This window comes from Mixophyes fleayi, chromosome 3 (genome assembly GCF_038048845.1).
Source record: "Mixophyes fleayi isolate aMixFle1 chromosome 3, aMixFle1.hap1, whole genome shotgun sequence".
NCBI classification, from domain to species: domain Eukaryota; kingdom Metazoa; phylum Chordata; class Amphibia; order Anura; family Limnodynastidae; genus Mixophyes; species Mixophyes fleayi.
The window spans coordinates 91,030,942-91,175,120 of record NC_134404.1 but is presented as its reverse complement, the minus strand read 5'-3'; positions in this window follow the sequence as shown (position 1 = coordinate 91,175,120).

Below are 144,179 nucleotides of genomic sequence, written 5' to 3'. Positions count from 1 at the left end.
AACAGCTGGTTGGGATTCATATAGCTGAGATCAATGGCATCACATGGTGATCATGACTTCAGTTGCTGACCTGCCATGTGATAGAGTGGATCTCAGTTCCATGAATTCCAATCATTGAGTTTTCCTTACTGTTTTCCCTATACACAGGCTCTATTATTGCCTGAGGGGATTTCAGCTGACTTCCAATCAAAATAAATAGATAACATGCAGCCAGCTCTGCTTAGTCCATGACAGCGACGTATTTTTACAGAGAGACTGACATATGTCTTTACATTACAAATCTTGGGGCAATAGCAGCATTATTAAGTGTGGATTCCATCTCTCCCTCCTCCTACAGTCTCCACTTAATGGTAGATTTGATTGAAATGAGCATTTTGTTGTTTACAAATTGGCCAGCCATGATACTATGGGCCTGATGCTGAGTTGGACATGTGAACGTTTGCACAGCAAAAAATCCACAAATTTATATTGTGCATGTCCACAAAACTAGCCAAGCGAATGTGTGTATGCAGAGTTACACGTATCCATACTTGCACCTGCTTGTGACTGGAAAGGTGGAATGGGGGAGAGACAGAGCAGTGTAACATAGGCCAAGTACAATAAATGCAGATATTGTATTATTTGAACCTGCGAGAGGGTCGCCAGCACTATCTAGCAGCTGTTAAATGTCTAATTGGTAATTCACCTCTGAAGCTAATAGCTGATTTCCTCATTGGTTGTGCATGTAGTATAGGATTATGTATGCGTATTTTAAGTAAGGCACATACTTTATCCATTGATCTTCCTTCTATAATTAATAAATGCTGACATCCACAGATAACAGATATAGTACAACTAAGTACTATATGATGGTCACCTCCTTATATTAATTTGCTTTTGAATACCTTTGCCAAAGGTTAAAGCTTGCCTGATTTGTGTGTCCAGAGGCACTAAATTATAAATAATCACGCCATTCCCAACTGCAATATGAAATTAAGTGCTTTGAAACTGTTCCACAATGAAAAGTGTAACATAATTTGCTAAGAACAAATATACTTAGATTTGAACATCCCTTCTGGTAATGTGTATGCTAATTCTTCCAATGGGTAAGTTTTACGTACATAAGAGTAGACAATCAATTCCTAACCTAATGGTGTTGACAATTTTAAGGAATTCCATGTGTAATAATCAAGAAAAGTAGATACACTAGATAAAAATAGGTGGTTATGATTTTACTTTAAATTAGTGGCTAATCATTGTAGGGGTTTGCAACCACTTGCAAAGTTAGAGTGTTAGGAGTGTTGGAATGTATTAACTTCATATTATCTTCGGTCTTATGCTACAAAGAATTCAGCCCAATATAGCAGCTGTAATAGCCTGAAAAAGTGCTGCTCATTCTGACTTTTCCAACACATTGAATTCCTTACAGGTTATATTTCATTTAGCTAGTGCTCCTCAGTATGCACTGGTTACAGTCTTTGCTAAAATGTGTCTTTCTGTGCCCCCAGCGTCCGGCAGCACAAACATAATCAGTAGATTTCTTTTCTAAAAGTCATGAGAAAAATATAGATAAGAAGCTTTTATATTGTGGCACAATGAGTAGCATTGCTGCCTCACAGTGCTGGGATCATGGGTTCTCTTCAAATCAGGGCCCAATCTATGTGGAGTTTGTATGTTTGCGTTTGTGTTTCCTCCAGATGCTTCGGTTTCCTTGCACAGGACCAAAACCAACCTGATAGACTAATGTTAGTTAATGTGATTGCGAGTTTAGACTGTTGTGACTGGTTATACAGTATATCAGGTTGGTATAGTAACTGTTCACCTAAAATAATTTTTCATTGCATTATTCTAAGAAGTCATGTTTCAGTGACATTACGTCCTGAGCACAGCTCTCTGTCCATGACATTTGGATGACACACTTTAATTTACAGTGAACCAAATCTCTAACAATGTTTGTATACAGGAAACATGTGAAACATAAGTAGATATGTTCTATTGACAGGCTTTGTAGCATATTGAAATATCAATACATATGTATTGGTATAATTTAGGTCTGTCACAAGTTCTGATGAGTATTTGTAGTTGTAGTTCACATAGTGGAGGCAGACATTTTGAAGCCTGAATCAATATTTATTGAAAATCAATCTACCAGATCATCAACTAGTGACATCACTGGGGCTCAAGGCGGTGGTAAGGTCAGACTAGTCCTGCCCTCGTGGCCATGGTTTCCTTCACGGTGGTAGATGGTCCAGACTATAGTCCTAGCTTTTTACGACTTATTCCTCATAAAATGCAGTCTTAAAGGAGATGTCCACTATAAAAATTATTTACAGATGACACCCCCCCTACTTCCAACTGGCAGAACTGCCGAGGTCCTATGTCCTGGATCCCCTCACCACTTATTGTAATGGTCACTTCTCCAGGGTGTAAAGGTTGAATAAATAGATCACTGAGTACAACATGTTTATAGAGCTGATTGGGCGTCTGCCACGAAGGCTCCTGTGAGCTTCATTGACACATTGTCATACATGGACTATTCAAACATCATCATTATCATCATCATTTATTTATATAGCACCATCAGATTCCATAGCACTTTACAAATGGGAACAAACACAGTAATAAAACAATACAGGGCAATACAAACAGAGAGGTAAGAGGGCCCTGCTCGCAAGCTTACAATCTATTGAACAATAGGAGTTTGATACACAAGGGTAAATGCTACATCATATTGTATATTTGTCCAACTAGCATGAAAAGGTTACAAAGTATTGAAAGCTCCAATGGGGCAGGGACTGGTGTGAGTCAGTTCTCTGTATAAAGTTGCAGAATTAGGGGTACTATATTAATAGATGATGATGATAATATTGGATTTGTTGAAAAATAGGCAACCAATGTAAAGACTGACAGAGTGACTCAGCAGAGAAAAAACAATTTGCAAGGAAAATCAATCTAGCCGCTGAGTGTAAAATAAATTGTAGCGGCTCGAGTTTGATTTTGGGAAGACCAGTAAGGAGGGAATTGCAATAGACGATGTGGGAGATGATGAGTGCATGAATCACAATTTTTGCAGTGTCTTGTGTGAGATATGTGCGTATTCTGGAAATGTTTTTTTAGATGTATGCAGTATGATGTAAATATAAAGTTGATGTGGGGAACAAAGGATAGGTGTGAGTCAAGGATTACACCTAGGCAGCTAGCTGGAGGGTGGGATTTATGGTCATGTTATCAGCAGAATTAGAAATGTCATGCAAGAAGCTTCTATTGGTGGGTAGGAATATTATTAATCCTTTTTTTGAAAAATTAAGTTTGAGTTGGTGAGAGGACATCCAAAACGAAATTGCAGAAAGACAGTCAGTAATGCGAGATATCACAGATGGCGAGAAATCTGGATAAGATAGATAAATTTGTGTATCATCCGTATAGAGATGATACTGAAATCTAAAGGAGCTTATTAGTTTTCCAAGACATTGCACTGTGTGTGGGTTTCTTAAACGTTGGAATTTGTTGAGACATAATTAGAGCTCTGTTATGGTAGTTATATTTATATTTTCTTTTGTAAGAATTAGGTAATTTTAGGGTAATATTCTGAGGTTGCTCTAATTATGTAAGTGGATATTGGCACGGTAATGTCAAAGTGAACATTTTATTGCATTATTATTATTACAATATATTTATTTTACTATGCTACCAAATAAAAAGCCTTATCTGCCCTCCTCTCCTTTTTCTTTTTATTTGCTCAGCTGGTTTTATTTCACCATGATCCTGTTCTGTTACATAACTCTGCACACTGAGAATTATTTTATTTTAAAATGGATTAAATGTTCTTATTATTTTCTTTAACATAATAAGAGCAAACATACATTTGTTTAGTAAGTGAACAAGTTTCCCCCGCCCATTATATCTACAGTTTTATTTAGCTAATAAACTGCCTATTTGAGTAGAGATCACCTTGTATTAAAAAATCTGTCTTTACTGCTCTTAGGATCTGGCGTTCAATAATCTGTGGTTGCAGATGGACCAGATTTTAAGTAAATTATTTACTTTAACACAAGAATTTCTTCTTTGCGTGTTACTTATTCTATCTATCTATATACTACCACTAGAGCAGCATCTGTAAATTTACGTTTGTTGTATACTTGTTATAGCTTGTTATTTTGTAGTTTATTATTTTAGTATGTGAATAGACTCACAGTCACACATTGTAACACATCTTTATGAATGCTCATGTTTTCTTATCTGGCCCTAATGCAGTCCGGAGTTTTCTTGGTAATTGGTAGATTCTTGTATTAATTCCACACAGGGTTGGGCCACCAGTAGACACATAAGGGCAGTTGCCTAGGGTGTGACTAGAAAAGGGATGCCTAAAATAGTGAAAGAGTGACATAATGTCTCTCATCCAGTGTTGTTAATGTACCTGTTATTCCCTTACACAGAGCGTAGGCTACTGACATGTAAGACACGCAGCCAGCAGCTTCCTATGCGTGCTGCTGCTCCTCCAGTGGAATTATGGCACTATGATGTCAATGCCAATCGCCACACTTCAGGTCACAGTAGGAGAGCATGCAGCTGTCACCTCCCGCCTGCTTAGGTAAGCGGCAGGGGTGGGCGCTTTAAATGCAGTGCAAACCTGTAAGACTATCTCATAGTGATCCAGTGTAAGGTAGTAAGTGGGTCTGACTAATGAGCTTTCGTGGAATGAGTCAGATGACATGTCATTTTCACGCATCTGGACAAAATAATAACCCTGTGATCCTGGTGAATACTGCTGCAGGACTGGGTTGGCTTTGATTCTTACATTTTACTTATTTTTACTCATAATTATATAATTTACTCACCCTGGGCATACAGACATCAGTATTCAATAAGGAGCGAATGTTGATGAATACGGGTCTGTCCTGCTTTAACAAATACATCCAATACATATGTGGCATATAAAATCCCAAAAGAACGCACATTAAAAAAAATAATTCAGTGATTGTCACTTGTTAATAATATAGCCATTAATGACAAAACAATTTCAAAAAAAGTTGTTTTTTCATATTTGTTTTTAAATATATTTATTAGAATATTATTAATTACTACTGTACATAAAATACTTTTTTACATTTGTTCCTGATTCAAACACATGTTCTAGCCTCATCACTAGTAATCAGCACTTACACCTGACTTGTAGCCAGTGGCGGATTGGCCATAGATCTTACCGGGAGATTTCCCAGGGGGGAAGGGAGGCGATGGCCCTCCGGGAAATAACATTATGGGGCAGGGTGGAATGGTGTGGTCCCACATACAATTATTTGGTCAAATCTTGGTAGGCTGCACCATTTAGAGAGGGGGCTGTAAAAAAACAGGGGGTTGAGAAGATGGTTTGGAGAGTACTATAAGTACTATATTCAAAAAGGCGGAGATGTGCTTATTAGTAATAATTATTAAATGTTGTAATCTATTAATTTGATTGTTGTGCTGGGAGGGATATAGACTTTTGTATTAAATGTTAATGCTAATAATTCCTAATAATCATGTGAAGCCTGTTTAACAAGTATCTCAGCGGTACTTGTACCACCGCAATACTGGTTCTGTTATCGCCATCTCAGGTGTTGTCCCTGCTTACCACAATTGTTGGTACGGCTAAGGGTGTATACACCCCGCCTAAAGTTGTTTTGGGCACTTTCAAAAAAAATTCCAGGGCCACTTTAAGTTCCCAATCCACCCCTGCCTGTAGCTGGTGAAAGTGATACGACAGAAAAACATGCACCTTAGAGATGCGCAAAGTTTGAATTGGTGCTCAAGCTTGGCACGCCCTTACTGTACATTCACTACATGCATACACCCACTCACCTCCCCGTTCTGCCCATGAAACCGCAGGCTGTAGTAAGGGTCCTTTGTGGTCGAAGGTGGATTGGATGTTGCTGTGTTCACTGGCGGGCCCTGTATATGGCACGTATTGACATTTACATTTTAATGAATCAGACCCCCTATGTTTGAAACATATATATATATATATATATATATATATATACACATATATATAGAAGAACAGGGCAGAAACACACCCGAAATTAGGAAGTTATAACATATTAATTCATTAATAATTAGATCCAAGTGGTGAGGTCCATGTAGCACTTGAGTGACCTCCTCATATGGGTTCCTATGATTACATTTTAAGAATCTATTTGAGCTATAGCACATAGCTTTACCTTTGGCTTGTTTTGCCGGACTGCAAGCAATATAGCTACAAATCTGTCTATATACTATGCCAAATAGAACACATGGGGCCAAATGAGATACTGTGGATCACATAGAGGCTATTATTATCCTCAACATTATATATATATATATATATATATATATATATATATATATATATAAAATCTTCCACAGCTCTCAAGGTAAAGCTGCCAAACATCACATAGTTGTTTAGTATCAACACAGTAACCTATTAGACCACATAGCGACAACTGTACAAAGCGTTAGAGTGACAACCAATATTTTGGTTGCAAATAATGATTTGAGTGCTGAAAAGAACCCTTGCGACAACACGACATAACGCCAATGCGACAAATCTGATTTTCTAACTAGCATTTTTGGTCTATCTACTAAATAATCTGCTAATATATAAAAAGTGCTATATATTACAAATCAGACCCAAGCAACTCCGGGTGACCCTGCTTGTAATACCAAGGTCAGGGGCAACCAGAGCTTAAGCAGGGGCCAGAAGCAAGACAGGAATCAATCAGAATATCCACAGGAAACTGGAGCAAGTCAGCTAATGTGTGGCAAAAATGCTTAACCAGCAGGGAGGCTAAGTCCTCCCTGCCTTAAATACAGAAATGGGCCAATCACAATGCAGGGCAACAACCTGCTACAATCAGCCACAGAGGGCTGCTAATGAATTAAACTACACTGCGCAAACACGCCTGGCTGTCAGACAGCTTGCCGGGCACAGCGGCAATGAAAAGAGTGTCCCAGTTGCAGCTGGGGTTCTGAGGCTGAATGTGATGTCCCAGCTGACAGGGCAACAGCCAGCACGCGGACGGAAGTAGAGACAAGTGAGTAGTGGCGGCTAGCGCAGCAGCTCGTGACAGTGATCAGATATCCTTCTGTATAAAAAGAATAAAAAAAATGATTTCGCTAACAAAAGTAAACAAAAAAAAGGTATAAAAAAACACAGGCATACAAACACTTTATATAGACATTCATTTATTATTATTTATTATTGCTCAAAACATAAACCAAATTTCAAAACAGTAAATATATTTGATATCCATATAAATGTTAATTGCTGTATAAAGCAGTAGGTATATTTCATGGAGTAAATTTATTGCATAAGATGAAAAGAAAAATAGTGTCACCTCCAGGGGTGCAATTTGATACGGTAAACTGGAAGCTAAAGGGTTACTGACTGTTTTTTTGCTGAATAATATCATTTGTTTCATTTTTTGCATGATAAATACCATGTAAATGGTTCATTAATTATTTAAATGAACAAAATCACTGCAAGCACTGAAGAAATCATTTTCCCAATTCTCTAATCTTTTGAACTGCAGATATTTGTAGTGATTTCAATCAATTTTTAAAAAATTATTTCACCAGCAATATTTAAAAAAAAAAAAAAAATATATGAAAAAAAATTCTTAGCATTCCCACTCATCTCAATAACACTTTCATTTCAATGGTGTTTCTAGCGTGTGAGCAACATGTTGGAACCCCATTGAAATGAATTGGCCAATTGAAATTTATGGTCATGTTGAAATAAATGTAAATAGTTGCTTGGAGCTCCCTAGTAGCATTGTTTTCCCCACATCAATAAGATTAAATATTCTATAATTAGTCTTTATTGATAAAGGAGGCCCCTAGACTTCCCCTAACCACAAGCTAATCACAGGAAGTCAGTGTCGGAAAACACCTGTGATTTGCTGCCAATGAAGTGGGTCCCATGGACTCCATCCTTTGATCATTTAGAGGCAGTCAGTGCTGGTGAGTGCATGGGCTTTTTTTATGGGAATTTTCTGGTTTCACCCCCGACATTTGCGCTGATGGATGAAGATAGATTTAGTTTTAAATTTAATAAAGTGGTGACCAAGGGTTTAGGGAACAATTAAAGTTTATTTTAAAATTCTGCGTGTATGAGAGTTTACTTATTTCTACTCTTTTGTTATAATTGGCACAGGTCCTAGGCATCAATTTACTTCCTACTGGAACCACTGTAGTGTTACACCTTAACTTAACTCAGCTGCTGAAGGTCACCATTGCACATAAACTTGCTTTGCACCAGTATCTTGGAGTGGGTAAGTTGCCTCTCAAGGGGAACCACACTTCTAACTCATATTCACTGTCTAAACTTCATCTTGCGCAAAGTCAGATGGGCATGGTCTTGTTTAGCTGTCACGTGACAGTTTTGTGGAATTATATTGTGTAGCATGAGCTGGGCAACAATTAATTTGTCAGGATGCCAGATTACACACAAATAGATGACCATGTGTTACCAAGTGTTTCTTATATTTAGAAGAAAACTGCACATATCCACTGATCCCTTACAATTTAACATGTATTTTGCAGAAGCAAAACCAATACATTGACTCCAAACCACTGATTATTTTTTTGGCCAGAAATTTTACATGTGATATGTTAAACAATTTTCTTTAGAAAAGACTGGCTTAAGTCAAGCTCTCATTAAGTGATCAGACTCAAGTTTTGCAATGTCATGAAACAGAAAATGATTTCCAGATGGTATGTATATTACTGTGATTGCATTTGTTGTGTTGGTAGCAGCAGATCTATGGAGTAGGCATTTATCTCCATGCCTTTGGTTACTTGGCTGGCACTGCAGATGTCCTGGATGATCAGTTATTTGGTTTCCCATTCCTGACAGACTTCTGGTCATTTACAGGACGTCCCATTGAGCTAGTTGAGATTTAAAAGGATGACACTAGCTGTTGCTGACATGAGATGCCATCTTTCACTTACAGACTATTTCACACTAGTTGAGAGCTCATCAGTACAATTCATGATGTCTGCTCAGTTTGTGCTGCATTATAGAGACAGAATGGTGTGAAGAGTTAAGCACAGTCTTAATATATTAACTAGGGACAATGCATATTAGCCTGTCCTATTCAGGAGACCAGGCGCTTAGCATCTCATTGTGTTAATGTCCTAAGGGGACTACACATGCTGAGATATTGCAGCCATTTACAGGCAATTGGACTAATATTGAAACATGCTTTGCTCCATATGGAGAGGAATGCTCGATAATTATCCTATTGAATTTGATTGGAACTTTATTGGTCAGGAAGATAACTGCTGTCAGCCAGTAGAGGTGGAACTGACGAACTGTGGGCCCGATGCAGGGTAGCAGGGAGGAAGGAACCAAGGTTCACAAGCTTGCTAGTTCCTCGTGCAGTGGGCTCCATTATCTCCATGGGCCCTGGTAGTTCTGCCACTGTCAGCCAGAGTTTGTAATCCTCAGACATCAATCACAGGGTGTACTGAAGCATATGCATATGAGTAAAATGAATGATGATTCTCTCACTGAATTCTTGGGTCGAGCAGCAGCATTGGCCTTTGTGTGGCCATCTCTACTGACTTGATGACATAGGCTACTGCTGAGACAAATTTCCACCTTCACTTTGGAGCTCATCATTGCAAATAGGGATTTTATCACTTCAATTCAGGGGTTTTACCATACAGCCCTTTATGTTAATTCTTTAACAATGGGGAAAATACTATAATATATTCACAATTCTGCCCCATCAGTAACTCATGCATTGCACCATGCAGTAAGAAATCAATAGTTAGAATATCCCATCTTGCTTTGATTAAATATGCTAATCACTTTATTCATTGTATTTCTTTTATTTAATCTTCCCATCCTGTTCTCTAGTCTATTACACACTTGTAATCCATTACATTGTAAAGTTAATAAAGTGGATTAGCATGGGTAAGGGATAGATGAATCCATATAACATGGATGCTTTGCAAACTGATGACAATTTAAAAATCCATTTTGGGTAGTTCATCTTTTTCTCCTCCAGCATTTTCCTTCATTCTTCTGTCATTTCAGCTGCTTTATTCAATGTCAACCTGAAGGTCACTTTCAGCACTGAAAGTGATCTAACTATGTTAAGTCAGCCAACACCTAAGTGTCATTTCATGCTCTTACTTTACACCAAGAGGCCCTGAGGATGACAGCTGTATCACTTTGAACTCATCTGATCTTTTTGACGGACACTGATGAGTTACATAGATGATTTGGGTCTAGAACTCTCACATTTAGAATGTCCTCCTTTGTCTAGGATTTTTAGAGGTGTAAAATAACTGAAGATAATAGGTGAACCTGTCATAAATTCATAATTCTGGTTCTGATGTTGCTGCTAGTTATATCCACACAATCCTAATGTTAAAAGTGCCAATATATATATTGGGATGTCTGTGGCCCCGTGGGACAGTCCTATTTTTGAATCTTGAATTTAATTAGCTATTGCTGTATTTCCTGATACACCTGATATCACAGGATATTTAAGAATAGATTCTTAGAGCTGTTTTTCTTTATTTGTACCCAGAAGGAAGGGTGTCTCTAAGCCCTGAGACATTGTGTCCCCATTTTGAATTTTAAAAGGAGTGGAGACTTAATCTTGCAAAACGTTTGCCACCATCCTATGTACAAAGTGTTATTTTGTTTCAGTGTTTACATTAGGGCTGTGAACAGTGTTTTCATTAGCTGCAAAATGTGATATTGTGAACAATGCATTTTAATGCTTATTGTTTTAGAGCCGAGCGATGTTTTGATGTAAGTCCATACTCTATCCTTGATGTGACTTAATAGAAAGCTCCCTGTGGTTTGCATCCTGCCTGCTTGATGCGATTTACTGTTGTGACTCCTGTCAGTTACAGACTCAAGTTTGTAAACCTTTTCTACAAAACCATGAAATATGAGTAAGAAAAAGGAAACCATTGCCTATGGACTAAAGGCTCTTATATAGGACTGGTGCAAAGTCAGCATTCTTATTAGTGCTGGTGGAATAGGAAGGGTATAACATTGGTACTCCTTTGGCCCTGGAGGAACACTCATGGCTCATAAGCTACAACAAGGTGTTTATCAATAAGGTTCATAAATTGTGGATCTGGAGGTAAAAGTAGGCTCCTGCTGTGGGAATATGTTACACTGTCATTATAAAACCATTACGTGACCGAAAGGACTTCTAAACAAAGTTTCACTATTGTTCTGTCTCCTACTAATCATGTCGTAGACTAAAAAGAACATCTGATGGCTTTATTAGTTGATATAAAATAAATATATAAATAAAGCAGACATGTAATTATCTTCCTGAGAGATCTACTTTTTCACCATTATTGTACCAAAACCACTTATCTATATTAAATACACCAGAAATGTAGCAAGAGAGACACTGCTGATGGTGAATGCAAAGTCCAATCAGGAGACAGGTCAATGCGTGGAATAATACAATTGCATTACATTAGCTCAGATCAATTGTAGTTCAGCCAGCCACACAGGAGCTGCTCTGCAAAATGAGTCACTGATCCCTCCCTCTGACAGACACATTGGGCCTGATTCATGTTCGAACGTTTTGTGCCGTATTTTGTGTGAAATACCTCAGCGCATGCTCAGAAACGGACCTTACGCCAATGAACACAATTGCATGCAATTCATGTCTGAACGCAAGTGACCAGACTGCCTACGACTTGAAGGGCAGAACGAGGGAGTGAAGGGGCAAATGAATGTAGGCCATGCACAGTAAGGGCATGCCAACGCAGATGTGGCTGATTCAAGTCCTGTTTCTCTTAAGAACATCATTTTTGGCGGTACCATTTGCATCAGCTATAGAGCAGGTGTAAGTGCCAGCTGATAGTGAAGACTGCAATAGTGCTGTCTACACATATGCATGCTGCTAGCTAGTACAGAACTTGTGTATGCAGGTAAAAGAGAATATAAAAATGCATTGTATGTACAGTACGCATTAACAACATGCTAATTTATGTAATTACTGTTTTTTTACAAATATTTTTACTCATGATTATAGTATGATTAGTTATTAATTGATTTTAAAAAATATTTTGGCATGTGTTCTGATGGTACCTTATATTGCATATATGAATGTGCGTATCATTCACTGTGTTCTGTCTGTGTACATACAGCAAGTAACGTTTAGCCAGAGTATACCCAGATTGAAATGGAAACATACACTATATGGACAGAAGATTTTGGACACTTGACTATTACACCAACAGGGACTGTAATGACATTGTATTCAAATACACATACTTTAATATGGAGTGGGTCCGCCTTTTGCAGCGATAACAGTTTCCACTCTTTTTGGAAGGCTTTCCACAAGATGTTGTAGTGTTTCTGTGGGAATTTGTGCCCATTCATTCTATAGAGCATTTATGAGGTTAGGTACTGGTGTTGGATAAGAAGGCCTGGCTCGCAATCTCCATTCCAGTTGATCCCTGTCACGGTATCAAATAACTGAGGCCTACTTACTGGTATTTGCGCTGCTAACAGGGAGGCGCGAAGTCTAAAGGTGCCCCTGGTCTTCGCCAGGGACCCCCGCAAGGTAGTTTGGAGTTAGCTGCAGAGACACACAGGTCGCGGCCATCCAAGTTAGCCACCATTGAAGTCATAGGTGAAATAGCGTAGTCAAGCAATCCGAGGTCAGGCCGTGCTGGTAGCTGGTACAATAAGATCAGGAAGAAGTGAGGTCAGAAGCGGGAGGTCTAACCAGGAAAGCAGTAAACACTCAAGGGAGATCCATAAGGAAGGTCAGGGAAAGTCAAGTCAGAAGTCAATGAGTCAGTCTGGTTGCTGGGAAGCACAAGAAAATGCTGGCGCAGAAGAGCCATAAAGACCTTGATACTCTGGCACCAGGAGGGCGCCAGAGTCTCCCTTAAATAGATGCAGCAGTGATCCCATTGGTGGCAGTGGATAGCCAGCAAGCAGCTGACCAACAAACAGCGTCCCATTGCCTAGCAATGGAGGCGAGCGCCACCATGCATGTGCTTGGCAGCCACAAGTAGAATGTCACGTTCTTCCACACCAAACTCATCAAACCATGTCTTTGTAGCCCTTGCTGTGTGCATTGGGGCACAGTCATGTTGGAATAGAAAAGGGCCTTCCCCAAACTGTTGGCATAAAGTTGGAAGCATAGCATTATCCAAAATGACTTGGTATGTTGAAGCATTGAGATTGCCCTTCACTGGAGATAAGGGGCCTAGCCCAAACCCTGAAAAACAGCCTGTCATGTGCAAGCTAATTTTTAGGCATAAATCTGCAAATATGTGTTTGTGAATTAATTCCTAGAAATAATGTGACATGGCTCTCAGAGAAGCTGTTTAGATCAATGGGTTTTGTTTATGTTAAACTACCCAGGGAGGCTGGTAGATAATGGTAGCACCTTGTATCATTTATGGCAGGTCGCAAATGTGAAAGTCTTTGAGGATATCTCTTTTAAGACAATGAAATCTAATATATGTTTGGGAGGCCTCAGACATGCTGACTGCAGAGACAGGGTTGTATGTTAATGACAGATTCAAGCTGAATAGGGTCACAGGAAAAGATCATATAATTTTCTCCAATATTATACTTACCAGAGGCATATGTGGTATGCAGATGAAGGGAAACTTATGACATGTGGTGTGGAGGTAAAATCATGTTTGTAAGTCATACTGGTGAAAAGTTAGGACAGGGTAACAAACCTGATTTAACAGTGTTCCTCCAGCAGAGTCATAAAACCCTAATTTGCATTCTTGAAACCTATTGGTTCTGACCTCACAGGAAGGGGGGCTGTGGGCCCTGCAGCTTGGTTTTAAAACTGTAGTGTAAATGTAAGTTGGTGCTCACTCTTGGGGAGTCAATTTCCAATTGAAGAGAGTCCCATTTTTCCTGCTTCTCCCAGCACCAGAAACTTGATTATAAGTGAGGTATCAATTCTGTGTTTTATCCTTTTTATTTTATAAGAAACAATTGCGTTATATTTGTATGCCTTTTTATTAACTGTTTTATCTTAAGCATTGTGGATGTATTTTCCATATTAAATTGCACTTAATAAGTTCAAGTCTCTGTGTTCTTACGAATTCACGTGACAGTTTGGTCAAGACGCTACATAATTGAAACGGGGAGAAAATTGTGGTTTATGTGAACGCTGATTAAAGTAAATTGTGCTAGATTAATGCTAGGGAGAACCGAAGGCTTCCTAAATAAAACTGTTAGCTCTTGTCAGAAAGAACCTTGGTGGTGGCATAGTTAGTACCGCAAAGCTAGTGTGTGGCATAGATAGGGAAGGATTTAATCATTTTAGACAGACCAGGTGGTTGTTGTTTTGGTTATTATTATTATCATTTATTTGTTAGGCGCCACAAGATATCCGCAGCGCCGCACACAGTACTAACAGTAGACTATACAGGGTGAAACCATACAGAACAATGAACAAAAAGTACCAATTCTTCAGAAACTCCGGCCAGTCATATGCAGTAAGGACGGAGCGGAAGAACAGGTATGGAGACAGGAGGGGAGGGGGCCCTGCTCATACGAGCTTACATCCTAAGGGAGGGTAAACAGACCAGGCACAAGAGGAGCCAGTTGAGGAAAGAGGAGAGAAGGGAGGATGAGCTAAAGGGAGGAGATGGGGGTTAAGTAGATGGTTGGTAGGCTCAGGGCCCTCTTAAGAACCTCTTGGGCCCCCAGGCACAGCAGTGCACAGGGGCCCCTATATATACAAAAAAATAAATAAATGATTATATATATGGGCCCTGCAGCCCAGGGGGGCCCGTCGGAGGCAGGAAAAAAAAAAGAAGAAAATACTTACAGTTCTGTCAGCTGGCGATCCGGCTCCCTCCCTGGTCTCCTCCTCCGCTGTGCTCCGCAATGGATGTTAGGCGGGTGTGATGACGTTGCGTCCGACATGCACTGCCAGCGCGACGGAGGAGGAGACCAGGGAGGGAGCCGGATCGCCAGCTGACAGAACTGTAAGTATTTTCTTCTTTTTTTTCAGGTTTTTTTTTTCCTGCCTCCGACGGGCCCCCCTGGGCTGCAGGGCCCCCGGGCACCTGCCCAGCATGCCCAATGGGAAAGACGGCCCTGGGTAGGCTTTGAGGAAGAGGTGAGTTTTGAGTGCACGTTTGAAGGAGCACAGAGTAGGAATGCAACAGAGTAGGAGAGAGACGGATGGAACGAGGGAGGTCGTTCCAGAGAAGGGGGGCTGCACGGGAAAAGATTCTAGAGTGGGAAGAGGTGATAAGAGTGGAGGAGAGGCGGCGGTTGTTGGCCGAGCGCAGGGAGCGAGCAGGAGTGTGAATTGAGAGGAGGTTAGAGATATAAGGGGCAGTAGAGTTGGAGAGAGCCTTGTAAGTGGTGGTGAGGAGTTTGAAAAGGATTCTGTAGGGGAAGGGGAGCCAGTGTAAGGCAAGGCAGAGAGGGGAGGCAGAGGAGGAGCGGCGTGAGAGGAAGATGAGTCTTGCGGCCGCATTGAGTATAGAGCGGAGGGGGGAGAGACGGGAGTGGGGGAGGCCAGTGAGGAGGAGGTTACAATAATTCAGGCGGGAGATGATGAGTGCGTGGATGATAGTTTTGGTGGCATCCTGAGAGAGAAAAGGACGGATGCGGGCGATGTTGCGTAGTTGGAAGTGACAGGCTTGGGCAAGGGAATGAATGTGGGGGGCAAAAGAGAGAGAGGAGTCGAGGGTGACACCCAGGCAGCGAAGTTGGGTGACAGAGGAGATGGTGGTGTTATTGACGACAATAGAGAGGTCATGGTGGGATGGGAGTCTGGGCGGAGGAAAGACAATGAGTTCAGTTTTAGAGATATTGATTTTGAGAAAGTGCTCGGACATCCAGGAGGAGATGGCGGAGAGGCAGTCGGATACCCGAGCGAGGAGGGTGGAGGAAAGATCAGGAGAGGAGATATAGAGTTGAATGTCGTCAGCATAAATATGATACTGATGACCGAAGGAGGAGATGAGAGCACCAAGGGAGGAAGTGTAGAGCGAAAAGAGTAGAGGGCCAACCCTGATGGTTAACCCTGTGTCACACACGCATCACGCAGGCTCAGGTGAGTGCTGTTCGTGACACAGCCCCATACCATTATTCCTCCTTCACTAAATTTCACAGTTAGCATAGTGCAGTCAGGCAGATAACGTTCTCCCGGCATCCACCAAACCCAGATTCGCCCAACTAACTGCCAGAGAAGCGTGATTCGTCACTCCACAGAACACGTTTCCACTGCTCCACAGTACAGTGTCGATGTGCTTTACGCCACTCCATCCAACGCTTGGCCATGGAAACATATTTCATTATGTTGGTTATATCTTTTGATGTTAATAATGGTGTTCAGCGGTGTTAATGTGGATGTTAAGCCACAACGATTTTGCAACTTAAACAGGTTGCTGTTTATTTAAAGATGATAACACAGATGAATGCGGTTACTCACACTTATAATACAGCAGTAGTTCAACAGCAGTAACAGTTTCAGCAATCAGGCAGTAACAGTATTATGCAGGTTTATGGAGTATGCACTTATACACTTGTATATACAGTATACAGATGCAGGCAGGTTGGTATTGCACTTTGTCTCTATACCTCTGCACATCTGTGCAGGAATCCATACAGACTCCTCCCTTATGTATATATCAGTAGTGGAGAGCCTCCGGTCACCTTCTACCAGATTTGGTTGGTGACTTTTACGCACCATGCCCATTAGCAATCGTTGAACCAGCTGTGTGATTTTACGTGGTCTTTCACTTTGTGGCTGAGTTGCTGTTGTTCCTAAACGCTTCTACTTTCTAATAATATCACTTACAGCTGACCGTGGAATATCCAGCAGGGATGAATTTTCACAAACCGTCTTATTGCAAAAGTGTCATCCTTTCACAGTACAATGCTTGAAGTCACTGAGCTCTTCATGACAACCCATTTTGCATCACAAATGTTTGCAAAAGGAGACTGCATGGCTAGGTGCTTGATGTTATACACCTCTGGCAACGGGTCTGATTGAAACGCCTCAATTCAATATTTAACAGGTGTGGCCAAATACTTTTATCCATATAGTGTATATTGAGATCAGCTTGTATTTGAATATGAGCAAAAGTTTAACTACTCTCAAGCTCCATGCTTGTTTTGTAAACACAAGTTGCATGCAGGTTACATTCCAAAATGGATCAGGCCCATTAAGCAATATAAAGTGGTGGATTGTGAAAACACTTTGGTCTGGGGTATGGTGGAAATTTTGAGCTCGGCCCCACGAGAGTGTGGGGTCAGTGTCATCAAGCAGTTTCTAATTGATCCATGGGGTTACACCCTCTGTGGCAGACATATGTGGCTGGCTGACATCATTAAACAGCTGAATATGCCAGGTTTTGTATCTCTGGTACACTGCGGCTCCAGGGAACACTGCCTCAGTCTGCAGCTCCAGGGGCTCAGCACCAGCCCACAATGTACTTGTGTATCGAGGCGTTCCTTATACCCACATGGGACTTTCTGCTTTTAATATACAGACACATACACAAACACTGTCCTGACATTCTGAAATCATTATAAATACTGCATTCACTCTTCTGATGCTCCAGCTCTCCTTACCGGCACCACCATCCTTGCTGTAGGGATATATTTTAATTATTTTGTCTCACCTCTCTCCTATTGATAAAACTGGTTGACTCTGTGCAAGCTCCAATATTAAAGACCCCATCACTCCACTCATAGATCTGTTCTCAGGCCTCTGCTTTACTCATGGTGCCTATTATCTTGGTAAATGTTTCTGCTTGATTGGCCTACTGTATCACCACTGAACTGACACCCAAACCTACCTCTCCTGCTCTGACTTCACCCCTTCTCTACTATCCTTTGTGACCAAATGTCTCACTACTATTTCCAGATGTATGTCCCAAACTAAAATTAACATGTCCAAAACAGAGCTTTTTATCTTCACTTCTCCCAGGGTCACCACATTTCCTTCAAATCTCCATCATCATCAACAATATCACAATTTCCGCAGTCTCTATAGCCTGCTGCCTTGTTGTCACTCTTGACTGAACCTATCAGGCAGCAGTGATCTGTAGCATAATAAAAAGGAGCCTACTGCTTCCCTGTTCATAGGTATGAATTTTTGACCCTTAAAATAACACTGCTGGCAAAAATAGCAACTTTTGTTCTGCAATATGTAGGTATAATTTGCCATAAATGAATAACTATACTGAACCACTTGTCTAGATCTATATACTGGAGTCTATTTTGTATATCTATATGCATGGGATGATTTACTAAAGAATTCACATCTAATCTATGGAAAGAAGTAAGGAACTCTAATGTTCATAGTGCATTCTTAAAGCTAAATTGAACTAACTTTGATTGTCCAAAAAAATGTTGCAAGCAAATGGACCTGTGCACACAAACATTTTGACAAGTGTTTACTTTGCATCAATTTTTACTTTGCATCAATGTTTACATCGCTTAAAGCCCATTACTGTTAACATTACTTAGTACACTTTGCTACAGGGTGGATTGCATAAAACTTTTTAAACAGACAAAGTAAAAGTTTTGTCTGGTTTCAGGTTCAATAGGGTAAACAGCAGGAAATGTTTTCCATTTTTAATTTAGTTATCTCTTAATTAATCATAATGAAATTACTGCTTGAAAATCCCTTAAAGCCAATTAAGACTGAGGCTTGGTATAGAGAACTAAACTTGCTTTCTAAACAATGCCCTTTTCCAGCCCACTGTTGGTACATGTGTTTCTGCCTTGTACTGAAAGGACTTACATAAATGTCCGGTCAGTAATAGCACCCATAATAGAACCCATAATAGCACCCATACATACCTGGAACCCAACTGTCAACCTTAGATTCTGAAGTGGCCATGAACCATTCTTGAAGTGAATGCTCTGTTCACTGCTCACATGAAATTCTGTGACATCACATGGGTGACCTCTCCAGGACTGGCCCTACAAATTAGCAACGATTGGCAATCATTCCTTTAAATCTTGGACTATTTATAATATAAAAAAATTTCTTTATTTCTTTATTGTAGCCTCCCTCTTGCCTGGTAGGTGGTGTAAGTTTCTCTCATATCTCCTCGTAGTTTGGTCAGGGTAAGGTGTTAAGCTGCTTAAACTCAAACCTCTGCACTTCCTTCTCTATCGCCAATATGAGAATAATTACCCCCAAACAGCCACACACAACACAATTCTCTTCTAGTGGTATTTTTTCTCTGTTCTCAAACACTTGTATCTCCCCTTGGTGTCACACACACATCTCAGTCACCAACCACTATGGAATTGGACAGAGTCATTTTTAAATCCCACAATCCAGCCACTAACTAACAATCTCCGACCCTGAGGAGTGACTATCATTGACCTTTATTATGGGCACAAACCACTCAGCATATCCTAATGGGTGTTACATAAAAACAAAAGCAAAGTGTAGACTCTATTTACAAAAGAAAAACCTCCCTATAACTATAAAATGTTTTTTGTTGTTTGTTTTTTTTTTAAAAAAAACTTTTGACAGGATGCACCAATGTCCTGCTTTCATTTTCATTTTTACATAGATTTACATTCAACTTATTTTTTTTTGTTTAATCCTCACAATTAGGATTAAGGCTAGTAAAATAAAAGTTATTTTTGTGTACTACAATAGGGCATGCTTTATTTAAATTCTGCATGAGTTTTGCCCATTCCAAAATGAATCAGGGTCAATCTAGCAGTATTTTGGGAGACAGATGGAAATCTTTAAATTTTTGAAATATTATAGCAGGCAGTGCTTAGTGGGAATGTTTTCACTTGTGCAACACATGGATTTGTTGGCTTTTGAAAACAACCTCCAAAATACACAAACTGATTACTGTAATAAATGCTGCGGCACAACTGATTTTCCTGTCTCGAAGCTCAGCATTTGCTGTTCCACTCTACCAATCCCTGCACTGACTCCACTTTACTTCCAGAATTCAATTCAAGCTCTTTACTATCACCTACAAAGCTATCACCAAGTCCTCCCCTTCACACTTATGACCTTGTCACATAATACACTGCTTTTTGTCCTCTTTGATCTGCCTCTGACCTATGTCTCTCTTCCTCTCGGGTAACCATCTCTCACTCCTGCCTCCAAGACTTCTATAGTGCTGATCCCCATTGAAAATCCCGACCCCACCTGGCCAGACTCTCCCCCAACTTTCATTCTTTTAAACGCTCTGTCAAGCCCACTTCTTCACACTATCTTACCCCCCCCCCTCCCCGATACTACCCCCTCTGCAAGTTCTACCAGCTTCAGTCCAATGCCAACTCCTTAATTGTCTAGCTCCTCTTATCTCAGCATTACCCTCTCCTTCTAGAATTTAAGTTCTCACAAGTCCATCTCTACCCTTAGTCTCACGTCTGTGACTCCTTGGTCAACCTTGTCTGTACTTCTTCTCTTTTTATATGCAACTTTATTTTGTATGATTTTATATGCTGTATATCTATCTATAGTATTATACATGACCTCCAATATCAACATGTTTACTGTGATAAAGCGATCCTATGACAACACCTCTATTGTGTATTATGCTTTGGAATTACACAGTCATCCGTCAGGTAAATATTTTTACACCCCAGTGACAACAAGGTTTCCCAAATCCCTGTGATGACAACATGTACAGGCCTCATACAGTTGCATTCAAAGTTTCATATATGGTATTGATCCATATATAGAGTAAAAAAAATATGTGAAAATATTAGATAATAACTGGATAATTTAGAAACATAATACAAAATGACAATGGATGTCTCTTTTGTGTTACACCCAGATATTATAATCTTATAATCTATGTCAAGTCACTTCAGATCTTCAGATCTCATAGGTATGAATTAGAAGATAAGCCCTGTGGAATGTCTCACTTTATTTAAACCAAGGGTAAACAAATATTGCAGCATATGTGTGCCATGATGCGTTTATGGATCATTTGGGGTCAGATATTCAGAATACTGTTCAAATATTGCAACATCAAATTTTTAGCTATATAAAGAATAAACAAACTGAGTTTAAATTATCCATCGCAGAAATGACATCATATTTTGTTACTTCTGACCTTGTCATACCCAGTTTCTGATCTAGAGCGCAAGAACATAAAGGGGCTCATTTAGAGTTGGATAAATTTGCGCTTTGAACCTACGTAGGAAAAGACTCACATACTGTCGATGAGTTTGATTCCCAAACATGGTCTTATGTGTGTGGAGTTTATATGTTCTCCCCGTGTTTGCATGGGTTTCCTCTGGGTGCTCTGGTTTCCTCCCATACTCCAAAAACAAACTGGGAGGTCAATTGGCTGCTATTAAATTGCCCTTTAATTAAATTCTCTCTCGGTCTGTGTGTGTGTGTGTGTATGTTAGGGGATTTAGATTGTAAGCTCCAATGGAGCAGGGACTGATGTGATTGAGTTCTCTGTACAGCACTGCAGAAATAGTGGCACTATATAAATAAATAGATGTTGATGATGATGACGATAGAAAAAGAGTACTTAGGTGCATATACTGAGTGAGTAGCATTTGTACCAGACAGATTTCAGGTGTAGCAAGTAAGCACAATTATTTCTCACTATAACTTAGATATGTGACTTGTCAGTGCAAATGCAGAAGTCGCATTATCCTATTTGCACACAATATAATAATGTAATGAAGTGTCATATACAGAAGAGAGTAAACTATCTTCACAGTTATTAATAAAAGTGAAAGTAACTTTTTCAATATAAAATGTACTTAAGTACACCTCCATATCTGTTTTTTTCAAAAAGCAAATGAGAATCTTCTCTTCTGCAGAAGTCCAATGGGTATATTTACTAAACTGCGGGTTTGAAAAAGTGGAGATGTTGCCTATAGCAACCAATCAGATTCTAGCTGTGATTTTGTAAAATGCACTAAATAAATGAAAGCTAGAATCTGATTGGTTGCCATAGGCAACACCTCCCCTTTTTCAGACCCGCAGTTTAGTAAATCTAGCCCCAAATCTAAATGGCAATTAAGAAATGCAAGTAGATGGACGTGACTTGATAATATTATCAATATTTATTTATATATATATAGCGCCATTCATATTATACTGCTCTGTAAAGAGAATAAGTAATCCTTCACATTAGTCCCTGTCTCTTTGGTACTTACAGTTTAATTCCCTGCCACACACACATACTGTATATACTAGGGCCAATTAGCCTACAAGTATGTGTTTGGACTTTGGGAAGAAACTGGAGCACCCGGAAAAACCCCCACGCAATCACAGGGAAAACATACAAACTCACTGATAGGGCACTAGTCAGAACTGAACTTATAACCCCATCACTGAGAGGCAACAGTGTGCCACTACCCTGCCCATTTGTATAATGATGTAAGTACTCAGTTGGAGAGGTCAATACACAATCAGCCAATCAGAAATGCTAGATAGTGCTACAGATAGTAATCATCATCATCAGTACGTATCAATGCATTAGTCCTCCCGTAAGAGATACATTTCCTAATAGGTATCTGGGGATATGGCCATGTCTAATTGTGTCCCAATTACATAAACACACACACTCTCTACAGTCAGTCTTTTCTTGCCCACCCCTGTACAAACCAATTGTGCCCTTCAATGTGTAAGGGGATAAACGTTAACAACATGCAAAAATCTTATATACAGATGTAAGTGTTTTTAGCACACATGTACAGTACGGAAATATGTACCATATGCAAAATAAATTCTGTACGTCCAACTCTAAATGAGCTCCAAAATCCTGAATTCCAGAGATGACATCTGGACAAAAAACTTTCACTAGCATTAAATTAACCCCTCTGGGTAAGATTACTGTATTTCACTATCCACCTTGATTGAAGATCACACATTTGTAAAAAGACTCTGTAAATAACCAATATCTGCAGGGATTTTGTGCATCATTAGAAAGCCAATGCAGTACTTCATATGAGATTCAGCAACAAGGGAGTTTTGGCCACATATGGGAAATCTGCAATGCAAATAAAGGGGAGGAGCTAAACAATTAATTATTGGCAACTTTTCCACTACGTCATTTGTGAAACATTGTAATAAAAGCATTACTTTTATTGTAAACTTTTAAAGCATGGAAATAAGCTAACGTTATTCAAACAATCATGAACTGAGCCACTTTGGTTGGGTGAGCATCACTGGAGAAAATGGCAAAATAGTGACATTTTCAGGTATTAACCATAAAGTATAAAAGATTGTTCAGTATGGACCTGACATTGCACTGCAGATGTAAAGTATTATCTCTCCACTCCATTACAGACCGCTCAAACTCCTCCCACACTGTTTGAGATGCTGTGACATCACTGGTCCTGCTTATGTGCATATCTGCAAAGTAAGCCTGCCTAGCTGTCAGCCAATGCCTAGCTGTCAGCCAATGTCTACCTATTAGTTAGAGTACCCCATCCCTCCTAACATGGTAGTCTGCTGCAGAGGAGTGAAAGAGAGCATGGTGGACATATTTAGTTATTAACACTCTAATTATTTCTAGTATACTATTCCGCTCAGTAATACACAGCTTTTGTTATATATAATATATCAAAGAGTGACTTTATTTTCTCTTTAACAGCAGCAATACCCATATGCTGATATGCAGATTTACATTTCCCAGTTTATATATTTGCTACAGTACATAGATTGTGAGATCTAACTTTATTTTAGTGTTGCTCTTTTATAAATGTTCCTTTGAGCAGTCCCCTAGTTTAACGTCCATAGCATGTTGTCTTTTCTTTCCAGGAATCATCATCTAAATACCAGGTTACATTGCATCATGCATACTTATTTTAGCCTGCTATGTGGAAACTGGCATATTGTTGGACCATCAAATCCACTTGTCAAGACTCCTTCAGTATCAGTCTTTAATAAGACGGCTCGGAACAGGAACATGAAACAGCATATCCGGTGTAAGTTAAACATCTTGTGTGTGCTAAGTGCGTATCATGTGACCAAGGGAGGGTCTGGAGCCAAGGATTTGCTAACCCTTACAATTATAAATGTCAAGGTCTTTCCTTAGGAAACAGCCAAGCTATGTGTGCAGATATTAAACTGATAATCAGGCCATTCTGACAGCTTGTACAGTAAATAAAATAAAAATAAAAACAATCCCATGCAAGCTTCCTGCATGTATTACAGTTAGTATTTGTTGACTTGTTATTATGACTTTTTGTATCTAAGTTTTAATAATATTATTTGAGTGATACAGATCCAGTGTCTGTACAAGTAGCAGAGAAAGAATAGAAACACCTGGGTAAATGAGGGACACCGGGTATATTGACAACAAGGGCTTTCATACACGTGTGGCTCATGAATGAATTAAGCAAATAAAATCCCAGCATGATCAGTGTCATCTATAAAAAGGCTGGACTGACCTGTTTGCCTATAACTATGGCTTACATGGCTGTAAGTGGATACCTTGGTGTCTATGAAAGAGGGATGATTGTTGGGGCATGTTTGGCAACACAACTCAACTTGCTAATGTTTCTCAAGCGATAATGCCTAAAGTGATGTCACCATGGAGCTCTGAGCATACCAATATTTCAAAAGGCAAATTAGGACATAAATTAGCCCCTCCCATGAACCACCCGGACCACGCCCAGAACCAGCTAAGTCATGCGCATATTTTCAGGAGACCATGCCTTCTTCTAGGGTTGCAAATTAAGAGAGTCCCACCAAAATAAGAACTGTTGGGAGGGATCTCTGAAGGAAAAATATCAGCAAATGGAAAGAGTAGGTGGAAGAGCATTGTTCAGGATTGTAATAAATGTGCATTAAATTGAAGTGAAAGGGAAAACGGGTGAGCACCTGCAGATCATATGACTGCCAATTTCAACCTGTGTCACAAGTTTAATAAAAAATTATTCAACAGGACCGCCTCAGAGCAGGATATCACAGTGCAGGTTGTAGTGCATAAACTGAAACACATAGCAATTCACGTGTAACATCCGCCCGCTCCAGTTCTGAGAGGGGTGTTGCATATGTGCTATGTTTGTTACTTACTTTCACTCTTGATGGTGCAGTGCATCCAAACCAAGTCTTCTCTGCTGCACTCTGAGGGGACGTGTGTAGCTTCCACTACTATGGGACTCCTTAAGACAGAGCGCTTAGTAATAACAAGACACAGCAAGTAAATAAAAACCATTATGGTGCAGTTAGTAAAGGAAAGGGTAATGGGAAAGTAGATTAGAAATTAACCGGGGGCAAGGTCTGAATATTTTGAACTGTACAAATGCAATTTCCAGTTTGATCTCCAATACATATACAGTATATGTTCCTACAGTCATACCACACTGCCATTCTCAATACACCACCCAGACCTGTTTGCAGGTATTTCAGTTCACTATGATAGAACTGGGTTAGAGAAAAAGCAATTTACACAAAAAATAGAATAGACTTGACTTTAATAGAATTGAATAGACTAGAAGTAGCTAGACCTTGATAAGCACCCCCCTTAAATACAACTATAACATTTCACATAAGTAACTTAGGGAGCTGATTTGTCATCACAGCTTAGTCAGTAAACACTGCAGTATAAATCTCCCCTATTCATACAATGAATTAGAATAAAGAATTACAGTTTTTGCCATGCTTACAATCACACCAAACTTTATATAATACAAATCAGTGGTCGAAGTAGAAATTTAGAGGTGGTAAGTTAATGGAATTTGATAGTTTTATCATGAAGGCAGAAGGAGAAGTGGCGGTATGATATACCACCGCATACACCCCCACTTTCACCACTGACAATCTAATCACAATAAAGAACAATATGTACCCTTGGCACACTTGATTGTTATACTGGGGTACACAAACTTCCTCCAGATAGGAAATACTAACAGGTTAAAATTGTCTGCATTTTAATGTAACGAAGAAATGCAATACTGTGATCATGCAACTCAGAAACAGAGTGGTTCTGCACTTATGTCTTAGTCTCTGTATGATATATATGTAGAGTATATGTGTATCAATTGTGTTCACACTTATCTTTTTCTGTGGAGGCAGGGCATTGGGCAGCATTCAGAAGCAATCAGCAGGGACCAGCCCTAGTCTTGCTTGCAGTCTTTTCTGCTCATCTGCAATTCACCCAGGCTAGGGGACTCCCTCTCTGGCCATGGACTAACTTTGAATAACCACAATGGTTTTCAATGGCTCAGCCAAAAGTTCACTGACATGGGTCCCTTGTAAAACATGTCCCACATTCAGGACACTCTCAGTACCTCTCAGCAAATTCTGCCTCTATTTCCCCTTCCAGCCCTCCTTCTAGCTCCTTAAGCTTTTGGGAGACATAAACAGCGATGCCACCACAGTGTCACGGGCACTAGGTGTTTTACCCAGAATTCACCAGGTGTAGCTACACTTACCAGAAGTGCGGACCTCTGGGTAGTGTGGTGAATCAGTGGAACCATACAGTAGAATAGAGGAAAGGAATGTCAATAGTATAAATGCTGAGTCTTGGCACCATGGAACTGTGATGGTACAGCAGTTTAGTAAACAGGATAAAATGAGGAAAGAGTCCAAGTGCCTTAGCAGGCAGGTAGCATATAGCAGGCCAGTACTTGATAACTGAATAACGTTAGGCAAAGACCAATCAACAATATAGTAGAAGAGTCAGCGACTTGCAGCTACAATACAGAGGCACTTGTAGACTTTAGTCCAGCTAATAGGTACCATACAGAGTAGTAGCTATATCACAAGGAAACATGAATGGTCTACAGCTGGTAAGTTTCACCACGGATATGTAGAGAAGACTTGTCCAGCGCAGGTGTGTAACAGAATAGCGTGAGTGGTCTGCAATTGGCAAGTTGTACCACTGATGTGTAGAGAAGACTTGTCCAGGTGCAGGCGTGGAATGGAGTAACGTGAGTGGTCTGCAATAGGCAAGTTGTACCACTGATGTGAAGGGAAGACTTGTCCAGGTGCAGGCGTGGAACGGAGTAACGAGAGTAGTCTGCAGCGGGTAAGTTCTACTACCGATGTGGAGAGAAGACTTGTCCAGAAGCAGGCAGGTAACGGAGGTAGCGAGAGTAGCCTGCAGTGGGTAAGTTCTACTACCGATGTGGAGAGGAGACTTGTCCAGAAGCAGGCAGGTAACGGAGGTAGCGAGAGTAGTCTGCAGCGGGTAAGTTCTACTACCGATGTGGAGAGAAGACTTGTCCAGAAGCAGGCAGGTAACGGAGGTAGCGAGAGTAGTCTGCAGCGGGTAAGTTCTACTACCGATGTGGAGAGAAGACTTGTCCAGAAGCAGGCAGGTAACGGAGGTAGCGAGAGTAGTCTGCAGCGGGTAAGTTCTACTACCGATGTGGAGAGAAGACTTGTCCAGAAGCAGGCAGGTAACGGAGGTAGCGAGAGTACTCTGCAGCGGGTAAGTTCTACTACCGATGAGGAGAGGAGACTTGTCCAGAGCAAACGGATAACACGAGCAGAAACAGGAAACACCTCAGAGTCTCAAGGAATGAGAACCAAGAACAGGCAAAGGTAATAGGGCAACAGGTGCCTTAAGTACTGAGAGGTGATTAATTAACCAATGAGACTAGAGGCGAGGTATTAACAGTTCAGGGTTTCTGCACATGTGCAATCTTAGTCAAGATGGCGGACGGCCGCGGCTCAGGAGAGGCGCCGGCTGGAGCGAGAGAGACCCATGTCCCAACCTAGAGGCACTAACAGTCCGGTGAGTGACACACAGTACTGTCATTTTGGTCAATTGCATGGGTGACACCAACTTAAAGAACTCTACAGCCCTGAGTGCTTAGTACCAAACATAAAGGATGCTATTGGTTCTGTACTGATGTGGAGTACATTTTTCTGGCATAGTTTGGTTCTGTAATGATGTGGAGTACATTTTTCTGGCATAGTTTGGTTCTGTAACGATGTGGGGTACATTTTTCTGGCATGCCTTGAAAGGCAAGTTCAATGTTACTTGCTACTTAATGATACTGAGTGATTATCTTCACCCCATGTTACAACATTTCTTTCCTGACAGGAGTGGTGTCTTCCAGGAGGACAATGTCCCTATTCACAGAGCATATGTGGTCCACCAATGGTTTGATGAGCATAACACTGATGTTATCCATATGTCATGGCCATCTCAGTCACAAGATTTGAACTTAATCGAATAGTTATGGAGTTGGTTTAGTGGAACTATGTACACCAACCTGGAATGGCTCTGGCAATGACAGAGGCATGGAGTCTCCAGGGACCCCCGCAAGCAGGTATGAGTTTCACTGCTGGTGGGTTCGTAAGTTGTAGCCCTCTGCCTTGCCCCTAGGTATGATGAGCCGGTTGTGTATACAGGAAGACAGGTCTATAAGTCGGGACTGGTACACTAGATGTCAAATCATATTGCAGATAGAAGTTTCAGGGCAAGCCAGGTAAGAACCAACAGGATAGAATCAAAACCAAAGTCAGCAAGCAGGAGATTAATTAAGAACAGGCCAAGGTCAAATACAGAGGATCAAGATCAGTAAAGGTTCAGGAACACTGTAGGAAAGGTGATAGACCAATACACTGGCATAGATCTGGGCTCAGAGCAAGTTTAAATACACCAGCAGATTTGAATTCAGCGAGTTCAATGATGTCACTAGTCATGTGTTCGGCCCTTGAAATCTGAAGCACAGACGTGCACCTACTTCTATAGCACAAGGCCTGCACCTTGGACCCACCATGCTAGGGACCGGGGGTGGGGGGGCGAGCCAGTAGTAACGACTATTGGAGTGGTAGCTGACCTCTCGACACAGTGCCCGGTGGCAGCTGACAGTTGTAGTGCCAGGTTGTGGGTGTGATTTTAGCCACCTGGGTTAATGTGCAAAAGAATTTGCTATACTGTATTAAAATGCAACACAGCCCATCTGATGACCAATATGCAATGTAGAGCCCTATGGTCAGTATGCAGCACAGAACTTCATCAATCAGGTAAATACGATGTTCAAAGCATGATGTTAGACTGTCAGACCCATTGGAGACCCTGGCAGATCCAGGACACAGGGCAAGTTTTTATGTTAACTCTTTGGGCCTAATTCATCAAACAACGTAAATTCCGACTTTGTGCATATAATCCACAAATTTTATCTGCATATGCCCAGAACCAGACCATACGTAACTAAATGCAGCAACATTCAATTAATCTTCATACGAAAAGCACACTTACTACAGCCTACTAATTCTCACACGCAGCCACATCCGATTCAAGCTGTGGGCATTCTAAAGTTACTTGTTTTTCAGCCATATCTCTTGATCCAGGTACAGGTCTAGTCTAAGCCTGATTATTACTAGTGATGACAGTCTCGTATGCATGGTATAACGTGTGTTTGCAATCAGGAGCAACTATAAAAATGTATTTTATGTTCAGCAGACATTAAGATCATCCTAATGTATTTCGTGGAAAAAGAAAAATATAAAAAAAAAACATTTCTTTTTGTTTTTAACCGATTTGTCATTAATGCTCATATTATTAACAAGTGACATTAATTGACTAGGTGTTTTTTCTGTGCGTTCTTTTATGAGTTTATACTCCACATAGGTATTGGACATACCCTGCAGTGTCTTATGTAATAGAGCAAAGCAGACCTACACCCCAATTCATCAGCACACGTATCTTCAGATCCATTCCTTGTTAAATTTGGGAGTATGCAGAGCCGATTTACAGGTGTTTTAAAACAAATGCACGTTGTGCTCAGTATGCCTGCCTTGATGAATCAGGCCCTTTGTATTCCAACACTAGGGGCCCGATTCATTAAGGAACTTAAATTAAGAAGTTTCTTATTTAAGTCTCCTGAACAAAACCATGTTACAATGCAAGGGGTGAAAATTAGTTTTCTGTTTTGCACATAAGTTAAATACTGACTGTTTTTTCATGTAGCACACAAATATCAACTTTAAATTTCAGTGTACAAATAAGCGATCAAGTATTCGTGTGCTATATGAAAAAACAGTCAGTATTTAACTTATGTGCAAAACAGAAAACTAATTTTCACCCCTTGCATTGTAACATGGTTTTGTCCAGGAGACTGAAATAAGAAACTTCTTAATTTAAGTTTCTTAATGAATCAGGCCCTAAATGTTTAATTTCTGTGAAGTATGACAGTTAAAAGTTGACATTAAAAATGCAAAAGGTAATGTTTGCCTGTAGATTAGATAGGGTTGTGTTGTATTTTTTTTATTGCTACCTTTTATACATTACACTAGTTGGGCAAAATCAGGCCCACAGCTTGGCACATGATACCTACAGTACAGACATATTAGATCCACCTATATATTGATATGACATGATAAACCCATTAGTGTTTCAGCTTCAGGCCCACTAGGACTGACAGGACTATACAATATTTAGAAGAAAGCACTTCTTTATTATATTCTTAAAAAATATAACTCAAGAAGAAGATTCACCAAGTGTTAAAATATAAATACATATACACTTAAGCTCTACTGGCAGTAAAAAAAAAGACGATATGTAATCCATATTTAATCTGATCTTCTTTTAGAGATTGCATTTAGTTCATTGTCATTGGGCTGTGTAACATGCAGGTTAATGGGACTGTATAACATGTTAATCACAGCATACTGTATACAATTCTGCTGGACGTTAATAGTCATGGTTATGTTTGAGAGGAGCTGTGGATCATATTTCCACTCGGGCCCAGGGGCTTTGAGTTACATTTTCCGCACATTTGCCCTTATGTTGATCTTTAAATAGAAAGTCACCAGTATAGGTTAAAAGTTAGAAAACACCACAACCCACAACACCCCAGAAAATAATAAAAAAACAAAAAACATACAACAAAAAAAGTCAAATTAGATGGACCTAGAAGTCTGCTTCTATGGGGGAGATTCAATTGCCGGCAATGTGTCACTCAGACATTGCAATCTGCTCATTTTCCGAAAAATGAGTGAAGATTTCTGTCAAGTCTCTGCCGCGTGGTGTCTTGTGGACATTCTGGAGACACCTCGGGGTAAATGTATCAAAGTCCGTTTTTTTCATCTCGCAGGAGATCGGCGACTTTGCATGTAAAATTTAAAGGGGCGATGGCTTGTAAAGGCAAGTTTGCCTTTACAAGCCATCGCCCCTTTAAATTTTTCATGCAAAGTCACCGATTTCCCGCGAGATGAAAAAAATGGACTTTGATACATTTACCCCCTCATGTCTAATTAAATGTCCCCCTATGAATGCTACCAAAATACATAGTGCTCCATTGCTGTTTTTTGTAGTAGAATGGCATCAAATGTAATTTTTAGGTATTACATATAATGCAGCTCTGCTCAAAAATGGAAAAATCGAGCAATGCTGATATCCAACATCTCTGAGATTATGGAGGATTTCAGCATAGGTAAGAGGACAGGGACTGTCACAATAAGTCTCATGGTACTTGTGAGGAAACGGGTTGCTACTGGACTGAGAACTTTGTATTCATCACCCGTTTCTCACGGTTTAATGTACTTTTTAATCCTTGGCCCAGTCTAAGTATATACACCAGAGCATCAGTGTATTATGTGTATTATTATTTCATGTTATTAGGTACATTTTGCCCTTGCTATTACCTGCGATATTGTATGTAGTATAAATATAAAGAATATTGCCATACTGTGTGAAAATATCAGAACAACAGCAGTCATTTTGCTTGTGCTAGCTAATGTAATTACCATTTGTCTCAAATGTGTATTGTGTGGGGTGCAGCTGAGATGAGGTTTGTAATCAGAACAATGTCTGAGTTAACTAGCTGGCAGCCCATGTTAATTAGCTAGGTCAACAGATAACCTAAGAGGTAATGAGGTTAGAACTTCTACTCATATGCAATGTGCCTCCACAGTAATATATTGGTTGAAATAGCCTGGGGAAATGTATCAATATAAATGTAATTGTATCAAAAGGTATCACAGACTTATATTGTGTAATACTGCTGATATAATATGTCAAAAGTCTTATTGTTCCATGTAAGTGTGCAGTGTCATTCCTTGATGTACTATTGTAACCCCATGTGTAGTGTATCCAGCCAAAACAGCTAATTGAGTCAAGCCATTCTATTGTCTAATCAAGATAACAGGGACAGTATGTCTAGTAGCTAAATTGTTGACTGGGAGACCCCTTCTGTAAAGGGGAGGTTTGAGACATTTGACCCTACTTCCTGTGGAGACAGAAAATAAGATAGGGCGAGGAGAATGCCAGGAGAGCGAAGCTAGTTTGGAGGATCCTGGTGTAGAAGACATCAGTGAAAAGGACTCTGGGCCAGGCATTGTGGTGCCGCTGGAGGGAACCCTACCAGGACAGGGTTGGTGTGAGCTAGTAACCCAGGCTAGGAGACACCATAACCGTTTTGCTAAACGGTAGTGGTAATATTGCTGGAGGATACATGCTACCATTTACCCTGTAACTTGTGAACGTCTTGTGGTGTTGTGCTGTCGTAATAAAGTCTTATTTTGGATATACTCTGGTCTACCCGAGTGAGTTGAATCCCGCAGAGGGTAACTTCCATCCCAGCTAAAGGTGGTATCCTCACAGTACTACTATAATTACCATGTGTGTGTCTTCGCTCCTCCTCATCCTCTCTTACTGCCATGCCACTGGCTTAAAGCCTCTAGGTTTCTATGTATATATATTGAAGTATTATTTTATATTGAAGTAATATATAATTGAAGTATATATATATATATAAATCCATGGATGTTCAGTGCATATGAACAGACCACCACAGGCTTAGAAAAAAAAACAATTGTTTTAGTGTTCCTCACTTCCCTCAGGGGAGTGTGGAACACTGAAACGATTGTTGGACATTACTCTTTAATGTATTTTATACTTCATTAAATGTTTTCATATTTTTTTCTAAGCCTGTGCTGGTCTGTTCATAATATACACTGAACATCCTTGGAATATAATGTATATATATATATATATATATATATATATATATATGTGTGTGTGTGTGTGTGTGTGTGTGTGTGTGTGTGTGTGTATGTATAAATCCCAACTCCACATTACTTATTTGTGCTTTCAAAACATCATTATGAAATATCCACATAGGAGATGCCTAGGTTTGCATTTTAATTAAAACATGCAGCATGGTACTAACGTCGAGTTTATTATTAAACACCGCGATGTATAATTTTTTTTCCCCTAGATCACTGGAACAGACAGAAACACTTTTAATACCAAAGCACTTTGATGTGATATCTCTGGGTACCTTAAAGTTCTGGGCCTCAGATTAAAACTCCAAATTTCCTTATTATATCTACTGCTGTCTACCACACTGCCATCAGCTAATAGTTCCATTATTATCACTTTAAAATCGTCTTGTTTAAATGTAAAATCAATTAAATAAACCGTCATCATGCAATCTGGTGAGAAGGCTTAATTTACATATATGTTTAAGTTCAGAATGTATTTTCATGTAGTACACATCTTGCACTATTTTGTACAATAGTGGTTTAGTTAGAACATAAAATCCAAAATACTTCCTCACTGTGTTAAATAGTGTACAGTACAGTCGTCAAAAGTAGGTCATGAACAATCTTTAAATTCATCACTCTTTTGTTGTTGATAGTCACTATAGTATATATATATATATATATATATATATATATATATATATATTATATAAATGCTTAGTGGCGTGTGTTAGTCTGTCTGTGTGTGTGTGGAAAAAATAAAACCAAGCTGCAGCGCCACCTGCTGGGCAGAGTTATACACTGACCTACTAAATTCTTAGTGTGTGTGGAAAAAAAATTCAGAAAAGGCTGAAATTTGGTATACTAAGATGTTTTTAATTTGTTAATTTAATTTGTTAATTGTTAAAAGTGTTTATAAAGATTTTAAAAAAATATATATATATTTCTTGAAGGAGAAGTGACAGTTGGGAGTGGTTGGTGGTTGCCAGGGGTGACAGTGGGGAGTGGTTGGTGGTTGCCGGGGGTGACAGAGTGAGAGGAGTGTGATACTCAGGACCGCTGAGAGAGATCTCTGTGTCTGGATAGACATCTGGATAGATGTGGCAATGAAAATGAAGGATGAGGTGATGGATAAGAATGATGAGGTGGTGACATGTGGACAAAACCACGTTAAAAAAGGGCGCTTACGTCGGGAAGTAACGCTCTTCCCCTGAGGAGGTCTGGGCTATGGCCCAAATGCATGACAAGAACCTTTTTAACACCTCAAGTAGCTTGATTTGACTAGAATGCATGAGTATCATGCACGGGTTAACTTGTATAAGTATAATATTAACTAACTGATGTGAATACGGTTTTTACCTTAATGACCCATAGTTGTACAATGTGAATTGCAGGCATCAAGTTATATGGCAATGTAATTAACTCTATTACATGGGAGGAAAGTTCTTTACATATGATATAACCTATCTCAGACCTGGGAGTAAGCCAGACAGAGAAGTAACAATTCAGTTTATTTGCCTTGTAGTGTGAGTTAGCAAGATGAATCATTTATCAGCAGTTTCTACAATAGGTCACAATAGGTTGCTATCAGAACAAATCTTAGAGCATCCATTTTGTAGTTGTCGGAGTAAAAGACAGCTCAAGACTTCACTGAAAATGCTTGCCTGCGGAGACTCTCACCCATTACTTTCTCTGGGAAAACTTCTTTAATTAAATCTAAGGGGAAATTCTTGTAAATTAAGTTAATGGAGAAATGTTTAATATACAGTGGGTCAAAAACTGCACCTTGCTTGACTGTCACACACCAGGCTCCAGGCGCGGGCTGGTAGAGGCATGGCCGGGGGGCACACAGGCAGCCGCATCACATGAAAAGGGATGCGGGCGCGTCATATTGATGACGCGGCCGCATCCCCTGTCATGTGATGCGGCCGCCTGTGTGCTGACGCGGGGGAAAGCATTGTATTTTGCATCCGGGGGGCGGCCGGCCGGCTAACCCCCCCCGCCCCTAATAGCAGCCTGACTGAGCACTGCCCCCCGGGCCAGCCCGCCCCTGCCAGGCTCTCAGGTTCTGTCAATTACCTCTTCGCTGCCTTTCCAAGTTGTCCCTGTGGTCCTCTGGCTCTGCTGGTTTCAGACCTCTCTGTAAGATGCTGTCCAGTCTGTCTCCAATTCAGAGAACCCTCCAGAATCAGAGTATGAGCATGGCCATCTTGGATTCGGTCACATGAGTCCTCTCAGCCAATCAGGTAATAACAGCCTCCATTTCAGATTCCATCCAAAACTAGGGGAGCTGCCATCTTACATATAGTCACCTGATCCATCTCAGCAACTCAGAGTGCTGCTCCTGCCCAGCTGACTGCAGTCTCCAATCAGGAATCAACAACAACTATAAAAGGACTTCCTGGAGCCTTACCTTTTGCCAGTGCAACGTTGTATTTCAGACACCAACCTGGTTCCCAGCAGTCTGCAGTCTTGCTATTAATCCAGTTCAGGCAGTGCAGCCTGCATTTCGACTCCAGAATGATTCCATTAATTTTGATTCCATTCCAGTTACCGCATTCCGGTTACAGCAATCCTCTTTCAGCATTCCAGTTACAGCATTCCGGTTCCAGTTCAGTCCTGCAATCCAGTTCCTCTTTGCTCTCCTCTGCTAGTGTAATCACCATCTGCACCAGTCCATTCACTACATGCAGAGGAACATTATCAGGCCACCCAGCTTTGTCCATGTAGTCACCAGTCCAACTCCAGAGACACAACCCAGTCTGGGTATAGACAGATCCTCAGGCGTGACAGTTTGCACTGGCCTAATGAATCCCGCTGGTGATCTGGCCCAAGGAGCGGGCTCAATGCAAAGCCTGGTGAATTGGCATGTGAGCCAGGAAACCTCACAGGGAGAAATCGTGCAGCTCCTTTAAGAATTGTCCTCCCGCCTGGATAGCATTCAATCTACTCAGTTCAGGTGACTCTTTTGTTTCTGTACAAGCTTTACCTGTTTAGGTTCCTTCCACGGCTTCTCGTCTTCATCTGCCAACTCCTGCCAAGTTTGATGGCGATCCAAAATTGTGCAGGGGGTTCCTGAATCAATGTGAGATCCATTTTGAGCTACAACCCAGCAATTTCCTTATGGAGAAAGCAAAGGTTGCATTCATTAACTCCCTCCTATCAGGACAAGGATTACCCTGGTCATCTCCTTTGCGGGAAAGAGCAGATCCCCCACTTTCCTCATGTTCTGGGTTCACGGCAGCTTTCCATCGGATCTTTGACGAGCCAGGTAGAACCACTTCAGCGTCATTAGAAATTCTACGCCTTCGAGAAGGCTCTCGTCCTGTGGGCCAATACCTGGTTCAGTTCCAAATATTGGCTTCTGAGTTGTTGTGGAATGATGAGGCCCTGATCGCAGCCTTCTGGAGTGGCTTGTCCGATAAAATTAAGGATGAGCTATCTACTTGTGATCTGACTTCTACACTTGATGAACTAATTTCCCTTGTAAAATTTATGCTTTCTGGTCCATGCAGGGGAACATCTCTCGATTAATCAAAGAGGAGCGTCAGAGACGCCGACTGGCGAACTTTTGCCCTTACTGTGCAGCTCTGGGACACTTACTTGATTCCTACCCAAAGCATCCGGAAAAGTCCCCCTCCTAACCGGTGATGGAGAAGCTAGGTTAGGAGTAGTCAATTCTTCTCCACAAAAATCTGATTGTGTACTAACAAATACCCTTGAACATGCTCAGCGAACCAAGAACCTCTCAGCTATGCTTGATTCTGGTGCCGCTGGAAACTGCATTACTGCCACAGTGGTTCAACAGTTGCGGTTACCCACAGAGTTGTTACCTCGACTGTTCTACATCACGGCAGTGGATGGAAGTCGCATCTCAAATAGTATTATCACCCACCAGACTCATCCTCTGAAGATTAGAGTGGGGTTTCTGCCCTCAGAATTGCTAAAGCTTCTTATCATTCCCAAAGCTTCACATTTCTTAGTCCTAGGTTTGCCTTGGCTCCAGTTACACAACCCCCAGATTAATTGGACTGCGTCTCAGATTACATCCTGGGGTGTATCTTGTAAGGACTCCTGCCTCCAGCGTGTCATACCACTTCAAACCACAGTCTCCTCTGTTCAAGAGCTTCCACCCTTACCTTACAGGGACTTCTACAATGTCTTCAGTAAAGCTGGTGCTGACTCCTTACCACCACATAGAGAGTGGGATTGTCCTATCGATTATATGCCAGGGAAGACAGCCCCTAGGGGGCGTACCTACGCGCACTCTCTCCCTGAGACTAAATCAATGTCTGAACACAGCCAGGAGAACCTTGAGAAGGGGCTTATCAGTTCATCTTCCTCACCTGCCGTTGCAGGTTTCTTTTTTGTGAAGAAAAAAGATGGTGGTCTCCGCCCCTGCATTGACTATAGAGGTTTGAACGATATTACCATCAAAAATCATTATCCTTTGCCCCTAATCACGGAATTGTTTGATCGTGTCAGAGGAGCCACCATCTTCACCAAATTAGACTTAAGAGGGGCTTACAATTTAATTCGAATTCGTTCAGGGGACGAATGGAAGAACGTTTTTAACACTTGTGATGGGCACTACGAGTACCTAGTCATGCCATTCGGATTGATTAATGCCCCAGCATTGTATCAACAAAATTTTCTGTGACCTCCTCTACTGTCGTCTACCTGGATGACATCCTTATCTTCTCCAATAATTTGGAATCACATCGTGCCCACGTCAAAGAAGTTCATTCATGTCTCTGTACCAACCAGCTCTTTTGTAAATTGGAGAAATGCACCTTTGAAGTCCCATCCATCTCCTTCTTAGGTTATGTTATTTCTGGTACTGACTTACAGATGGACACAGAGAAGCTCAAGGTTGATTCTCAACTGGCCTCTTCCAACCACTCTCAAGGTGGTCCAATGCTTTCTGGGTTTCACAAACTATTACAGAAAATTAATTAAAAATTTCTGCACTCATTTGGCTCCTATCACAGCCCTTACCAAAAGGGGTCCAATCCCTCCAATAGGTCTGAAGAGCTAAAAGAAGCATTCCATTGCATTAAACAACTCTTCCTTTCCACTACAGTTCGTCGCCAGACTGATTTATCCCGACCTTTCATCTTGAAAGTGAATGCCTCTGCAGTAGGTGTAGGTGCTGTTTTATCTCAATGTTTTGAAGATGGATATCTTCATCCCTGTGGCTATTTTTCTCGCAGATTTCTGCCGGCAAAGAAAAACTACTCTAGGAGATTAAAAATTATTAGCCATTAAGTTGGCTTTGGAAGAATGGAGACATTTGTTGGAAGATGCCAAATATCCCATCTCTGTTGTCACAGATCATAAAGACCTTCTGTACCTAAAGTCAGCCCAGTGTCTCAATCCAAGACAAGCTAAATGGGCCTTGTTCTTTTCCAGGTTTGACTCCAAAGTATCTTACAGGCCAGGATTTCAGAATAATAAGGCTGATGTTCTTTCTCGTTCCATGGTTCAAGTTGAGGATATTTGCCTCACCCAAAAAAGTCCCATCATCGATCCTGTGTCCTTTTCTACCACCAATATAGTTCCTACCCTGCCTCTGGGGAAAAAATTTCGTAGCTCCAGCACTTCGCAAGAAATTGCTTCAATGGGCTCATGCCTCCCGATTTTCCGGACATTCTGTAGTTAAGAAGACTTTCAAAAAGATCCTATTGGTGGCCTACTCTAAAGCAGGACATCCAAGGATTCATGGCTTCCTGTTCCAGGTGTGCCCAACAAAAAATATCTCGCCAGGCACTTGCCGGCCAACTTCAACCATTGTCAATTCCTTGTCAACCCAGGATTCACCTGTCTACGGACTTCATTACTGATCTACCAGTTTCTAATGGGTTCAACACCATCTGGGTTGTAGTTGACATGTTCTCCAAGATGGCCCATTTTGTCCCTTTCACTGGACTACCCTCCGCTCTAAAGCTGGCTCAATTGTTTATTCAGGAGTTTTCATGCTTCATGGCTTGCCTTCAGAAATAATCTCTAGTTCGTGGCCAAGTTCTGGCGGTCTTAGTGTTCAGCTGCCTATCACCCCCAAACAAATGGCCAACCTGAAAGGGTGAATCAGGATTTAGAAACTTTTCTTCGCATATTTATCTCATCTTCACAAGACAACTGGAAAGAACTCTTACCCTGGGCAGGATTCTCCCACAATAATCAGTACCACGCCTCCTCTGGGTCTACACCTTTTTTACAGTCTATGATCTTCATCCCAGAATACCTGAATTATAGCCTTTTCCTTCTGCCATTATACCAGCTGCTGTTAACACCTTACGTCAGTTCTCTAAAATATGGAAGGAAGTCCGTTCTTCCCTGTTAAAGCCTCCAATTACAAAACATTTGCTGACTGCAAACGTCGCGCAATACCCAGTTTTAATACAGGGAATCGAGTCTGGCTCTCTACTTGCAACCTGAGGCTTAAAGGACCTTCCATGAAATTTTCCCCTCACTACATTGGTCCATTTCCCATAGAGCGAGTCATCAACCAAGTAGCTTACAAGCTCAAACTTCCTCCATATATACAAATCCCAAATTCCTTTCACATATCCTTGTTGAATTCTTTGGTCCTGAATAGGTTTCATTCTACACTCCCTAAGACTCCTAAAATCCAAACTCAGCGAAGAGTCGAGTACGAAGTGGAAAGGATACTCGATTCACGGATTTGCCATGGTCATCTTCAGTTCCTTTTTGATTGGAGGTGTTATGGCCCAGAAGAACGAGCCTGGATTAAAGCAACTGATGTATATGCTCCAAGCTTAGTCCGTATCTTCCATGCAAAATTCCCTTTGAAGCCCAAGAGGTGTCCTGGATCCATCCACAAAAGGGAAGGGGGTACTGCCACACACCAGGTTCTGTCACTTACCTCTTTGCTGCCTTTCCAAGTTGCTCCTGCGCTCCTCAGGTTCTGCTGGTTTCCACCCAGTTACTGCATTCCAGTTTAGAATTCCGGTTACTTGATCCACTGTCAGCATTCTGGTTGTTGCATTCCGGTTACAGTGATCCACTTCCAGCATTCCGGTTACAGCATTCTGGTTCTAGTCCAGTTACAGCAATCCTCTTTCAGCATTCCGGTTACAGCATTCTGGTTCCACTTCGGTCCAGCATTCTGGTTCCAGTCTGGTCAAGCAATCCAGTTCCTGCTTGCTCTCCTCTGCTAGTGTAATTACCATCTGCACCAATCCATTCACTACATGCAGAGGAACATTATCAGGCCACCCAGCTTTGTCCACATAGTCCAGATCCAGAGACACAACCCAGTTTGGGTACAGACAGAACCTCAGGTGTGACACTGACTAGTTTGCCGGAGGTAGCCTTATGTGTCAGTCTGGCAAGCCCAAGAGGGGATCACTTAGGCAAATAGTTGGATCGAAACACAAACAGGCTTTATTACACAAATGAACACTCATAAACTATAACACTTTACAGAACAACTGTTATGTGATTTACTATACTGCTGTCTAACCAACAAGCCTTCCCAAAGAAGCTATAGTCACCATTCCCTAGTAGCGCTGTCCTGACTGCTTAGCTGTGATTGTCCATTCATCTACCTGTTTTGGGCAGGCTCACAAATTCACAGGGTCACAGAGAGTTCTTCAATCATATTTGTCACCACAAACCACTGATCCATGACCAGTCTAACGGGAACTGCACCCCTAGTCAGAATGGTCCAGGTATTATTTTGGTGGGGCAAAGCCCCCTTGTAACCCTGGTACAGTTATGGCTGTGGTATGGCTTCAGCAGGGCAGTCTTTAGATATCTTATCTTCACATGATTGGTACCTGCTAATTAGAGGTGCTTTCACCTAGTCTCTTCCAAGTCTTTAAGTGATGGTAGTCACTTGCGTTGAATGACTCTGGACAGACTAGCTGTACATGAAGTGGAACAACAGGTACCCACTTTACCAAAGAAAAGGAGTATAATCACATGAGTCCCTATGCATCTTGAGCTAAGCCGCAACCTAACCCTATTTAGTCTTTTTCTGTGAATTACTTCTCTGGACCTCCAACATAACCTTGCTGACTGCTAGTGGAGGAAGTCCCTGATCAACAGTCAGCTTAATAATTTGCAGGGTGTGCTAAGTACTTCCTTTCTTTTCATAACAGAAAAAAACAATTCCTACAACCTCAAAGTCTAAAAACTGCAGAGATGAGTCAAAAAGCTCAAATAGCACAGGACAGAATGGCTCTTTAAATATGCACTCTGTTACGTACTGGACAGGCAGACTAGCCTCCCAGTGAGATCAGTGGCAGGTGCCAATCTTGGATTTGGGTGTGCGCATGCTGTCTTTTATCTCTTCTGTCATTTAGCCATAGGCTGATTAATTATTCCTCCCACTTACCTCTCCTAGCTATTTAAGGGACCTGTGCCTTTTCCTAAGTGCCAGATCTTCTTGTCCTTTAGCCAGGTCAGTTGAAGATTATTTGGCTAACTGCAGTTACCTATCATATTATGAATCCAGAGTCTCTATTTTCCCAGCTAAACCTGGTTATCCAGACAACCTGTACCTGCAGTAACCTGTCATACTTGGAATCCAACGTCTCCTGCTTCCCAGCTAAACCTGGTTTTGTAGACAACTTGTACCTGCAGTTATCCTGCTGTTCCTGGACACCAGCACTCTTGCTTCCAAACTAACCTGGTAATCCTGGTAGCACGTACCCGCAGCCTCTAACTTTCCAAGGCATCCAGCACTCCTGCTTCACAGCTTCCTGGATATCCTGGTAACCTGTAACTACACTCCTCTAACTCCTAACATCATCTTCAACTGGTGTAGCGTGCTGCCCACTCGGAGAACTGTGACCTGTGGGGTTGAAGCAGCTAAGGCCAAACCTCCTTGCGGAGGTCCCTAGTGAACACCTTCACCTCGTTAGATTCTGTACCTCTGTGGTAAACAGAGTCAAGCCAAGCAGACCGCAAGGGATCCAGAAGATTTGCCTTTAACATAGTACAGTCCTTGTCTATGAATTGAACAACCAATCTACAGATCATTTCTATTATCATGAAGATGGTATGCTAATACCTTAAACATATAAAGCAATATAAAGCATTACTCTACCACCATTTCAAACTCATATAATATGGAAAAATAATTCCCACCACAAACGTCCTAGAGAGTATAAAATATACCAGTTTTGAGAATTGAATGGGACAGCTAATAAACTAGACATAATTAATTTATTAAGCTCACTGTTTTGAGCTCACATTTAGATAGATATTAAGGAGATAGCCACTTAATTGTTTTTATTTGATTGTTACATTATCTGGAAACTTTTTATTTATTTCTCTTTTACATCATGGTTGAAAAGCAACATTTAGAGAAGAACCACTGCCATATTTTTTATTAAGATAAAACGAATTGTCCTTGAAAACGTAAGCCACATGGAAGCTCTGTTTTACTGCAAAAGGAATCCTGCATCTAAGAAAAAAAATAAAAATTCAGAAAAGAGAGGAACACTGTGACGAAATGAGTTTGATAACATCTTTACCAGTCTGTTCCTTGTTTCTCACAATATGTGGATTATAGCATGTACTTTGTATAGCCCTTGGTTTTGTTCCCCAGCTCAACAGAGTGCAACTGCAGTGTCTAATTACATGTGGATAAGTGGACATTGTAGCTCATTGTAAACATGTATATTATTTATTGTATCTTTCTGATAATGCATGGACGCTGCTATTCACTGTCCTTAAAGTGAAGCCAGGTGGGTTATGGGTAGGGATCAGGTTGCAAGATACTGGTGAGGGGGGGGGGGCTAATTAGTATCCATTGTTCTCAAAAGACTACTCAAAAAAATTGGCCTAAAATCTAACAGAGGAGTTTCTGTAGAAGTACAGCTCACCACCACTCCCCTCCAACCCCCTAGTCCAGGACTCACCAATGTTTAACAAGAAGAGACCCAGCGGTTTTCTGAGGGAGGGGAAAAGACTGTGGAAATTAAACCATAGATATAAGGAGCCATTCCAGGGGGGAGGTGATGTTCATTCTGGGAATTGATGGCTGGAAGCTGCAGGGTGGCTGGTGGCTCTACCAGTGAAATATATTGGCAGATCCATGGGTCGTCAAGTCTGGACAGCCAGGTGACTGTAACTCCTTAAGCTAGTGGGGTAAGGGACAGATGATGTGGTGAACCTGCCTGGCATTTAATTACTATGTGTACATAATATTCTAGTGATACTTTTTGTTACAATAAATTGTAACAGGCACCATTGTATAATTTGAAATGCACTTAACGTGTTGCACTTATCGTTGTACTTTTCTAACTGCATTTGCCTGAGTGACTAATAAGAACCGTAGAAGGTGCTGGGTATGCTTCCCTGGCATAAGAAGGCACCCGTGGGTGGCCAGCCAGAGTGAAGTGGGTAGAATTGGGCAAAAAAACCCAGTATCTTCACAAACACTTTCTATATAATTGTGTGTATGATTTTGTGGTTAGAGGGCTCAATTTATCAAAAGGAGAAAAGCCCTAAATAGCTTGCAGTAGCTATCGCTGAGTCTCTGTGGCAAAGGATTTCCCATGCAAAGCTTTCCCATGGAAGCCTTTTCACCACGGACAGCAGGGTACAAGTACAACTGCTGTCTTCCTTTCGCTATCGCCCTCTCAGTAAAATTAATAATTTTTTCTTTTTTTTTAAAAAAATAAGGGCATTCATTTTTTTCTATCTTTTACAATTGTTTTTAAACTGTATTACTGTTTTGACGAACCTGGAACAGGAAGCTCCATTTACAGTGCACAAGCCGCCAAGCCAGTAAGCAGGCTCACACATGCACACAGGGAACCTGCACTGGCCTAGCAAGTGGTAAGACTCCTCTTAGCAATGCCAGCCAGTATCGAAGGGAGCTAAGTATTACTCAACTACCCCAGCAAACTTATACCTATAAATTGGGAGAGAGAACATTTCCCATTGCTGCAATAGGATATCTCCCATATCTTAATAAATAGACCCTTTAGTCACTTAATAGCAATTATCTGATTATATAAGAGGGTACACACTGTGCCACCTCACAGAAGATACTCATGATCAGGTATGAAGTTAATCAGTTTACTGCAGTACCCAGTAATAGAGAAAAATGCCATCCCTTAGATCTCTTACTTCTGGTTTATTGTGATAATTTTGAGAAACCTACCAATTACAGATTTTTAGAGAACCAATGTTCTTGCAAATAATTCTGAAGGCAGAAAAAATACACAATACAAAAGGCTGTTATCTATATTCTTAACATAAACTAGTGAACTATGAAATATATATAGCTGCCATAAATGCATATCTGTGACATAGTACATTCCAAATTTCTACAATGGTTTAATAGTGAGTTATATGTGTGCAATCTGTTAAATGAGTCTTGGAATCCAATAGTACACACCCCACCTTGCCCCAAGTCCTACAAATTGACCCTTGCTCTATAACTTGAAATACAAACTCCCACCTCATGGAGAGATCAAATACAAAGATTAGTGTGTCACCGCATAAGTCATGGGCAGACATTGGACTCTGTACATCACAGGTATTAAACAGCCACTGTTACGCTGTTTGTGTTTGTTAATGTTTTATACCATCCTTGTATGCAGTAAGCAAATTTTTGTACATGGGAGTGTCAAACAAAAGTTAATGTGTATCATGATTCACCTATGGAACATGACATGTTTGGAAACAAAACAATTCATATTGCAGCCCAATGAACATAAATTACAGCTGTAAACTGCTGTGTTTAGTATACATATAGTGTATTGTATATTGTACATGCTTTCTTGTGTTTAAATATATATATATATATATATATATATATATATATATATATATATATATATATTTCTATTTTATTTTTTTTCACTTCAACTACTGGGTGTGAATATACTATTCAGCCACAACATTAAAACCACTGACAATTGAAGTGAATAACATTGATTTTCTCATTACAGTGACACCTGGCAAGGAGTGGAATATATTAGGCAGCAAGTGAACAGTCAGTTCTTGAGGCTGATGTGTTGGAAGTGGAAAAATTAGTAGGTTTAAGGATCTGGCTAACTTTGACAATGACCAAATTGTTATGGCTAGAAGACTGGGTGAGATCATCTCCAAAACGCCAGGTCTTGTGGGGTGTTCCCAGTATGCAGTTGTGCCTGGATCACTCATAAATAACTTATTTATGGCTGGATCATGTAGAAATAATTTATTGTAGAAATGTATTTCAATCAGTGGTGCAGGCCACCAATGTGTAATTTGAAATGCACTTATCGTGTTACATTGGGATGTGTTTTGTATGAAAGAGTCATTGTTTTGGTTTGTAACCTTGCTAGAGGAAGTCTGTTGCTGATAGCAGGAAATGCTAAGTAAGTCTTTATGTGAAGTGACAAACACCTGTTTAGCCTGTATACCCAGCACGATGCCGCTGCCTGGCCCTATGACGTGGCTCCATTTCAGATAATGCAAACATCAAGTTTTTAGCACATAACAGAGTAGTGTAAATATTGTTAGCTTTGCATTGTATGTAAATCCATGTTTGGGAAACATCTATCATATCCTGATACTAAAAATAACTCAGACCTCAGGGGGCTGGCTTACCCTGTGAGGCTGTGTCCAAACTGTATAAAAAGAGAGACCTTGTACACTGAAATGAATCATCATTCTTGTTCCATCTGACCTGATCACTGCTACCTTCAATCAGTGTGACTGTAAATAAACATCACTTGCCTCAAAGACCTGCTTGAAAACGTCTTCCATGCTGAAAATTCTGTGACCTACAGATTGGACTCAAAATCTAATCCTCTTCCGGCTGTCTGAGGTTTGGATCCAGTACCACCACTCTGCCCGCTACCTAGCAGCTCTGGCCAGTGTGATGGGCATGGGGGGATCTGTCCACAGCAACCCTGATCCATAGTAAGGTCAAGGGTACCAGCCCAGTTGTACCAGCGAGGGGGTACCCTAGCAGTGACAGTTACCCAGAAGGAACCTGGTACTGGAGGCTGGTAAGGAGTTAAGTGGTGACAGCATTTGTAAGCCTCTCCTACTGCAGTTAGAGGGTGCAGTTGAGATCACGAAAGGGAATGGTGGCAAAGTAAGCCCAGCCGGTTCCCAGCAACAACAGACAGGGTGGCATAGGCGGTCCATCCTGTCACAAATCCCTGTTGTATCTTTACTGGTTTTGTCTGATAAGTGTTGTATAATTGCAGTAAAAGCCTATCATGATTGATTTGTCTAGATAATCTGCAGCAGCAGCATTTAGTGTAATTGTCTCATTATCTCTTTAGCAACCGGTTGTCTCTCAAAAATATTTATCCAGTGTAACCCATTTGACTGAAACACAGTGCCTAACTTCAAAGTGAGATATAATTGCTCAGTGACCTATGTAGTGATTTATGTTTGCATCGTAATGATATTGTTGAAACAAAATTCCTAAATTGTTTTTTATATTTGTGACATGTTGCAAAACCTTGCATATTGAAGGTCTTTTGGTATTACTTTTCTATAGTACTGCTACTTTTCTGCTCAAGTGGTAAAATGTTACAGCGTAAGTAAAGAGAATAAACCCAGTTTATGTAGTTTTGGCCCTGTATACCTTGTTTTATTTCAACACTACTGGGGGACCTTTGCCACTCTACCATACCACCGGGCCTGTGGAATCCTATCTTACACTACTTCTGAGGTGCCAACCATCTGCCCTGTTACAACAGGAATTAAAGGAAGTGCTGCTAAAGTCTTGGTACTTGATAACACAGGACACGTTCATACGTTCATAGGTCTTGTGCAGTTCATGCCTTGATGGAGCAGAGCTGTTTTGCACATGGGGGACCTACACAATATTAGGCCACTGGTTTTAATGTTGTGGCTGACCGGTGTATATTATCCCCCTTCACTCCTATCTTTTAATTGTTCTCCATTTACCATGCAGCCAACAAAAACAAGTTTTAGGGTATACCTTAATGTCTCTGTTTAGATCCAACTTGCTTTCTCCTCCTTTGTCCAATCTGGTCTCTCTTGCTGTCTTTCATTTTGCACTTGTTTTTCTTGGCTGAAACGTGTTATGGCTCACAGGAGATCCAGCCGCAAGTTTCTTCCTTTTTTGTTTCCTTTTTTTTGGGAATGGTTTAAAAACATGTATGGATAAACTTCTTTATCAAATAAAGTGACTGCCTAACATCTGTCCTACCACAACTGAGGCACTGTTCTGTTCTTCTGAGCATGCAAGGCAGTCTGCGCATGCACAGTGGAAGCACCGCACATGCATAGACTAGGTACACACTACAGTGTTTTCAGATGACTATCGGGTCAATCAAACAATAAATTACTGATTGGCCTGATATCACAGTAGAAATTAGTAAAAGAGAAAAAGGTGCGCTTTTTTATATTAATGAAATGTGTACAAGTGAATAAAATCACAATTTCAATGTGCATGTGCAAACAAAAGAAAGTTGTTGTCCGGCGCTCACAGACAAACAATATATAAATCACTATATGTCAGAATATACATAAAAGGAGAATTTTGTGCACAATATAGCTATACTGGGATTAATCTCACCTGCCAACGTCTTGGCATCTCCTGTAGGTGAGTCTCTAAGCTAGTGATACAAATTTATATTCAGGGTGTCACTTTTAAAATCTACCCTGAACCTCGTTCGTATAAAGTCTGCGGGAGGGAGTGGTATTCACTTCATTGTTTAAATAAGGAGACAACTAAAAGTTGAGGTTTTGGATGCTTTTTTTTTTTAGATCAGTGCACTGATTAGTATTAATTTAAACAGTTCATTATATTGTATATTCATGTTTTTTTTATCTTTATTGTAACCAATAAATGTGTATGTTTTTTACATTATTAGTTTTGCGAATTAATTTATATAATTGAGTGGGTACATCTCTCAGCGCTGTGGTTTTTCAGTTTATTGTTTATATGCATATAAGAACTCATAGGTTCTTCACAGCTGCGGGAGCTGAAGCACCAATCTATATATTACTGTGATACAGGGTTAATCAGCGCCAGAAGCTTTTTAAGCTATTTCTTGGATTACTAGCCATATGCAGACAGACCCAGCACACTGCAGGATACATACAATACATATGTAGTCCCAGCAGAAGGCGCAAAAAAACCCATTTCAATTATTGTCACCTGTTTATAATGTTATTAACCATTAAAAAAAAAAAAAGTTTTTTAAAAATATTTCCCCCCTCCGTGAAATACATTTATCATTGCATTTTGACAGTTGCCTTTGATTGCAAGCACATGTTCTAGCATGCATTCACAACCGGCATCACTGTCTATCGGCATTTACACCAGACTTGTAGCTGGTGTAAGTGATGCGACTAAAGAACACATACCTGAGAGATGCCAAAGCTTGAATCGTATGCTGCTACATGCAGGGCTGCCAAGAGGAATTCAGGGCCCCGGTACAACAAATTCATGGGGCCCCTCCTTATAGTTGAGTAAGCAAAAAAAAAATCATGTGTATGGTTGCACAATTGGGGGCGTGGCAATGCGCCGTTGGGTGTGGCTAGCACAATAAAATCAATAGGTCCTGAATTCCGCGGAGCGTGACATTTGTCCAAGCATTCCTGACTTTCAGGACATCTAGCACCCTTGTGTAGTATAGGAAGAATGCAGTGTGCACACAAAGAGTTCAGTCTTGGCCTGCGCCCACTGGACTCACCAAACATTGACATTGTCCCTAATAGAATCACAACATTTTACACACTATGCTGCTCTGTCCTACCTGTACTTCTCACTTTTACCACATGTGGCTGCAGATTTCTTTAGTTGCGGCTTGTCTGGATCATGGAATGTTGGAGGACCTATTTGGAAAAAAAATGGCTACATTCAGAAAATTACAGCCAGCCCCACTGTTAAATCAATAACATCCATTATTAATAATTAGGCCTTCCTCCAGCCCCAACATTAAAAGAGTATTCCCATTACCCCACAAACAAAATAGCAGCCATTAATTAGCCACCATCTACCTCACACACACTACATTGCCAAAAGCTCCGTGCCATCACACACACATTACTGTGCCCCGTTATCATCACCACGCTATGCCCCCTTATGATCACACTGCGCCCTCCATGCTGCCTTTGCCCCTTTCTTTAACCCCTTGTGCCATGCTGCTTGTCCTTTTCTTTAACCCCCTGTGCCATGCTGCTTGTCCCTCTTTTCTTTAACCCCCTGTGCCATGCTGCTTTTGTCCCTCTTTTCTTTAACCCCCTGTGCCATGCTGCTATTGTCCCTCTTTTTTAAACCCCTGTGTGTCATACTGCTATTGTCCCTCCTTTCTTTAACCCCTTTGTGTCATGCTGCTATTGTCCCTCTTTTTTTAACCCCTCTGTGTCATACTGCTATTGTCCCTCCTTTCTTTAACCCCTTTGTGTCATGCTGCTATTGTCCTTCTTTTTTTAACCCCTCTGTGTCATACTGCTATTGTCCCTCCTTACTTTAACCCCTTTGTGTCATGCTGCTATTGTCCCTCTTTTTTTAACCCCTTTGTGTCATACTGCTATTGTCCCTCCTTTCTTTAACCCCTTTGTGTCATGCTGCTATTGTCCCTCTTTTTTTAACCCCTCTGTGTCATACGACTATTGTCCCTCCTTTCTTTAACCCCTTTGTGTCATGCTGCCCCCCCGTTTTCCTCCCTTCACTTACCTTTACTTCTCTCTTCCTTCCTGTCTTCTCTGCTGCTCTGTGTTCCATTGCTCCAGACTGACTGAATGCTGGGCTTGACATGATGATGTCACACCCGGCATTCAGTCAGCCTGGAGCAATAGAGCACAGAGCAGCATAGAGGAGGGACGCCGGCGCCGCAATCACGTGAGTATGGTTTTGTTTTTTTTACTACCCTGCTCCCCCCACCAACGACCGATTTCCCCCCCCCCGCCGAAAAAAAAAATAATGAAAAAAAATTAGTTTTTTTAAAAAATATATAAATAAATAAATAAAAATCGTGGGCGCGAGGGCCCGGGCCCCCTGACATGTAATTAGTACCCGCTCCCCCCCTCTCGGCGGCCCTGGCTACATGCATTTGAGCTTGGTGCGCCCTTCCTGCACATTGACTCTGTGCATATGCTCCTTCCCCTCCCCGTTCCGCCCATGAAATCATTGGCTGTCGTGTCATTTGCTTTCGAAGATTAATTGGATGTACTTGCATTCACTAGTGTATAGTCCGTTCCTGGGCATGAAACTCAAAATATGGCATGTATTGGAATTTATCAATAAATCAGGCCTACAATGTGGAGCATCAAAAGCACCAGTGAATGCCTGTAGAAAATTGGGCAGAGAGTTCAGACTGGGATCTCATACAAAGTGGACCAAGCAAGTACTTCATTCTTTAGCAGCCTCAGAATCAGCCCTACTTTTAAGGGGCCTGTGCAAACAATTTGAGGTCGTAACTGAAAGAACAGTCTACATTGAACCAGGAATTTTTCACTATTAGATGCGCTCTCCCCTCAAATTTGTTGGGCATCACCACTCTTGTTTTTAGATCAAGAATATCATGGGCATAACGGATGGAGATGGCATCCAAGCTATTGGCATGGTACTGTTCCTTGCAGCCTGAAGATTATCAATGTGAAGCTGCATGGTGGACATCTGAGTCCCTAATTTCTATAGTACTTGCAGATAGTATGATTATTGGAAGTATTGGCAGCTGCTCCTGCAGAATCCATTGTGGCCAGGTCTGGAGTGGTATTTCCGGGGTGTGTAGAAAATCTCTGGCTTGGAAACCATGAGTTAGGAACCCAGTGGCCAGGAGCAGAGTAGGTATCAGAGAGCAGAATAGTAATCTGTAGCTATATTTAATGGAAGAGTCGAAATGATTTGTAGTGTGAGGAGTTTGTATGTTCTCCCCGTGTGGGTATCCTCCGGGTGCTCCGGTTTCCTCCCACACTCCAAAAACATACTGGTAGGTTAACTGGCTGCTAACAAATTGACCCTAGTCTGTGTGTCTGTCTATGTCTGTCTGTGTGTTAGGGAATTTAGACTGTAAGCCCCAATGGGGCAGGGACTGATGTGAGTGAGTTATCTGTACAGCGCTGTGGAATTATATAAATAAATGGTGGTGGTGGTAGTAATCGCTGGGATCAAAGAGTTTGAGGATTCAAAGGGAGTCCAGAAAGGTGGGAAGGTTGTCAGGAATAGCCAAGTTCATACACAGGTAATCTGCAGTCCAGGGTGCACTGGATCAAGGCAAGAAAGTACAATAATCTGGTAGTTTGTGGTACTACAAACAGTGACTGTCTTTTAAGTAAAATGTGACATAATCCAATCTTCAGAACCCTGTATTCAAGTTGTTTTTATCTCATTTATACTTACTGTAGCATTAGGGGCAGTTTGCCACACACTAGTATAGGTAAGACTAATAGTTTCCCTGAGAAGCTGAAGGCTGAGGATGAAGACAGGGTTAAGTCTGCACACTTTCTCACATGCACACCACAGGAATACAGGTGGCGCACCTGGGCCTTATCAATTAAGGAATCAGCTAGAGCAATGGTTTGAACGGAAGCTTCAATACTTGACTTGTGCTCTGACTGGTGCCAACAAGTGTCCACTTAGGGATCTAACTGTAATAGCCAGCGTTAGGGCTATGGGACTTGTAAATATTTTGAATATGTTTGGTGTGATTGTTGAAGACACTGCAGAGTCTGTATTACCCATCCTGACCAGAAAATAAACAGCAAAGTGGTTCAGCAAAGCCTGTGTGAGGAGCAGTTTGTTTGGCATGCTTTTCACAATATAAAGTAACTTCGCTTCCATTTTGCTCTCCACTGTCTTTAATAAATGGAATATCCATGTAATAGTCATGATTATCATTCTATCATGAGTTAATAATAGGCATGAAATATAAACAATTTCTTGATATGATTGTCACAATTACCAATATATACAATTTTCATCATCTTTAGGGAGGGCAGTTGAATATACCAATATTCAATCTAACATTTAATCTTGAATCTACCATTTATTTTCGATCGCCTCTCCCCTTTACTAGATTCACTAGGAAGCTCTGTTGCCCTAGTACCAGGATGCAAGCAGCCTCTTTTGAACAATGTCCAAACTTCACTGCCCTGACTAACAAATCTGACATCTTCCTCCTTGAACCATTTCTTTAACTAAGTGTTACAGTATCTGTGCCAATGGAGGATTCTATAGTGTCGTGGTTATCACATATGCCTCACATTAAATTTGTTTAGTTTGAACCCAGACAAGACAGTGGCTTTGCCTTTAATTTTTACATTTTATTGTTTGTCACAAAGATGCCACATTACTTTTCTTTTTTGCTATTCTTTCACCCACTTTATTTTTAGGCTAGGTTTTAAAGCTGTTTGTGGTTGCTAGTGATAAAGTTTATGGGAGACTGCTTTTCATGATGCTATCGACCATTGAACATGTCAATGCATGCAAGGAAACAAAAGATAGTCCAGGCTGCATCAGGGGGATTTAATGATCTATTCCACGAGCTTAAGAATACATCTGGAAGTTTGAAGTTGAGTGCTTAGAATTTTCTAATAACTGACAGTGAGCAAAAGGATAAAGATTTGTTTGCACATGAAAGCAAGAATTTCCTGTCTGTTCAGGCATCTATTTCCTCCTTCTTATGAACAGGCAAAACTTCCGAGAGGTTTCCCTAGCAGACAAAACCTTTCTGCACTGTTCTAACATCACTGGAAAATAAAATCACTACCAACATATATAAAAATTTCTACCTATCCACCTTGATACATTGACTCAAAAATCTTTACCATGCCCCTCCTAGATCGCTGAGCAGTAGCTCCTTGGTGGCACCTACCCTCTTTTTCCTTCATGACCAACTTCCAGTTCAGTACCTCTTACATTAACATCCCTAAAATCCCAAAACGCTGTTCTCCTAGCTGGTTCCTGGGGATGATAATGATATGATAATTTAAGGAGTGACTGAGCCATATAGAGAGATACTGTAACCCAATGCTGTAACTAGACATTTTAGTGCCCTGGGCAAGACAGGGCACCGGCACCCCCCATTGTTGTGGGAGGGACATTTTCTGAGTGGGTATGGTCAACTTACTGTGGGAGTGTAGCTAGCAGAGTGCTGGTGGTATATTCTCAAAGCCTCATAGAGCTCTGTTATATTGTAGAGTGTTTTGTTCAATGCAGGCAACACCAAAATTGACACAAAACAAAAATGTAAATTTATATGCACCATTCAGAACGCTCTTCTATAATTGTGACTGCCTTGGAAGTATAACAGGGTGGTCACCAAAAACACCATTAGAATGAACAATGATAGGAAAATAAATATATAACCACTAGCGCTACAAACAGTAGATAGAATAACCCTAAAAAAATGAAAAAAAAGTCATACCATGGTTGGTGGAATGACTCCCTGTAATATGTTGGGAGTGCCTTCTCTACTTCAGGCTTGGTTACCACAACTGACGGAGTCCCAATTTAAAGATCTTGCTGAAGACGTTAAGATCCATCTTACTCCGGCAGGTGGCTATTTCGCACAGCATTGAGAGGTATATCTTTTTATGTTTTTATTGATATGTGCTTATTTTAACGTGATGTTTTATAATAATAAATAGGATACTTTTGAGGTAATGCACTGTCTGCCATTGCTCTTCTTCTCTTCTGAGAACATATGCTGTATACGAATCAATGAGTGCACCTGACCAAAAGCAATACACTGCAGTCAAGAACTTATATGGTTGTGATATGTGATGAAGATCTGCATTCAGGTAACACATTAACAAAGGGGGTTCTATCTCCCTAGAGGTTCTACACACTTATGGTGATAGAGTATAATAATAAAAAGGACACCTCTACTTTTATGGTGATTGGTATATTCATTGGAAATATAATCAGGAACATATTACACTATATTTGTTTCTTGTCGTTTAAATGAATGAATCTAATGGATGGATTGAGATCATTTTTGAAGCTTATGGACATTTGTAAAATCTGAAGAAAATTGGACTGCATTGGTCTATCAAATATTTTTGTACACATTGTACAAGACAAAACAAAAATGTGTTTATGTACAGGTCCCATAACTTACTTTTTCAGATGGTTAATTCTATTTAATTGGCTTTTTAAAAAATAAATTGTAAAAGTAACACGTAAAATGCACTTTCAAACACTCTCAGATCTCACTTTACACTATCATGGTTAACCTAAAACCTTTGGTTCCTGAGACGGCTACCACCTCTCACATAACCAATTATGGTAAGAAGATGAAGTAGAAGATGGAGTACTATAGAATAATCTTGCTACAGGAATAAATCCAGGAGCATCAGTTGCATGACTCACAAGTCAGACAGCTAACAAACTAAAGAGTTTAATGTAATGTAAAAATTAAAGGCAAAGCCACAACGCTACATGGAGCAGAGTTCAGAGATCAGACAGCCAGGAGTCGGTTGCTGGGCGCCATCTTAGGATCTCCGGCAATGTATTTTGTGGTGCTGCAATGTCACTTGTGGCATACACCACAATAGAGGCCAGGGAGGCAAGTAGTGGGCAGCCCACTGCTCTGCCTTTGGCTTTCTCACTGGGCGATGGCATCGGCCTAGTTACCGGCCCTTCTGTAACCTAATAATTATTATGCAAATGTTAAAGCTAGAACGTTGCACAATATACAAATGCCAAAAGGGCCATTGCACTTCACTATCCCAAGCATGTTTACAATAGCAATGATTTTACAGATAAAATCAAAACTTTTTCTGTTTCCAAACCACTGATGTTTTTAAAGTTACTCTCTTGTTGTTACACTTCTATTTCATTTGCTTCCTGAAAGGGCTGATATATGATTTATATACTTTTCATAAACCAATCACAACAATGGGAGGAATCTGTATAGTCAATTGACTACACAAATGCTAACCACAAAATGAGAATATACACCCAAACTTAATTAATCAGCAGGAGCTGTAAATAAAATGCACTTATTAGTCCAGAAACAACACTAGGGAACCTACTTATCAAAGTTTATTTTTTTACTCAATGCAAGAAAGAGGTATTGTCAATAACATATAGGCTTTCATGCAATATTTTCTTTCTTAAATACCAGCAATAAGCAATTTATCATCACTATGATAAAAGAAAAACATACGTATCGCCATGATCAAGAGCTTAATGATCAGGGCTTGAGTAAAGGTTCAGGCTGCCTTAGGCTAATACTAGAGATGCTCACTGAGCCCCGTGAAGTGGTTTTGGATCCAGCTTAGCTTTGTGTTTTGGTTTTGGCAAAACCGCCCTCGTGGGTTTTGGATCTGTATTTTTTTTATTTTTTGTTTTAAAAATTGCTAAAATATGCTAAAATCACATAATGTTGCTCTTTTTTTGTTCCTACATTATTATTAACCTCACTAACACTAATTTCAAAACATTTGCAGTCAATTTTGACCACTACACGGGTCACATTATTATTTTTATACACTTTTGGACAAATACTGCAGTGACCTGGCTGGATGCTAAGCGACAGAGCAGTGACTCAAACACACCGCAGTTCCTAGCACATCTAGGACACATTAGCACACAGCAGTGGCAGAAAAGAAAAGTGGTGTAAGATGGAATTGTCCTTGGGTCCTCCCATCCACCCTTTTGTTGGATCTTAAAAAGGACATGCACACTTTAACAAACCAAGCACTTCAGCCACAAAAGTGCCACTCCTTGTGGCTGAAGTGCTTGGTTTGTTTGGGCCCCCACAAAACAAGGTAACAATGGCCTTAAGCCACCTAAGGAATAGTAGTGTTAATGAACTCTACTGTGGAAAGATGTTGTTGTCATCATCCTCAGACTCATCCTCACCCTTATCAGTGTGTACATCATCTTCACACATTATTAATTCATCACCGCTGGAATCCACCATTACAGAAATTTCAGTATTTTGAAGTAAATGGTGGGAAAAGCCTTCCTCGTGGAACTTGAAGTTCATTTTTATTGACATCATCTTTTCCACATTTTGAGGAAGTAGCCTTCTACGCCGATCGCTGACAAGGTTCCCGGCTGTGCTGAAAATTCTTTCAGAGTACACACTGGAGGGTGGGCAGCTTAGGCAGTGCAAAGCGAGTTGGAGCATGGGTCTCCAAATTCCCATTTTTTCCTCCCAGTATGTAAATGTCTGATGTGTCTATTTCTATGCCATCGTGAAAATAATCCTCCACCATCCTTTCGATGTTGATAGTAGGATCAGGTGGAGTTGCGGCAGAGGTTTCACGTTTTTTGGTCAATTCTTTTAGACCAGACCAGATGTCAAAATTTGGTGCAGAGTCCTCTGCATCATCCCTGGGTGTCTTGGGAAAGCTAAGTTTTTTTCCTAGCAGCAGTTTAGTGAGAAACTGAGGGAGGAGACGCCGTCTTGTCACGTAACACTTGAGCTGTCATCTTGCTCACCAGGAGCTCCTTGCATCTCTTCAGATCTGGGTCAGTTGAAAACAAAGAGAAGACATAGGTCTTAAACCGAGGATCAAGCACAGTTGCCAAAATGTAGTGATCCGATTGCAAAATTTTGATAACTCTTGGATCGTGGCGAAGCGAAAAAAGTACTTGATCTACAAGTCCGATATAGTTAGCGGAATTGCTTTGTTTAATCTCCTCCTTTAGTTTCTCAAGCTGCTTTTCCAAAAGTCTAATTAAGGGAATCACTTGACTCAAGCTAGCAGTGTCTGAACTCACTTCACAGATGACTACTTCAAATGGTTTCAGCACCTTGCACAACACGGAAAGCATTCTCCACTGCGCTTGACTAAAATACATCCCCTCTCCTTTCCCAATGTCATAGCTTGTGGAGTAAGCGTGGATGACTTTTCGTAGTTCCTCCATCCACAGAAGCATATACAGGGTGGAATTCCACCTTGTCACCGTCTCTTGTTTCAGTTGGTGGCAGGGCAAATTAATTTGCTGCAATCTCCTACACGCTGTTGCAGAATGTCGGAAATGTCCAGATATTTTATGGACCACAGAAAGTATCTCCTGCACGTCCCTGTCATTTTTTAAAAAGCTCTGCACCACCAAGTTTATTGTGTGAGCAAAACAAGGAATGTGATGGAATTCACCCAGCTGTATTGCTCTCACAATATTAGTGGCGTTATCAGAAATGACATATCCTGAGGAGAGTCCAAGCAGGATAAGCTATGTTGCTATGACATCCCTTAGTTTTTGTAACATATTGTCAGCTGTATGCCTCTTAGTGAAGCCGGTGACACACAGAGTAGCCTGCCTCTGACAAATATGACGTACAGTACTTTGGTACATGCTGCTGCTGTTCCTTCTGGTGAAGGCGAATCAACAACCCAGTGGGCTGTTACAGTCGTATAATCTTTAGTTTGTCCAGTTCCGCTTGTCCACATATCTGTGGTTAAGTGTACAGTGGCTATAATAGCATTTTGCAGCCCAATAATAACATTTTTGTTACCTGGTAAAGGTGAGGGATAGCTTTTCTACTGAAATGGTGTCGTGATAGAATTTGGACATAAGACCTCAAGTAACTGTCTAAAACCAGCTGCATTAATAGTGGCTATTGAACGCAGATCTAATACGAGCATAGTCGCCATGGCGTTTGTGATCCGCTTTGCGACTGGGTGACAGCTTTCATACTTGCTTCCTCTTGCAAAGCATTGTTTACCAGTCAATTGTTGTAAACTACTAGTAGTCTTCTTCTTGGTCTGCTTCTGGGATGAAGATTCACCCCCAGCAGCAGAAACAGCAACAGCAGTAGGACTAACGCTCAAGAATTCTTCAGAGGAATCAAGAATAGTGCAAGAGTCATCTAGCCTTAGCAACTTGGATGCAGGACTAACTTCGATCGCTACTGAGGATATTGATGAGGACAGTGTTGTGGGTGTAGATTGCAGGCATCGGGATGTAGGTGAGAGAAGGGTCCTAGCTGATGATGGACTGCCTGTTGTTATTTTTTTACCATAACTTTCAGATTTTCCCAACACCTTGCCATGAACTTGCGTCAAATGGCGTAACATGGATGAGGTTCCTAGATGGTTAAGGTCCCTCCCTCGACTGACTGTGGCTTAACATACACTACAAATGGCTAGACAACTGTTGTCAGAATTTGGGTAGAAATAATTCCACACATAAGTGGCTTTTGGTCTTATGTTCAGGCATGACGATGGCCTTCTTATCACGTGCCAGAACTGCTTACACTGGTGTAGGACTTGCACAAACATCATCCCCATCAACATCCTCATTAGCGTCCTCGTCGGCTACACAAATATCCCCCTCATCCTGTTCCAATTCCAAAGTGGCATCCTCAATTGGTGTATAATCGGCTACACTTGGGCTGTTCAGGCACACATCAGCAGAAATGCTAAAAGGGGCCTTCTTTATGGATACACTATCTGAATGATCACGATTACACCTAGCACTCGAGCATGGACTCTCCTCAGGGATTGGTGTCATTTCTGAATCTGAGCATACATTTTCTTCTAATGCCTCACTGTTTTCTTCCAGCTCGGCTTTTACACGTTACATTATTTGTACACCAGTTTTGGAGTCAGAATTACTTGGTCTTGCTTGGTCATGAGTGACCTTACAAGAAGATACCTCAGTTACAGTTGTAGAACATAGGCTTTACCAGATGAAGTGGAGGGATTACTATCATCATGACTTGTGCCAGCAGCTTCTTGGTGCTCCTGCTCTTCTGTGTACTGCTGTGAATCGATTTTGATAACACTTACACTTTGACTGCAAATTCAGAAGACCAAGCCTGACAGCCATAGTATTTGTATTTCAGCAATGACAATTAGCAATGGAGCAATGTAGCTCTCCTCTTTGTGTGTAACCTATATAACACAGTACAATGTGACTGCAGATTTACACCAAGCTCTTGACTTTGGGTGTATATAACACCCTACACTTTTTGGTGCAAATTCAGAAAAGAAGCCTGCAAGGACTTGTATATTTGGATTTCACCAATGACAATTAGCAATGGAGCTTTGTTGAACACTGCTACCACCCTCCTTTTTCACTTCTGTACGTTTGCCTGCCCAATTGCTCTACACTCTATCCTACCCCTTTTGTATCCCTCTCTCAAATGGCGCTAGATCACCGTGGAGGGCGGTATTTATAGATTCCAAAACTTGCGAGATCCGAGATCCGACGATGTCACAATGACGTTTTGCCTCGTTTTGGAATCCGAAAAGGTGCGAAAGTACTGAGCCGGCTCGGCACGGTACTCGGATCCCTTAAGTTCGGGTGGGCTCAGTTTTTGGGTAACCGAACCCGCCCATCTCTAGCTAATACCCTCGTAGAGCTCTATCGCCTTCCATGCCAGTCTAATATCCGGTATGTAAAAATGAACTCAACCTTTAAAATAATGTTTCCTTCAAAAGCCCACCCCCCACCAATGTTTATGTTCCCATGTTTTTAAAACTCAGCTTCACTTGGCTCTTTAAAAGGGCCACAGCAATCTTTGCCATTCATATTTTCATTAAAATCAGGATTCTATAGCAGAACGGAGGCATGAGTGAGTGATATTGATGGTAAAGAGGGCGGGGCCTGTCACCATCCTTGTCTATCCTACTTGCTTATCCTCAAGCGCCTGGCCAAGGAGGACTCATTGTCTTCAGCTTTTACCATGGGAATATGTCAAGATTAAAATATTACCACAGTTCTTTCATGTTTTCTTTTTACTTTGGAGAACAACTATTCTCTTACATTTTAAAATGAATTTCAGTTTATACATCTCCTTGTCAAAATTTCTTGCTGCCTCCCCCAAAGACTAGACCCTAGGCTAAAGCCAATTAAGCCTATTTGATAATCAGGTCCTGCTAATGATAAACCCTCACTCTGAATTGAAAAAAAAACCTTCCCACCATTCAAACACTCATTCTTAAAGTTTGGCAAACACACAAAATGAAACATATTACCAGTGTTATCCACAACTGTCCCCTCCAATTCTCCTCCACTTGGAGGAGAACTTCCTATTACGCTGATGATCCATAGTATAAATCTCACTTTCAGCTCAACGCCTGCTCCTCCCCCTCCTCTCCTCTCCTAACATCCTACTGCCCTCCCTCTCCCATGTCCTTAAAATTGCTTATCTCTTCTCTACTTTGTATTCTTTCTTTAACTGTTTATGACTTGCAAGTCTGTATGCCATATGATTTTCATTGGATTGAACTGGACTTTGTACCCCAGACCCTGCCTCCCCTTTTCTTTGCTTTCTAATGATACATGTAATCAGGGGCATCTACAAAACATCACCAACCCATTTTAATTCATGTTGTGCACCTAATTTGATTTAGAATGATCCACTTTGAAATATCTTACTTGCCCACTCTTCTGGAATGTCCCTGGACTCCCGGGAAAGCAGTCCATTCTCCTGCATCCTGAGAGTGGGGAGGATGAGAGCCGCCATGACATGATTTGTGGTGAGTCGCGTCATTTTGGGGGGCCAATAATACGCAATTTGCCCCACAGGCCACACCCCCAAGGATCTCCCCAATGTAAACAGAAAAAAGTTGGTAAGTATGTCATTAAATCTACAAATCTGTTATAATATTTGGAATTAAACACAAATGAGCTATGACATGACAACATGTATAGATCATCTGTAAACAAAACAGTTTGATATGATCTCTGTCCAATCTCAATACTTTTTAAAGGGACATTATTTTGCATAATCAATGCTAGATGTCCTTGTCCTATCACTATTATGTAGAGAAGGAGAATGCAGACATTTCTGCCTTGTTGCGAAATTGAACATGATGAAAAATTGCCTATATAATTTATATTTATGCATAATCTTGCGTGTACATATATATTAAAACATGTTAATTTACTTACATCTTGAGAGAAGACATAACATCTGTATTTACACTTTTCATAATGTGTTACTTTGAAAATGGTGTAAAACAATTGTGCTGTGAAACATCTTTGATAAGCATAGCTTTTCTGTGCAACTCCTTGAAAACTAATAGAGGTCAACTCACATTGGGGATGTCGCCCTTCCATCAGAAGGAATCCAAAAAAGAAGTAAGTTGAGAATCAACCATTTTTAATGCATGTGCAAGAAAGATGTGAATGTCGCCATTTCAGTTAAAACATTCTTGTTTGTCTAAATCCACATAGCACTTATCTATGATTAAATAAAAAAGTTCTTTTTACATGTTGGGTATACAGCTCATTAAAATAGACATGCACCTACATGGTAAGAAAACGTAAGCCCTTCAGCAGTTTGTAAAGATCAAAATACATTTCTAAACTTAGTAATGTCATTACAGGAGAGTACACTGTTGCATGTATGCAGTTGAAAAAAAATGTAGAAGTTGTTTGTAAAGAAATTTGAGTTATCCCTGGAAGACACGTTCATGTGCCAAATCATTTATCAGAAAATGTTTAAAGATTGACAACCACAGGAACTCACCGCAAGTTCCAGGTCCCCCTTATATTCTTCACTGTTTACTGCATATTCTATTTATATAGACTGGAAAGCGGGCAATTCTTCTGCAGAATTATGGGACATAGCTGAAAACGTGTATAATTAATCACATCTTAATGCACAAGTTTCAAAGTGTACCAAAATAAGTTGCCTGTATGCGATGACCCTAACATCCAGGTAGGATTTACCTTCAATGAGAGTTATATATTGTATCATAGAACATGATCATGCTCAACAAATAAAAGGATGTATTTTACATATATTCATGTCATTTGTATGTTATAAATATAATCTGCCCTAGTGAATAAAATAGGTGTATGTTGAGTGTAATATTAGTATCAGAAATTTGCACAACAAGGTTATCTAGATAAAGAGTTAGGTTAATACAATTCATATTGGAAGATATTTATAGTAGAATTGCAAAACTATATGCAGTGTTGCCAGGATTTCACTGTGTGGTATGTTCTCACTCATAACCAAGCACATGTTCTATGCATTGTCTCACAAGTACTATTGATTGTATCCACTACAGCATTAAAGTCCACCCAAAGCCCTTGTTCTAACCAGAATTGTAATACTTAGAAATCTCAAATTCATGAGTCCTTGGAGGCAGAGCTAGGGATAGTGGTAACGACATGCTCTACCACTAGGGGCACTGTGGCAGAGCTGATCTGGTTCTGGCTCACTGATGTTCTAACTGCAAATGTATCTCATTGTATTTTCCAAATATATATCTCATTTCAGTTTGGTTAATATTCCTCCTTGCAATTTTAGATTTGGGTGGGAGATGTTCACATTTTGTCCAATATGACATAAGATGTATGAACAGTCCTTTGTGGTGAAAGTGTTTATGTTTGTGTGCATGGGCCGGCAGTTAACTAGAATTTTCTACTTAGAGTTTATTTTAGATATGGTATAGTTCGAGTCTTCTTAAAATAAAACAGAGTCTGATTTGGTATTTAAAACTGAACAGGACTAATTAAAAACCCTGGTATTAATCCCTATTACAGTTTACCTGAAGCAATAATCACTTTGTAACTCTATCAGGTTCCACACATTTGAATTTGAAACTCCTTTCAACAAGGCATAAGCTTGTAGTACATGTTTACATTGCATTCATGGGGAGGGTATATGCCGATGTTATCCGCCAGTGATCTATTTCAGCTTTGATCTGCAACACTGAACTGCCTTAAGACACTATAGCTTAAGATTCTTTCATGAGTTTCGGTACTAGTGCAGGTCATGTAAACAAAACCTCAGGGTTTTACAGGGAAGTCACTTGACTAGTTGGTGCACTGCCCACGACTTGGATTTATTGCTTTATTTGTTGTGAACTGTATATATTTTAAATACAAACACCATAAAATTGTTTGCATATGTAAAGGCTATAGAAATAGAAACTGTGAGCCAATAGGGAGTATTGGCTAAAGCAGTTCATACTAGGGCCAAAGACAGGGACATAAGTAAAACTAGAAGTCTCACACACTACTTCAGTGATTTACTGGGCCAATGAGGGGCATAGTAAATAATGAACAGATGAGAAACTATGGAAGCTAACCAGCTAACTTGGATCAGCCCCAGTCCCTGTGCTTCATTAATAAGGCTATCAATACTGGCCTAACACAAATGAACAATGCAGCTATTACTACACATTGACCAATCATCATCAACATCATTTAATTATATAGCACCAGCATAATTTGTAGCGCTTCACAATTGGATGAGAAAGCAGTTGTCACTTAAGTTCATTTGCAGCATAACTTACTGAAGCTGAACCATAACATAGGAGTGAAAGCTGCAATCTCATTAAAAAAAGTGATGTGTGCTTTCATCATACATCATTCTGGCTTACTATAGCTGCTATTAATGTTACACAGTTTAAGTGCCCGGTAACCACAGTCACATGGCATATAATGTACTGAGCAGAGAGGCTTTGTACCGCTACTCTTCTCAGCTGGACCTATCTTTTCGGCGTGCCCCCTGTCAGTCCAGTTTTTAAAATATTTCTAATTTCACCTATTGAATCCCTTTGACAGCTTCCATTCTGTTTTAGCCTCTTCAGTACATCCGTTGTGGTGTGTGCCCAGACTCTATTATTGGATGCATATGTATACCTGTAAGGTATTCATAACTATGATAAAATTATTTTTTGGAAAGGAAACCCCCCAAATAGGAAACTAAAAATAAATGTGTATTACATACTTAGGAACATTTTAAGAGAAGTCAGTGTCAGTCTTTATTAATGTATTAATATACTTGACATTGAATATAGTATTAACTAAGTCAGTGCTGATTCACCTGATACACTTTGTGGGCCCGATGGTGCAGCCCTCTATTCTCAGAAATCAAGAAGGTGTCCTCTATCTGTAATAACATATTAGCATTTTAAACAAGTGTGACAATAAAGCAGGAAGGATCAGGGGGTCGCAGGTAAAGGCTTGGAGAGCCGCCTGTTGCTCATCACTGAGCTAAGTGCTAAATAGCACAGCGTATCAGCACTCCCTTCTCTCCCTGTAGATCACTTAGTGGCTCAAACATTAGAGTGATTACTTATAATTATAGTCACAGTGTCCTACAATCTGATCCTGTACACATAGATGAATGTCCTCTGTTTAGATATTCTGGTGGGTGATAGGGTTTGTCAGGGGCCAACAATGGTGTAGTAGGGGAGTAAATAACCAGTGTAATAGTCCTAGATGACTTCTAACACTGGTTAAAAGACTGACTATAGCGTTGTGCATTAACGAATATCCTAGATAATCAGTTCAGTCAGTTTAGATAAATATAACAAGCAGCCTTAGAATACATGTTGAAGCAAGTGTTGTGACTTGTATTATGTATGTGACTTGGTGCACTACACATGGTGTCAAGTACTCAGGCGCTGTACTGTGGATATAAATGACAGACTGATTTGCTGTGCTTTTTAGATTCATTAGGAATGAGTTAGTTCCACCAGCATTGTATCTGTTGTACTAGAACGCAGGGCACAGTGACTGATTGAAAATAGACATTTTAATGTTTGACCCAGTAAGTGATTGATTCAATTCTCCGCCAGTGGATTCTGTATTCAAGCACTTTTGATACAATGAATTATTGTACAAAGCAATTTACACATTAATACATTAACAAAGACTGACACTTACTACTCTTTTTTTAAATATAATTTAATATATAATATGTCTTTATTTTTCATTCTTATCACTGGGTGTCTGAATAACAGAATAAAAGCAATGTTTAAGAATGCCCAATATAGAATCTGTGTTGGGGTGAGTTTTTAAATAAAGGATTAAACTTAAGTTGTGAGCTTAACTAATGTACAGGAGAATGTTGTCAGCACTTCAAGAATATAGGTTACGCCTAATGAATATTAGTCAGGAAGTGCCTGATTAATGTCATTGACTTTCTAGAAAAGGTTCAACATGGTTCAGGCCACAAAATGGATGGCTACACTGTGTGTAGGGGAAAGATGCACCTAAATTACTAGATTTTTTTAATATGAATACATCTTGTATCATTTTAAAATGCAGGTGTAAAAAAATATATCATGGCACAAGTACAGATGTTTAATGTTATATGTATTCTTGTTAATTACCTTAATGCAATAAAATAAAATTCACCTACAGTTATTTTGTACAACCTGCACCCACCATTCTCTTCTCTGGTGCTGTAACGCCTGTGGGAAACGACAACACGCACAGAGATCTTACCTGATCACGAGGCAGCCACTGTGACAGCCACAAAAGGGCTCTAGGTAGGAGTGTATCAATTGTCGTTGAAGTCTTGTACCAATTTTCCTTGCAGGGATTCCTCAATATTTTGCCATATTCAAGATCTCTACCTGTAGGCGCTGATCAGCAAGGAACAAAGCACATGGCACACAAGGAAAAACACACACAAAATCAGGGAACACTCACTTGAATGTACGGTCTTCAAGATTGCTGTGTACTCTCTCTCATCGGCTGTGGGGGCAAACAGTCCGGTTAGTGTATCCTACCCACATTAGTCTGGTTATAACAACAAACCTGTAACAACTGCACTGGGTCCATGTGTAACACTGCAGCAACCTAGATGTAGTGCACTATCCCTTACCAGACCCTACTCACTGTCATTTACAATGGAGTGGATAAGGATGATCAGCAGTATACAGCAAACAATAACCAGGAGGATTGTCTAATAAGGAGTCATTGTATTACACGATACAATGGCACAGAGCATTGCACAATACAATAGCAACCATCCCTGACCTACCTTTAATAACAGAATAAAAGCAATGTTTAAGAACAGGTGCAAAAATGCAGGACACAGGGAGAATTACAGGTCTCTAAGTGATCACTATAAAATGGAGTCAAGAATACTGGGAGGAAAATGATGGCGGAACCAGGCCGATCACGGTCTTTATAACTGGGGCTGATATCCTACCTGATGGCAGGCCTAGTGCATGAATTGTCCTCACAAGTCTAGTGCTTGAATTAGAGTCCCCTTTCCTAGGCTCTGAGCCTAGTATAATTGCTTCACAGGCTCTCAGCCTGAATTAGTATGGGCCCAAGCCCCCAAGACTGAGCCTGGAAAAACTGCAGGGCAGGCTTCTCAGCCTGAAATTACTTTGCCAAAAATTTTAAATTAAGACCTATAATAAAACTAAGGGGTCTCTGGGCTTATGTCCAACTGTCAAGGCCCCACAATATGACCTTGGGCCTTGTGTCTGACATTGGTGACAATGGGCAAAATTACAAAGTATGTAAAACATGATCTGCACAAAAAACAGATTCCCGCCATTTCCTTTGTTTCCAATTATTCCAGCTGACGGTGCCTCTTCTGCTTGAGGCAGTTACAATTGCCTGTGTGCAAGCAGGTAGAGAAAGCATTAGCTGTTTTAGGCCAGGAATAAATTAGGAAGGGAAGTGTGTTCTGTCCACAGGGAGCAACCGTGACTCCATTGAGACCCTAACCATGGATTGCTGTCGCGGACAAGAGACAAGAGGAACTCACGCATGAAGGCTAGGAGCAAGTAGCTGGCCGACCCGGATAGATTATCACTGTAATAGGCTATCTACCTGGTAAGTACAGGTTGGTGAGGACCGTTCATGGTGGTGTACAAGCCTCGCCAAACTGCCCTCCCATTTTTCCTATAGCAAACCAGCCCCCTGTGTGTAAGGCAAGCGTTCTACTCCCTTGTCCCATTTGGGCAACTCGAACATCCCCTCTTTCCCGCCTCCATGCAGACAACGGTGGTGATGTGTAAGGAAGGCCTCAGAGCCAACCCGAACCGCAGCATGGTGAGTCGGGTATTTGAGGTATGTGTCTCTCTCTCCTCCCGCTTTTTACAGGTGCTCTGAAACAAACCTTACGCCAATGAAAGCAATGGCATGCAATTCAAGTCCCAAACTCTAATCACACTTAAGTCAGCCTACAACTTGAGAGGCAGAATGGGGGAGGGAAGGGGTGGACTAATGTAGGTCATGTTCAGTAAGGGCATGTCGAGGGCGTTTCCACGCAGATGTGGCATCCCCAAGTCCTGGGCAAGTATGCTTGGTTTCAGCCGTATCATTTGCACCAACTACAGATTCAATGGAAACATAACTGGATATATGCCTGGATTTGAATACGGTCAGAACTATGCTCAGGTTTTTTTTTTTATAAGCAACTTGCATGCTGGTTGCATCCGAACATGTATCAGGCCCACTATGCATATAACACACAAGTTAACCCGTGCATGATACTCATGCATTTTTTTGTCAAATAATGTCAGTATACCAAATTTCAGGTCATTCGGATGAGCCCTTTCTGAGAAAATAGTTTTTTCCACAGACACACACACACACTAACACACGCCCCTACACATGCAGGGGCGGATTTAGAAAATGCTTGTTCCCCGGGGGGATGTTAGGGCGGGGTGATTTAGGCCCCGCCCCCTTTCCAACTTCTGAGGCTGCCGGGGGCTGCACAGTATGTGCAGGTCCGCTCGGCAGTGACAGGCAGGGACAGTGTGCTGCCCGGCTGCTCTGATTGTGTTTAAAACACAGCAGCACACTGTCACTGCCAAACGGACCTGCACATACTGTGCAGCAGTCGGCAGCAAACCCCAGCTAGGGGGGGCCAATGGCCCCGATCGCACCCCCCTGGATCCGCCACTGTACACATGTGTGTTCATGAGGTAAAATTACCTCACGAAAATGAGTTTGACCCCTCAACTCGTCAATAATGTCAGTATACCAAATTTCAGCCCTTTTTGAGGGTTTTTTTCCACACACACTAAGAATTTAGTAGGTCAGTTAACCAGTGCATGATACTCATGCATTCTAGTCAAATCAAGCTACTTAAGGTGTTAAAAACTCCCCACTGTCACCCCCGGCAACCACCAACCACTCCCAACTGTCACTTCTCCTTCAAGAAATATATAGGTCAGTGTATAGCTCTGCCCAGCAGGTGGCGCTGCAGCTAGGTTTTGGTTTTTTTCACACACAGACAGACTAACACACGCCACTAGACATTTATATTATAGATACCTTATCCCCAGCAGGATGTTATCCTTTTCCAGTTGCGAAACTCTGCTCCTGTACCCATTGGAACGTAAGTTTAATTAATAGCAGTGATTTATTTAGTCACTAAAAGCAACTAGCAATAAAATTAAAAAAAAAACCCAAGTGATTAAATAGTATTTATATACTTAGCTTCGGTAGATAAACAGAGATCACATTCAGGCATGGACATCTGAATTCTTTAGGGAGACGTCTTCTGGACACCAATCAATTCAATTCAATCTGGTCCCATTGTGAGGCTACTTTGTTCTTGTAAAGTTCAATCTTCTATAGAAGTTATTTGGTCAGCTCCCAGGACTGTGACCACATATGGTAATAATACAAATGTACATATATGATACGCTTAGCGCAGCATACACGTCATGGTTACATCGTTCAAGCAGAAACAATAATTTATAGTATACATGACTGTATATAGCCACATAAAAGGTACATTTCTGTTTAACGCTTACAGGTCTCTCTTTGCATTTATATGTTTGACACCATGAACAGCGAGTTAGACTGATTTATATTATCCACAGTATATTCACGCAGTCCATGGTGTTGGCATAAGTTACACCTTCAAGCTCCATGATTATCAAAATTCCTTCTGCACTTTTGTCTAAAATTAGTCAGCCCTTTTCTTTGTCTGCTGTTCTTGTCTCCACCTAATGTCTACCTTGCTTCATGCTTGCCCTCTCCACTTTTTCCTCTATCCTCCTGACCGCTTCCTTGATGCCTGCCCTCTTGTCACACCACTTTTCACCCGCACACTGTCTCCTTAGATAATCACTGTCTTTCTTTGTCTTCTCTCCTATCCCACGCCGGGCGATCGGGCCATATACCTGATCCCCGACATACTTACCCGCCCCTGCTCTCAGCTCGGTCCGGTCTGGGCGCCGCCATCTTTCCGGGTCTGCCCACTGTCTCTATTCCTATTGGTTGGAGTTTAGGCTCCAAAGTTTAAAAGGCACCTCCTCCCTGTCATCAGTGTCTGTTCTTCATGTTACCTTCCATGGAGTTCTGGCTCCTGTACTCCTCCTCGTCTGAAGAGCTGACACTCTACATGCTGCAACACATCATCTATGTTCCCGAGAAACCTGCTGACTGCTGAACTCTATACCTGCGCCATCCCAGTGGTAATCAGTCGTCCGCAGAGCTGACACTCTCCTCTTGTTTGCTTACTCTTGTGGCTTGTTTCCCTAATACTCCGCCTAGTTGCTTCCAGTAAGGACCTGCAAGGAGGTGCAGCTACAGGAAGTATTGAACAGATGGGGACCATGTGACATCACAAAGTAGTCTAAGGGGTTAATTTCAAGAGGGGCAGAGTGCTATTCTAAATCGGAAGTGGGGAAGGCCAATTAGTATCCATTGTCCTCCATAGGACTAGTCCAGACTTTTGTCTGGAAACCAGCAGGGGAGCCACTGTAAAATGACAGCTCATCTCCATTCCCCCTTCAAACCCCTAGTCCAGCACCCACCAATGTTTAAAAAGGGGAGGGGAAAGCACTGTGGAAATTTGACCCTGGATATAAGGAGCCACTTCAGTCGGGGAGGTGCTGGTCATTCTGATTGATTGATTGATTCCTGGAAGGTGCAAGGTGGCTGGTGTTGAGTTGTCATTCTCTACCAGTGGACTACATCTGCAGCCGAGAGAAGTTCATGGATTTTGGACTCTACAAGTCAGGACAGCCAAGCGACTGTAACTCATTAAGCCAGTGGAGTAAGGGACAGAGAATGTGGTAAACTTGCCTGGCATTTATTTACTGTGTGTGTATACAATATTCTAGTGATTGTTTTTATTACAATTAATGTATTGTTGTTCTTTCTTAGAGCATTTGCCTGAGTGATTATAGGAACCTTAGAATGTACTGGGTAGGCTTCCCTGGCATAGTATGCACCCCTGGGTGGCCAGTCAGCATGAAGTGGGTAGAATTGAGCCAGATAAACCCGGTATCCTCACAGATGTTATTAATTGAATGCAGGGCTGAATTTGGAGAGAAGGAGGGCTGCTTATTAAATGTGAATGATATTTTATGCTGGGGTTGGTTCCAGAAGAGGAACCTAAGATGTAACAGCTGGGAAGGTTGTGAGAAAGAAGACCTAGAATGTTCACTCATTGCTAGGATGGCTGTCCATATTTCATGTTCCTATCCATTTTCTAAACAGGACCCCAACATTCCAGGATCCAGGCAAACAGCAACTTAACTTAAGACACGAGCTGCAGCAGGTAGTGAAAACTACTACAAAAGGTAGGAGAGAACAGAACACTCCACTAACGGTCTTGATTCTGGTGGGGCATTCCTGATTATGTCCCGCTTCACACTACTCTGATTGTGAAATGGAAGCTGCATTCACCTAACAATAGTGCAAGCAGCATTGTACGTGTATTTAAAGTGTATTGGAAGGTGTTGGATAGCCTTCTAGCATGCTGATCATGTCTACTCTAGTGGCATGACCTGGAAACCCCTTCCAGAAATCCTGCGTTTCCCCTGCCCCCATTCCAAATTCTTTTCTGTTCCATTGTTGCCCCATCAATTTTTCCTAACACTTGCCTGTTTCTTGTTGTCCACTATCTTTTTTTCAATCCGTGCTCCCTCTCCAATTAAAGCACACAGGTTCTCTTCTGTACTGTATTTCACCTGCGCACATTACATTTCCTTACCACAGGAGTGGTCCCAGTCTCTACTTTCTTGTGAGCGCTATATTATAATGTTAGTGCGTCCAACAAAAGTAGAATATGTTTCCTATCTCCGACAGAAAGAACAAGTTGGATTTGTGAAAGTTGTTTACACATCTACCTCTGTATGAAATTATGTTTAAAAGGAAGAGAGGTTGAGGCAGGCACATGTTGGAAACTATTCAGTTCAATGAATGGAGTCCTATTCAAAGGCGAATCAATAGTGCTTACACGCTTTTGATGCGTTAAGAAGGCCCCTCTGAACTGAATAGAGTTCAGCTGAATGCATCAAAAGTACATATTCTATTTTCACACATTTTTGATATACTGCTTAGACTAAGCAGTACTCCATTCACTTATTTGAATTAACTCCTGATCAACACACAGTTGCTGTACATATCCAGTTAAGAAATCAAGACATCCCGGACATCATCATCTTTAGATGGAATGCAATAGACCCTGCCACCCTAAATACAAAGTACACTGCTACTGTCATACTTCTGGCGATACAGAGCCATACCATTTTCATATTCTTATCTTTATAATTGTTTTTGACCTTTATATGTATGTTGTGCATTATATATGTTATAGTTACCTCATGTCTCTAATTTCCAGGGACAGTCCTAATACGATACAACTGCACAATGCATTATTTCTCCATATGTTTTTAGTCTCTGGGCTTTCAAAGTTATTATTTATTGAATCAGAGTATGTAAAATGCAGAAAAGAACATTTTTAATCAAATTCAGTAGAAATGACAAGAGAGACTGTAGTGGTCAATGGTTTTCTGGGACAGTATCGCACTTGATGTGATTAGATCATCTAATCACAACAGCCAAGTGTACCTGCGAACTATTATAAAATATTCTAATACTACTTACTATGTCTGTATGTGTGCATATCCAGATGTGTATATATATATATATATATATATATATATATATATATATATATATATATATATACAAAAAGAGAAAGGGGCGCCAACATAGTGCATTAAATGTATAACATCTTTGGGATAGTCCACAAATGTGCAATTCCCGTACCAGAAATTCAAATTCAAATAGCCTTGAATAAGTGCTCATAGACCTTCACATGAATATGGTCTGTAACGGACCGCTATAATGTAACATCCTGACTCCAACAGGGTCTTCTCCCAGAATAATAGCACCACTTCGAATTGGCTAGAACTCAAAAAGAAGCCAATATAGTATAATACCATCACAACATGTGAAAAGTAATAGAAAATTTTAATACAAAAAGAGGCAATATAGCCTCAACTGCAGCTTAAGTACAATATGCTCGTACATAAAACACAATATAAAACAGCTTATCTGTCCAGTCTCTCGTGCAAAGATGAAACAGCATGCAGGGCAAAGTTAGCCAGTAAAACCACACTGATGCACCAGTCCGGAACAGCGTGCAAAACAAATTCCCAACGCGTTTCGTCCTTTCAATAAAGACTGTTTCATCTTTGCACGAGAGACTGGACAGATAAGCTGTTTTATATTGTGTTTTATGTACGAGCATATTATACTTAAGCTGCAGTTGAGGCTATATTGCCTCTTTTTGTATTAAAATTTTCTATTACTTTTCACATGTTGTGATGGTATTATACTATATTGGCTTCTTTTTGAGTTCTAGCCAATTCGAAGTGGTGCTATTATTCTGGGAGAAGACCCTGTTGGAGTCAGGACGTTACATTATAGCGGTCCGTTACAGACCATATTCATGTGAAGGTCTATGAGCACTTATTCAAGGCTATTTGAATTTGAATTTCTGGTACGGGAATTGCACATTTGTGGACTATCCCAAAGATGTTATACATTAAATGCACTATGTTGGCGCCCCTTTCTCTTTTTGTATTTTATTAGGCTGATACCTGCAGATAGATGTCGAATGTATTGGGAGCTGCCATCTCATGTACTGAGTATACAAATTATTTTTTTCTGTCACTATCACTTTGTGGTTGCACACTTATAAGCGCCTGTGTAGCTTAGAAATTTGGTGGGAATATATATATATATATATATATATATATATATATACACAAGTTAACCCGTGCATGATACTCATGCATTCTAGTCAAATCAAGCTACTTAAGGTGTTAAAAAGGTTCTTGTCATGCATTTGGGCCTAGCCCAGGCCTCCTCAGGGGAAGAGCGTTACTTCCCGACACAAGCGCCCTTTTTTAACGTGGTTTTGTCCACATGTCACCACCTCATCATTTTTCTCCATCACCTCATCCTTCATCTTCATCGCCATATCCTTCATCAAGCTACTTAAGGTGTTAAAAACTCCCCACTGTCACCCCCGGCAACCACCAACCACTCCCAACTGTCACTTCTCCTTCAAGAAATATATAGGTCAGTGTATAACTCTGCCCAGCAGGTGGCGCTGCAACTTGGTTTTTTTTTTTCACACACGCCACTAGGCATTTATATAGTAGATTATATATATATATATATATATATATATATATATAAAGGCATTTTTAAAGGTGGCATCACCTTAAATATAGGATTCTTATTTGACATTGACATTAATTGTTTTGTTTTCCCACAATGGTAGACCTTAATTCTAAATTCTCATTAATAATAAAACACAGCTTAGTGCGCAAGCCCATTGATACTTCTAAGAACTAAATATACAACAATATACAGAGTAGATACATGTCATGGCTGAAACAGAGAACAGTGGGTTCCCTGTGCCAGACAAGGTTAATGAGGTACAGAATCTACGGCACTGCCTCGTTTTCACCAGGGATCCAAGCAAGGAGGTTTGGTCTCGTGGTCCTCTCCACTGCCCGTGAACGTGGCAAGCTGGTGGTGATGAACACGGGATGTCAAATCGGTTTGGTGAAGGAAGGGCAGATGAACCGAGGTCAAGAATATTTGTCGACTGTATGATACAAAATCAAAACCAAGAGAATAGTCAGTGTGAGCTGGAATTGTAGACCAGAAAGACATTTGGGAATTATGGATCAAAATCGGAGCCAGAGAAGATAGTAGCTGAGTAGATGTCAATACCTGGGAGATGTTGGAGACTGTCAAACTGCTGTGGAACTAGTTAGTAAGCACATAAATGCTAGAGGCAGGGTGAGCTGATACTTTGATACTGAATAGTGCTCAGGTTTAAGTAGACTGCCTTAAATTTTAAATACTCACCCCCCAGTGACATCAGCACCCAACAGACCGCAAGTTATAAAGGAATCAGTAATCTGTGCTTCCACTGCTAGGAAGCAAAGTGGGAGGCACAGAGAGGAGGGTAAGGAGAATGTTTAGGATTCTCAGCATGAAAACCAAGGAGAATAGTTGTAAATGCAAATAGTGTCTTTATTTTGTACGCCGGTTACACAGGTTATAAACAAATGCAGTCAATGATAATACAGCTAGCACAAGGCCATAGGTACAGCAGGTAATTCTGGTAAAGTATATTTGCAGTCAGGAACCAAAACACTTGAAAACGCTGACAAGAACAAATGTACTTTATAAAGCTGGTTACCAGAATTATCAGATGAGCTGAAGATCAAGCACAATAGATGAAGTGCAGATTCAGGTTACCAGGTTTATCAGATGAAGTGCAGGCACAAGGAGACTGAATACCAGGTTAGGCAGGAGGCATGAGGTACAGGTTAGCAATGATGCATGAGGCACTGGATGACGGGAGAATAAGGCAAAAGGAAGGTCAGGCAAGGCAAGGGTGAGAAGCCGGAAGATCCACAATATACCATGGAGTAAGCAGGAGCAAGGTCAAACGAAGCCAAGGTCTGGGTCACAAGAGGAGTTGCAGGACAATGGAACAAAGCAGGTGTCCATTGTCAGGGAGAAGCCAGGATCCAAACAGGAATATTACAGAAACCAGCAACAGAGAGAAATGAACTTGCATTAGTCTGCAGGAAAAGGAAGTCTTAAAAAGGCCAGGCGCAGCTGATCACAATTTAGATCAGATAATAAGGCTTAACTCCTTGCAGGCAAGGAGAAACTATCCAGGTATAACAGCAGCATTGTTGGTAGCACAAAAGTACTGCAGGCCAAATTCAGAATAATGATCAAGTCCTAACAAGAATAAATTGCAGGACAATGGGTCCGGTAAATAACAAGTTGATTCCAGAGAAAGTGTGTAATGATACAATTATTAAGTGCTTAGGTATAATACTAACATTTGCGGAATTTAATCTCACAGTAGTATAGGGACCGAACCATTGCTGTTTATCACTCAAATGAAGATAAGAACATAAAAATATTTATATTGAATAATGAGTGGGACAGATGTCATTCACAGCTCTTCGATGTTGAAAGCAGAGGTACATATGGGAAAAAAATAAACACAAAATAGTGCAACTCTGTATGTACATAAATGTGGTATAATATAATAATGCAGAAAGTTCTTCTATCTTGATTTCCGCATGTGGTCATCACCACTCTTCCCCTTATGTGCAAGCACTTACACAAAACCCCCCTTTTGTTGATTCATAAACATGTACTTTGCCTCGGTAACCATCCATCATATACTTCTCCCACAGATTTGTAGATCCCCTGCAAAGTAAGCCTGCCCATATATGATGGATTGAGGAGCTTGATTTGGTGGGGTAGTTTTTGGCTAAATGTTCCAAACATTGCTCAGTGTGTGGGCCCAAAATGAAGCCAGGCTGGTTTGTATATCCAGTTGGCCAATGTTTGCATCTGCATATGTGCACGATCATTATCTGACTACACTGAACAGAGTGCTTTGTAAATTCCAGTCCTAATGCCAAACAACCAGGCGTGCACTTTTTGAACAACCAAATCTGTCACCAAACTATGAAAAGATGTGGCTTTCTGGTCATTTGATGACTGAAAAGACTGCAACCGCCAATGTGGCTAGCTTGGAACAAAGGTTCTACTATGTCTAAGTTATGGTTGGCTCAGCAGTTTCCCTAAAAGATCACTAAATTTAAAATACAAGCTATCTTACATTAGGTAGTCCCCAAACCTTGACAGAACATGATATATTGGTATTTGTATACATTTGCAGCTATTTGAAAATTATTATTCACTGTTATTGTTATCTGCTAAAAGAGGGCGGCTGTCATGACTTTAGTTTGGATAACTGACAGAAAGTCTACGGTGTGTAGGAAAAAATAACGTCCCCCATCGTCACAACTTTATTTCAAACAGTTTAAAAAACATTTATTCCATCAAAACATAAACAATAATGCATGATATGTTTTGATGGAATAAATGTTTTTTAATGTATTACATACAATGTGCTACTATTTTATATTTTTTGGGAGTTCACAATGAGTGATGCAGACTACACTAAAGATATTTGGTTCTAAAAGAAACCTATTGAAAAGGGAGATATGTGGTTTATTATATGATTATTGGTACGTAAGCAAATAATTTATTTATCATGGGCGATGTGTTACAACACTGGAGCAATCAGCTTTTTTTTTCTCTATTGATGGGAAGTCAACATTCATGGTGAAATTTCACAGATTCTTTTGGATACTTGCTTGAGAAAGAAAATCTTCTGTTATAAAGACACTTTATAAGTGTGGTTTTTATTGCACTAGTTTTTCTTTTTCGATTTTTGGCTGATATACCTGAATACATGGAGCTGAGATCTATATGAGAAATACTGGATCACCATATTATACACAGGAGCAGTTTATGATCATTTAGGTGGTACGCATTTTTTTTTGTTTGAAATAAGGTTGCAAGTCGCAAACATTGCACTAGGAGGCACCTTTTTTCTCCATTCTTTCTACAGATTTTATATTATTGCGGGTGAACAAACAGGAGTGGTTAAAGGACGGCATCTACATTGATGCAGAGGAGTCCGATTTAAGAATTGGGCTACTATGTCATCGAGGATTAGAATCTCCAAATAGAGTGCTATCAGTAACATATATAGTAGTTATACAAGCCAAAATAACTTTAGCGCCAGTTACTTTTTCTTGTTATTGATATAGATATAGATTTATTTTATTTTATAGAACATATTGTGAAGACCTATTATAGATCATTAAGGGATCGCTTCAAGAGTGATATCACAGCCACCCAGTTCCAAAGCATATGAACACACCCAAATTTCAAAGAACCGAGAAGCTACATGGAGATGAGTCAGTATTGATTGATTACTTTATTATGTACATACATACATAGTTTGCAAGATTTATTGTTACTTAAACTAAATGTTTTCCCTTTCAGAACCTCAGGCAACATAGAGTAGTCTCTAACTCTGTCATGCTCACTGAAGTCACACAGCAGCAGCATAAAAAACCTGCATTGTCTATTAGTTCCTCGGCATGACCTATGGATCTATCTGCCCAGTAATGGGAAGCACCAAGAAAAGTCACATGTAAGAGGAAGAATAGGGGTCCTAGGAGACATGCAGGAGCAGCTTAAACAACACCAAAAAAACCTGCAAAGACGAGGATGAGAATCTCTCAAATTTCTATAAAAGTTTGATTAATAACCAGCAAAACTTCTGCCTGATTAGCATTAAATTGAACATTTTGCAGGCCACTAATCATGGATTGCTCCCACCACATATTCCTTACCAAAAAACTTACATTCATTCTACCACCTATTCCCACATCTATACTATACTCGCATCAATCTCAGAATAATCCACCCACAGTCCGCTGTGGTACTCAGGAGTGTAGTGGGGAATTCAGCAATGTAATAGCTCCAGTACATGTGTGATTATCCTAAATTTTGTGGCACTGCAGACTCTAGCACTAACCTCATAGCAGGCTTCTTCCCTGACTCAGTGCAGAGACTCACTGTCATAAAAAGGCAAAAGTTACACCAAACAGAAACAGGACTGAGGCAAAAGTGGTGATTTAAAACAAGGAACCTTTTACTTATCAGACATTGGCCTTATCAAATAGTTATCATAAATAAAACCATGGCAGACTCACTTATTTTAAAGACAATGGTAACTACAAACAATTACCAATAACTCAAGACAATAACTGTACACGTCTACCCCTTCAATTCCTATTATGTAAACTATGAGAATGATAATAAAACATCACTATCTGTTAACAAATGCTGCTGGTTTATCTGTAAGCCCTGTCCAGGATAGTCTCTATGTCAACTGTTTGCATTAGGGTTCACTTAAGCTGGCCAGAACTTTTTACAAATGAACAGCTACTAAACTTTCTCCTGTCTTGCACACTTCTGCTGATGTAACTCTTTTTCACCTGTTCCTCTTATCTCTATTATGATACTGTAATGCCAACCCTAAGACCTGCAAAACCTGCTTGTAGATGCATTCACATATAGCAGCACCCAATTTTACAGAGCCTGAGTTGCTCACCAAGACTTGGGTGCCCCAAGTCTTAAGCTCTAGGGAGTGCAGACTTAGGATGACAAGTATCATGGAAGTTGGGATGTGACATGGGAAGGCCCAAAGAAAATCAAAACAGACAGAATATGAGCAAACACCAAAAATGCAAAGCAAGGCTGAAATACAAAATATCCAAACAGCGAACTATAGATAAAAGCCACACACTAGCAGAGATAAACTACAGCCAGCTCTAGCAAGAGCAGGTATCTTGACAGCTGTGTCTAGATGTAATACTTAAACACATTTCAACATTATTTAATGTGCACCCATTGATGAAACTATCTGATCAACAAGGAAACAATCTGAAGCCACATTGCTAATGCCACTATGATGCATCGTTGAAGCAAGGACTGATGGTGCAGTCCCGCGTCTCTGTAGGATCCTACCAGTTTGCTATTAAGGCTCTTGGGTGTTGTTTGTTGTACTTTCTCTACTATTATTTCTCTCACTGTGTTTTCTTAGATTCCCCATTTTTAAATCAGTATGGAGGTCTCTGTAAAGGGGTTTTACTTGCAGGCTGATCTGACCGTCTGTCCTTTTTTGTTACAGTTCATCACATAATCCATATCTGCTACTATCTCCTCTTCCCCATTAGCTATTTTCTTTTCTCTTTCACGACTCCTATGCCTCTGCTGTGACGTTTGTACCACTGTGCATCCTTCTCCGACAATCTCCATGTCCAGTGGAGTAGTCCATCAGTTTACACAAGGTATACTTGCATTGGTGATGCCTTCTGGACAGTTGGTTGAGACTTGTCTAAAACTTTCCAGAGCCTACAGACTGACAGATAGTTGCTAGTAATAGTACGGCCGGGACACTGTCCAGTCAGAAGTTGGCTGCAGTGGAATCTGCGATACTCAGAGGCATGGGAATCAGTAAGTCCCTCTCTGTGGGGCATCATATGCTTTCTCCCTCAGATATGCATGTCCTCACAAATGGAATGTTTATTTGATAACATCACAACAGTTAAACAATCAATATAACATGGCATGTATCTGACTTTACTGTTTTGGCTGGCAATTTGCCCTTGTGACTCTTTCAGACTTCATTACAAGTTCTATACTACTGGATAGAGGGACGGCTATGTCAGTGAGGTTTACCTCTTTGTGAACTGGCTGTGAGGTCACATCTTGTTCTGGGCTTATGGGAAAACGCAAGACCCCATCTTCCTGCATCCATGGGCCTACAGGTCAAGACTTGGGGAATGAAAGGCCAAAAAGGTATTCTACTCTTTGCATTAAGTGAGTCTCAGTTTTGCTTTTGACTTTTTTTTAACACCTGCTAAGCACATCTTTGGCTGGTTGCAGTAGACTACTTTCTGACCACTTCCTTCTTGATCCTGTAGACAACAACCTTGGGACGTGGATTGTCTTTGATGATGTAGGGTGTGAGATTCCAATTGACATCCAGTTTATTACTTCTATGATTTTTCCTCAGCCCCAGCTTCTATTTCCAATGGATAATGGTTCAGCTTAGGCTTCAGCATTGTAGTTGTCTTCCTGTCACTGTTGGACCACTCTCATTTTCTGTTTCACTATTTCATGGGCCTCTTTCCTGCTATATCGGTGCTCAGCCACCCAATCAGCTTGGGATAACAGATTTGAGACAATAGGTGTAGCTTGGCTTTCTCATCATACATTTTCGCACTCTGTCAATGTCCTCTCTAATACTGACCCAATAGAACTTTCTCCGGATGCTTATCTTAGTCTTTTGGTATCCACAATGGCTTGGCTTGTCATGGTAAGCATCAAGTACCACATTGGTATTTTGTCTTGGGTCTACAATCTGCACAACTCTTCAGTCTTGGGATCTGCACTGTATTGGGTCAACCATCCCTTCTAACCTGACAACTGATCTCAGTGCCTTAACAATTTAACCAGTTCAGATTTGACGTATTGTCTCTGTTGGTTTATCAAAGTCTTTGCAAGCAGTCCTCCTGGGTTTCTTGTACAGTTTTTTTAGGGCTGCTGCAACCAGACTCCAAAGAAGGGTTGTATCCAAAACTAAGGCATTCTGTCTTATAGTTGGTACACAGAAGACAGACATCTCTATCACTTTCCATCTCTCTAACGGGTAATCGGGACAACGCATATGCATTCCCATTGACTTTCCCATATTGAAGAGCTTGTTTCTCCAGGAGTATGGGTATCTTTAATTCTCCCTTGAGCAGCTCTGCAGACATTAATGCCCATCATTACTGGAGGCAATCCATCATCTTGTCTAAGCACTGTTTGTCTTATCTGTATTTTGATATCCCTGTCACTGCACAGATGTGTGTTTGAGGGATGGCATTTGGCACACATATCTGGACAACCATAATGTTCTGGGCGTCCCTAAGTATGATCTTTTTCGGTACAACCCATTCTACTGCTAATCTTTGACTATGGAGACTGCATGGCTCTATGCTTGATTGTATGCACTTGTTAGCAATGAGTGCGGCAGAAATGTTCAAACACACTAATTAAAAGGGTAACCACATACTTTGGCAATGTAGGATATGTGCTTCTTTATGGGAAAGTTTTAGCCTCATTATTGAATGTGATGTCAACACTCTGTTAAAGCTATGAGAAAATGGCACATTTAACTTGCCCTATTTCATTAACACATAAATCTACGACAAAATGGCCACCGTGTGGCAGTGTTCTAATTAAATCTAATGAACTCTATAAATGATGACTTACTTTAGTTTGGCAGAATAATGTGGTAGCCCGTATTCAATAAATGCATATATATTATAGACAAATTAAGTTCTATGAGCAAAATAAATGTCCACGTGTTTTCTTGTATAGAATAATAAAGCAAAAATACATATTTTTATGTAACCCTAGACATCTTCAGAACTGGCAAAGAAAATGCATTACATTGAATGTATAGTGTATTCTTAAACAGCAAAACTTTCAGTTTAACATTGCTATGTCTTATCTGTCACATGGTATATCAAACGATCTGTGTGGAGTTTCCCATAAATAACTTTTCCCATGCAGGCCAGGGCAAATACAGAATTTCTAGAGGGATGTTTCCAATTGCTACAGGCACTTGTTTGTAGTCAAATTGTTTTGTTGTAAATAACAAGTACATGGTTGACCCACAAAGGGCCTGGTTCATTTAGGAAAGTAAGGCAAAAAAAATAGTAAGCTTTCTCCTGGACAAAACCATGTTACAATGCAAGGGGTGCAAATTAGTTTTTTATTTTTCACACAAGTTAAATATTGTCTTTTTTATGTAGCACACAAATACTTGATAGCTTATTTCTACACTGAAATTTAAAGTTGATCTAGGACATGCCCTACCGCAAATATAAATCTGCCATCACATTTTAAATTTACATCCCCCTCCAAAGCAAAATGGTTTTGCCAAGGAGCAAAGTTACTCATTTTGTTTTGCTTTCCTTTCCTTAATGAATCAGGCCCAAAGTGTTGCTTACTCAGTGTAAATGTTACTGAATAACAATCTTGAAGCTAAAAGTATATTTTTAACATTTTTGGACTTTCTGTGAACTTCTAGTTATTCAATAGTTTAAATATCAATTAAATACAATTCCATTCTACGTTTATGCAGTTATAATATTCAGCCCATTTATTCAGCAAGTAATACTAGCAAACTCTGAACGCAAATAAAAATGAGAACAAATACTAGAAATTACTTTTGGTGCACAGATGTAGAGCTATGCATAAAGAATAAAGAATGTATATAAAGAATAAGAACAGATACTAAAAAAAAATGCATAGCAGCTCAATCCACTGTGTAGGTTAAACTGCTGTAAACGGGCACTGTTACAACAGCTGATACATCTGCTGGGAGACTGGAAGTAATATATTAAGCAATAACCTATCACTTTTCTCTCACTGGTTTTCCTACCGAGGGAAAGATAGTTATCACTGCTGAGCATGGGATTTTCTTGGCAATCGGAAACCCAATATTGCGTGCATGGATGTTCCATTGAGCAGAACTTTCTCCAGCCAGGGTCAGGGGCGCATGGAGCATTTTTAAGGTGGTGTTTCCCCTCCACCGAAAAAAAAAAAAACAACGCATGCACAGCAGCTCCGTTTCGGCAGCACTGTACTATACAGCAGCCGCGGCGCTGTCAAAGAAGCGTCTGCGGCCAGCTGTATACAATACAGCACCGCCGCGGACGCGTCTTTGACAGCGCCGCGGCTGCTGTATAGGACAGTGCCGCTATGTAGGGCACTTTTTTAGTGGAGGGGAGGGGTTTCTGGAGACCCAGAAACCTCCCCTGCGTGCGAGACTGAGGGTATACAGCTAAAGCACATCTTACAATAGAGATTATAATTCCCTAGAAATTACATTAACATTCAATTCAAATACAGAATGAAACTTGACGGTCCCAGCTTTGGCCATATGTCTAATTTACTCGCAACAGTTGAACTTAGATGCCATCAAGGCAAGACACGGAACAATTGTTTCTACCCTGCATACGTTTGTAGGGCTTGGGCACTGACCAAAGTCTCTTGAGAGAGAACAATTCCTAGTTTTTAGGTGTGTTTTAGTCACATTCCCATGTTGCTGAATGCCCTTCAGCTTAACAGAGCACAGGCACATAGCAAGCACCCATGTGTATATACCACCCAAGCCTCAAGCACACCCCATTATATGAATAGACCTTTGAGTAGTGGTTTATACTATTTTAGACTGTTCCACTATTTTCTGAGCCCTTAATTTACTGTACATATCTGTGTGTACAAGCAGAAATACATTACTGTAGTCCATGCTCAGTTCTGCTTCATTCTATAGCACAAAACAAGCACTTTCTAAGAAGTGCCCAGCAATACAGGAGTACTTGTGTTAGCTCCTTCTCAAACCAAAAGTTGTAAAAACATTACAAATGAGTGAAAATTGATCCAGCTGTGGAAATAAGGAACCTAAATGTAATGTGACAGACTGTGCAGAGCAAAAAGACTTCTAAGGTAATAGGCATCCTAAGGGAAGAGGCCACTCTGCTCTAAAGGAATTACTCAGCCTAAAGCTATTTCATCTACAGAAGTGGGAGTTGCATAGGACCGTTACTTAAAGTATTAAAACAGATTTTCTTTTTTGGAAATGAAAAGACAGAATTTTAACACTTTGGCTTTCAAAAGAGCCAGTAATGTAATTTCCAGTCTAAGTAAACCATATAGACATTATAAAGGTTATTGAATATGATATGCAAATGTATCCTACTGATCTTACTGTATATGAAAAGTGATGTTTGAAAACATATGTACACTACTATCAACAATTTCAGAGGTTGGCTGCAGTATCTTTCATGATTGTTCATCATTTATTCAGCTACTTCTCTACACATTGATCTTACATGTAACACTCACACTAAAAAAAGACTAACACAAATGCATGACATGAATGTAATTGCAGCATTTATTGATTACAGAAATGAAGTAAACAGTTAAATCTTAAACATAAATTAAACTACCCATTCGAACATGCGTGGGCTGGCAAATATTAACCTGGGGGGCAAGGGTAAAGTACTGGCACATGGGCAGCGTCCATTGCTTGAAAGGTAGTTTTAGGTATAAAACACATGAGCTCACTTATCAAACAGAAAATTAGTTTTGCTGGAGATAACAATCAAAAAGGGCTTGTTGTTGCTTCACCCTATATACTAATAGGGTTATTGCTGGAGATAACCCCCTGTTGTGAGAACTTATTTATCCAACATTGAGGCATGTAGCACTGTCTGCATTAGTTTTTTTTATTTATTTTAAAAAAGGCACTCATAGCATTATTATAACTATATTGGCACCCACCAGCACCGTCTCCATTTGAACCACTGTTTTTTACATATCCCTGCAGGGCTCAAGTCAAGATTTGCTCATGTGAAAGAATCAAAAACAGCAGTTCAAGTGGAATAAGGGGCACTGATGAGCTACAGTGACAACCGTATAATTAAAATGTACAAAGAGAAAGAGTTAAACTTTATTCATTTAAATAAGTTTAATTAAAGTTAAAAAAAAGTTATTAAAACAGAAAGACTATTTTTTTAACAGTAAGACATAAACATAATAGCATATTAAAATACTGAACATAAACTTTTGTTCTCAGTTTATCTTTCTCTTTGTTTCCTCTTTCACTGTGCTCTTCTCCTGCCTTTATCTCTTCTGTTTTTTTTTGTATCTTCCCAGGATATACTGTGCCCTGGATTTTCGGTGGCCTGCCTATATGAGAGCTTCCTACTGACAAAGGGGTACCCACATTACTGCACAAGCATGCAGGAGCATAGGCCACACTAATTGGAGCTTGATGCTAACACTAAAGCTGTTTTTTAATCATTTAAATGATTGAGGCACTGTGGTGGGAAAGGGGGGAGGATATAGGTCTCCAAAGGGTAAAGAAGATATACAAGTGTACATTATTATTCATTATACTTCTCTGAATTTGGTTGAAAATCTCATAAAATCTGGTTAGCAAAAATCATATGAAATGGAAATTGAAAATATTCAAATATTATATGAAAATATGTAGGGCAGGGGCGGGCTGGGCCGGGGGGCAGGGGGGCTTCGGTCCCCGGGCCACTCAGAATTACAGATGTTAGGGCAGGCCAGCCGTCACCCGGATTCAAAATCTGCGATTTTTACCCGTGGCCGCATCTGATGACACTGAATGCGGCCGCGTCAGCGCACAGGCGGCCGCCTCACATGACACAGGATGCGGCCGCATCATCGCGGCTGCATCCCGTGTCATGGGATGCGGCCGCCTGTGCGCGCCCCGGGCTGACAATGCCAGCCCGCGCCTGATGTAGGGCCTCCCTAAGATTAGTGCTAGACTTCTGGAGTGACACTGTCCACCAGCTACCAGTGTTCTGCAGCCCATAAGTAATATTATATCATATATAGATTTCATTAGTTACATAAATGAAGGTGTTTTCAATGCATAATGTATATACAATGCATTATTAAAGTATATCTTACTTGCATACACATGCTCTGTAATAACTACCGGCACACATATGTGTACTTTGTAATCAAATTTTATGCCTTGTCAGTCATCACTATTAGTCAACATTTACACATGCCCTGTAGATAGTGGGTGCAAAAGATATGAATGAAAAGAAGAATGCTTAGGACTGTTAAAGGCAGAACATCGTGAAATCCTCAACTGCTAGAACTGCTTATCGAGATATTCACCTTTAGCAGCCCCCTTTTTGAAAAACTTGATTGTTCCACAGTACTTGGTTGCCCCCAGGACTTAAGCTTGGGTTGTAGCAGTTGTTGATCTGGCACTTACCTGGTGGAGTAGACAGCTCATGGTAAGAGGTAGTGAGCAACCAGGACTCAGAGACACATAGGCAGAGTAATAAACAGGCCAATGTCTGGGGTAGGAGAAGGCAGCAGAATTATTTAAGCAAGCCAGAGGTCAGGGCAGGAAGAGATATCTATGTATATCCGATTAACAAACCAAGGGTCAGTAGTAGTAAACACAGCAGAATCCTTTAAACAATCCCGATCAAACACTGATAACAGAACAGGTCAGGATACAAGGCACACTAGGTCAAGCTGCAACTATCACTGGTATTGGTATGTTGCCAGGAAGAGGTTTATAAAGGCAGTAGCACCAATCAGAAGCTGCAGGATAATTATCTGTGATAGGTGTGGTAAGTAATAGCACAGCTGATGCTGCTAGATTGGGAGCTGAAGAGAAGCTTGTTGCTATTTACCTAGAAACCAGCTGAATCAGTGAATTGTAGGATTGATCGTACACATGGTTGGAGGAGTAATGCACAGATGACGGATCAGACAAACAGAACAGATACTATTTCTTAACAAAGACAAACACAGGACTTGAGTCGGCTGGCATCTCCGTCAGAATGTTTTTACTGTACATGGTCTTCGTTAGTTCACCCATTCCCTTCCTGTTTTCGCCTTTCAAGTCTTATAGAGTTGTGTCAGTTGTGTATGGACATGAATTGCATGCAATTGCATTCGTTGGCATAATGTCTGTTTCTTAGTATGCGCAGAGCTATGTAAATGGACGTATATACGAACAACAGACCCACTGACTTCTTTTTTCACATCTTCCTGGATACCTGTGTACCAGATGTATAACCTAATGTCAGTCAAATACACCCCATCACTTATAAAAAAGCATGTATCAGTCCCTTCAAATTGAGTATGCCTAACAAGCACACCCTGACAAACTTCACCATGGTCCTATTTTAACGCAAGCCTGACCTATGCATTTTGTGACCACGTATGGCGTTAACATATCCTGGCTTGTATAACTAATACATCATGCACACGGTAAGCCTTTGCATGTCTCACATAATAGTAGCACTGCATTTATATGTTATACTTCTGACTACCACCTCACCTGTCATAAGTCCAACTAAACAGCAACTAGCCAAGCTACCCAGAAAATGGTTGAGCACCACAGTATCCAAACCAGATGCAGAACTGCACCTTGGAAATCATAAAATAAGAAAAACACAATAACAAATTAACCAAGTGTACCCCACATACTAACAACAAATATACTCTTGAAGACCCTAATCAGCAACCCCCCTGAAACTTCTCATCTGTCGCTTACACTTCTCCTTCCCGTTTACATCATAATTTAACTTCATCTCACTCTTTTTTTCATTTCAACAAATGTGGCATTACATAAGTTTGAAAACACACCTCACAATTTGCATAATAGCATCACTACTGCAGTAGCCACCCCACTGAGGAAAGAGTATATTCTGTAGTGCAGGAAAGAACTATAACAAAAACTCCCATCTGCATGGCTAAGTTAAGGACCATCCCATGCAAACCAGAACTGCATCACGAAACACAACAAGGCGCGATAACCTGTTTAAAGCATTTGGCTTTTGACACATGTGTAAAGCCTCGTCCCACTTTTGCACATCCCACCACAACAAACCATTGTTACATGACTTAGACCTGCAAACCAATTAACTCATCCTCAAGACACACAAAAAGGCTGATTAAAATGGCAGCAAATAATGTTTGTCTCATTTGCAGAAATGCATCCTCATTTCAACACTGAACCTAAAGACATCAAAAATTAAAAAGAAACTTGCCTCTTGGTATTAGTGATATGCCTAATAATTAACTCTACACTGCACACAAGTAGTTTAATTACCTTTGTTTTTCTTTTCAAGGATTACCAAAATAACTTCTAATAATTACAGCAACAAAATTTCATTTTTATTTCTCTCATTCTCCTAGATATGAAGTAACCACTGATCATGGGAGAAGAGCAGGAACAGGAGTGCGAGGAGTAGCTGCCAGGAATGCCAAGCTCCTCTCTGCTTGCTCGCCCTGCACCAACTGTGTGCCTCCTAGAGGTAATACTATCAAATTTGCAAGAGACAAAAGAGCTCATTAAAACTAGAGATGCTCACTGACCCCCGTGTTTTGGTTTTGGTTTTGGATCTGGATTACCGTCGTGTTTTGGTTTTGGTTTTGCCAAACCGCAATTGCGTGTTTTGGTTTTTGGTTTTGGTTTTGTTTTGCAATTTGTTACAAAAAATTTATTTTTTTGGCCTAAAATAACATAAATTAGGTATTATTTTGTACCTACATTATTATTAACCTCACTAACACTAATTTCCAGTCATTTCCATTCAATTTTGACCACCTCCTAGGTCACAATATGATTTTCAAACACTTTCAATGAAAAATTGCTGCAGTTATTGCAAATGATAAGAAAAAGGACAGTGTCATGCCTGGGCATAAGACCAAAAATCCACCTCTTAAGTGTGGAATTATTTTACACAAATCCTGACAACAGTTGTATAGCCATTTGTAGCGTTTTAAAGCCACACTCAGTAGAGGTAGGGACCTTAACCATCTGGGATCCTCATCCATGTTACGTCATTTTTCAGCGAGTTCTTGGAAAGCTGTTGGGAAAATCAGAAACTTAGGTTAAAAAAAAATAACAACAAGCATTCCAGCATAATCTACCTCCCTTCTCTCATCTACATCCCAGCACCTGCAATCCACCCCCCCAACACCTTCATCATCAATATCACCAGAACCAATAATTTACAGTTAAACAATCCTTTGCAAGAAGTGGCAAGTTTGAAATCTGTCATCCAGTCGCAAAGCGGATCACAGACGCCATAAGGACTATGCTAGTATTAGATCTGCGTCCAATGTACATTATAAATGCAGCTGGTTTTAGACAGTTACTTGAGGTGTTCTGTTCCTATTACCAAATTCCATGACGACACCATTTTACTAGAAAAGCTATTCCTCACCTCTACCAGAAAGTTCTTAAAAATGTAATCATTGGGCTACAAAATGCCATTTTACCCACTGTACACTTAGCCACAGATATGTGGGCAAGCGGAACTGGGCAAAGTAAAGATTATATGACTGTGACAGGCCACTGGGTTGGTCATTCGCCTTCACCAGCAGGGACAGCAGCAGCATGTACCCAAGTACATCACATTTTTCAGAAGTAGGCTACTCTGTGTATCATCAGCTTCACTAAGAGGCATACAGCTGACAATCTGTTCCTAAAACTAAGGGATGTCATTGAAAGATGGCTAATCCTGCTTGGACTCTCCTGAGATATGTCATTTCTGATGACGCCCACAATATTGTTCAAGCATTACAGTGAGGTTAAATTCTATCACATTTCCTGATTTGCACACACAATCAACTTGGTGTTACAGAACTTTTAAAAAATGACATGCAGGAGATGCTGTTTGTGTCCGGAAAAATTTAGGGCCAATTTCTGTTTTCTGCAACAGCATGTAGGAGAATGCAGCAGCTGCAAGAAGACTGGCATTTGAGGGGAATGTACATTAGTCCAGCGAAGTAGTCACCTGTGAAGAGAGTGCAGACACGGTTAGCTTGAGTCAAGTGATTGCCTTAATAATACATTTTGACAAAGAGCTACAGAAATTTAACGTGTGACATAAAACAAAGTAAATGTGCTAACTATATTGTAATTGTAAACAAAATACTTAATTTGCTTCGCAAGGATCCAAGACCTATCAACATCTTGTTTAGACGTCTTCTCCTTCAGTTTCTCTGGCAACTGCTTGTTGTACAAAAAATTGCTTTCCTAAGACACCCAGTGGTGATGCAGATGATTCCGCACAAAATTTAGATATTTGCTCTGCTGTAAAAGAATTAGCCAAAAATCGTGACAGCTCTGCCCTAAAATGAACTACCAATTCCATTTCGAAGGACATTATCGGCAATTACATAATAGTACACAGACTTCTATGATGGTGGGATGAATTAGTATTGTTTGAGAAAGATTAGCACTGAACCCTGCCACATCTCCTGTTTCTGAGTGAGCTATGGTACAATAAAATGTAACTGTGAGTGTCAGCCCTATTATTTCTATTTCAGCAATTACAATTAGCAATGGAGCAATGGAGCTCTTCTCTTTGGGTGTTATTTATAGAACGCAGTAGAATTTGCCTGTAAATTCTACAGACAAGCCTGCTTGTCTTCCTCTTCATCAATGACTCTTAGCAATTGAGCACTCGACTTTGGGTGTATATTACACCCAAACATTATTAGGAAAAATACAGTTTAATCCCTGATAGGCCCTCCACCATCCTTTGCATGTTAATAGTAGGATTGGTTGGAGTTATGGGCAAGGTCACACATTTTTTTGTCAAATCCTTCAAACCAGCCCAGATGTCAAACTGTTGTGGTCTGCCACCTGCGTCATCTCTGCTTGTGTTTGGAAAGTGCAAATTGGTGCCAGAACCTCACGTGCCAGAACTGTTGCCACTGGTGCCACCCTGCTGCCACTGGCGCAGGACTTACACAATCAACCGCATCCTCATCAGCGCCCTCGTCGGCTACCCAAATCTCCCCCTCATCCTCTTCTAATTCCAAAGTGTCATCCTCACTTGGTGTATCACCGGCTACACTCGGGCTGTTCAGGCACACATCAGCAGAACTGCTAAAAGAGCCCTTCTTTATGGGTACATTATCAGAATGCTCATGATTAGACATACCACTGGTGGATGGACTCTCCACAGGGATTGGTGTCATTTCTGATTCTGAGCATACATTATCCTCTAATGCCTTACTGTTTTCTTGCAGCTCGGCTTTGACGCGTAACAGTAGTAGTGCACCACTTTTAGACTCCAAATTACTTGGTCTTAATTGCTCACGAGTGACCGTAGAAGAAGAAGGCTTGGTAACATTTTTAGATCTGCCACTAATAGAGAAAGGCAAAGTCCTCATTCTTTCTTTGCCACTGCGTGTGTAGAATGGCATGTTGGCAATTTTTTTTTATCGGCAGTTAACTTTTCCTCAGTTACACTTCTTTTTCGCTTCAACACGGTAAATTTCTTTTTGGTGTGTGTTTTTTTGTCTGATTTCAAAAGACTATGTAGTTTGACATCGCCTTTCCCAGATGACGTCCTGGGAACACTACCATCAGGACTGGTGACAGAACCTGGTTGCGGATTCTGCTCATATGTGGACTTCTTTGAATCCATTATAATGAGGCCAAAGCACTTGTAGTGCTACAAATTGTTTTTTATACTGCTGAGAAATATTACTTTGGACAGCCAGAAAAATTACAGTAAAACACTAGGGAATATGGGACACCCCAAAAGCACTTGGATTGCTAAATATTGTTTTTCATACTGCTGACAAATATGACTTTTGACAGCCAGAAAAATGAATGCAAAAGAATGGGGAATGAGGGACACCCCAAAAGCACTTGGAGTGCCAGAAATTGAAAAAAAAACCCCTTCTCTATCCTCCATTTTACTGCTGTAACAATTGGTATTAAGATCAGAATTGTATTGAATCAAAACAATAATGTGTCCAATTACTGCTCTGTCCCTGCGCTGATATAGCCTGTGACCTAACCCTGCTCTCTCCCTCTGTCAAATGGCAATGGATTGCTGTGGAGGCTGGTATTTATGCTTTTCAAATCTCGCGAGAACCGAGCTCAGATATACGAATACGTGACGATGACGTTTTGCCTCGATTTCGATTCCGAATGGGCGGGAGAGTACCGAGCCGGCTCGGTACTCGGATAGGCTAAATTTGGATGAATTCGGATCTCTGGGAACCGAGCCCGCCCCTCTCTAATTAAAACCATCACTGACGGCCTCCAGAAGATAACAGTATACCATAAACAGATTGTAACATCTGTAGAGGGGATTGACACAGCCCTGGAGGCCCTCCTTAGCTTGCCAGTCACCACAGCCTGGCCCCACATCTGGCATTTGTGAGCCTGAGGGAGCAGAGGGCACTTGTCAAAACGGCTAAGGAAAAAAAACATTTTTTTATTTATCACCACAAAATAAAAACACATTCTGCTGGCTTTTGTAAATTATACCTACATAGGGAATGGATGAGGAAGATCATATGTTGTTCTTAGTGGGCCAATACATTTGGTATTTTTTAGGTCATATTTTCATACAGTGTTATGAGCTGCCACGCTAATTGGGATGTCTCACTCTAACACACTTACCTCTTGTCTAATCGCAGTAGCTCACACTGTCTTCCTGTCCCGACTGTTGCTAAGTAGCCGGGATACTGCTCTTTTCTCTTTCACAGCTGTTGCCTCTTCCATCTCGGCTGCTTGTTAGGCAACCAGGACACTCTGTTTCTGATTGCAGTCACTCGCTTTCAATCACCTATTACTGTGGAGAGCTTTTCTCCTAAGAGCCTCCTGGTTGGCCCTCATTCGTTTAAATGGCAAGGAGGGCTTGACCTCCCTGCCGATTACAGCGTCCTTGCACTGCAATTTTGTATAGCCTGTTGTGTTGACTGTATCCTAGATCTGCTGATTGACACCCTGTTGCTGACCCTGCTTTTACCTGGGTTCTCCTAGTCTGCTGCCCGTCTCGACCCCTTGGCTTGCTCACTGCCCGCCCTGACCTTATGGCTTCACTTTAATATTCCTGTTCACTGCCTGCCTTCGACCATTTGCATCAGTGCTTTTTATCCTGTGTACACCACCTGGTGTACTACTACTCCCAGCCTCCATCATTACCTGACTACTAAGATAAGCTTTTACTACTCTGAGTAAAAGACCTGGGGGCATCCAAGTACCTTGATCTAAGTTTTGTTTAACCAACTCAAAGGACCTTCCATTATTTTCTAAAATAGACTTCAGTGAAGCATATAAATTAATTTGTATTAAAGAAGGTGATGAGTGGAAGATAGCTTTCAATACCCAATCCAAACATTACAAATATCTTGTCATGCTCTTTGGTCATTGTAACGCTCCTGTAGTTTTTCAAGACCTAATTAATGATGTTCTAGGGGATTTTCTGGGCAAACTTGTTGTTGTGTATCTGGACGATATCCTGATTTATTCTCAGTCTCTAGAGTTACATCGACTTCATGTCAAAGAGGTCTTCCTGAGACTCTGGGTGCATCAATTATTCACTAAATTAGAGCACTGCAAATCTGAAGTTGACAAAGTTGCCTTCTTAGGATACATAATGAATCCCGAGAGATTTTTCATGGGCCCCATTAAGCTTCAGGCCATTCTAGCTTGGTTTCAACCTATCAACCTAAAATCTACTCAGAGGTTCCGAGGATTCATCAACTTTTATAGGAGATTTTTTTCATTTTGTCTCAGTCTTGTTAGCACACATCACCGCCCTGACAAAAAATGGGCAGGCACCACTAATTGGCCTCCTCAAGCCTTGTAACAAGTGCTTCATCATCCCAATCCAGATAATTTAATGTGGGCTGATAGTACATACAACTATGCCTGCCATTACTCTACCAACACCGCTCTGTTTTTTTGTATTTTCGGGCAGTATCCTAAGGCTAATTCATTATGTCATCTCTCACCCACTAATCTTCCTGAAGTACACAACACTGCTTTACAATTTAAGTCTATTTGGAAAAAAAAAGCCCATCCTGCTACACTACATGCTTACTTTCTTTCAAATTATTTTTCAGATCAGCATCATAGAACACATATTTTTAAAGTGGGTGATGGGGTCTCATTGTCTACTTGTAATCTCAAACTCCAATTGGACCCAGATACATTGGTCCATTCAAGGTTATTAAGAAAGTGAACTCTGTTGCCTTCCGATTGGAGCTGCCTAGATCATTTAAACTTCCCAAAACTTTTCACTCTCTTTTCAAGCCTGTTTTATTTGTCTAGCTTCCTAGCTAAACATCCTCCAATTGATATCTACGGACAGTCACGAGAATGCAATCACTTATTACTGTGGGGGCCTTGCCTTCTGATTGGCCCTTCTTAGTTTAAATGTCAGGGAAGACATAGTCTTCTGGCCAGTTATAGCATCCTTGCCCTGCAATTTCATTTAGCCTGCTGTGTTGTCTGAATCCTATATCTGCTGATTGACTATTGCTGACCCTGCTTGTTTCTGGATTTTCCTAGTGCAGCAGTTCCAAAGTATGCGCTGTGGCTCCCAGGAGTGCCACGGCCAGGAAGAGAGAAAAAAACCAAAACAAAAAAAACGTACCAATCCAGCGGCGCCCGAGACCCAGCATCCTTCTCCCTCCTCGCTTCTCTCTGAATGTCGAGTGTGACAAGTGGAGGGGTGCCTTGAAAAAATTATGGAAACTCTAAGGGTGCTGCGAACTGCAAAAGTTTGTGTACCACTGTCCTAGTGTGCTGCTAGTCTCAACCCTTTGGCTTTCTTATCAGAACTTCCTTGCTTGCTGCGCATGCTGCCCTTCTGGCTTGTCTTTGATTCCTGTTTGCTGCCTGCCCTCAACCATTGGCATCGGTACTCTTTATCCTGTGTATAGTACAAACCTGTGTGTGGGGTTGAATGGTATGTAACTACAAACACTTTACAAACAAAGAAATGTGTACATTTAGAGATGTAGAAAATTATGTACAATATGTTTGAAAAAGAACATGATCCTGAAAAGGTTAGATGCATTGTTAAAATACATGGAGCATTGTGTCAGCTATAGTGCTGTACAGGATCTAATACTTACATAACCAAAGGCATGTTCAGTCATTTTATGAAAAGAAACATTATTACCTACACACATCTCCACCTTGTTTCTGTGATACATTCTGCCATATGACTGATTGCCTCATAGGGAGGAGTCATGGGCACTCCCTGGACATTTGACAACAATAGTACAGATAAGAAGAGATGTATCACATATAGGACACTGATGAAATGAAAATGTTTCCAATTCTGAAAATGGATGAATTACTTCCCGATGGTACCATGGCTACAAGAGTACCATCAACTGCCCCAATAAAATATGGAAAACAAGCAACGTTAACTAAAAATGCTGTTTTATATGTTAAAAGGATGCTTCATCCTATGGCATCTAAATAATTTGGCTGATGCGCAACAGATACAATACTGAAAGCAGTATGGGACATTCCTGCCACCACATCTACTGGGTTCCAGAGCGATCTAGACACAGAGATGTAACATGGCCAACAATTTAGTCAGCTGTGGTGTTGCTGTGCAGATGCTGGTCATAGGGTCTAGGTCAGTCTGCACAATCTGCTAAGTGTCCATAATAATGAGGTGGTAATCAGAACCAGTGTATCACCTCTGGGTCTGGCATCCCAAAGAGGATTGACCTGAAGACACGCTCCTTGGGCTTGTTGGTGGTCTTGCTACTGGTGGCAGAGGCTATGACATAGTTGTTTCAGTATAAAATACAATGAAAGTTCTGCAGCAATGTACTATATATCAAAAAAGCAAAAGTACTCAAAATAGTACTAATAAATCATGCTCACATGATAAAAAAAAATGTAAACATTAGCATAATGTTTGTTAAATCAATAAAAAAAAAAATGTATAAATGGTATCACAAAATTACATACGATAGTTTTTAAAAGAAAATATCCATAAGCTTTACATGGCTATTATAATCAGAGAATATACTTTTTCAATAACTATCACAGGTAATAATTCTGTCATGTTGTTTTGACACAGTACAAAATATCTGAGTGGAAAACACAAAAAAAATAAATACAAATATTTCAAGACAGAGTAATGTGTTTATGGTATTAAAGTATTAATGTGTCAATATCTTTCCTAAGCAGAAACATTTGCTGACATTCACTGTGCTAGCAAGACACATTCTCTATTCGGTGTAATAAAAATAAATGAAATATACATACCTGTACAGTCCTCCAAAAAGCAAGATAATCACACAAACAAACATCTTTAAAATCTGTAATATAGCTGCGAGCAATGAAGAAAATGCTATCAGTTGGAGAGTTGAAGCCGCAACCAATCAGAATTGAGTAGGTAATTGTGCAGGTCGTTTTCATCAGCAGCAACAGCATATATTTGTACCTGCAAATCTAGAGGCATATACTGTATGTGGTTCCGTGACGATCTCCCTCAGCCGCATTTCTGTGACCACAATCTTATCATACTCAGCCTAAGTTAAGCAGTCCCTTCCCTACCCCACAAGTGTCAGGTGCAAATCTGCTTGTGCGCATATGTGTGCGTTATCTTTGTGACCATGCACAGTACAAATTTTCATAGTTTACACTGAACAAACTGACATAAGGACATGAGTTCAACTCAGCATCAGGGCCTCAATGTCGAATTATATTTTCCTCAGACCTTTTGCGTGTAAACTCTGTCCTATCATATCTACACCTCAGTGGTCTTAGCATAGAGATGGGAAAATGTGCTTTTGAAGAGCCAAAAGTTACTGGCATTTCTACTGGGGGATTTGAAATTAATCCAAATCAAGTCTCCACAGTAGGTATCTACAAAACTAATTTTTGGAAAATAATATCACCAGTTTATTAAAAATTATTCTTCCATTGCAGTTCCAATTACTACTTTAACAAAAACTGGTCTTGTCCTCGAAATTGGTCAGGAGATGCTGCTCCTGCATTCAATTTCTTGAAAGCCTTTTACTCTGCTTCAGTGTTACAACATCCTTTATCCTACAAACCATTCTTCCTCATCCACTTGAAGGTGCAGTGTTTGCTATATCCATTTACACTTAGCACAAGAATATGCATTATCAGTCAGCCCAGAGATTTAACCCTCACCAAGTTTGCTGACAACTTGTGGCCATTTCTCCAGATTTAACTTTGTTCTCACAATCAAACCTGTTCCCCGAAGCTGTGTAGATGCAGTCTCTCATTTGTTTGATCACTGTGATCATAGAATTGATGCAAATTCAGACACTATTATTATGCCAGATTATACTTTGTACCCTACTATGGCTTCTGATGATTGTAAATTTAGAAGAAGTCCAAAATGTACATAAAAAGTCAGCTAGTCAAGACTATCCCATTGATGCCATCCAGGGCCGTCTTCAGAAAAAATCGGGCCCAGTACGGGCCCCCCGTGCCACCCGGGCCCCCCCCCCCATGAGCAACACATACTTACTTGGGGCCCACTGCTGGTCTCCGCTATTCTGTCTTCAGCCTGGCTATCACCGTGACAGCCAGGCACCAGGATCCGATCGCAGGGGTGGAGGAATCATCCCCCCTGCGATCATGTGATCTGCAGAGCACATGATCGCAGGGGGAATGAATCCTCCACCCCTGCGATCGGATCCTGGTGCCTGGCTGTCACGGTGATAGCCAGGCTGAAGACAGAATAGCGGAGACCAGCGGCGGGCCCCAGGTAAGTCTGTGCTGAGCTGTTGTACCGGACCCCCTGGTGAGCCCGGGCCCGGTACAACAGTACCACCGTACCCTCCTGATGGCGGCCCTGATGCCATCTGCAGCTGGGTACTGGCACCCCTCCACAAGATCTTTTACCTCAATTTGTAGCAAGCAGAAACAGACACATGTATCGCCCCCTAGTGGCGTGTTAGGTGTTTGTGGAAAGAGCAGTGATTAAGATTGGTTGCTATGGTGACATCCCAGCCCAGTCTGCTAGAGACAGAGTGACAAGGAGGAGGGGCTGTACAAAGGGGGGGAAAAGATAAGGAGACACACAGGGAGAGACAGAGATAGGGACAGGACCAGCAGAGCTGATGTGAAAGTAAAGAGTTCAGTTTGTCATAGAGATGCTCTGGCGCCCAAATTATTCTGATGTTTATTGCACTGCACCACAAAGTGACATCCAGGGCCGGTGCTAGGGTCCATGGCGCCCTAGGCAAAATCGGCGCCCTCTCCCCCCCCCCCCCCGCAAAAATCGGCACCCTCCTCCCTCCTCCTCCCTCACCCCGTCTTTTCTTACCTTGTCTCACCACCGCCGCCTCTCTGCTCCGTCTCCTCCCCTACACTCACTGACACTAGTGAGTGGAGGGGAGGAGACGGAGCAGAGAGGCGGCAGTGGGGAGCAATAGCCTCTCCCCCCTCCCCCGTGCATCTGCATGCTGTGCGGCGGCCATGACAGGTATGGTCAGCGGTCGCCGCACAGTTTTAAAATTAATTTCCAGTTCTCCAGGCGCCCTCCAGAGCCCGGCGCCCTAGGCAAGTGCCTAACCTTGCCTAATGGGAGCGCCGGGCCTGGTGACATCACCTGTGCCCCTCTACTTACAAAGAAACACCTGCATGTCAGCTAGCCAGGGCTTGTAAAAGAGGTGCACTGTGTAACTTTCACACCACACCACACACAGTGACCGGGGGTTCCATCTATAATGTTCTTGCATCCAGGAAGTTTGAAGGCTTCTCATGCATCTCCCATAGTAGAAGCATCATGAAGTGATTATTTTGAATAAAGGGCAGGAGCACCAGTAATATCCAGATTTAGAAGAGTAGACTCATGAATGATAAAAGGTCACAGAGGAAACAAAAGCAGACCAAGTTGGAGCAAATCTAAACCGTTGCTAGGGTCACAAACAGAATGGAAGTCAGGGGTCAGGCTAAGACTGCTTTCAAAATCCAATAGACAAGCCAAGGGCCAGGACCACTATCAAACAAGCAAAGTCTATTAATAAACCGAGGGTCGGTATCAGAAGTCCGAATACTCAGGATTCCGTTTCACAGAAGAATCATTGATTTCCGATTAAAGATAAAGTAACAAGAATTTGCATGCCTGTGCAAAACCATTAAAAAAGCTGATTTGAATTTCAACTAGAATGCAGAGTTTTCAAGAACATCTACTTAATTAAGGACCATTTGCTGTTTCAAGAAAGCATTCAGGTAATGCTTTACTTACAAACACTTACCACTTGCAGCAAAAATATTTTTATTAGGCTCAGTAAGCTGCAGGGACAAGATGATAGAAAACTGGACAGAGACAAGGGACCAGGGTCTGGCTGGCAAACTTGAGCCTGGGTTCATCCTTTAAAGGTGGCTTTAGATATAAAATACAGTGGCTGATTTAGTAGCAAAGGGCAAATGTCAGGCACATGTGCAGCTCCATATATTAACCGAATATATATATATATATATATATATATATATGTATATATATATATATATATATATATATATATATATATATATATATATATATACACATATATACACACACGCACACATATATACACACAAATATATACACACACACACATATATACACACGCACACACACAGATATAGTGATTAATGGGGTTACCGCTGACGATAACCCTTTTATTTATTTAGAAATGTTATGCAAGTTATACTGCAACTTACCAGATGCATCTTCTACTTGAACCATTGTTTTAAACAAGGAAAATCCAGATGCGTGGCTCAAGTCAGTGAATACATCATCATGGCAGCATAAGATTTGAACCCAGTGGTTCAAGTGGAAGAGATATCAAGAGAAAAAAGTTAACTTCAGAATTTGAAATAAGTTTAAATGAAAAGCACAACCATTTATATAAGTTATTACATATAGTATATATAATTTAAATATTGTAGACCTAAAAGGCTACTTTTAATCCAAAAAATAAATATAATAATATATTTATAATAAAAACACTGTACATGCTGTAGGAAAAGAGGCCACATTAAATATTTTATTATGCGCTTGCTATTTCCAGACATTGTTCCTAGATAGTCTCGTTATAAATCTAGTCCCACTACACTCTTTTCCACCACTTAAATACCATACAACTATCACCAAGTTCTTTGTAAGAACTGCTGCTCCATTTTAGAGGGATCTCTTAGCAGACTGCTTGTGACTCCTACTACTTATATCATCAGTGCTCTGCACAGACTACAGGTGACAAACACTAGTGTCACCTGCGCTCTGCACAGACCACTCACATCATGGAGCAGTAGCGTGAGCAGCAGGGCAGTAATATGCAGTGTAGTAATGCAGTGCAGCATTATGACCTCTCCTCCATCAGATATGGCAGCAGCTTAAGTTGCTGGCCAGGATGGATTGGGAGAGCAGTGTAATGCAGAACATACGTCCCCACTGTCCTGACAGTGCAGGACAGTTCCAGAAATATGGACTGTCCCGCCAGAAGCTTGACGGGTGGCATACTGAGCTACTCCTCCTACCTGTTCTAGCAGCTTTGACTACCTGCTGCTACTGCTGCTGGTGTCTTAGGCTCTGTTGATGCTTATCTGGATCCAGGAAAGGGGCCCTGCTTGAAAAATAGATAGGTATTATACACCTACTGGACAGGCAAATACACTAGGCCACCCTCCCACAACCAGTCCTGACCTTAAGTCAACAAGTAGGCCTCCTTCCCTACAAATAGCCCCGACATTAAATCAACAAATATGCCTCCTTCCCTACAAATAGCCCGACATTAAATCAAAAAATATGCCTCCTTCCCTACAATTAGCCCCAGCATTAAATCAACAAGTAGGCCTCCTTCCCTACAAATAGCCCCAGCATTAAATCAACAAGTAGGCCTCCTGCCCTACAAACAGCCCCGACATTAAATCAACAAGTAGTCCTCCTTCCCTAGAAATAGCCCAAACATTAAATCAATAAATAGGCCACCTTCCCTACAAAGAGCTTAGACATTAAATTATTAGCATCCACATTTAACACAGAGACCTCCATGGGACAGCCCCCTTTAATCATGGGCCCATATGCAACATACCCTTGCACCCATGGTAGATATTCCACGGCTCTAAATGCAATTATGTTCAATGTAGAAAGCACAGCAGACCTGCGTGATATCATGAGGTAACTGAAATAGACAACTATGTTTGATTAGATAAAGGCATTACTGTAAAGTACTGAACTAAGTGCAAAACATAAAGCAATGTATTTAGTAACATTTGAAGGAACGCATGCACTAGAGTTACCCTTGAAGCTTAACAACCACTTTAAGTTTGCTCAATCAAGTCTATGTTTCTCTGATAATTTCCAATTTAAAGAATTGCTTTTTTCTTCTCCTTTTAAATGTAAACTATTTAATGCCAACATATCTGACATTCACCAAATGACCTACTTGTCATTAGGTTGATATGTTATGGTATATCACACCCTTGGCTGTCAGATGACACAAAGTCCTGGGGATGTAATGCTATACATTGAAAACAAATAATTTGTGTATTTCACATTTTAGATAGGGGAAGCATGTGCTGCTCTCTGGGAAAGTCACAGCAAACACTAATATTAATATGTGCTTTGAATAATAAGCCCTCTAAGGTCTAACATACATATTCTAACTTGCATGTTTAGCTAAAGGCTCATAGCCTGATATGAGGACCTGTCAAAAACCGGGTGGAGAAATATTTGGTGTCGGCAACGTGCTTACTTCTTTTTTCAACACATGCTTAGTATTCTTTCAAGTTACGGGATGATTAGACACAAAGGTTCGTCAGCACTGGCTTAATGGGTATCTTTTAGGAACAATAATAATCTCTGAATCTAACCACCAAAAAATAGGAAGCTCATAAATAATTTGAGTAAGCATTATCTGACATAACTGAAGGCAGGACTACATATCATCTCGATTGGGGTTATTAAATATCTAAAGTGGCATTTTCTGGGTTATACATTATTTGGAGAAATTTGCTGTTGTCTGTAATCTGTGTGCTCTGAAAGGGTAGAGTAAGAAAATTAACTTGGAAGGAGAATTCTATTGTTCAGTGTTACATATGATACAAAGCAATAAAGAAGAAAATGCTAAAAAGGCAAAATAAATTGTACTTTATAACGTATGATAGCATGATATGTTGTTTAAAAAGTATTTTGCCAATATATACATTACATGGCTAAAAATATGTGGACACCCGAACATCACATCACATGTACTTGTTGAACATCTCACTCCAAAACCATGGGCATTAATATGAAGATAGTTCCCTCTTGCTGCTACAATGTCCCCCACTCTTCTGGGAAGGCTTTCCACTATATTTTGGAGCATGGCTGCAGTGATTCACATCCATTCAGCCACAAGAGCATTAGTGAGGTTGGACATACAGTAGATGCTGAGCTATAAGACCTGTCTCGCAGTCTAAATCCCAATTCATCCCAAATATGTTCAATGAGGTTGAGGCCAGAGCTCAGTGAAAGCCAGTACAGTTCTTACACATCAAACTCGGGAAACCATGATAGACCTCAATTTGTGCATGGGGGCACTGTCGTGCTGAAACAGGAAAAGGCCTTCATTAAACTGTTGCCACAAAGTTGGAAACACTCCATTCTCTTTAATGTCATTATATGCTGTAACATTATGAATTCCTTTCACTGGAACAAAGGGGCCCATTCACTGTGACAAACAGCCCTAGACCATTATTCCTCCTGCACCAAACGTTACTGTTGGCAGTACTCATTCAGGTAGGAAGCGTTCTCTTGGCCTCCTCCAACCTTGATTCATCCATCAGACAGCGTCTTCATTCAGCTGTTGTTACTCCTAGAGATTTCCACTTCACAATAACAGTAGTACAGGGCAGGAATTTGAAAAATGGACTTGTTGGAAAGTTGGCATCCTGTGACAGCTCCACATTGAAAGCCACTGAGCATTCAATATGACCCATTCTACTGGGTGGGGGGAATGTAGTTATTTACTTGGTAACAGAATGTAAGTGTTCTTTTAAAAGATATTTTTTTCAAAAATAGGGAGGTATGTTTTTCATAGGGTTCGTATTTGGCTTTGGGATACATACTGTGAGGGGAATAGGTACCATCTCCTGTTGTAGATGGCGATGAACAGCAGCAATACCTTACTTGAATACAGAGTTTTCGGTTTAACTGGCCTCAACCAGTTTTATTAGCACAATCAAAGTAAGCAAAAAATAAATAAAAACCTTTTCTGTCCGGCACTTCTTAAACATTTGTGGAGACCCTCTCTCCTGTGTAGGACCTTATGTACCACACACAAATCATATGCATTAACAAAGTTGCTCACCACAGCAGTGTCTCTCAGGAGGCATCCAACCTCCTCCCCAGGACTGAGACCCAGATTGAAGCAGAGCTGCAACCTGTTAACAGGCATGTCTCAGGTGCAGCTCCTAATCAGTCTGCTGTGAGCCTGCAGACCAGCAGACCTGGTCTGGGCCTTTGTATGGAACCCACCCTGCTCTCTCCATACATAACACCAGGGACCCTTACCGGCTTTTCCTGAAGCCGAACACTCTTTTGGAATCTCCTTCCTATACAAATCAATCTCCCTGGGTTTAAAAGCATGTAAGCCGGACAGCCTGGGACATGGATACCTGCCATTCAAACCAGTGAATCTGTCACAATACACACATGTATTGGTCAAGTATTAGACCATTCTCAGATGACAGCCTACAGCAGTTTGTGGTGTTCGATTATAGTAAGAAAAACACCTATTATATTTACTGCACTTGGCCACATCTTGAAGTATACTTTTTTCTTCTAATCTTATATATTACATGTGTCACAAATAGACCATGTATACAAAGGTTTCTCAGGTGTTTTACAAAGGTTGAATGCGTTTTCTGCAGGAGTATGACACTTCACAAGCATCCACTGACCCAAAAACCAAACAGCGCCAGCAAATATCACACACATTTTTCTTTAATTTTCATAAAGATTTGCTTTATGGATTTTTTTAATTTGAAGATCTACAAGTACAGTAATTAATTAATGTTTAGAGTTGCAAAACATTATCTTTTTAACTTCTAACTTGATAAAACTTAACTCATGAACAGCATTTTATTATAGTCTTTCATATGTCATGGAAATGTGCAAAGTATAATAGAAACATCTACAGAAGGTTGCTCAGTAATTGAATCTCACATAAGGGCTACGGGTTTAGGGTATATGTAGTTTAGTAGCATTAATCATTTTTCCGTTTGACCTCACAGAGAAGCAGCATGTTGGGAAGGACAATAATCAGGAGTTTTCATATGTGCTCCAGATATATGTTGTGCATAGGATCTGATTAGCTGGTGCACATCTGCAGGACCTGTTCACTCACAATAGTGCTACTCTGCTAGCTATGTGCGGTTGTTATCAGGATCACTGCCTACACAAACCTTGGCGGTGTTTTTCTTATGTCTTTACCTGCAGCCACATCAATTCTCCTATGTTATTTAGGCATACCAATATATATGTGTAGGCCACATCCACATCTATTTTCCAAGATTGTCTGGTTGCTAAAGTGCAAGCAATGCAAACCTCCCTCATACCACAAATGAAAGCAACTGACACTCCCTAGCAAAGATGGTGACCAGCCCCCCGAAAGTTGCCCATTTATTAGTTTTGTGCTTTAAACCAGTGTTCCAGATTCTGCTATTGATATTTTTGTATGACCTCTGCTTCCTGTGACTTCCCTTCTGGCTGTAAGTCCTAACACCCTTTCTCTAATCTTCTGGTTTGGAATCCATGGCTGCTTGTACAGGTGCTTTACCCACAACCTCTGTTTGACTTACAGCTGCTTTGATTACTCTGAACAGCCACAGTGATCACCTCATAGGGAATACTGTGAATGAGGAGAGAGTAGCATTCCTCTTGCATCTGTCAGAAAGGCAAGTAATCAATATTGGGCAAAAGATCTGCATTATGTTGCTACCAGGGATTTAATGGCTGTGTTTTATAACAACCGGAGATTTCAGCTGCATAGTATAATTGGGACTAAAATCGGTGGCGGATCGCCCCCCCCCCCCTCCCCAGCAGGGGCTTGCTGCTGACAGCTGCACACTGTGCATGTCTGTTCAGCAGTGACAGTATGCTGCCCGGCTGCTCTGATTGTGTTTTAAACACAATCAGAGCAGCCTGGCAGCACACTGTCACTGCCGAACGGACCTGCACATAGTGTGCAGCCGCCGGCAGCCTTAGAAATCAGAAAGAGGTGGGGCCTAAATCCCCCCCCCCTAAAATCGCCCTGGGTAAAGCAATTGTCTAGATCCGCCCCTGACTAAAATAGGGTTTGTATTGTACAGTAGTTATTTATATACACTGTGTATAGTATGTTGGTCCTTAAGATACTTTCTGCATGCAACACCTGTTCATGTTGTTAACCTCAGAGAGGGTGTTATAGTGATAGGTACTGATGCCTCTCAAATAACTAAGTTTCCAGAGTTCCTATTACGAAGGTTCTGTTCACAGATTCTCAGGTATAATCACTTCACTTACAAGATGAGATAATTTGTCCCCTCAGAGACAGTCGATATTCTCAAGGTGACTAGTCCTTTCCCCAATTGCAGCCTTCTCTCCTCACACTTCCAGACTCGGCCTCTTCATCTCATCTACAGCTCTGCCCACTTGCTTCCAGTCTTTCTTTCTCTAAGTTCTCAGAGTGCTCCTGGGGGTGTAGTTTCTCTTGGCCTCAACCCCAATGTACATTAATACTTTCCCTTCAGCAGGGAATACATGCATTTTATATCAATCACTTGAGAGCTTTCTGTGTTGTGTAGAGATACCTAGAATGCTCTCTACATTGCATTTCAGTAAATAGAATGCTCTTTGTAATGTACATTGGCCTCTAGAATGTCCTCTGTATTGCATATCTGTGTTGTATATCAGTCACTAGAATATCACATGTATTGCACAGAGCAGGGGAAGGCTGGCCAAATTCAGCCCAGGGGAAAAGACTTGACTTGGCAGCCTTTTAGGAACATTTTAAAGGAAAAGTGGTCCTGCGATCCAGCCAATGGTAGCCCCTATGGGACCGGCCCAGGGGGCAGATGCTCCCCTGCCCCTGGCACAGAGGTAACTAGAGTAGGCTCTGCATGGAAAACTGGTTATTTTGAGGGTGAGCATTTTCCATCTTTACACATCTTTATACAATAGCCACCAGGATGGTACCATAACTGTACAACTGTCATCATAATGGTCATTACTTTTTGCACCATTAAACAAAATGGATTCTACTTTGTATAATATCTGCAGAGTGGGCTCTGTTTGTATACTAGTCCTGACAAGTGGTGGGAGAAGGCAAATTTTTTTTCAGGCTGTTGGATGTCTCAAGAGTTCTCATGGCTGTCCTCCTTCCCAACAGTCCTTAAGTGTTATTTATAGACTATCCCTCTACTCCAATGAATAAGTATTGACTTTGGATCAGTAAACAGAAGAAGCTACATAATGACCATTGCAGTATTTGTGCTTAATCACACATATATATAGTATTAACTTTCTAGAAGTAGAATTTCTAGATGTTCCTGAATACCTTGTTCTTGTTTCATATGGCATGTAGTCCAACAAGATTAAATTAAGTGTCAAGTTAACGTCATACTTTGAAAAGGCACACCTCTGCACACTGGACAATAGACAAAATAAAACCTGTGGGGTTACTTTTTCACACATACTACGCTTCCTCATGCCGAATAGTTTTCTCATGAAAAGCAGCGCTAACACTTGGGCTCGTTCACACATAGGGAAAATGGGTAAAACATAAAAACTAATGCTCTCAAGATATATTTTAGAAATGGTTTTTAAACACCTTTTCCATTAGCTTTACATACATTATGCTTTTACCAGAATAAATGATTGTACTGGTAGCATACATTAACACATGAGAAAAATGTTGTGATGCGTTTTGAATGCAACTTTAGATTTAGAATGCAAAGAGCTTATAATAAACCATTTATCCTATATTTAATGCAGTTTTCAGGCATTAGTTTCCAACTGAAAAGCACATTAAGGGACATGATTCATTAAGAAACGGAAATAATGATATGTCCTGTATTTTGCGTAAAATCGCTCTGTGCCTGCTCAGAAGTGGATTATATGCCAGTGAGTGCAGCTTAATCTTTGAGCACAAAGCCTATGATTTCAGTGGCGGAACGGGGAGGGGTCTGGGCATATGCACGTAGTCAATGTACAGTAAGGGTGTGTCAAGCTCAAGTGCACCTAGTAGGATCCGATTCAAGCTTTAGGCATCTCAAAGGTATGTGGTTTTCGGTTGTGTCAACTGCACTAGCTACAGGTCTGGTGGAAATGCTGATTACTAGTGATGATGGCTGTGAATACATGCTAGAACATGTGTTTAAATTCAGGAGCAACTGTAAAAATGTATTTTATGTACAGTGGATATTAATAACATCCTAATAAATGTGTTTGAGTACAAAAAAAAAAAAATTTCTTTTTAATAATGTTGTCATTAATGACTATATTATTAACAGGTGACAATCATTGAATACTTTTAATTTTTTTCTGTGCATTCTTTTGGTACATTATATTCCACAAATGTATTGGCTATGTCCTGCAGCATATTGTCTGTTAAAGCAGAGCGTATCTAGACACATATTCAACGAGAGATGTTACTTCAGGTCCTCTCCTAGTTGAATATGGATGTGCCGATTTACATGCTGTGATAAAATACGACAAACACTGCACTGCTGAATCAAACCTACTGTTTTTTTGGGAAGTGTCAGTATAGCATAAACAGCAGTTTCTCCACCCAGTTTCTCCCACATTACTATGTCTGGCTAAACAGTGCTTTCCTCACTACTAGCCGGCCACTAACTGCCATCGGTGGCCCCGCCCACAAATCCAAACAGGTTTTTATCCTCCACCCCAGCATTACAAAAAAATCTCAGCGCAATAGCAAATCCATTACACCCATGTGGAACACCTGTGTATGTGCTAAAAGAGGATTCCAGTGAAAATGTAACCCTGCCTGCAGCCTGCTCCTACAGACAAGCTGGGTTTTTACCTACTTTCCTATAGGAGAGGTGTGGTAATTAAGCCTCTTTGCCACAATGTGTTTTTACAAATACGCAATTTACTTTCTTTTTGCATGTCTTAATGAATCAGGGCCTAACAGTGGATATGTGTGTACGAAGCCTCAGGCTCATCTCTGCATTGTACATAGTATTATCATGCAGCCATTATTTGAAGGTATACTATATAGACCACATCGTTATACAGATTTGCAATCCTAATTGGTCTGGGTGTGAATTATGATGGACATATCAGTATTTTACTGCTTTAACCCATCCCACTCTTCTATGTTCTAAATAATAGATGAACAAAATCCCCTGAATAAGCATAGGTGTATGTAGAATTTGATGACTTGATGACTTTGGCAGTCTAATCCTCCAGGGATGATTATTATTGTTAACATCATCAATATATTTTATTTCTAAAACATCAACATACTTCACAAGCCATCTATATACCTGGCTAGGACTGCAGGGCTGATCTTTCACTCTCCTTTACAGTGAGTCCTCTTTTAATGTGCTCCCTACATAAGTTTCGTGTTTTTTTTTTGATGATCTGCATCTGGAGGTATATAGTTCTCAACCCAAATATGATTTATATAGTGCAATATTAATATTGTTATCAATTAATATTTTTTACCCAAGTAAATAATATATAATAATCCAAGACCACAAAGAAAGAAAATAAAATAAATGTTCCTATTGAGGGCACGCTTTGACTAAATAAATTTTGCCAATACATGTGTGCAATATATATTAATGTCATTTAATTTTAGCCTAAGAGCCACCCATTATGAATACTTTGTTTCATTTCTTGTGTTCTTGAATAATTTCCATAATAGCCAGATGTCAGTAATATACTAAAGCCAATATATATAAGCAAACTAAAGATTTTGAGACACTCTGGGCTTGAAAACTTATTTCTTACCTTTCTGGATCCTCCTTCTTCTCTATATGTTGTTACTACCCTCATGTTTAGAGAAGTTTTGGGGCAGCATGGTGGCTTAGTGGTTAGCACTTCTGCCTCACTGCACTGGGGTCATGAGTTCGATTCCCGACTATGGCCTTATCTGTGTGGAGTTTATATTTTCTCCCCATGTTTGCGTGGGTTTTCTCTGGGTGCTCCAGTTTCCTCCCACACTCCAAAAACATACTGGTAGGTTATTTGGCTGCTATAAAGTTGATCCTAGTCTCTCTCTGTCTGTATGTATGTCAGGGAATTTAGACTGTAAGCTCCAATGGGGCAGGGACTGATGTGAATGAGTTTTCTGTACAGTGCTGCGAAATTAGTGGCACTATATAAATAAATGATGATGATAATGTAACAGCAGAAAATGCTACACATAAGTAAATCTTTAGAAAAGTGTAAAAAAAACATTTACAAAGACTGCCCATTCTTGTTGGTTGATAGGACTGTGAGCACCAACATGAAGATGTGTAGGAATAGATGAAATTCTAAAGCTTTTATTTATTGAGAGCCATAGATTCTATAGCAGCGGACAATCGAACAAATACAGATAAGACATAATTAATACTTTGAGCAAAATCGCAAATACATGATTTACAGTTACACCTAAGTAGCTTAAATGAGTGTGAGTAAAAAACAAAATAAAACTGGGACTCACGCAGAATGTAGCAAAAGACATGACAAGGACATATGAGAAAGATGGCCAGTAGACAGAAATGAGACACTAGAGAGAGAGGACCCTGCCCTTGAGAGCTTACATTCCAGAATCTTTATTCAACCAGTTAGCTCAGGACCTGCCAGATGCACACAATGATGGTCACATGTAACAGTCTTTAAAATAAGTCATATTAATAAGTGTCTCATTGCAGATTTATAAATAGCCATAAACAATATTAGTTTGGAGTATTATCTTAGAAGTCTGATGGTTCCTCTTACATGCATAAGGTGTTTCTAAATTGAGTTACAATTTTCTTTACTTTTGATAAAGCTTTCTATGATGTGATGAATATATGGTCCTGACTGAGAGTGCTATCTGATTATCTCTGCCAGGGGGTTACTCTTGGAAGACTTTCTGATTGGCTCCCTGAGCCTTCCTGCTATTTGTTTCTGTTCCCTGTGTACAGTGTCAGACTGGGTCATGAAGGGCCCACTGGGGGACTGCAACGCTAGGGGCCCACCAGAGGTGGTGTGGCCAGCCATCATAGAGGCGAGACCAGACACTAAATGGAGAGTGGTCAGCCCATAAAGGACAGCTAGCACCATAGTGTAGTATATAAAGAATGCAGTGTATATATAAAGAGTATACAGTCTAGACCTGCCCCTTAGATTGGGCAGAACAGTCACCAAAAATCGGGATTGCTCCATTAGAATCAGAACATTTGACAGACAGTCATACCTGTTCTTGTCACTTTCACCACATGTGGCTGCTGGTTTCTTTAGTTGTGGCTTGTCTGGATGCTGGAATGTTGGGGGCCCTATCTGTAAAAAAAATGGGTACATTTAGAAAATTTCAACCAGGCCTGGCGTTAAATCAATAGAGCCCATTATTAATACTTAGGCCTTCCTCCAGCCTCAACATTAAAGTAATAGTATTCCCATTTAATAAATAAACCTATTTCCCTCCCTCCAAACAGCCCCAGCAATAAATTAATAGCATTTACATATAATTAATATACTTGCTTCCCGCAACCGTCACTGCCATTAAATAATTCATATTCACATTTAATAAATAGACCTCATGCTCCTCAAACTCAGCCCCACATTAAATTATTAGCCCCAAACCATCTTAAATGAATAGTCCCTACTATAAAATTAATTTGCCCTACCATTACCCCACATGCAAAATAGCACCCATTAATTAGCCACCACCTACCACACACACATTGTATTGTCACAAGCTCCCTGTGCCCTCACACACCACACATTACATTGCCAGAAGCCCCCTGTGTCATCACACACACATTACTGTACCCCTTCATCATCAACACGCTGTGCCTCTTTATTATCACACTGTACCTCCTTTTGATCACCATGCTGTGCCCCCTTATGATCACACTGTGCCCTTCATGCTGCCCCCCCTTCATCACTCTGTGCCATGCTGCTTCCCCCCTTCATCACTCTGTGCCTTTCTGCCACCCCTTCTTTATCACTCTGTGCCTTTCTGCCTCCCCTTCTTCATCACTCTGTGCCATGCTGCCCCCCTTCTTTATCACTCTGTGCCTTTCTGCCCCCCTTCTTCATCACTCTGTGCCATGCTGCTCCCCCCTTCATCACTCTGTGCCTTTCTGCTCCCCCCCCTCTTCATCACTCTGTGCCTTTCTACCTCCCCTTCATCATCACTCTGTGCCATGCTGCCCCCCTTCTTTATCACTCTGTGCCTTTCTGCCTCCCCGTCTTCATCACTCTGTGCCTTTCTGCCCCCCCTCTTCTTCGTCACTCTGTGCCTTTCCTCCCCCTCTTCTTCGACACTCTGTGCCTCCGCCCTCTTCTTCATCATTCTGTGCCTTCCTCCCTCCTCATCTTCATCACTCTGTGGCTTTCTGTCCCCCTCCCTCTTCATCACTCTGTGGCTTCTCTCCCCTGTTCGTCATCACTCTGTGCTTCCCCTCCTCTTCTTCATCACTCTGTGCCCCCCACCTTCTTCATCACTCTGTGGCTTTCTGTCCCCCTATCCCCTCTTCATCACTCTGTGGCTTTCTGTGCCTCCCCCCCCCCACTTCATCACTCTGTGGCTTTCTGTTTTTTTAAAAGTACCCACTACCCCCACCAACAAAAGGGGGCATTTACATGGGTCGGGGGCTACCGGGGGACATCCCGGCTCCCCGGCAGGCCAGTCTGACCCTGCCTGTGTATGAGAGCTGGTTGCTTTAATTACTTTGAGCTCCAATGCAGGTGGTAGAACTCTGTTGTTAGATGTCAGGATCTGCTGTATTTCTTTGTGTATGAGACCTCTTTGCTTTCAATTAGGCTGAGCTGCTTTGCAGGTGTGTTACCCACGTTATCCTGATCGGTTGCCTGTACTATGTAAGGCCTGTTCTTACACTCTTTACCAGTGATATTGTTTTGCTTCTACTGGTAGCGTCCTGGTTTCTGTGCTGTGTTGTTCTATGTCTGCTTTCTGGTTCTGATCCCTGGCTATGTCTGACTATGATTCTGGTTCTGATTCCTGGCTCTGTTGTCTGTCTGACCATAATCGTTCCTGTTACCTACCTGGATGCCAAATACTCAGTAATCCATTCCTTGAAGAGGTGGTGGTGTCCTAAGAAAACCGCAACAGTGATACCATTGCCATTTATACAACCCTTTCTGTTTGCTGACGTCTGATGGTACATCTGTCTGGTGTTCAGCTACTCCACATCCATTCCGTTGGTATCAAAGTTTGCTGTTTGATGCTTTAAAACATATACATGTAATTAGAACTACTAAAGATTTTTTCTACATGAGACTTTTGGTGGCATCAGTTCTAATTTATCATTGTGAATATAGTCAATTATATACTCTGCTGTTAAACACATTTCTATGCGAGCTCTGATTATGATATACGGAGTAAGTTAAACATTAGTACCCTTTTACAGCATAAAGTTTCTATCATCTGATCGTGAGCATTTAAATGTAAAAGTGGGAATGATTGACAGTGGAAACATTTGCTATTTCCAGTCGGTGTTCGAAATGCAATTAACATATACTGTTTATGTGGATTTACAGAATACTCAAGACTTTCCAGACTGGTGCAGTATAATGTATACTAAGCTGTTACTTTATTGGTCACCACCTCCCTTAGGGGACATATCCCAGGTTTTTTTAAACTGGCACCGAAGATGCATGACTACAATTAGCTAATTAGTTAGTATAGGTGTGGAGGACCTTCTTTTCATTTATCAACAGGTGTTCTATAATAATCCCATTCCTTGTTACCCGTTAACTTCATTTATAAATCATTAGCTGGCTTCAAGTCATTGGATTGCACATTCAACAGTACATTTTTCCAATTGTGCATGGAGATTCGGAAACCAATTTGTATACTTAATATTACATGAAACTGCATTGAATTTTGTACTGCTTCAAGTGCTATTGTGGTCGGCTGTTCTGAGGGAATCTGGGTCTGTCTCAGAATACTTTGGATACGTTGGTCTTTGTTATACAATGCTAATAAGTACACTGACAGTCCACTGTACCACATCTGCCGGTTTAGGTTCATCTCCTCTGCTCTGATATTGGGTCTTTCTGTATCCTACATTCTAACCTGTGATTGCAGAGCCATCTGCATATGATTTAGAACCTGATAAATCTGCATATGATTCTGAGCCTTATAAATCTGCATCTGATTCTAAATCTGGTAATCTGCATATGATTCTGAATTTGATAGTCTGCATCGGATATCCTGCATCAGATACTCTGCATATATTGTTTCTTGCTGATCAATCGTGTTATAGAATAAAGACTGTCATTTTAAGTACTTAGTTTTAACTTGGGGGAATTTAGTATAACTGCCTAACTCGCTTTCTTTCCTCTCACTTCCATGTCTACTCTTCTGCCCTCAACATTCCACTGAGATTGCCCTCACAAAAATGAAGTACACTTCTGCAAACCTATCCTCCTGGAATTCTCTGCCACTTTCCGTTACCCTTTTCCTATACACCTTTTGACATAACACTGTTCTCTGGTTCCCCTCCTAACTAGATAAAATCTCCTTCAGAGTCTGGACCTTTGACACATCCTCCCTTCAACTCCCTCTATCAATTGGGGTCTGTTCTTGAACCTCAGCTTTTCTCATTGTACATCTCTTGTCTTGGTGAACTAATTTGCTATTTCAGGGTCCAGTGCCATCTCTACACTGACTATCGCCAAATCTACTGCTCCAACCCTGACCTCTCTCTTTTTCTACTTTCTTAAGTGGCCTACTGTCTATCTGCTATATTCACATGTATGTCCACATGCTTCCTAAACCTCAACGTGTACTCCCAGAGTAACCACCTACCTCTCAATCTCCCACACTGTTCCACAATTACCTCAGTATTCAAAATATTGTGAGAAGACACCATTTTTTTTACCAAGCTGCAACTAAAACTCTCATTATCTCCTGCCTCAACTACTGCAGCCTCGATCTATCTAGCATTACTTTCTCCATCTGTGCCTGCTTCAATCTGTCCTAAATGCCATAATAAGACTAATATTTCTCTTGCCTCACTCACTCTTACCTATACTGCTCTCACCCTCACATACAAGGCCCTATTAGGATCCAACAAAGACCTTGGGCTGTGAATATATATGTCTAGCTGCATTGCTAATTGGATGACTCTGGCAGCAGAGTCCGGCAAAGATGCGTCATAAGTCAGTGCAACCGTGGTGCATCTCGGTCATGTGGCTTCAGATTGTTTACATGGTGATCAGGTAATTTCATCACTGGGTGAAGCCATGCTGAAATCAGCTGTTTAATGTGTTCAATCATTGCATCTTAGATAGATTGATGTCTTAGACACAACTGACAATCATTCCTTTAGGCTGTTACTGTTAGATACCTGTTCTTTAAAAGGTTTCCTTTTCCTGCTTACTGTCTATAGGTAAGCAGGAAAAGTATGTTAGTGTTAGTTGTAGTTTATCAATGCTAGTGTGTGCTTGTCTCTACAGTTCTCTGTTTGATATTTTGGATTTTTACCTCAGCTTGGATTTTTGGTGTTTGCTCATACTCTGCCTGCTTTGGATTACATTTAGACCAGGTTCGAACTCTGTCTGCCTTGATTTTTTGACTATATTTATGACTTTGCTAGATGCGAGCCTGTCCTGACATTGATTATGAATTTTACATCTGTTGTAAACCGTTCTTTCTGGACTGTTGCTGGACACTGGTAATTGACTTTCCTTGTGCCTCCCCGTGTCACATCCTAACCTCCATGATATTTGTTTACCTAAGTCTGCACTACCTAGAGTTTAAAACCTGAGGACACCAAAGTACTTATGAGAAACTCACACTCTATAAGAAGGTGGCTGCTATAGGTGAATATCACTACAAGCAGGTTCTGCAGGCCTTAGAGTTGGCATGTCAGTATTGTAACATTCCCTCAATAATACCACCTCTTCCTAATAATCAACTTTCATTCCTGCATACCCTCCCACCTACATGACTTCCCACATGCCCCTAGACCTATAGAATTCCCAATTACACCTGACCAGACTTTCCCCAGCCTTCAAATCCCTCAAGGTTCTCTGAAATCCCAGCTCCTTACTGAAACCTACCCTACTCTCACCTGGTACGGCATAAACTTGGTCAAGCCTTGCTGCTATTTCAATCTTCACTTTGAGGTATTTTGTCTCAGCTTTTTCCATTTCCCACTAGATTGTAAGCTCTATCAAGCGGGCTCTCCATACACTTTGTTTTCATGTTTGCACTTCTTTTGCTTACCTTGTATGTCCTTGTTTTAAGAATGATCTACTTGTTCACCCCATCCAGCACTGTGGGCACTGTGGTGCCGTACACAGGAACTATAATAATAATTAGAGATGAGCATTTCGGATTCGGAGAAATACGACACATCCCAGGGCTCCAAGTAGAACCAAAACACGACTCGATTCTTCGTGCCAAATTGGATCTAAAGACGAGGCATAGCATAATTTCAGGGGGGGGGGGGAATTGATACCTTCTATAGACATAGCCCTACCCCCTGTTCTCATATGTAATTTTAGAACGTGTAGGGAGGAAGGTGGCTTGCAGGCTGTGCTCTTAAAATAGCATGTAGAGTGACTAGAGTGTTCACAGGGTGAAATAGGGAATTTTACATAGAAACCAATAGTTGTGATTACTTTGAATTCAGTTTATTTCTGTAGCGATCAGTCAGCTAGTATAGTATAGTATACTACATATATATATATATATATATATATATATATATATATATATATATATAGACATCATTCTGAACTTGTCTTTATTTCAAATTTTATTTAGTGGAGAAAAACAGGGTGTGATGTTGTATGACTCTGAGCAGCTCACCTCACAATTAGATTTATTTCATTTAAAATTTTTGCTCTTCTAATTTTGCCAGGGGCAGATAGTGACATCTTTATTAAGTGGGAAAAAAACTGGGTGTTTTACTTGATTGTAAGCAGAAGGGTGTTCTCTTCTTTGAGCAGACTAACCTCCTGACAAAAACATAAAATTTGTTTGTTAAGGAATAAGAATTATTAAAGGCCCATGTCTTTTTGCTGCCATTCTGTCACTGATTTTAGCCAGCCAGCTTGCTGCAGACTATGGCCAAAATTGCTTTGAATAACTGTAATGTTAATGCTATAAATAGAAATATAGGAGCAAAAACAGCTCAAAATAAAATAATTTTACCTATTTTTCACAAATACCTAATACCTAATAATAATACTAAGGCACACACCTACTCTTTGCTCTCAGAAGCGCCTGCAAACTAGAAGTCTGCCCAGGTTTTTCGAAGATTTGAAAAAATCTGGACAGGTTCATTGTGAAGTCTAAACGTCTCATTCAATTTTAGGTTATAATAATTGAATGTTTATATATGTTCTTCTATAAAAAGTTGAAAATGAGTCACTTATTCTAAATATGTTTTTAGATTTTGTAAAATCAAAGACATTTTTGCTATACAAATGCCTTGTCTTGTTGTTGTTTTGATGATTTAATTAAAAAGACTTTTACAACTAAACATCAAAAATCAAGTCCTTTTGTCAAGAGGAAATGACTGTGTGACCCTTCACCCAAAAAGGAACACCTCTATAAACACTCCTTCTCAACAATAATCTTGTTCTGTAAAATGATTGATATAAGAATGTGCCTACTCTGCCCTTAGTGAGAAACGCTCTCATTCTGCTCCTTCCATTGGCTGGTGCACATATATCATTCTCTGCAAAGACCATCATGTTGCTCCACAAATCTTGGAAATCTAGGCACCAGTGCGCACATCACACAGGGTTTCCTGCTCCTCCTCAGCCATTTTGTGCATTGAAAATGGTACCCAGATTATTGTCTATTTAACCAAATCCACAGCACTCTCTGACAGCACTCTCTGGGCCTGATAAGTTATACAGAAAATGATCCTAATTCACACTATACAGAAGCAAAGAGCCAACACATCTGGAGATACATTTGGCTCCATACTTGTTGGAAGTCTTTACACTATATTTTGGAACATGGCTGCAGGGATTCACATTCATTCAGGTACGGCACTGATGCTAAGACCTGACTCGCAGTCTACGTTCCAATTAATGCCAAAGGTGTTTGATGGGGTCAATGTCAGAGCACTGTGCAGGCCAGTTGAGTTTTATACACCAAGCCCAGATCTGTCAAACTGCCAAATGGTGAAGCCCCATTCGTCACCCCAAAGAACATGTTTGCACTGCTTCAGAGTCTAATGGTATGTTTTACAAAACTCTAGTCAACGTTTGGCATTATGCATGGTGATCTGAGACTTGTGTGCAGCTGCTTCGCCATGGAAACCCAATCCTTGAAACTTCAGACGGACGCTACTCATTTCAGCACTCGTTGGTTCTCTTTTGTGAGCTTTTGTGTTCTGTCGTTTTGCCGCTGAGCTGTTATTGTTCCTAGATGTTTCCACTTCAAAATAACAGTACTTACAGCTGTCCAGGGCTGCTCTACTGGGGCATAAATTTGACAAACTGACATGTTGGATACGTGGCATTCTATGACAGTGCCACATTAAAAGTCAAAGTTCTTCAGTATGACCAATTCTACTGCTAATGTTTGACTATGGAGGTTGTATGGTTGCATTGCCAAAACCACTAATCAGAAAGGGTGTCCACATACTTTTTGCCATATAGTGTACCTCCATAGAAGCTCTGTCTGTCTGCACAAACATAGGCAGAGGAATCAGAAGCAGAAAGAAAGAAGTAATAATGACACTGTATAGGTCTTTGGTACGGCCTCATCTAGAATACTGTGTTCAATTCTGGAGGCCATATCTCCAGAAGGATATAAATACATTAGAGACTGCACAAAGAAAAGCAACTAAAATGGTGCAAGGGCTACATCACAAAATTTACCCAGATAGACTAAAAGCAGAGAAGAGAAAGGGGGGACATGATAGGAACTTTCAAATGTATCAAGGGTTTTAACAAGGTGCAGGAGGGAAACATCTTTCAAAGGGAGTGAAGAATTATAACACTAGGACATGCACTGAAACTGGAGGAAGTAGATTCAGAGAAAATTTAAGGAAAAATTACTTCATCAATAGGGTAGTGGATAAGTGGAATAGCCTCCCATCAGAGGTGGTAGAGGCTAATACAGTAGAGCAGTTTAAACTAGAGATGTTCACTGACCACCATGTTCTGGTTTTGGTTTTGGATCTGGATTAACTTCCTATTTTGGTTTTGGCAAAACCACCCTTGCGTGTTTTGGTTTTGGATTTGGTTCCCGATTGTTTTTCTAAAATCCCTATATTTTTTTTGGCTAAAATCACATATTTGTGCTTCCCCCTGTTAGGTTTCAAGGTTACCTTAGTCAGTATTTACGCCGGCCTTCCTAGGGCGCGGAGTCTAACGGCCCTCCCGGTCTTCTCCAAGAACCGCCGCAAGGCAGGGTGGGTTTTGCTGCCGGAGAACCGCAGGTCGCGGCCCCCAGGTTAGCCGTATATTCAGAAGGTAGTAGTCTGGAGTAGAGACTGGTGGAATGCAGGAGTCAATCCACGGTACAGCCCCAGGAGCAGAAGCGTAGTCCAGAATAGCCGGTTCGGTACACAGAGATCCGTCCGTTAATGCAGTACCAGGGATAAGGCAGAAGAATGGTCTGGAGAATAGTTGGTTCGGTACACAGAGATCTGTCCGTTAATGCAGTGCCAGGGATAAGGCAGAAGAATAGTCTGGAGGATAGCTGGTTCGGTACACAGAGATCTGTCCGTTATGCAGTACCAGGGGTTAGGCAGTGGAATGGTCTGGAGGATAGCTGGTTCGGTACACAGAGATCAACAGTCACAAAGGAGAACACCAGGGAAGCCAAAGCACAGGAAGTGCAGCCAGATACAGGTAACACGTTGCTCTGACACCTACAGTGTGTCAGAGCAGTCCTGAAGTAGGAGTTTGAATTCCCCGCCCAGATCAGCTGACCTGCCGCCGGGACCTACCCGGAAGTGCGGCAGTACAGAACGAAGGAGCGGCGCTGACACAGGTAAGCGCCGTGACAGTACCCCCCCCCCATTAGGGATGGCCACCGGACAGCCTATAAGGTTTCTGAGGGAATTTGTCATGGAATTTTCTTAATAGTACTGGAGCATGTAGATCACGTGCCGGAATCCATGAACGCTCCTCTGGTCCGTAGCCTTTCCAATCAACCAAGAATTGTAGAGAACCTCTGGAAATGCGAGAATTTAGAATTTCCTTGACCTCGAATTCATGATCTTGCGTAGAGACAGCGGCAGGAGGTCTCTTGGAAGAGGAAAATTTATTAATGACCAGTGGCTTGAGGAGGGAAATGTGAAAAACGTTGGGAATCCTTAAAGTAGGAGGCAACTTTAATCTGAAAGCTACTGGATTAATAACTTCCAAGATCTTGAAGGGTCCAATGAAACGGGGAGCGAATTTCCTAGAAGGAACCAACAGGCGAAGGTTCCGCGTAGATAGCCATACCTTATCGCCAGGAGAAAGTAATGGGGAAGGTCTTCTTTTCTTATCAAACGCCTTTTTGCTGGTGGCAGTGGCGTGAAGTAGGTTACGTTTGATTATACCCCACCTGGACGAGAAGTCTGACCACATGGAATCTACAGCAGGAATTCCGGATGTAGGCAAATCATTAAAAGGAGGAACTCTAGGATGAAAGCCTTGGAAAGCAAAAAAAGGGGAAACCAATGTAGAGTCATGAGAATTATTATTGTGAGCAAATTCTGCCCAAGGTAACAAATCAACCCAGTCGTCATGTTTAGCTGAAATGAAGCACCTGAGGAATTTTTATAGCTCTTGATTAGTCCTCTCTGTTAGACCATTGCTTTGGGGGTGGTATGCAGAGGAAAAATTCAGTTTGACTCCACAAACACGAGAAAAGGCTCTCCAAAATCTTGCAACAAACTGTGTTCCACGGTCTGAAACGATGACCTCTGGGCAACCATGGAGACGGAATATTTCCTTTATAAAAAGTTGTGCCAGCACCGGAGCAGATGGAAGGCCTTTTAGAGGTACGAAATGAGCAGCCCGTGAGAAACGGTCTGTGACTACCCAAACCACGGAAAAGCCTCTTGAAGAGGGTAAATCAGTGATAAAGTCCATGGAGAGATGACTCCATGGACGATCCGGAATGGGTAAAGGCTGTAACAATCCATAGGAGGCTTGCCGAGGTACTTTGTTCTGAGCGCAGATGGAACAAGCCGTAACGAACTCCCGAACATCAGAGTGAATCGATGGCCACCAGTAATTACGGGAGACAAAATCCAGAGTCTTCTTGATCCCAGCATGACCAGAGAACCGAGAGGCGTGAGCCCACTTGAGGAGTCTTGATCGAAGATGAGAAGAAACAAAGGTCTTCCCGGGAGGAATCACTAGATGAGCAGGGATGGTGGCCAGTATACATTTGGAACCCAGGATGGGTCTAGGAGTATCCTCTATAGTATCAGTGGCATCAAAGGATCGGGAAAGAGCATCCGCTTTCTTGTTCTTAGATCCTGGTCTAAAGGTGATGACCATATCAAACCGGGAGAAAAACAGGGACCATCTGGCTTGCCGAGGGTTTAAACAAGAAGCTGTTTGTAAATATAGAAGGTTCTTGTGATCTGTAAAAATCGTGATAGGAAACCTAGCTCCTTCCAAATGATGTCTCCATGCTTCTAAGGCTAATTTGATGGCCAGGAGTTCCCTATCTCCGATGCCATAATTCTTCTCGGCAACAGAAAGTTTACGGGAAAAGAAACCACAAGGAGATAATCTTCCACCAGAGTCCTTCTGTGACAAGATAGCCCCCACTCCCACAGAGGAGGCATCGACCTCCAGAAAGAAAGGAAAGGTAGGATCTGGTTGATGGAGGATAGGAGCTGTCGTGAATGCTTTCTTTAGGGAAGAGAAGGCCTTTTCTGCCTCAGGAGGCCAAAGTTTAGTATTGATAGCTTTCTTAGTTAGTGCAGTAATGGGTGCGATCACTGAAGAAAAGCCTTTAATAAAATGCCGATAGTAATTGGCAAAGCCTATGAAACGTTGGATTGCTTTCAGGCCTATCGGCTGAGGCCATTCAGAAACTGCCTTTACTTTCTCGGAATCCATGCATAGCCCAGATCCAGAGATCACGTGTCCAAGAAAGGGAATATGACTTTTTTCAAAGATGCATTTATCCAAATTACAAAACAGTTGATGTACCCGAAGGCGTTCAAGCACCAAGGAAACATGATGGCGATGCAACACGATGTCCGGAGAGAATATCAGGATATCATCCAGGTAAATCACCACGAACTGGTAGAGAAAATCTTGAAAAATTTCGTTGATGAAGTTTTGAAACACTGCGGGGGCATTACATAACCCGAAGGGCATAACTAAATATTCAAAGTGTCCATCATGGGTATTGAACGCAGTCTTCCATTCATCCCCTTGTTTAATACGGATCAAATTGTAGGCACCCTTCAAGTCTAATTTGGAAAAAATAACTGCGCCTTTTATTCTATCAAATAGCTCTGAAATTAATGGTAACGGGTACTTGTTCTTCACAGTAATGGCATTCAGCCCACGATAATCTATACATGGACGTAGACCCCCGTCTTTCTTTTTAACGAAGAAAAAGCCGGCCCCTGCAGGGGAGGATGATTTCCGAATAAAGCCTCTTTCTAGGTTCTCTTCTATGTATTTAGACATGGAGTTGGACTCTGGTAGTGATAGCGAAAAAACGCGTCCTCTGGGTGGTATTTTGTCGGGTAAAAGCTCAATAGAACAATCCCACGGTCTATGGGGAGGTAATTTGGAGGCCTCCTTTTCGCAAAACACATCCGAGAATGAACGGTATTGGAGAGGAATACCAGTGGACTTAAATGATGATGCAGCTTCATTCTTGGTGAACTTATTGATTCTGGGAAGGCAACGAGAATGACAGGCCGGACCCCAGGCAAGAACTTCTGGCTTATGCCAATCTAATGTAGGGGAATGAAGTTGGAGCCACGGAAGACCAAGAATGAGGGGATTAATAGCCTCTGGAATGACCAACAAGGAAATAGATTCAGTATGCAGGGCTCCTATACGAAGAGAGAGCTTGATGGTACGTTTCTTGAGTGATCCTCCACTAATACGTTTTCCATCAATGGCTGTGATGGCAATCGGGGGATCCAGGGGAAGGGTAGGTAAGGACAACTTCTCCACTATGTCAGCTCTTATGAAATTCCCTGCTGCTCCGGAGTCAATGAGTGCTGGAAGAGAAAGCTGTTTGTCAAAGGATTGTAACAGAACCAGAATCGAAAAACTAGAATCAACAGGAGAGGAAATACGTACACCTAACTTGGCCTCTCCATCGTTAGTTAGGTTCGGTCGTTTCCCGGACGCTTAAAACAATTGTTTAGCAAATGACCTGGTTCTCCGCAGTAGAGACATAAGCGATTTTTGAACCGTCTTTCCCTCTCTTCTTGAGAAAGGCGAGCTCTTCCCAACTGCATGGGCTCTTCCTCAGACATCACCGGACTCTGAAAACGTGGGACCAGACGAAAAGGAGAACGACGAGAACTCTCTTTCTCCTGAGAGCGCTCACGGAATCTAATGTCAATCTGGTTACATAGAGAGACCAAAGCATCCAGAGAAGTTGGAAGTTCACGACCTGCCAATTCGTCTTTAATGCGGTCGGTCAAACCCTGCCAGAAGGTTGCTACCAGGGCCTCATTATTCCAACGTAACTCAGCCGCCATAGTGCGAAATTGAAGAGCATACTGGCCTATGGTCATAGAGCCTTGACGCAGACGAAGGATGCCAGAGGCAGCGCTGGAAACTCTTCCTGGTTCATCAAAGACATGTCTGAAAGCCTCCAGGAAGGTGGAACAGTTATGTAGTGAAGGATCATTGTGTTCCCATAGGGGAGATGCCCAGGCAAGAGCTTGACCGGTAAGTAACGAGATAATATACGCTACTTTAGCTTTTTCAGTAGGGAAGTTCCCTGGCTGGAGTTCGAACTGGATATCACACTGATTTAAAAATCCACGGCAGGCCTTGGGGTCCCCATCGAATTTCGGAGGATTAGGGATGCGAAGTTGGGAATTCACCGGGAGAGGAGCGGCACCACCCCCCTGGGCAGGAGCAGGTTGAGGGGGAATCGGTGGTGGATCAGGTACCGCTGCCTGGACTGCCTGAGCTGACACCGCCCCCTGCAGTGTGTCCAGGCGAGCAGACATGCTCTGAAGAAACTGAAGTAACTGTGCCTGGTTCTTGTCCTGTTCCTCTACCCGGGTAGCTAAATGTTCCAATAACTCCCTGGTTGAGGGGTTCCCGGATCCGTCCATCAGATAGATATATGGGGTCAGAGCAAACTGTTAGGTTTCAAGGTTACCTTAGTCAGTATTTACGCCGACCTTCCTAGGGCGCGGAGTCTAACGGCCCTCCCGGTCTTCTCCAAGAACCGCCGCAAGGCAGGGTGGGTTTTGCTGCCGGAGAACCGCAGGTCGCGGCCCCCAGGTTAGCCGTATATTCAGAAGGTAGTAGTCTGGAGTAGAGACTGGTGGAATGCAGGAGTCAATCCACGGTACAGCCCCAGGAGCAGAAGCGTAGTCCAGAATAGCCGGTTCGGTACACAGAGATCCGTCCGTTAATGCAGTACCAGGGATAAGGCAGAAGAATGGTCTGGAGAATAGTTGGTTCGGTACACAGAGATCTGTCCGTTAATGCAGTGCCAGGGATAAGGCAGAAGAATAGTCTGGAGGATAGCTGGTTCGGTACACAGAGATCAACAGTCACAAAGGAGAACACCAGGGAAGCCAAAGCACAGGAAGTGCAGCCAGATACAGGTAACACGTTGCTCTGACACCTACAGTGTGTCAGAGCAGTCCTGAAGTAGGAGTTTGAATTCCCCGCCCAGATCAGCTGACCTGCCGCCGGAACCTACCCGGAAGTGCGGCAGTACAGAATGAAGGAGCGGCGCTGACACAGGTAAGCGCCGTGACACCCCCCCTACATTATTATTAACCTCAATAACACTATTTTCAAGTCATTTGCAGTCAATTTTGACCACCTCACAGGTCACAATAATATTTTCATACACTTTCAAACAAAGACTGCAGATTTAGAAGACCAAGCCTGCCAGACCTATTATTTCTATTTCAGCAATGACAATTAGCAATGGAGCTCTCCTATTTGTATGTTACCTATATAACACAGTACCGTGTGACTGCAGATTTAGAAGACCAAGCCTGCCAGACCTATTATTTCTATTTCAGCAATGACAATTAGCAATGGAGCAATGGAGCTCTCCTGAATGTCACTGGAAACTTTGAAGAACACTGCTACCCCTCCTCTTTCTTTTCTACCTATGACGCTGCCCAACTGCACTAGAGACTGCCAAGAACTGTGCTTCCCCTTCTGTGTCCCTCTGTGAAATGGCGCTGGATCGCCGTGGAGGGTGGTACTTATAGAATCCAAAGCTCGCGAGTTCCGATGGCGCAACAATGACGTTTTGCCCCGTTTTCAATTCCGAGGGTGCGCAAAAGTACCTAGCCAGCTCGGCTCGGTACTCGGATCTGCTAAGTTCGGGTGTGTTCGGTTCTCTGGGAACCGAGCCTGAGCATCTCTAGTTTAAACATGCTTGGGATAGACATAAGGATATCGTTATAAAGAATGAAGGATCAAATAGGGTTTGAGGTTACCATAGGTTGAAAATGGGCAAGCTACATGAGCTAAGTGGTTATATCTACCATCAAATTCTATGTTTCTATGTTAAACTGTCACAAATAAACGTCCTTTCAATCAGGTTATGTAGCTGTGATCATCTCTTGCTCTGATATCAGCTGTAGAGGTGACCCCACAATCATCTAACTTAGTTTGTCATTATCATGAATTTGCACCTAGTCTGTAGTACCTGCAAAAGTCACACCTCCGATTAGTCATAAATATGAAACACTGCTAGTGTGCATCGGACACACATGAGTGAACATGCCCTTACTGTACTTGGCCTATGTCACACCATCCCTTCCCACTGAAGTGCATGTGCTCTTTCACATGCGTTCACTTTCTGAGTATGCTCAGTGAGGAATCACACAAGTTATGCTATGCACACTGGCATAGTACTCACTTTTCATCAGCCCCTCTGCATTTAATTGGTTAAAAATAATACACTATGGTATATTTTCTTGTTTGCCCATAATTGCTTTTGTTGGATCAAAACTGTGGTCGCTTTTGCCTGATTATTTAAATTCTTTACACTATATCAACTGATTTCTTATAGGCAGAGCATTGCTTCTGTAATGAATTGCTAATCCATATAAACAATAAAACAGAAGCCAGGAAACATTGGTATTCCTGACTATTTCTGCCCAAACAGATGAGAGCTTTTATGGATTCTTTATTCTCTACTGCTGCTCTGTGAAAACCTCAACTTCACCTCCTGTTTGTGCTCTGTGACGTCAATGGGCAATTGTCTGCTAATTGTCTGCTGATGCTTAGTACAAGTAGAGCATGATGTTTCATTATTGGGCTATGGGAAATGTGAAAATCTAGAATCGGCACTTAAAACTTTTATGAACAAAAGGTGTGTTCACAGTTACTCACAAAGTGAAAAACAAAAGGAACAAATATTGTTGTTTTAGATAAAAGGATACAGGGAATTTTCCGAGAACACTGAAAGGTTGAGTACATTGTTGTTTGGTTCATACTTTAACGCACGCCATCATCAGAAGTGCCTCTATTACAAATTACATCAAAGATAGAAAATAGAGCTAAGAAATGCACCATTTTTTTCTAGCAGTTTATGTTGCTGTGTAAGTAATTATTTGTTTTGTGTTACTACTAGTTGAAGTATTTGCCACATGACGTATATACATACATTTCTACCAACATTCCAGCAAAAGATAAGATACACAAAGAGGACAGGTCCCTGACCCACTCAGCCTCTGCCTCTGATCAGCTCTGCACTTCCTGACTGCCAGAGGTAGGGGCTGGACAGCTGACTTTAGCACAGGTGGTAAGCACATAACACTGGCCCATAAGTAGTGGCCTATCCTTAAAGAGTGGTTATTGGTACAATATACATTTATCAATAGGCTATTTTCGTGTTGCTTATGCCAGTGATACTTTTATTATAAATGATAAATCTTAAATAAAAATAAATAATGCAACAAAAACAAACCTCACTTTATATTTTATTTCATTTTATATGTTCCTTATCCCTACAGCACTTTTTTTTTTTTAACATATCTGTCTGATTATAATGAGATTCATCAAAATGCAAAAAGCCTGTTTGCTTTAAAAACCTGATGTTTCTGCCAGCAAAGGGCTTGTTTTTACTTTTACCGTATATTCTAATAGGGTTATTATTTATTTTAGGTTTAACCTAAGACAAAAAATATGAAGGGTGTTATGCCAGTCCGGCCCTGGCTTGATGTAGCTCAGAGAAACTCTGTGTTCAGCCATGGGTTAAGACCTGAAAACCTATATCTAAATTAATGTATTTGTTTGCACCAATTTATGGCATGGGTCATACAAATTGAGACCATTAAAATCCCTCATTAAGGACAGTGAAATGCAACAAACAGACTCCAACTGTGGGGCCAGATGAGCTGGGATAAGTGTAAATGAATTTAAATAAGGACACAGGAAAATGTCATATCATTTTATCTCAAATATCATGCTTACATTAATCATGTTTGGTATACAAATGAAGAGTAACTTATAACCTGTTGAGTGTAGATAAAATCAGCTTTAACACATTCTAGTGAGAAGTAGGCCAGAGTAAAGAAAACCTGACTATAAAGGTGTTAGAAACAGGGGTCATAAACAACTAATTTGCATTTGCACATCACAGTGGATGTGGATGTCTGAAATCACAGTGAAAAAGTGCTGTGGCCACCTGCAGCGTGTTAAAATGTTCTGTAAACCTAGCAGACTTTGTCACTTTTTGAAAAAATGGATTATTTGTAAGTTTATCATTTCTGTTGTTTTATTTCTTTTAATTTTACAAGACATTATTGTATTATATCTTTGTATGTCATTTTGTTAATAGTTATCTTAAACATTGTGGATTTATTTTCCATATTAAATTACACTCAATAAGCTCAGGTCTCTGTGTTCTTATGCAGTCATGTGTCAGACTGAGCTTGGTATTAGAACACTACATAATTTAAGCAGAGGAGATTGTTTGGTTTATGATAACTCTGATGAAAGTAAATTGTGATAGATTAGTTAACGGGACAACCAAAGACTTCCTAATTAAGAGTGTCAGCTCTTCACAAGAAAAATTGGTAAGGCAAAGCTAGTATGTGGCATAGCCAGGGAAAGTTTTAATAATTTTATTTTGATTATTTTTGATTAATCCTTTGTCCCACACAGACGGCACGCAGGCTCAGGTGAGTGCTGGATCGTGACAGGTAGCATTGGGATACTAGGCCCATATTTGGGTAAAAGTCAAACCATATAACATTAAGCCTGGTCTGATGACTAGCAGCTTCCTCTATTCCAAAGCACACAATATATACACACATTATATATATATATATATATATATATATATATATATATATATATATATATATATATATATATACACTTACCTAGATCAAAGTGAATGTAATCTCTTCTTTCTTTTTTTCTCTCTTTCTCTTCTGTCTTCTCTCTTATATCATCCCTCCTCTTCTCCATTGCTATGAAAGCGGTGAAGGGAAACCAGCCTAAAGTCAGGTAGGGGAGAAAGGTGGCAGGTGAGATACAGCAGCAGGAGATGTCAGTCATAAGTGAGGAGAAATGTTTTAATGAGGCCAGTGGCAATATTGGGTGACTGGAAGCAGTGAACAGTGCAGTAGCATTTTGAAGTGTGGCCGATGGGGTGCCCGGACGCAGGGAAGGAAAGTGTGGGCAATGGAGTACCTGGAGCTGGGAGGAGACCCGCCAGTCCCCACAATATATTAACCCTTTACATACGCACATACACACACACACCAATCCCTACCAGGGGCAGACCAATACATTTTCTTACAGGAAGCCGCCATCACTTTGATTGATGGGCCCCGTCCCCTTTTCACTCCTAGCAGGACAAGCTGGCTGCGGCCGCATACTAAGTCTGGTGTCTGAGAGGCAAGTAGATGATGCTGCCTGGCTGCTGCAAGCAGATAGCCCCAATCGCTCCAAAACATACACACACCAGTCCCTACAGCATTTTAACTATTTACACACACCAGTCCCTACAGCATTTTAACTATTTACATACATACATACATACACCAGTCCCTACAGCACTTTAAACATGTACACACACACACAAACACACACACAGTTAATAATGACACTTACCTTATCTCTAGCAACTGTAGCAGGAAGAGGGATGCATAGCTACGTTCCCTCCAACAGGAACAAGAAAGCAGAGGACATTACTTTTCTTTCAGGCCTGCCCAGCCTCGGACTGGCCTGCCGGCCAGCCGGGCTATAAACCGGTAGGCCCGGACGCGAATAAGCTCCGCCCCCCTCCGACATTGGGGCGGAGCTTGCAGAGAGCACCTCATTGATGGTCCCAGATGTCTGCGGCGGCAGTGTAACAAACACACTACCGCGCAGATGCAGAGAGCACACGGCTCTCTGCACCTGCGCGGTAGTGTGTTTTACACTTCAGCAGGGGAGGAGGAGTTGTCTGCCTGTCGCGGCCGCCCAGAGGAGCAGCATGCCGGAGCATTTCACAGGTAAGAGACTCATTGCCAGACAGCCTGTTTTTTGTTTATTGTTTTTTTTTAAACACAAAACTATAATGTGTGTGTGTGAATTGGGGACACTTGCGTGTCATACCATTAGGGCATTACTGTGTGGCATAATATTGGGGCATTACTGTGTGGCATAATATTGGGGCATTACTGTGTGGTATAATATTGGGGCACTACTGTGTGGTATAATATTGGGGCATTACTGTGTGGCATAATATTGGGCACTACTGTGTGGCATAATATTGGGGCACTAGTGTGTGGCATAATATTGGGGCATTACTGTGTGGCATAATATTGGGGCACTACTGTGAGGCATAACATTGTTTTGGGGGCACTACTATGTGGCATAGGGAGGCTGCCTATCTATACTAAACTATAGGGGGGGCTGACTATACTAAACTATAGTGAGGGGGGGCTGCAGAGAACAGTATAGGGAGGGGGTGATGGGACCTTTAATGCTGAGGTGGTTTGGGTCTATAATTGAATGTGGGGCTGAGTGTGGGGAGGAGGGCTATCTATTAAATGTGAATATTAATTATTTAATGCTAGGAACGGTCGTGGGAAATGGATGTTTTAATCTGTAATGCGATTTATTTATTGCTGGGGCTGTTTGGAGGGAGGGTAATAGGTTTATTTATTAAATGGGAATACTATTAATTTAATGTTGGGGTTGGTTGGAGGGAAATAGATCTATTTATCACATGTGAGCACTATTACTTTAATGTTGAGGCTGGAGAGAGGCCTAATTATTAAATGTGGGTGCTGTTGATTTAATGGCAGGGATGGTTGGCGTTTCTAAATGTATACATTATTTTTTCCAAATAGAGCCCTCAACATTCCAGGATCCAGACAAGCCGCAACTAAAGAAACCAGCAGCCACAGGTGGTAAAAGTGACAACAACAGGTAGGACAGTCTGTCAAATGTTCTGAGTCTAGTGCAGGCTTGGCTAACCTGTGGTACTCCAGGTGTTGTGAAACTACAAGTCCCAGCATACCCTTACAGCAATAAGCTGCCATATATTGGCAAAGCATGCTGGGGCTTGTAGTTTCACAACACCTGGAGTGTCACAGGTTAGCCAGCCCTGATCTAGTGGGACAATCCTGATTTTTGGTGACTGTTCTGCCCAATCTAAGGGGCAGGTCAACAATGTGTATTCTTTATACACACACTGCATTCTTTATATACTACACTAGGGTGCTAGCTGTCCTTCGTGGACTGACCACTCCCCCTCTAGTGTTCTGGTCCCACCTCTATGATGACTGACCACACCCTGTCTGGTGGGCCCCTAGTGTTGCATTCCCCCGGTGGGCCCTTCATGCCCCAGTCCGACAGTGGGCCTGCCCAGGCAGTACATTATAGGACAAGCATGGGAAGACATATACCTGACCCACTGGCATGCCTGGAGCACGCATGTGGCTCTGTCCCCTATGGGAAGAGGGCGGGGCTTTCAGACAGTGGGGCCAACCTGGGATTTCCCCAATATCCCGGTGGGCCAGTCCGACACTGCATATAATAAACAATAATATATTACTTTAGGATTTAAGCTCCCATGAGCAAGGCCCTCATTACTCGTGTTCTCCTTCTACCATTCCATTACCCTCTATACCTCGAGGCCTGCTTCCCTAGCCCATGCCTACTTCATGTTGGACATCACTCTCACTCACTGTCCTGTAAATAACTTGATCTGTATAATCAAATTATCTGTGTGTAATTTGTTTTATCTGTATGACTGGTCTATGTTTTATTTTGTTTTTCATGTATTATCCAATGCATTATGGACCATTGCTGTCTTTTTATTGTATACTACTGTAAAAGTCATATATGGCACTGCTGACATTTTGTGGCGCCCTAGAAATAAAATACAATAATAATAGTAATATTCTAACAGTGTATTCAGCCCAATCTTATATTTAAGACTTCAGGAAAACTTTAAGAAGAAACTACAAAACACTTTTCAGTAGCTTAACTGACAAATTCATAATTTGTATGTAAAGACCATTCATTTCTTTATATATATATTCATAGAAATGTTTCATTGAAGTTTAAAAACATATAGTACATTGTCAATCCAATAGTATACATCTGTTTGTACATAGTACATAGATACATAGTAATGAAAGCCAATTCTCAAGTAACTCAGATAGCCACACATCGTTTACACAGCAAGTAAGGTTAAAAGTCCACTCTAAATGGGTTGTAGAGTATGAACAATTCACTCTTATATGAACAGCTGAGGAGGAGGGAGCACAAGAATTATGATTAATAGAGGCCATGTGTCAGCCAAGCACAATGGGTAACTTCATGTCTTGGTTGCGGTATAAATGCAGTCAGTCTGCTAGGACCGGTTTTGAAAAGCATTTTGCAACTTATTTTGGGCAAGATATACAACCAAGTAAGCATTTCACAAACTTCTCCTGATATCGAACAGACTACACTAAGTTAGCTCAGATGGAAATTTAAATATTTCGACATGAATAAACAAACACTCTTAAAGAAAATCTAGAAGGGGAAGTATCATCAAGACATATGGTATAAAATTATGTATAATTGATATTTGCAATCTACTGTACTGCCTTGTTTTGATTACATTAAACTTAGTGTACATTTATTTGATTCTCATGATTTTTGCGTATTTTATGATATGCAGTGCCTTATCATGGCCTGCAGAGGTCACCACCAGTCTACCGAAGGAATAAGTCAGGCAGCAAGATCTCTAGGAAGACAGTAATAGCACATGTGAGACCTGCAGAATAGGTGAACGGGTGCCTCTAGATTCCCTGTGTTGTCCACATTGTGAGAGGACTGTCCTAGGCTAAAAATGTCCCAGAATGTGTCCTCGAGAGAATGTGCAAGTAATACATTTTATATGTGCAAGTAATACATTTTAGTCTTTGTTCAAGTGTTAGCTCTGATGTAAACCTACCTAATTTACCTTTTAATGTTCAAATGCTTTCTTATTACCAATACATGTTGCAATATCTGGTTCTTACTCAATAAACAATTATGTGTTTCCTGTAACTATTATCTGGGCAATGTTTGATAACACCACCACTATAGAGAGCTTTTTAGCCAGCCACACATGGGTCAATCCTGCCACTCAGGGACAAATTTGACCACACATAGTATTAGAAAAGCCGCAGTCAATTGGCTAATTTCATTGCCAAAATCAAAGCATTATATTCCAATCTTTTCTATTTTTCCATACTTGTCCATTTTGAAATGGTCATTCAGTGAAATCTGTATTTTAAAAAAAGTGTTTGTGAGGGTCAGCACGCAGCTGCACCCCCCAAAAAAATGCTTTATATATTCTAATCTTTTCTATTTTTCAATACTTGTCGATTTTAGAAGGGTCTTTCAGTGACATCCATATTTAAAAGAGTGTTTGCGTGTGAGGGTCAGCAGCAGCTACACACCCCAAAAAGTAAAGAGGGTGTTCTGGTCTTTAACTCAGAGTAACACAACCCCCTTATAAAATATAAAAGTTGTTTATTAAAAATATATTGTGGAGCAGTGTCATAAGAATTGTAAGATAACATTCCTTCCTTTCCCTGTCTCGTTGGGCGTTAACCTGGTATGGTGGCAGGAAGCTATAAGTAGATCCAATCTGTTCAAGTAACAGTACTCCTCTTGGCACCCATGGATCACTGTACAGATCAGGAGCAGCCCAGTACCAGTACTGACAGTAGTACCACTGTTACAACCTCTATTAGTAACAAAGGTAATGTGGAAAGAAAGCTGACAAATTGTCCTCAAAATCCAAACACTATTTGTCAAATTCAATCTCAAAGAAAACATCAGCTCTTGATGTAAGGAGGAGGATTAAGAGGGAATTTGCAGATGAATGTGATGAAAAAGAAAGTAAAAGAGCTAACATCCCATACACCACCCACAGTGGCGAGACAAAGGTCAGACTACGTCCACTTTTTGCTATTGCTAATACTGGTACACTGTCACGGTTGGCGTATGGGAAATTGATCCCTAGGCTCTGCTGAACATGGCTTAGCCTACCCACAGGCGCGGAGTCTAACAGGCAGGTGGTTTTCACCAGGAACCCCCGCAAGGAGGTATGGACTCAGCTGCACCAAACCTGCTGGTCGCGGTCCTGTGAGTGGGTGAACAGCAGAACGCTGTGGAGGAGCCAGGTAACACGGGTAGAGATTAGAGCCCACCGGTAAATGGTTTTAGAACAGGAACACTAGAGATCAGACTGATGGGCAGCGACAAGGAGAATAGATGTCCTGTGGTACAACAAGGAAACGCAGAGGCTGTCACAGTGATGTATCCAATGATGAAATGAAGAGATACTGGAACAGCTGGAGTACAGCACTGGAATAATGCTGAACACACGGGGAAGCGGATGTAACTGGAGAGAACAGGCAATGAGTCACCAAGGCAGTTGCGGCTCACAGTGGTTGCAGTCAGAGAACTGGAGCTGTCACGATGAAGTACATGAAAGATAGTATAGTGGTACTGGAGCAGCAATAGTTCAACACAGCAGGATACTGAGAGCAAACTGAAATGGCGAAGGTAACTCGTAGCAATGACTGATGAGACACAGTAGTAGTATCGGCTTTGAGTGATAGCGGTAAAAGAACTGAAGCTGTTGCGATGTAGTACAGGTGAAATGGTAATAGCAGTACTGGAGCAGCCAAAGTTCAACACAGCCAGAGACTGAGAGCAGACTGAAGTAGCGGAGGTAACTCATAGTAACAGCTGATGAGTCACAATAGTAGCAGCGGCTCTGAGTGGTAGCGATAAGAGAACTGGAGCTGACACAATGAAGTACACTGTAGATGGTAACAGCAGTACTGGAGCAGCAAGAGTTCAACACAGCCAGAGACTGAGAGCAGACTGCAGTAGCAGAGGTAACTCGTGGTAACAGCTAATGAGTCACAATAGTGGTAGCGGCGCTGAGCGGTAGCGATGAGAGAACTGAGCTGTCACAATGTGGTACACTGAAGATGGTAATAATAGTACTGGAGCAGCAGTAGTTCAACGCAGCCAGAGACTGAGAGCAGATTGAAGTAACGGTGGTAACTCGTGGTAACAGCTGATGAATCACAATAGTAATAGCGGCTCTGAGTAGCAGCGATGACAGAACCGGAGCTGTCATGATGAAGTACACGGGAGATGGTAATAGTAGTACTGGAGCAGCGATGGTTCAACACAGGCCACAGACTGAGAGCAGGCTGGAACAGCGGAGATCCACAAGGAGAAGAGGAACCAGAACCACAGGCTACAGGAAGTGAGCTTGAAGAACAGGCATCAGACAGGTGAATCCAGGAGGTTTAAATAGTGCTCCAGAAATGCTCAGCCAATGAAAAGAAGAGGGAGGTCCAGAAGTGCAATAGCCTTGTACCTGTGCCGAACTGAGTATGCTGAATGAATGAAGCTGTCTGACACTGAAACATGGCAGTTTCCAGATAAATGAAATGCGGGTAACGGGACAGGTACAACTTGTGGGACCGGAGCGTTACATATACGTACTAGAATGGCCATTCCAAAACAGAGTGCCCAAAGCTGTTGTGCATCTTCCCCAACTTCACATGTACCACCTTGTCATTTAGAGTGTACGTCTGTTACTGACACCTCCAAAACAGACAAATCAGTGCCTGAGGATAACACTGAAGTTGAAGAACAACTTGAGCATGAGTGTTATATGTGAGTCTGAGGTTTCAGATTCAGACAATGTAATAATAGAGCAGCCTCCTTTGAAAAGTCCTCAACCATTTGGAAATGTGAGCATGGGTAGTAGCAGTTTTAGGGCTAGATTTACTAAACGGCGGGTTTGAAGAAGTGGAGATGTTGCCTATAGCAACCAATCAGATGCTAGCTATCATTTTGTAGAATGCACTAAATAAATGATAGCTAGAATCTGATTGGTTGCTATAGGCATCATCTCCACTTTTTCAAACTCGCCGTTTAGTAAATATACCCCTTAGTTTTGATAATGGTTTACCCATAGAAAATGTGGGAACTATGGAAGTTGCAAATGTGCAAAAGGATGAGGGGGGATAAATGTGGATCTGAAAATGAATGTGTTGTACATGAACAAAATAATGAGGGGGATGATGATGATTATGTTGAAGTCATCAGTGTTAACACCAGCAGATGCCCATGATAAGCACATTATCATGCCAGGACATAAGACGGGGAAAAAACACATCTTGTGTTTGGAAATATCTTTATCCAAACCCAGACAACATTTGTCAAGACATATGTAACCTTTGTCAGGCCAAAATAAGTGGAGGTAGGAACGTTGAACATCTAGGCACTTCCTCCCCGTTACGTCATTTGCAGTGAGTTCATTCCAGTTGTGTTTCCAAACGTGGTAAATTGTGTACAGAAGCAAGTAGCTCAGCATCATCTACCAGCCGAATGGACAGACACTTACAATCCTCACCGGTGTCAACACCTTCATCATCATCCTCCTCATTATAAGTACATAGTCCAGCATCAAATTATCAAATTCCAAATAACTGCCTAATGCAATCCATGATTCCCAATAAGGGATTTTCCCACGCTGCCATGAGAAATCCCTAATACTATAAAATAAACCTCGCGCAAGAGCTAAGTTCATTGTGTAACGGAGCATCAACACTGTTAGAAGCTGTTTTGCGTCGTCTGTCATCTATTTTTTTTTTTTAAGTATGTTCCGGATTGGATTACAAATATGAGGCCCTTCTGGCTGAAGACTGCAAGCAACTAGGGGGGCTTTTTGTCCAAGAAGAACAGAAGACATTTCAAGCAGGGACTTTGGATTTACAAATACTTTTGGGACATTTCAAGCAGGGACTTTGGAATTACAAATATTTTTGGACTTGGTTTTCAAGTTTTTTTGGATTAAAAGCTGCTGACGACAGATGAAAACATCACTGGTGAGTATTTTGGGGATTTCTTATTTTGAATAGATGTATGGGGTATAACTGAGGGTGTTTACTGTCTTTATGATGGTTTTATTATTTTTATTAAAACTATGTGGTTTGAATGAGGGAGTTGTGGTTTTGTAAACTTTTTATTTTGTGGAACTACATGTGTCAGCCAGCCATGGGTGTCAGGGCATGTTGGCACTTGTCTCCAAGTGCCAGCATGCCCTGGCAGCCATGGGTATGTTGGTGCTTGTAGTTATACAAGCATCAGCATTCCCAGACTGTTTAGGGCAACCCAGGCTGGCTGAGACTTATAGTTCCACAAAACAAAATGGCCCGTGTTTGCGTGGGTTTCCTCCGGGTGCTCCGGTTTCCTCCCACACTCCATAGACATACTTATAGGTTTATTGGCCACTATCAAATTGACCCTAGTCTCTCTCCATGTCTGTCTGTCTGTGTGTGTGTGTGTGTGTGTGTGTTAGGAAATTTAGACTGTAAGCTCCAATGGGGCAGGTACTGATGTGAATGAGTTCTCTGTACAGCGCTGCGGAATTAGTGGCGCTCTATAAATAAATGGTGATGATGATAATGATGATGGTGTCCATTTATTTTTTTCACATATTTTCTGCCGTTATTACCCTATACCCACCGCCCAGGGTTGTAGGAAGAGCCCTAGTGCTTTCAGCACTGGGCTGGTTATTCCTAGAGGGGGAACCCGCTCATTTTTAGCTGCAGTAATGACTGTCTTCAATGTTTTTGCTGCAGTGCTGACCCTCTCCAATGTATTTGCTGATTATCCTCACCAATGTGTCACATATGCTGCCTAACGGGTACCTACTTTGTGTATCTTCTATATTCAAAGGAAAACTAAATTGATGTAGACCTTCAATGAGGATAATGATGAGGCTGATGATTGGTTACCATTGAGGAAGAAGATCATCCCTATTTAATCTCCAGTTGAGCAACCAACAACCAAAATGTTGGCTTTTGTGAGGGGCCCAAAACAAATTAAGCATTTAAGCCGCAAATGGTGCAGTGCCTGTTGCTAAAGTGCTTGGTTTGTTATCCTATATGCATGTCCTTTTCAACATATGGGTGGGTGGTCCTAAGAACAATGCCATCTTGCACGATTATGGGTCCTCCACTTTTCCCAAGAATCTTCTGAAGCCTTCGTTGTAGTACATTCTTGCACCAAAATTACCTTTTTGGGAAAGTTTTCTAACTCATTGCAATGCCTAATTGTTTTCAGTATGTTACTAGTGCTGCCACACTGCTGGTTGTGTGAGCAATATGTCAAATGCAACCAAATCTCCATCAATGTGAGTTATACATACTTACTTGTGTGGGAAGGCCAACTATTGCCCAATTTGAAATGTTTGTTTTACATATTTTTTATACTTCACTAACATAACATATATGTACTAATTATACATTCCATATTTATATACATTACATATTGATATACATGACATATTTATATACGAGTGACAAGTCCCCTTTTTTTATTCACAAGGGCAGCATTATAGTACATACTAAATTATTTTCAGTCAGATCTACCTTACTTATACCATAACAATCACTTATAGTAAAACAAAGTGTTTGAAAACACTACTCTTGGTACCCAGTGTATACTCTGGCCAACGATAAGTGAAAAGTAAATAAATAGATGAAGGTGCAGGCCACCTTTATCTATTTAGTTTTATCAGTGTCTAACTGTATTAATTTTACCACTGTCCACACAATTAACTATACCTGTGTCTGTAGCATAAGTGTCTATCATGAAAGCTATGTTACGTTTCAAATTTATTGTATGCCTACTCTTTCAAGTTTTTTTTATTATGGGTACACTACACCTTCATCGATCAAATTTATTTATATAGCACCATCAAATAACACTTCGCAATTTTTTGCGAAACTGTCAGATCATCTATTGTGTCCCATAGTCTAGGGATTGTATCTTAAATTACACTGCCATGTATATGTGTCATATTTGTGCCCCTGCCCTGTCACACATTTTAGCCAGTTAGATCGCTGCAGACTTTGGTCAAAATTGGTGAAATTTGGGACAGTTTTGAAGGGCGAATTGGAGAATAGACTGGGAATGACTTAAATGAATGTTAATGCTATAAATAGTAATATATGAGCAAAAAAAGCTCAAAACGATATTATTTTACCCATTTTTCACAATTTGTAATTAAATCCAGATTCAAAAACAAAACTTTCGCAATTTTATGGCAAAACCGGTAGCGAAGGCGAAACACGAATGCGGTTTAGAACGGACACCATTTCCGAAACCGAAACACGAAGGTCAGCACACATCTGTAATATATATTACCCTTCAATGGTCATTGGTGCACATATTGACAGTTGAAGTATTTAATCATTGCAGCACTAAGATAACCAGTATAAACTATGTATTGAATATCCTTGTGCAATCTTTATAATTTAATTGTGATGACCAACATGTCTTGAATTAATGGAAAACCTACAATAAAAGAAGAGAGTTTCCACTTTCAATATTGCTGTCACATTAGATAGCCTTTCGTCAAATCTATCTCCAAAGAAATTATAAACCATATAATCTAAACCTCATTCTGCTTCTTTAATCATTTGCATACATTAGCATCACTGTTATTTTAACTGTTGCAATGCTAAGTAGACCAGTATAATCAGTGAATTGAATATCCTTGTGCAATTTTTATAATTTAATGGTGCTTAAGTTAATGAAAAAAATACATTAAATGAAGAGGGTTTCCACTTTCAGTATTGTTGCCATATAGATAGCCTTTTCTCAGATAAAAGGTTATTATAATTTAACGGTCTCTGTTTGAAGTAAAATCTTGTCTGATTATCTCTAATACAGTTCTTTTTTTTATAAAAAGGGGAACTACTGAATTTAGTTATATAAACATCTGTAGGCAAATTGCACACACTGTTTAGTACAGGATTGTAAGTTGATAGACTTATTTCTCACAATTGACAAACTCCCGACACAACCTTGTGGTCTGAAGTTTCTCTATAGCTTATCCTCCTTTTGTATTGATCACTATCTTCTTAGTTTGTCACAATACTCTCATCTTCGTCACCTCTCACATGTCCTCCCCCTTCTCTCCTCTCTTGCTCTTCTTCACTCATCTGCCTCAACTGTGTCATCCTCTCATGCTCCCTGTTGCCTGAACTCTATCTTTTCTTCATTTCTAATCATCCTTAGGCTGGGACGTGTTGGTACGGCAAAAACAACAAATATGTAAAGTCAGAAAAATACCAAGTTGGATATGATCTCTCACAAGATGTCAAGGTGAACTCCACCTCTCTGCTGTAGATAGTGTCTGCAGAGGTATAGTGTTGCATGGGAACGCCCCTAAAGCAAAAGAATGACCATGGTGGCATAGGTATGGCCTACTATCATCATCAAAGGGGCTCCCAGTCCCCTCATTAATACACTGAGACTACTATGTCATGTGACTGACACATGGATGGGGTTTGGATGTGGCTTGGTTAAATGGTTAAATTTTCAACTTGTCATTTAGGTGTGATCAATTTATTCAGTCATAGGGTTGTGGTCACTTCAAATGTCAAATAGGTGTGGTCCTTTTATTGTGTCATATGAGTACTTAGATTAATTTTTACAAATATAGTAGTTTAGACTACAAAACACAAGACTAAAATAACAAGCTACTTATGCCCCTAAAATTAAAATGCATAAATTATATTAAGGTTTTAATTGGCATTTCCATATTTCACTTCTCTTACCCCTTTATTTTAATGTTGGCATTACATAAAGGATAGTAATAATAATTACATTTGTTCTATGTGCATGAAATCTGGTAAAATATTGAGTTATTTTTATCATCATTGTCTATGTATTACACAACACCGTACAGAGAATATTTATCATTCACTTCAGTCCCAGCCCCATTGGAGTTTACATTGTAGTCAGCAGCCAATTAATTTATCATTATGTTTTTGGATTAAAGGAGGAAAATTACACAAACAAAGGGGGAACGTACAAACTCTACACAGAGTAAATTCATGACCCAGCAATAATGCTAAACATTGAGTTGGATGGGAACCAGTTAAACAAGGCCTCATATCCACTGACGTCAATTTTGTACTAGCATTTCTAACCCTAGTGGAACACAAGGAAAAGGTTTTGAAAATAGAAACCACCATTACTCTCAAATGTTAGCATGTAGCATTGTTTCATTGCTCCAAGCTTCGTATTTGGACCCGGCACTACCATTAGGCAGCTGCCTAGGGCGCTGGGCTTTTGGAGGCACCCTGTCGCCCAGAAAGAAAAAATTTCTCTGGCGCTCATGGGTGAAGGATCACACAGAGAACAGCTGGCACGGAGCACACAGCCCCTAACTCTCCCCTGCTGCCTGCCCACGCTGACAGGCAGTTGTATCACCTCCGGCCTGCAGGGTGCGCTGTGGGAGAGAGAGCTCACAGAGGGGAACTGACATGTGACCAGTTCCCCTCTATTACAGGGACAACTAAGCAGCAGAAGGTAAATGGGGATAGAGGGGGGATTTAATGTACTTGATGGGAAGTTGATGCTGAGGGGATTAGGCATAATGAGGGAGTTAATTATGAGGTGAGAGGATTAATGGGGTGCTTTTGATGAGGCTGAGAGAATTGATAATAAGGCATAATGAATATAAATGGAATTATTTAATGATTTTGGCGTAAATTAATTATGGTGATGAAGGAGTTAATGATTATAAAGGGGTTAATGATGTTCATGGACATGTTATGATGGATTAATGACTATAAGGGGGATGATGTGGAAATAATGGTATAAAGGGTTAATTTGTAATGTTGTGGTTAATTAATGATGAGGAGATTAATGTTGATAAAGTGGTTATTATGAAGATGAGAGATTTAATGATTATGAAGAGGTTAATGATAGGATTTATTGATGCGGGGGATAATTATCATGAGGAGTTATTTTTGAGGATTTGGGGGGTTACTTATGATGGACTGCTGCTGTGTGCTTGGCCCCCAGATTAAAATTTGCAAGCCAGCGCCAGCATGTAATGTGTGAGGGGAGGGATGGGGGTGGTATTATTGTAATGTGTGGGTAGTGGTGGTGAGGGTGGTTTTGGTGTAATGTGTGGGTAGTGGTGGTGAGAGTGGTTTTGATGTAACATGTAGGTAGTGGTGGTGATAGTGGTTTTGGTGTAATGTGTGAGTAGTGGTGGTGAGAATGGTTTTGATGTAATGTGTGGATAGTGATGATGAGAGTGGTTTTGGTGTAATGTGTGGGCAGTGGTGGTGAGAGTGGTTTTGGTGTAATGTGTGGGTAGTGGTGATGAGGGTGGTTTTGGTGTAATGTGTGGGTAGTGGTGGTGAGGGTGGCTTTGATGAAATGTGTGGGTAGTGGTGATGAGGGTGGTTTTGGTGTAATGTGTGGGTAGTGATGATGAGAGTGGTTTTGGTGTAATGTGTGGGCAGTGGTGATGAGGGTGGTTTTGGTGTAATGTGTGGGTAGTGGTGGTGAGGGTGGCTTTGATGAAATGTGTGGGTAGTGGTGATGAGGGTGGTTTTGGTGTAATGTGTGGGTAGTGGTGGTGAGGGTGGCTTTGATGAAATGTGTGGGTAGTGGTGGTGAGGATGGTTTTGGTGTAATGTGTGAGTAGTGGTGGTAAATGTGGTTTTGGTGTGATTTGTGGGGAGAGGGGTGGGGCCTTTGCTGACTTATTGTCATAAGTATTTGTGTATAAGTATTAAACCTGGATTGCAGCCTTATCTGCCAGCCAGGAGAAGGTAAGTTATCATCTTTATTTTACAAAGGTCAAGTGTGAGCTTTTGATGGGAGGAGTGGGGGGTTGGGGAGATGGTTGACTGTTTGCCTTGGGCACTGAGAAATGTTGCACCGGCCCTATTTGTACTCCATTCAATTGCATTTACCACAAATTAATGCATTGAGGAAGCCTAATCATCCTGCAATGACCTACTCAACGAGAGTAAAACAGCAATTACAACTGCAGATCAAATGCATTAGTTTGACATTCAGTTTTATTGGCTTTTTTTTAAGCAAATCAAACACCAGTGGATACAAGACCTAAAAAAGCATCAACCCAGTAAACACACACATACACACTCACACTCACACTCACACTCACTCTCTCTCTCTCTCTCCAGAGTCCAAGATTTCTCCCGGGCTGCCACACTCCATTCTCCTCTGTTTCTTCTATTCCACAGTCCTGCCTCTTGCTTCTCTTGCTATTGTTCCCCTCTGACTCTCTATTGTGCCTCCTGGCTGTTTGCCCTCCCCTTAGGATGTAAGTTCTCACGAGCAGGGCCCTCTTCCCTCCTGTCTCTACCTATTATTCTGCTCCATCTTCAATGAATATGCTATGTGTGGGGCTTTGAAGTCCTGGTACTTTTCGATTATTGTTCTGCATGTTTTACCCTGTATGGTCCACTGTCTGTAACCTGTACAGCGCTGCGGAAACCTTGTGGCACCCTATAAATAGAGATAAATAATAATAATATACATACACAGACAAACACAGTGCCATATACATACGCACACACAGTGTCATATACATATGACATAGTTGCCGGACATCCGGGAGACTCACATATTTCTGGGAGTCCTCCCAGACTCCCAGGAGAACAGGGCAACCTCCCGGGTCCTGGACATACTTAATTAAATGGTGGGGTTGGGGCTTATGACACTATTCATGTGTCATTGTGGCCCCACCCCCTACCATAATAGGATAGAACTGATGATGTGTGTTTAGTGGATGGGGTCAAACAACACAATTTGCCAAGCCACACCCCCACGCATCCTCCTGCGTCCCGCAAAGTTGGCAAGTATGACATACGCACACACACACACAGTGCCATATACACAAACACAATGCCATATACACATAAAAAGCCATATATACACACAGTGCCTTATACATATACACAGAGAGTGCAATATACATACACACAGTGCCTTATTCACAGGGGCAGGGGGGCATGTGCCCCCTCCCCTGGGCCAGTCCCATAGTGGGCTACCTTGGGCTGGGCCACCTGCATTTTGTTTCCTTTAAAATGTTCCCAATAGGCTGCTGAGCCAAATCTTGTCCCCCGGGCTAAACTTTGCCAGCACTCCCTTGCTTATACATACACGTACAATGCAATATACATACACAAAACCCAATGCCATATACATGTACAATGACAGGCATATAACATGAGCTCTCCCAGTCATGTGACACCCCCAGCCCCTTGTACTTACCTGCTGATATCCGTGAGTGAAAGTTTACTGCAGAGAGCAGGAAAGGAAGCCTCATCTCTTCAGGCTGAAAGCTCCGCAGCCGCGCACTGCAAACACAGGCAGCCTGCAAGCAGTCTGATTTTTTGCCTGGCTGCATAAATTAGATAACTGACAGGGTCTACCCGAATATCTCCAACCCTCCCTGATTAGCTCTGCCCCCCTCCCTTCCCTTCCAGTCTGGTAAAAAAAAAAGAGAAAAAAAATGAATAATAACAACAACAAAAAAACAGCGATTCTTCCTGACTGGCCTGGGCTTATTTTTGTGGAGAGGCTTGGGCCTGCAGCCCCATCAGGCCCATTGTTATTCTTGCCCTGCCCCTCTGTACTACATGACTCATTTCTGCTTATTTCATCTAGTTGCACATTGTTGCCATTTGTTTTGCTATACATTGCTGTCTGCCATTGTGCAATGTTTTCCAGTGTCATTTATTGTAATGTTTTGCTGTATGCTCTTTGTACAGCGTTTTGGACCCATTGTGGAGCCTTATAAATAAGACATAATAAGTAATAATAATAAATTGGTTCTCCCATGCAAAAATAAAGCACTTTCACCAGCAGTAAACACTTCATATATATACGGCAAAGTACAAAAAAAAACTGTATCAGCAACAACATCTGTTTTTGCTGGCAATAGCTCTATTCACCCTTTAATACATCAGCCTCACAATTCTCAGACTATACCTGAACATTTATATCAATTTAAATTGCATGCTATGAAAATTTTGAACACAAGATGGCACTGTCTTCTTTTCCTGCTCACACTCACAGGTGAAGAGAGAAATAAAAGAGAAAAAATAAGTTGCAAATTTAACACAGAATCTGATTACAAGAAACTGTAATTTATGATGCAGTATGATTAGTTGCTTAGTGTCTCATGCAAGTAAAATGAGGAAAAAGGCATATGGATGTTATGTTAATACTGGACATATCTGAAGGATTAACAAAAATGTTGTTCCTTTATTTAAATGGAATAAACCTCTAGCTTAGTCATGGCATCTGAAGTCCACTGACGTGAATGCTCTATATGCAATCCTCATCAAGCCTATTGTTATTCCCTTACAGGGCAATAAGGCCAAATGTGTCACTTCTGTAAATCAGTGTTATGCTCTTAATAGTAAATCCATACTTACCAACTTTTGCAGCCAGCTGTTCGGGTGGAGGCTCAGTCTTGGGGGCGTGGCCACGTGAATTGTGCCGTTACCCCACACTAGTCCCCTGTCAATCTTTGCCCATTTCAGTCTGTCGGTGTATGGAGGCGGGGCAGGATGACGCTTTTAGCCCCACCCCCACCAGCTTTGCAAACGAGGTGAGCTGGACCCGGGATGTTGTCCTGGGAGTCTGGGAGAACTCTCTAAAGTTCGGGAGTCTCACGGACATTCCGGGAGAGTAGAATGCTATGAGTAAATCTTGGTAAAGTGGTTTTGTTGTGAATTAACAAGTAATTCCCTGTCCAAGCATTTTTTTTGATCACTAGATTTAAAGCCACTTTGGCAGTAGTGGAACACTGCACCACATGGCCCCAAAGCAAAATCTGGACTTTCAGTTCCACTTGACAAGGCAGCTAGCTTGCATGTGCGTATTTTGGTAGAGACTTAACCCTTACCATACCGCTCCAGTATCGGTGAGGCAGCTGAGTATCACTCAGCGTGTACTGAGATTTTAAAAAATCATCCTTATTGCCGTTCTTTCACGAATAGGCCCTTTGGTTATTTACATGTATGTAAAGTAACTATGCATTATTCAGTACCAGTGTGTTTATTATTACCGAAATACTATTGTGCTGTTCAGAATCTAACCATGCTTAATGTTCCATTCTTAAGGAGATATAACTAATGATATTGATGTTTGTCTCTTAAAATCTAAAGGAAACCAGCTGGAACAGACATTCTGAAACCCGAGCATTGGTTATATATTCCTAAGGGAGAATGCAGCAGAACAATCTTACAGTCTATGATGCAATGTTATCAGTTTATAGAAATAATAGGATTGCTTTAACCTCTCTATTTCCTATAACCAAATATACATGTATGCCGGAGTCAGGGGTAAGCGCAGGATTTGTAGATCAGGGTTTCCACACCACGCCGCCAGTGGGCTTGACCAGCATGCATGGGGGGAAAATTTTTTAGACAGTGCTTGGCTGCTCTCCAACTCTTCCTATCCCCATAATATATATGGGCAATGCTGCGTGCACTACTGTTAGGTGCACGCAGCTCTCCCTTTTCAAGCAGAGCCGTGTGAAGCGGGGGCAGGGTCCAGTCACCTCAATTATACAGTGCCCCAGGCTTTGAGGGGGGTTTCCAGGCACTAGGAACCCCCCCCCCCCCCCCCCCCCCCCTTGGTTTGCCTATGGGAGTGTAACTAGACATTTGTGGGTCATATAGCAAAATTTTGCAGAGAGTGAAAAAAACAATTGGCATCAGGCTTTGACAGGAGACAACTGTGAGACCTTTAACAGATGCACCCCTACTGCTATGGAAGTTACGCCCTTGCATATATGTCTATAGTTTATTACATACATTAATTCATTCATGGTCATTTTATAATTTAATGGCATTAATTATTAAGGCCTTTTGTGATATGGTTGGTTTATCTGTAAGATAGTATCTTTATTTTTTACATCACTGAAGTAAATTTCATATATTGTTTTGCAGCATGCGTAATTCAGAAATGTGGGAGAAGTCGACT